The following is a 144,179-nucleotide window of genomic DNA, read 5'->3' as shown; positions in this document are numbered from 1 at the left end:
TTAAATTGACCCCTACTTCTCACTTGACCTTTGACCTCAGTAAACAATTTTCTGGTGAGTGTTTGGGCTCAGTTGCTAGCTTCATGTCTGATGATCACAATCCGGTCTTTAAGTCTGACGTCACTAGCCATGTCTGGGCCTAAACTCCGCTGCAGGTCCATAAATCAAACGATCACTATGGCATTACTGAGAGTTGGAAAACTGTCTAAAGTCTTTCGTCTTTAATAAAATGATCAGCGTTCTGCTCTACCAGGTGTAACAATTGAGTTTAACATCCAGGCATCCATGAAAACGGAATTTATGACATTTAACGGAGTTAGAAATTAGCAGGAAGTTAGCTCGCTAGCTTCTATCTAAATACAATATAGCATGTCCTGACTGCGGGGTTTTGGAAACAAATTCAAACTTAAAGCTCTTCTATCACTTCCAACATAAATGAAGACAGAAAACAAAACAGCAGTGACGTTTGTAGGGTTACTGAAGTTTGGCTAGCTGGTATATAACAATGTTCTACGTGGCCGCTAGTGACACAGCTATGTTAGCATAATATAAACAAGCTAACTTTTTTCCACTCTATAAAAGTTAACGTGAGGATTCCCAGGAACAAATTAACACCACAAAAACCATATTAAACGCAGACTACTGTAGGCCCAGAAGCAGGATTCGTCACGTCATCACTTAAAGACCAGATGAGATGATAAGCTCATCTGGTCAAGTCACTGTCACTGAGAGTGCAGTGTCCCTTTTTCTTGCAGTCAGATGTTTTCTCATCATATCTGGTTTCAAAATAACACAGCAACAGCCAAGATGTTGAGCTCAAGGCCTCATGCGGTCTTCAGAAACCAGTGGCTGACCATCATCTTTTATTTACAGTCTGTATACAATTGTATGTTCTTCCCTGAGATTAGGAAAGCTCCAATTCGCTTACTGTACTGATTTTACTTGTTTTCTGTATTAGGAGATAAACGACCATGGGGGGTTTAATCATTTGGCAGCATCAGTGTAAGTAGATAAGTAAGCACAGCAATTTATCAAGAAAATGTTCCTCGGGAAGGATAGCGAGAAAAAAAAGAATAATCACCAGTAACCCACACAGATAACAGTGAGAATCACCATTTATGTAATACTCCATCATCATTTGTGGTTAAGGTAAAACGCCAACACAGGGTTCAGACTGGAACCAGCTTAAGAGCACTCAGACTGTTGTGTAATATTAAAAATAAACCATTTCCACCTGTGCTCACACAGTGTAGTTAATAAGAGTACTTTTAAATGTTTTAAAATCAATAATTACTCTTGAAATGTAAATGTAAAAAAAAAAAAAAAAAAAGAGTACCTGAACACAAAACAAAGGATTGAGCTGTTACTGTCATAGCAAACCATGCATTTTGGTAAACACACAAATGGTTTGTGCTGGATTTTATACTTGTAGCACAGCTTCTTAGCTTATCTAAATACACAAGGGCTACTGACATCAAGCTACTAGCTAATCACATGGCAGCCACTCAGCTCATTTAGACAATTAGACACGGTCAAGTGGACCCGCTGAAGTTCAAACTGAGCGTCAAAAAGGTAATTTAAGCAACTCTGAACGTGGCATGGTTGCTGGTGCCACACAGGCTGGTCTGAGTATTTTAAAAACTGCTAAACTACTACTGGGATTTTTCCTGCACAACCATCACTGGGGTTTTACAGGGAGTGATCCAAAAAAGAGAAAATAAGTACATTTGTTCATTATAGGACTTTTTAAGACAAGGAACAGTCACAAAGCACTTTACCGAGGTAGGCCTATCAATAAAAGCCAGAGCACAGCAAAGGCAAAATGGACACGCATGGACCGAGCAAAACACCACAAAGATTACCCAAATGCATCCATGGGTATGAAGAGAGAGAAGGGGTTAAATGGTTTGCAAAGGACAGTCTCCCGCAGTCTTCTGTTGCATGGAATAATAAGAAGGGCCCTATCTGAGTATCTGAGTAAATAAGGTAGAGCATTAGGTGGGAGCTTCACCCCATAAGGCCATAAGAGTAAAAACCAAGATTTTAAATTGAACTCTAAATGTGACAGCCAGCCAGTGCAAAAGCTTTGAATGTGGGGTGATATGTGAAGATTTATGAGAATAAGTTAAAAGATTGGAGATCAGAGATAATTAATTAGATCAGACCTTCCCAAAGTGGAGGAACAGTAACTGCGTGTGTATGTGTAAGCGTGTAAAACCTGAAGATAGAGACAAAATACTGCTAATCTGAATATCTGCCATTCTGCAATTCATCTAATGTAAACAACAACTTGGCGCACGGCGTGAAAAAAGACACATACCTTTGACGTTGCGTGATGAACTCTGTATTCCTCGTCCACACATAAAGGCAAAAAAGGAGTTTTAAAAAATCTCGTTTTCAGTGATTCTAAACGCTGTTCACGTGTGGACGAAACAGCTGCGTTGTCAAAAATAGCCGTGTAGGTGTGGACGTAGCGTAAAAGAGTTAGTAGTTTATTTTCCTACTACCTGTAATTTATTGCAGATTACTTGTATTTGCTTAATTGTTTACTAAATGTTTTGAGGTGTGAAATAAACCGCAATGGAGAAAAATAAGGGTGTGTGTGGTTGGAGGATGTGTTTGTGCGTGCATGCGCGTGTGTGTGTGTGTGTGTGCGCGGGGGTGGGGGTGGCGCGAACATTTTTCTTGTAAAATAAAGGGGGGGCCAGCAAACAAAGTTTGGGAACCACTGAATTAGATGCTTTAGATAGATGGGAAAACAGTCCACTACGATAATCCAAGCGTGTTCGCTTTTTGAGACAACGGTCCTGAGTTTAGTTATATTTCTTACATGAAAAAAGCAAAAACAAAACAAGAGCAGGTCAGAAGGTTGATGTGAGGATCAAATCTTAAAGACTGATTGAAAATAATCCCAGGGTTCTGCACATTAGCTTTTATGTTCGGTGAACAGGAAAAAAGCCCAAACGTTGTCTGATTTGGGCAGTAATGCTCTCAGGGACAATAATTAGATAGTACTGTCTTTTCTGAGTTAAGCTGAAAAAAGTTATAGGCCGAGCTTATAGACCAACAGGTATCAGGCCTAACATTGGTCCAAAGGAAATTGCATTATTTGACAGGGTTTTCGTGGAGTGATTGGAACCATTAAATGTCTAACCTTTGAGGTCTGATTGTATATATTTTGTATAGATGGGTACTAGTCCCAGCAGTTTTACCTCCATAACCTGTTTGTGTCCCGTCACTGGTTCATAATCTTTCACAGTGTACTGCATCCCGTCAGTGTGAATCAGTGTTTTTAGCAGTAGGTGGCACTGCAAGATCATTTTCACACCAGTTGAACAAGTGAAGGGGTAAACAATGAAGAATACAGGCAGCTCTCATTTATTGCTCTCATTTTTTATACATTTAGACAAGTTTACTGACTAAACTTGATCTGAGTTTAACTGATCCTCATCATGTCTCATTAACAGAAGAATTTAAACACCATGGCAGTAACAATGGACTGTATCACATTAGATTTACAAGAACCTACTAATGTTCTGGTTCCCTTTCACTTTCTCACTCTAATAGTTTAAAGCAAGTTTAGAGGTTCAACAGTGTCATCAATATGTGTTTATGACAATTAGTTACTGATATCACCCCTTTGCTAAGTCATTGCTGCCCTTACACCTGTGTATATGCATTCATTCCTGTTCTTACATACTCTAGAGTGCTTCCCAACTTTTTTCATCTGACCAACATCTAAAGCCCTCTGAAATCAAAAATCCCTTCATCAACACCCTCTTTCATGTTCAGATGTGTTCATTTGAGCCCATTTTAAAGCGTTTTGCTTTTGCTCTTAATGGTTTTCATTTAGCTTAATCAGTCAGTGTCACTGAACCTTCTAATGACTTACTACTAGATTTAACAGCTATGCATTCAGTTAAATGTATATAGCACCACATAACAACAACAAGTCGAGGTGCTTTATGCAATAATAGAGAGAAAACCCCAATAATCAGACGACCCCCTGTGAGCAAGCGCTTGCCAGCTGTGGGAAAGTACTGATATGGCACCATGAGGTCTTTAATGATACGATGGAGCCTGGTTATTCAAGACCTTGTATGTAGGGAGAAGGATTTTCAATTTCATTTTGAATTTAACAGTGAAGAAAAGACAGCATGTGAGAAATATGCTCTCGCTTTCTAGTGCCTGTCAGTAATCTCGCTGCAGCATTTCGGATTAACTGAAAGGTAAGCCTGATAAAAGTCCAGTCCAATCTAGAAGTAATAAATGCTTGAACTAGATTTTTTAGCATCACTCTGAGACAGGATGTTTTCTAATTTTAGAGATATTCCACAAATGCAGGAAAGTAGTCCTACATATTCGTTTGATATGTGTACTAAAGGAATTATGCTTGTCAAAAATGACTCCAACGTTCCTCATGTTCAAAGTAATCTCCCTGTGCACCTTTCAACCTCTTAGTGGAAATCTCAATATGCCCCCTGGCACCAACATGAGCTGTCTTGCCCATCCAGGCAGTGGAAAAAGATCATCTCTAACGTCGGATTTGGTGGGCAGCCCACCTCCAAAGTCTTCCACTGCCCACCGTCTCAATACGCCGAGGCTGAAGAAACTGACTGCTCTGTCTCCATGAACACACCAATGAGTCAATATGTTGTTCAGGGCATTTTCTGTGTGTAAGTCTCTCTCCCTCCCTGTTTGGCTAACAAGTCTCTTAAAAATAAGCCATTAAAAAACTCCTGTGTTTTTAGTATGAGAGTTCAGATCATTCTCTTTGACTGTTCACAGCCGGACTTTACAATCTCATCTGAAAACTGCTCGTTTTGATCGCAAAACTGTGTTCTCGTCACCAGAAATGATCCTTCACACAAAATTTGCTGATGTTTCCTCTCTGAACAAGCGTGAAGGGCCGTGGTGAAATCGCAGAGCTAAACACTGTCGGGACAGGACGCAGAAGTTGACTTCAAATGTGAGATCAGTCAAACACATGAAAATATTTTGACGGCTCCTTTTTTTCTATTTTTTAAAATCATCTGTAAATTTGCTTTTACATGCCTGTTTCTACTTTTTATCCATTATTTTTAATCAAGTTTTAACTTTTCTGCTCAAGCCTGTTCCGGTCCACTTAATTCCTAGATTACATTATAATTTCTGCCTTTTCTGAACACTAATTAACTAAGATAATCTCTCAACCTGCATCCTCTGGAGTATAACCTTTGGGTGGGAATTAACACACTAAAATGCCAAGTACAGTAAGGTTGTTATAATTAACCTAAACTAAAAACTAAAACTAGATGTGAAAAAGCATTTTACCCATGTAAAATATTTATAAAACTACAGTTTGGGGAAAACTAATTATATATTTCCTCTATTTTAAATTTTTTTAAAATTAGTTTTCAGTTTTAGTATTGCTAATTTGGTCGAATTTATAATCCCAATTTGCCTTATGAAGCTCTGATGGACATGTTTTCAAGTCAAAGTCAAAATGAAATAAAAATGAAAACCAACTACAAAATATAAAACACAAACCAATAATAAATTTCACCATAAGCTGCTACAAATGCTAAGTGGCAAATTGTATGCTTTAATAGATTGGAGATTATAGTAGTCAATCCCATCATTAAAAAACCCACAAAACTTTAATTAAGAACATTATTTATTCAACAGTGAAGCTTCAGTAATAAATAAATGCACAGATCATTTATTCCACAATAAAACCAAAGGAAATTTGTTTTGCTTTATATATGAGGATTGATATTGCCATTATGAGTGAACAGCACTGACCAGAGACAATCAAGACGAGACACTTAACACAGAGAGGCGTACAGACAGACAGATGTGTATGGATTACACAGATGTGTACAAAGTATTGCATTTTTCACTGATTGGCTGTTTTCTTTCTCTCTCTCTTTCTCTCTCTTCACAGTCTAGTCAGTTGAGCATCGCCATGACATGCAAATCAGTCAAAGATTACAAATACAGTATTGCATCATTTCAAAGTGCTACAGAGATAAGTGTCGACAATCTTTTGAAACAGTCCAAATTTTCTTTTTTTTTTTGGTTTCTTCTGGTGAATGTAGTTGGATTTGGATTTTTTTTTTGCCTTTGCTTGTCTGGCACAGTGTAGAGCTCAGCCTGGTCAGAAGCAAACATAATATAAAATATTATCTCAAATTGTGATATAATAAAGCTCAAATTTAAAAAAAAAAAAGAGGTAAATTTTATGTTTATTATAAAATATATAAATAAATCAAACGAATAAGTAATTTTTTAAAAACCTGGATTCTACTTTTTATGATCTTCAATGGTGAGTGGAAAAAGCACCCATGGTTTAATGTCCTACCTTTAACATTTCTCCCATTGTCATCATTGTGTTGTCCATTCAAGCATGTTTGCGTGTTTTCGTGGATTGGGAAATCTTTTGCACATATAAATCTACTTGTGTGTTTTTGTGTGTGTGCTTGTGTGAGTCTGGCAAATGATGAACGGAGACAGTTTTGCTCTTTCGATGCTGCGGCGTAAGAGTGAATAGAAAACAATGCTCCACTGGCAAATCCATAGGATACCCTTGTGAACAAGGCACAAACATCTCAAAGGACCATTTGGTGATGATGCACATTTTAGCCTGTTATATAAACAAATGACAGCTTCCCAAAATACCTCATATGAGGCGGTGTTCGCTTTATTTCAGTACTCTATAAAAAAAAATACTGAGAAGATTCGAAGCCAGTGTCTTGTGTATGTTTTGGAACATTATCAGTAGTAAAAAATTCATGACAAATGATGGTTTAAAAAAGTACAAAACCACCACGATGGCCCTTTAAATGTCTGTCGTCCAAAACTACTATGCTCTAAAATCTGCACTCTGATCTAAAAGGAGACTCCAGGAAATTTGGAAGATGTTGCCACAAAATGTCCCAAAAAGCGTGTATGTATGACACCAGTAGAGGGGTTTCCCCAGTCTATTGACACAGACCCTGGCCTATTCATTTATTTGGCATCTTATTACATTTATTTAGCCTCTCCAGTGTTAAGATAAAGGGCGGATGAGGGGGGTGGGGGCAGACGGGAGAGGGCGAGATGAGAGAGGAGAAGGATGGAAGGAGTGGGCAATATAAAAGGATGAAAAGGAAAGGAGAGGAAGGTGTGGGGAGGGGGAGAGACAGGGAGAGGAAGAGGACGTATGAAAGACAGGAAGCTCCGGTCGGAACGCCGGCAGAGCACCTGTCACTGAAGAGGCTCCTGCTTTCTATCACCGTCTCCTCCCCTCGTTTTTTTCATCTATCTCTTTTGTCTGGCAGAAGGAGGGACACCCAAAGGGGGAAAGAGCGGGTGCTTAAAATTCTTCCTTCCTTCCTGTGTCCATCTCCTCTCCTAAAGACCTGTCGTCTCCATAGCAACAGACCCTGTCTTCATACTGAGCTTATTCAGTTGGCAGTCATGAATGTGTGTGTGTGTGGGAGAGACGTAGAGAGAGGGGCAGAAAAAGAGAGAGAAAGACAGTTTTGCTGCTGTTCATGCCTCTCTGTGTCAGGGTTGTGTGTCAGTGTGCCTCTGTCGGCGTGATTGTTTTGTTTTTTTTCTTTTCCAAGGAAGAGTTTGTATCTTTAGTAAACATCAGTCCAACACTCCATCTGAACTCAAAAGCCAGTTCATTTTTGGTTGATTTAAATAAATGTCAATGACATGAAAGGAGCATTGGCTGGTTTTTAAACTGTAAAAAGTGTTTCAGTCTTTGAGTTCTGAATCAGGCACCATGACGCTTCTCACCTCCGTGCTCTAAAGCATACTACCAGCGGCAGCCCCAGTCTGTGCTCGCTTTGTATTGAGGGAAGGCTTGGATTGTCTGTCTATCAGCAGCCGGGGGAGGTCGTGATGGGGCTGTGGTGCAGGTAAGCAGGGTTCACAACAGAAACTGGGAAGTTGAAAATGAACGGCGAGGTGGGCGTGGCTGCCGTTGAGGTGGTGGTTGTCGTGGTCTTGGGTCCGAGCAGCGGGCTTGCCGTGGCGGCGGCTTCGGCGGCGCACGAGGTGGCGAGGAGCTGCGACTCGAACTGCAGCAGTTGGCCCATGAAGCTGAAGTTGGGGGAGATGATGCTGCGGCGCCGCCGTACAAACTCGAACGCTTCGTCCAAACGTACCCGCTTTCGCTTCATCAGGTAGGCCAGGCAGATGGTGGCAGAGCGGGAGATGCCTGCTTGACAGTGCACCAGCACTCGCCCACTGGAGTCCCGTACTGAATCTGAGAAGACAGAGGAGAGCGGGTCGGCAAGGTCAGTAAAAAATAAAAGATTATTTTTTAAGTGAATACATAAAAGACTGAAATCTCTTGACAACTGTGAGAGGGATTGCCATGGAATCTGTGAAGATGTCCATAGTTTTCATAGAATGACTGTTATGGACCCAGTTAAATGTCTCAACAAGTACTGAATGAATTGGAAACATCCAGCAAACAGTTCAATGTTGACTAATCACTGGCCGGTGGACTTTTATCAACATCTATTCATGGTTGAAAAATAGTTGCAAATGGCAAGGACAATTCCCTGGATATTCTTGTAAGCTTTCTACTAAGATAAAGTATGTGTTCAACAATTATTTTTTTTACTGTCTTGAGGCTTTCTGGTCCAACTTTATTTTCTAGTGAGCTAGCCATGGCCCTGGGTTTGTGATGCTGACAAAGAGGCAACGTTTATATTAGTCTGACACTTTAACTATGCTCAAATAAGACAGAAATTAGACAGAAACATAAGTGGCTTAAAAATTTTATTTTTTGTACAAAAAAAAAAAAATGCGGCTGTCTATTCAATATCATGTTCTAACCAGATTAGTCATTGTTTAAAAAAAATTTAATTTCTTCATTGTCACAATATGATTAATATGTCTCACTTTGTAAAGAAATATTGCTTAGACCTCTATTCTACATGGAGATAATGTCAACATCTGTTCCTCTACAAATTAGTTTTCAGTCTTACCATTGTCAGTTTTGACCGGGGATATGATGCCAGAGTTTCAGGCATGTTTGCTGGGTACGTTTATACAGGCCTAAATAATTAACAAGCATGTACCCTAAGATGAAGCATCAGTCTCTGAACCCTTTTTTAGTGTAAGCATGAGGTCATGTTTGATTTGTTTTTATTGAATTGGTATTTAGGAAAACTAACTAAATGTTAACAATGTTTTCAATATTTTGTAATCTGCACATGCTAGCATGCTATCACCAAGCTAGCTTAGTAGCACACTTTTTATTTTGTTTTGTTTTATTTTGTTTTGGGGGATTGCTATAAATTCAAATACCTAGATTGTTCTGTTTTTATTTTTCTCTGAGCACTAAGCTTGTGTAATTTGTTGTAGTTAATTTAAGTTTGAGCTTTCCATCTTTATATTTAGTTTACTGGCCCCAATTAGCATTCAAGAGTCAAATAACGTAGTTTTAAATAAGCTACATTTACATTTTATAACATATTAACATTATGCCATGTTTGATGTAACATAATACTTACATTGTCACTAATGTAACCATGATTTTCTATAGTAATTTTGTATTTATCTGGAAAAGTTAGTTACCAAGTTATGACCAAATACAGCACTGTCTTTATCTATAGCTAAACTTGCTTGTTTCTGTTGTAATGACACTTTTATAATTTTAAGTTGTAAGTGTTTGTGGAATCTGTAGCACTTTATTTAAGAGTGAGCTTTCCATCCTATTATTTAGGTGACTGGTTAGCAATGAGCTAATGTAAATCTAATTTTACATTAAAAATAAATGAAATGTCACTAGTTCCTTCTGAATAGAATTAGCACTTTCAACATAAAGTTTATCAGCAACAATTTGATATTTTAATAATTTTTTAAAGAAAAATTGCAAAAATCAAAAGGTCTCCAATTCTCAAATACACATTTTTTTCTCTCTCTCATTACTGTAAAAACAATATATTTTGGTTTTAAACAAGACAGAAGAGGAAATTATGACATGTTGTGCTTTTTTGTAAGCTGAATTATTATCAACTGATTAGAAAAAAATATTTTATTCATGATTTATAATGAAGAAAATGAAATAACTATCAGTCACCAATCATCACTTAGTACATACACTGTGAACAAAGTGTCACATGAATCTACACTTTGTTTACAGCCACCAAGTATTTTTAAACACAGCAGATGTACAGTGAGGCTTTGCCTGTTTTCATTTCCTGTCCTCCACACTTTAACGCCTTCTCCTCGCTGCACAGTCAAACCGATAACTAACCTCAAAGTGAGAAAGCAGCGAATCACATTTTACTGACACGCACAAGTGCAAAATTTGAGTCATCAGCCTTTCTTTCACACTTCCTCCCCCAACCTATTTCTGCTTCTACTTCTTGAAGTATGTTTAGATGCATGCCATTACTCCATTAAGGAGAATAACCAGATTTAGGTAACAATTTAAGCCAAGCATTTACAGTTTCTCCTCTCCCCTAAAGCCTCAGTTAGTGTGAATAGTGGGACATCGTGTTAATTCTTGTATAATGTGTATGGCTACCTCCAGGAAGTCAGATGCACGGTATGAGAAGAAAACAGAGTGAATTTATGTAATGTGTTGTCCTGAGTTCTCACTCCACAACCTCTTGGGCACATGAGCAGAATTACACAACATCAGATGTTTACTGGCCTTTCTTTAAATGCATAGATTGCCTGATTGCTAACAACCAGCTTCCTGATCTCTCACATCAAATATCTGTAATTTTTCTCCCTCAGTTATTCACACACAGACAGACTTCAGGTAACTCCACCACAGTGCCTGTTCACTCAGTAACACTGGATGAGTCAGACTCGACTCTGGTCCCACAGCATCTAACTATGACGCATACCAGCACCTACACAAACACACGCTCACAACACAGAAATCACACACACCGTGCCTTATGCACAGCATGGATATTCCAAGGAAAAGCAAAGCTTAGACTCGCCTAGAACACACACACACACACACACACACACAAAATAAGATTATGGCGCAGAGAAATTACTGATGGTAATATTTCATCATTCCAAATAATCTGTCTTATCTCTCAGTGCTTCTGCAGTGTCTGCTGAGATGTATACGATTAACCTGGAAATAACAATTGGTGACAGAGTCCCATGAATAAATGTCTGAATTGTCATCATCATCATCATCATCATCGCTGGAGCTTAAAAGCTTTTCCATGACAGGTCTCTGAACAAATAAAAGCTCCTTTATGGGAAAAAATTCTCAAACTCTAGACAAGAAGTGATGTTTTAGATAAAGAGGAAAGGAGAACTGCATCAGCATGAACAGTGAAAAGCCACCATTTTCCGGATACTCGAAACTACTGAATCCACAAAGAAAGAAGGAACATCGCAGTCCAACCCACGCTGCTCGATGGAGGAGGCATACTGGTTAAAAATGCCAGCTCAGTCTACTTAAAGTAGACATGTAATATGTTGACCTGCAACTATTCTGATGTTCTATTAGTCTTTTCCTATAGCTTTAGACACATTATCAGAAAAATAATAAGTGCATTAATCAATAATGAGAACAAATCTTTAACGTGTATCAGCAAACACTGCAAAAACTCAAAATATTCACCCAAAATAAACAAAACTCTTCTCATGCATACGACACACTTACACACTGACCTATGAACTCGATAGCCTCCAGGAACCAGGAGCTGATTTCTTCCTTGTGGTTGTCCTCCACAGGGATACATTTGTACTGGTAAGCCCCCTCGAAGTGGTTGGGACAGTCAGCTGACACGTTCAGCAAGGCAGAGATCCCTATACTATCCAAAACCTCCTTCTTCGAGGCGTGAAGGGCGCTGCCAAGGTAAAGGAAGGGGAGGATCTCAACCGGGCCACCCTGGGAAAAAAGGACAACGGCAAGTTGATCATTTATTATCCATCCATCCATGCGTTTTCTTCCGCTTATTCAATTCAGGGTCGCAGGAGGGTGCTGGAGCCTATCCCAGCTGTTCTAGGGCAAGAAGCGGGGTACACCCTGGATAGGGCCATCATTTATTATTATATTTTAATAATCAGCAGTAAAGGCAAAGATTTACTGTTATGAGGCAGCTTGTAGGAACATTTCCTGACCCGAGCAGCATGTGGAGCTACACTGAAGAATTGTCCTTAGGTGAAAGCCAGTGTGCATGGCAAGACAAAGAATTCATTGTCTCGGTAAGTCGCAGAGGCCAGATACCAGATGACTTCAGTATAAGCGTGACCGCCCTTAAATATTTTGTTAATCACATTAGCCATGCTTCTCAGCTTAATATCTGTGTGAATAATGCGAAACTCATTTGATATGGGCCATTTAGTTTGTCACTTTCTCTCTTCAGCTGATTTATATTTTCACATCTGGAGACAGAGTTTACTGTTGGAGCTGAGCGTCTCATCGACTGGCTTATAATTATGAGCACAAAACCACCGTATTCAGCGTGAATATCTGTGCGTCTTTATTGTATCAGCATATGGAAAACCTTCTTTCAGAAGCTCTACTGGGGAAAAACATCCTCCGCGACAGCATTTTCACAGAATGTGATTCTGTAAGCACACGAAAAAATCGTTCAAGGAAAACAGGCAATTTCGCTGTGATTGACACTGCACTGGTGCAAGTTACATGCACGCATATCGCACATTTAATAACACGTATATTCCCAGTTTAGAGCCAGATTATGTCACTGCTCAGCCACATCTCAGAGGACATGTTAAAGTAAGAGCTGACGTGCCGTTTCCCCTTTTACTGGATCTGAAAGGTCAGCTGATCAGCAGTCTATACCGGCGCTTATTGACAAGAGCTGCGGCTGTTTGTGTCAGTGCTGCTGACGAACTCGGTAGTGACACAGCGTCAGGAAATGATCGATACTGCTAAGAGGTGTAATGTGAGGAGGGGGATGTTTGTGGTGGTGGCGAGCAGCCCGCTAAATCTATACTGCCGCTGCTGCTCGTGCAGGAAGTGGAAGCATTTCTTGAATTAAAAATGCATCTGATGGTTGAGCAGAGACAATCAGACGTTTTTCTTATAAAACACACAGAGGCTGGCTTGTCTGTGCCGCTCCCCTCGTGGGTTCCAGGGGAATTAAACCCTGACCACATGTGACTGTGAGCATTGCGTAAACTCTGCAGACTCGAACAACAGCTTACTAACCAGCAAAACAAGGCCAACCAGGTCACAGGAAGTGCTACAGAGGTGAATCAATGCCCATCTATGACATCCAGGCCAGCGTGTTATTATGCACCAAAAGACTTATAAATTGAATATCTTCTTGTTATTTAAATGTGTTCATAATTATTATTTTCTCTTGTGTTGTTTTCTGGCAGTCAGAATGGCAGCTGACTTGCCCCTGAGCAAAGCAAATAACTGTCAGGGTGCTCTGTGTCAGTGTGATACATAAAAAAGGACGTTTTCTTTTGCATGTTTTTATAAACTGAATGCTGAAACACATTAACATGCACACTACTTGCAGCACAGAGAGGACTTCCATCAGTCTGACACTGGCGGATGTTAATCATGTTATTACAGGCAGATGTTATTTTAAAGGTGAGGTGCGTTTAACACTTTTTCTGTGTCGCGTTGCATTTTACCTGGTCATTGTGCGGCGTTCCACACGACGAGCAGGCAGAGTCGATGCTCGACTGGCTGGTGAGGGACGGTAAGGACTTGGCCTTTAAACAAAACTCTGGATACTCTGTGAAAAATTTGTCATATCCCCCTATAACACACAAAAACAACAAAATACATGTCACAATCACATATGCAGTGCTTTGCTGTAGGACATTAATAAGTGGTGCAAAATAGCACGCAAAACATGCAAGAATGAGTACCACGGGAAAATATTACAGAAATACCAGCTTCCTTTTTTAGGGGTGGGGGTGGGGGGTTGTTTACTTCTCAAAACACACCACAGATGCACATATGAGGACAAAAGAAGCCTGCATTCACATCGCAGCACAATCTACAACAGGATTTCTAGTCTGCATTCAGGTAGCTTGACGCAAAGTCTATTAAACCCCTGACGGGCTGTCCTGTGTCTGCTTGCTGTGGATTTGAAAACAGTTTCATAAGTTTTGTTTTTTTCATATATCTGTAGGCAGTATGTTGCTCTCTGCACCTCAAGGATCAAATCAGATCAACTGAAATGTGTCAGATTTACAATCTGCAAGCATACATTTATGTTATTCGAGGCATCAGCATCAAGAGGATGCACAAAAAAAGAAAGAGTGAAAAAAGGAATACGCCACAGCTTGCAACAGCCTCGAGATTTTTCAGCAGTCTATATATAGGGTGTGTAAATCAACTGCTGATTTTAATATTTCGCTGCTTCCTGTGGGTGATTTACCCGAAGCGGACTCTGTGTAAAAAGATTATGTGTGTGTCCTGTAAGTCCCTCCGGTTTGATGTGGCTTCTACGCATCAGCATTACCTCATTCACTCAGCTCACAGCCATTGGTCTGTGTGTGAATGTGTGTAGATGTGAATGAGTGAGTGAGAGTGTGTGTTGTTTAAAAAAAAAACACCAGTGCATTTGAAGGGAGAACACACTGAGCAGGATATTTCTAGTTTATTGAATAACAAATAGTTACACACATAAAATTTTTAAATATCCAATATCTCTAAGAACTGGTGAAAAATAAAATATCTGGTGGCCTAGAGAGGATTGTAGGTTAGCCACTGGAAAATAGCAATTCATTAAAATGTGGTCATTATTATTATTAATGGATGTCAGTACATATATTCCAATTCTTATCTTATTTTACTGTTTTTTAAAAATGAATTGTTAAAAAAAATATAATTTATTGCTAAGCATAATGCCTACTGCTTACACATGTATCAGTTATTATAATTATACCCAGCCATTCATCAGTTACATTACATTTACTGCTCTAATTGAAATAATTAATGTCAGTCATTAAACTTTTTGATGTAACTGGCGCTGCTACACATCACAGGCTAGGATTAAAGAGTAAACGACATAATTTACCTTTGAGCAGATATATGCGCGTGTCGGAGGCGTCCCTGCACAGCGCGTGGAGCACCAGCGTCAAGGTGCTGTCCTCCTTCACCGTTTCTGAGTCCGGCGTCCTCTCGTCGTACAGCACTGCGGCGGAGTACATCCCGGAACGCAGGCGGACTCGGACCTCCTCGTCCCCGGCCAGGATCTGGTCCAGGCTCAGCACGGAGCCCCTCGCCCTGCGGCGGACGATGGTGTTGCAGCGGGCGTTGACGGCGCCCCGTATGTGCCCCGCGCTGAACGCGAGGAAAGAGCGGCAGTCCAGCAGCAGGCACTTGGCACTGTCCTCCTTCAGGAGCCGCTTCAGCACCGTGCAGTCCATCTCGTATAGCTCCTCCATTGGCACGTCGTTTCGGGCTGTTAGGCTGTGCTTCACGGTCGTTAAATCTCCTCTCTCGCTCTTTCTAAGCCCCCTCACGATCACCGGACCCCTCGGAACTCGGAGAAGGCGCACGGATCCTGCGGTGGATTCCCCTTGCGCTTCTCCTCTATCTGCGCATCAACACCGTCATGATCATCATCATCATCGTTGTAACCGCACTACTTCTTAAGCTCAGTCCGGTCACTTCTGTCTCTTTCTCCTCTCTGCCTCTCCGAGTATTTTCTCCACAGGACTCTTTCTCTTTTTTCCTGTTTTTATGAATGGGTGCATCGCGTCACGGCGGAGGTGACGTCAACCAACCAGCAGCCTATCGCAACGCGTCCAGTTTCCCGTGCCCTTTCCTCCTCTACCGTTCATTCATAAAAAAAAACACACACACACACACATCAATGAAACGAGAGGCCATGGGACCGAAGATTAAGCGCAGGAGAGCTTGGCTTCATACCATAACAAGCTCTTCTTCATAACTTAAGGATCATTTTTTAGATAAAAAATAAATAAATAGGAAATTAAAGATATTTTAAAAGTCGTGTCAAAGTAAGCAAAGCAGTGCAAATAAATGTAAGTGTTATAGAAGTAAATTTGAACTATAAATTTTTTTATATCTTACTGATATTTTACAGTTTAAACTTACAAATGATTTTTTTTTCATAATCAAATGAACCAAATAACACTCATAATTTGTAAAGGATATCATTTGTCATCACAAATGTAGGCTACTATAAACTGTATTATATTCAGTCTACAAGTTTAAGGTCATAAAATAAATTAATCTAAATTTCAGGTTTTCGCATGTGTTGGAATTCAACTGACTGCATATGTAGCTCAGCTTAGCTCAGTTTCATATCATTCAAGGCTCAGTGTTAGAAATGCTGCTGGTGGACTGCAGGTGGGTGTGCGCTTACGTACAAGGGTCCGTGTGTGCGTGTGCATACGTCTGGGTGTGCATCTGTGTGTGTGGGTGTGTGTAATCCTACAAGCGGCTGCAATTTGCATCTTCTATCGCGCAGCCTTGGCGAGCGTGCTCAGGTATTTGCATGTTGATCTCATTTCCATGGTTACGAGAGGAAAGAGAGCAGCACGGCAGCGGATGACAGGAGGAAAATGCAGACACCCTGACACAAACAGGTGGAGAGAAGACATCTGAAAGAGACAAACAAACAGACAGCAGGGAAAAATGTTTAACACTTTTATGGGTGGGCTGCTGTGGGAGAAAATAATATGTTTGAGTTCCCGTGAGTGTTTGGATCTATGTTGTGGAGGCTGTCTCTTTCATTTTCATGACTTCATGTGTTCACTATAAGTAAAATCTGATGGTAAAGTTGAACAAACCCTTGAAATATCCTTACTCCTATACTGCTTGTTAAAAAAATGAGGCTGTCTTGGTGCAGTACCATAGCAATTTGGTACTATGGCAACTTCCTCAAGAGACAGAAAGGTATAGGCAGTGATGGAGCAAAGGCTGACTTTTATCCATAAACTGATGCCCACATTTCCCACAATGCAGCTGAACATGACTCCCTTTTTTAGTACAACAGGAAGAATAGTAATGCCCGGGATTACAAAAATGATCTGTAATTGCCTCACTGGGTGATGTTGGAAAATCCCAAAACTGTGCCTTTAAAGATGGATGACAGGAAGCAAATAATTAAGACAAATGGACTTCAGGCCTCACTCATTATTTCTGTAGTGATTATATGATAGAATAAGGTCATTCTCACTCCTGGTATTTGCTGTAGTTGCTCTTTAGTATTCACCTGACAAGGGATATATCCTTGGTTTGATTCCAGGAGAAGACAGAAATCCCTTTGGGGTTGCACGAGGAAGGCCATCTGATGTAAAATTGTGACAAACGTCATTGTTTGCCAATTTTCTACCAAGGTTTTTCCTCTTTATTTGTCACCTTATCAGACTTGATACTTTACATCTGATTTGCCCATTTTATATATAAAAAGAAACCGAGAGTTGGAACACCATGTTTAGCGTATGTGTATGGACTGCAATGGGCAAACAGCAGGAAAAAAATGAATGAAAGGACTGTGACTGTGAGCCGGAGAGTTGACAGAAGGTGAGATGGAAGCCGACACAAAGAAAGGCAGGGTGGGAAGGAAAACGGAGAAGGTGAGGAAGAGGAGGAGGAGGGCGGGAGGTAGAAGAACAAAAGAAGAGGTGTCTACTTGTGCTGGACTGCAGCCTCTGGCATCCCATATAAACACAGACACACACGCACAACACCGCACATTACTATCAAGCCTAAACAATGCCTCCAACAGACGGGATGGTGCTGCTGCCGTAGCAACAAGGGAGAGGTGTGGGAAGGCGGAGACAGAAGCCAGGGGGGCTGCGAGGGGATTGGCCGGAAATCAGTTCTGTGCTGATGTCATCCTCCCTCCCTTTGCGCTCTCATGTCCACCCATTCATCCCCTCACATCACATCCCTCGCTGGCATGCCGTCATCTGTCAATACAGCAGACGGGAGAGAGACAGAAACACAAAGAGGGAGGATATCTCCCGCTTCTGTTTACTCCGTTTCCATCTCACACATCTGACTCTGCCCATTCCACGTTTAATTTTTGCTTATTCACAAGCTCTCTTTGTGAATAAGCTCAGGAGGACAACAGGGCTGTGAATGCAGCAGAGGCAACCAAAGGGTTATTTATTTACCCTTGTTTTTAATTGTGCACTAATGAAAGTAACAACAATGCAATAATAATAAATGTCAGTGTAAATTATATATTCACATACACAGCACAAGTATACTGTTGACTGATAGCAAGATTACAACAGCATATAAGAACAAGACACAAAAAAGGTCGCCTCTCACAGGCCCAGCTCCTTATGCCTGGATATCAAAGTGCCTTTGAGCAAAACACTGATTCCTTCTTTAGTGACAGTTTAGGTTCTGGAAAATTACTCATGGTCTTTCCTTGTCAATTCTGTGTGATATAATAAACTGGAATGTAGAGACCAGAAAATGAAGGAACACAGAAAAGAGTTTACATAAGAATGAAATAACTGAGTGTTTCAGAACAAACAAGTGGATAATGGCAATAAGACCTGTGACATTAGAGGAAAAAAAGAGTAGGAAAATTGTGGAATCTAAGATTTACAGAGTCTGTCTATGTGTGCAGCAAGCATTTTGTCACTGAGGAGTCAAATATCCAAATGTCAAAGGCCACTATGTATCTGTAAAATACACAAAAGCATTTGTGTTATAGTGCAGATCATTCAGAAAGTTGTTTGCAATTCTAGTCTTGTAGCAAAACGTTTTGGTGTTTAATAATTATCACCGAAATTCAAAATGATGCTTTAAGTTCACGGTTGGTTCAAGTTTTCATTTTAAGCTACCATGTACAGTGGGGCAAAAAAGTATTTAGTCAGCCACCGATTGTGCAAGTTCCCCCACTTAAAATGATGACAGAGGTCAGTAATTTGCACCAGAGGTACACTTCAACTGTGAGAGACAGAATGTGAAAAAAAAATCCATGAATTCACATGGTAGGATTTGTAAAGAATTTATTCGTAAATCAGGGTGGAAAATAAGCATTTGGTCACCTCAAACAAGGAAAATCTCTGGCTCTCACAGACCTGTAACGTCTTCTGTAAGAAGCTTTTCTGTCCCCCACTCGTTACCTGTATGAATGGCACCTGTTTGAACTCATCATCTGTATAAAAGACACCTGTCCACAGCCTCAAACAGTCAGACTCCAAACTCCGCCATGGCCAAGACCAAAGAGCTTTCGAAGGACACCAGGAAAAGTATTGTAGACCTGCACCAGACTGGGAAGAGTGAATCTACAATAGGCAAGCAGCTTGGTGTGAAAAAATCAACTGTGGGAGCAATCATCAGAAAATGGAAGACATACAAGACCACTGATAATCTCCCTCGATCTGGGGCTCCACGCAAGATCTCATCCCGTGGGGTCAAAATGATCATGAGAACGGTGAGCAAAGATCCCAGAACCACACGGGGGGACCTGGTGAATGACCTGCAGAGAGCTGGGACCAAAGTAACAAAGGTCACCATCAGTAACACACTACAACGGCAGGGAATCAAATCCCGCAGTGCCAGACGTGTTCCGCTGCTGAAGCCAGTGCATGTCCAGGCCCGTCTGAAGTTTGCCAGAGAGCACATGGATGATACAGCAGAGGATTGGGAGAATGTCATGTGGTCAGATGGAACCAAAGTAGAACTTTTTGGTATAAACTCAACTCGTCGTGTTTGGAGGAAGAAGAATACTGAGTTGCATCCCAAGAACACCATACCTACTGTGAAGCATGGGGGTGGAAACATCATGCTATGGGGCTGTTTTTCTGCCAAGGGGACAGGACGACTGATCCGTGTTAAGGACAGAATGAATGGGGCCATGTATCGTGAGATTTTGAGCCAAAACCTCCTTCCATCAGTGAGAACTTTGAAGATGAAACCAGGCTGGGTCTTCCAACATGACAATGATCCAAAACACACCGCCCGGGCAACAAAGGAGTGGCTCCGTAAGAAGCATTTGAAAGTCCTGGAGTGGCCTAGCCAGTCTCCAGACCTCAACCCCATAGAAAATCTGTGGCGGGAGTTGAAAGTCCGTGTTGCTCGGCGACAGCCCCAAAACATCACTGCTCTCGAGAAGATCTGCATGGAGGAATGGGCCAAAATACCAGCTACTGTGTGTGCAAACCTGGTAAAGACCTATAGTAAACATTTGACCTCTGTTATTGCCAACAAAGGTTATGTTACAAAGTATTGAGTTGTATTTTTGTTATTGACCAAATACTTATTTTCCACCCTGATTTACGAATAAATTCTTTACAAATCCTACCATGTGAATTCATGGATTTTTTTTTTCACATTCTGTCTCTCACAGTTGAAGTGTACCTCTGGTGCAAATTACTGACCTCTGTCATCATTTTAGGTGGGGGAACTTGCACAATCGGTGGCTGACTAAATACTTTTTTGCCCCACTGTACATCCTGAGACCAAAAGTTCTTTGGTTTGGTTGTGGAGACTTGCACAGACAGACATGCAGCTAAGTGATGAAACCAACATATCTACATGTCATAGTATTCAGGGTAACTGATGAAACTCCACACTACAGGTGAAATGTTATCATATCGAGCGACCATACACAGGTGTAGAATGTAAATATCTTGGAAATCAGTTATTGTAATTGACACATATTTGAAATCCAGAAGAACTAGCACATTTTTAGCAAATTTGTGAGCAGTGTAATTAATTGCATGAATGGACAAAAAAAAAAACAAAACCCTCTGTCTGGAAACAAAAATGACACAAAGCTTTCCAAATATCTGTGAACCTAGCATGCTAACCACTTTTATACACAATCTATGACCCTAACACAAAGCTAGCAGACAAAGAACTCTGGACCTAACATGACGGGTGCGCAACCAAGCAGCTAGAACTCAATTTACAACAACAGCAGAAATGAAAAAGGCTTGTGGGATTGTACATGTCCGCCTGTAGTCTTTCCTACACTAGAATCACTATCACCAAATTTGTTGTGACTTGCACCATGGCTTGTTTTTCTCTGACTTTGTGCCCAAACGATATTGTGCGACGTATCGAGTGATTTAAAAGTGTCGCTATTTTGAGATTACATTTTTTTATTGCATGTACATGCATGCTATGAGTAGTCAGCCATCGATGAGAGTGTGCTGAATTTCCCCATATATAGAATACAAAGTCCAAGATATGAGATAACTTAAACACCAGCATACTATAATAAAACAACACACACACACACACACACACACACACACACACACACACACACACACACACGTATAGCCAAATCCATGCCTCCCTTTAATCCCATAATCCAGTGGTTAAGCCTTGACTGAGTGCTGCTACACTCTCATGAATGAGTTCGTGTTTTGTCATGTGTGACTTTGACAGGGGCAGAGAGGCAGATGTGTGTGCTTTTTTGAGAGTGAAAGTAACATGTAAGAAAAAAAATGTCCAAAAAAAAGCACGAGGAAGCAATAAAGAAAGCAAAAGAATAAAGTAAAGAGAAAGGGTGAGGGAGAGAGGTGGCATGATTTAAGCAGCGGAAGTGGGCAAGCGATGAGGTGGGGGTTGTTCCTGTTTGCAGCTGATCTATTTTTTCTCTCAGAGACATGTTGATGCTTATGCAGTGGAGATATCGCTTTTTTTTTTTAGCTACTAAGAAATTTAACCTTGCCAGAGGAATGCTTAAAAATGCTGATTTTTAAATCAGTCATAAAGTAGTGCCCTACCAAATAATGGCAGCAGTTTCAGAGGCCTAAAGGGGTAAATTATCTACTCCTCACAAGAGCAAATGGAAACCGTCTTGCTACGTAGGAGAATATTTCTTCTCTTTTGTAACCAGTAGTACCAACTCTGGCCTGAGTTTGTGATCAGCAATGAGTGAAGTGAGGAATTATCTCCAAATCTACATTTTAGTATTTAGAAAAGCTAAAAATGCAGTCTTGATTTTAAGGAACTGTTCTAATAAACTCATATTTTATAGGTTTGAACTATTTTAAGAAAAATAGTGAGCGTATTTTAAATTTGATGGCAGCAACAAGTCTCAAAAAAATCAAGATGGGGCAACAAAAAGTTGGAAAAGTAAGCGGTACTAAAACGAAACAGCAGGTGGAACTGGCAAAAGGTAAGTAAAATGATTGGGTATAACAATTTCACAATAATGTTTCACAATTAATAGATGCAGTAGTTTTTTTTAAGCTTATTTAATTGCAAAGACTTTGAATATCTCATCCTCTACAGCACAAGGTTCAGAAAGTCTGGAGAAATCTTTGTGCGCAAGACAAAAAGCCAAAAATCAATACTGGACAATGGATCTCCCCGGGCCCTCAGGTGGCACTGCATTAAAACAGGCATGATTCTGTCATTGAACTCACTGCATAGACTCAGGAACACTTTCAGAAATCATTTTTTGTGATGCCGTGCCATCCACAACTGCAGGTTACAGCTCTATCATGCACAGAAGAAGGCATATGTGAACATGATCCAGAAACATCATCATCTTCTCGGGCTCATCAAAGCTCATTCAACATGAAATGAGGCAAAGTGGGAAACTGACCTATGGTCAGATGAACCAACATGGATGCCACTTTCCCCACAATGAAGAAGAGAGGGACCATCCAGCTCGTTCACAGTTTTCAGTTCAAAACACTGCATGGTATGGAGGTGCGTTAGTGCCTATGAAATTGGCATCTACATATCTAAAAGGCACATCAATGCTGGGAAGTATATACAGGTTTTAAAGCCACATATGTTCCTATCTTTTAGGCCATATTTTATTACTGCATCTATTCCAACAGCATGCGTCACAGTGGAAGAGTCCAGATGCTGAAGTTGCGTGACTGCAGTCCAGACCTTTCATCAGCTGAAAATATTCGGTAAATCATGAAATGAAAACATAACAAAGAAGACCAGAACTGTTGGAAAAGAAAACTTTTGTGAAAAGAATGTGAATAAGATGTTGGGTTTATGAGATTTACAAATGGTTGGATTCTGTTTGTATTTACATTTTACACAGCAACCCAACTTTCTCAGGGTTGGGTTTGTATATTATAGATTTATCTGCATTTCTCTTGCTTGTCTGTCACAGACAACAAATGTTGCTTTTATACCTTCATTCTTCGTGATTGAGTTCAATGGCAAAATGCTTTGGGCTTTCGTGCCAGTGTAATGTTTGCCCAGCCCTGTTTGTGGAGACTGCATGCGTTAATGAGTAATACATCTAACAGGTCACCAGCTACTTATCCCCATTTCAATGCAACTTAGCAGGGACACACACACACACACACACACACACACACACACACACACACACACACACACACACACACACTCCCACCAGTTTCCTTATTTGTTTTTTTTCTTGCCCACTTCCTTCTTAGCCTTAAGCACAAACAGCCTGACTTCTCCCATGAATGAGCCTCAGTTTGTGGAAACTATTTGTGCAATTTTCAGTTTTATCCTAAAGGCTGTTACTTTTAATTGAATGCAAACCCCCCCAAACAATAAATACGATAACCACAGAAAATATAATAGAAGTAAAATTGTAGTTTTCAAAAGATTCATATAGAAATTGAACCCTTTTTGTAAAGTATCTTTGGACAGAGACTAGCTTTGTTTAGCTGCTGAGCACACTATCTCTGGTCATTGCTCCAGATTCACTGACAAGATGAGAAAGTGGTGACAAACGACTAAATGTTTTTTTCTTTTTTTCTAAGACGCTAAATAAATTAACCTCTGTGAGGAGCACTATGAATACCTACAATCCACATTACAGTGTGAATCAGCTTGGTTTCCCCTTTGCCTCTATCTCTTTCTCTCTCTGTCTTTCTCACACACACACACACACAGAAAAACTCACTCGTCATTCAAATATCACTGCATATTTTGAATAGTCAAAGCAGCACAGGATGAAACAGTGAGATATATTCAAAGCTATTCACATTGTGTATGACTACAGCATTCAAACTACGTTTTTTAAATTACCGCATTAAGACAAATATTGTTTCAGTTGATGTGAACACGATTACGATCGTGGCCAAGATGAAGCTATTGCTCTTTTGTGGTACCTTCCTGTCATAAATACTGTCTCACAGCCTGGGCATGAGTCCAGAATGCTTTAATATTTGGCATTTGGCATAATATAAACAGTCTAGTGCGGAGGGGTGTACAGACAGTTGGACTGCCAAAGAGCAATGACGATAGGCAGTCATCATGTAGTGGAAGATATTAAACAGTGCCCACCAGAGTTTTGCATCACTTACTGTTAATGCTTACGTTCTATTGGAAGCTTTTCTCCTGTACTGAATACTTGTACTTGGTGTGTGTGAATGGGCTGTTACCTGACGTCAAAACTGAAGCCTTCTCCCACACCGAACAGTCCATTTGACTGTTTTTATATGAATAGCTTGGGTTAAATGCACCAACAGAGACATTAATGAATGCCCCGGTGACACTAGAGTGAAAACAGGAAAATCTATGGTTGCCTGTGGATTGCATTGATTTATTTTGCTAATGGAGAACAATTAAAAATAGTTGTGGTAACCAACTGGTTGCTCAGAGGTTGGCCATGCAAGACCCTCAACCTCTAAGCAACCATCTTTTGATCATAATACGATTGCACAGGTCGCCTGGTGGGGGGCAGCCTATTTCCAAGCCTATTTGGAAGAGAGTTCCAACAGATTGTTCTGACTCAACTGGATGACAAATATTGCATGATACTAACCCCAGGTTGTTCTGCGGTGCATCCTTCTGAGTGTGAACATTAGATAGAAAGCACTTACGTGGAAAGAGCATAGAAAAAAAGTGCTTGGGTGAATGAGGCAAGTTGTGTAAAGCACTTTGAGTGCTCAGAGTAGAAAAGCACTATGTAAGAACCAGTCCATTTACCATTTAATTGTCAGCTTGAACCAAACTGATAGCAGACTGACTCTGTCTGACTGATAGACCAAAATTGCCCTGAAGATGATAAGTGGTCACAGACCTAGTCCCTGTCTTTGAAGCAACCATTTCAAAGACAAAGACACAGCAAGTTCATGGCGGCCATAGCTTTTATTGTGCCATAGTCTCTAACCATTATTTTCCCCAAAGTGACTGCAGCATAATTTTACGAGTAACTTTAATGGCGGCAACTATTCACTAGCGTTAAACTCAGGCACACAGTTCGCACAACAAGCTAACTGCAAGTTGTTTGTCAGCTAGCTGCTAAGCTAGGTAGCTTGTCTGCTTATGCGCCACATAAGCAGACAAGCTTCCCTTTGCTAAAATTTGCCAGAAGAACGAGTTAGGTCATGTTACATCTAGCGATGCCGGAATGTGACCAAAAAATGCAAAAAATCAAGTTCAACATCCGCAGGTCATTCAGTTCATGGAGGAAGCTTTATTTTGGTCTGCAGATCAAAAGAGTTCCCATAATCTTAAGTCAAATAATAAGGGATAAATAAACACTCACTGTCAACATGCCTTACTATTGGTACACAGCATGAGTTTGCCATTCAAAGTTCACCAGTCTTGATTGAGTCAATCCACTGGAATAAACGGCCTTTTACCTAGATTTGCAACTTGATATCCACCTATTTAAGACAATAAAACAAAATGAAACGAAATATACAGCATACAATAAACACTTGAATGTGTGCACAAAGTAAACCGTTTAATAACCGTTAAAAACCTTTACATTTTAATGGGTCATCTTCTTCTTCTTCTTTTTGTGACTGGCTCATCCACAGTGTATTTGTGAATGAATGACTGTGAGGATTATCTGCAGGTCAAAAACAGGGAGGACTAACGCGTGACAGGCCGCATGTGTGTATGTGAGTGTGTGTGTGTCTGACATGTGGCAGTGTAAGCAGAACACAGACGCAGGGATTAAAGACAGGAAACAGCTTGCTGTTGAAACCCTTTCCACATCTGCACAACAACACACGCGCACACACACACACACACACACACACACACACACACACACACACACACACTGTTGGCTGTTTACGTGTCACTCTCTTGTAGTTTGTTTGTAAACGGTGCAATTAATTTGGAAATCTGTATGCAAAAGTTGTAAATTTTCCTACTGCACACAAACAAAGACACACACAACCAGGCACCACTCTCTGTGTTATGTGGCAGAGGTGCATCTGACCTGACACAGGTTGACGTCATTAGTCTGTCATATTTTTTTTTGTCTGAGAGTGTGACAGAGCAACAAACTGTGGTTACTAAGGCAACGACTGGGTGTGGTAGCAAGTATGACCAGAAATGACAGGTAGAGACGCAAAAATACGTATTTGTACATAGGTCCTCAAATGCATTTATAAAGAAAAGCAAACTACGCTGAACTCACGCTGACCTGTGTCTCCTATGACGTCCTGTTTATTTTCCTAGAAAACAACAAGAAGGCCAGCTGACCATGATACAGGATATAGGAGGAGGGGAGACAGGGGTAGGACGGGAGATTAATAGGGGAGGAACAGGAGGAAGTGGAGTGTCCTTGTTAATGTGACATTGTCACATTTAAGTGACTAGATTTCCTGTGTGTGACTGTGTGTGTTTGTGTATGAGTGCATTGAGTCAACTGCCCAATTGCTTGACAGCCAACATTACCAACACACAAGTGAAAATCTCCCTCCCCGCCTCCCTGGTGGCTCCTTGGTGGCTCAGAATGAAACTCTGGGTTTGAGGTGTTATCACAATCTGCCGCAGTACAGCATCGCTGAATCACTCTATGTACTGTCTGTGGTAAGATTTGACAAGCTATCATTTCCTGTCTGTTTCCTACAGTACTCATGTGTCTCCCTCAGCAGTAAAAATAAGCACCAACAAAGTCACGATGAAATGTAAGGTTTTAGTTGTTTCCACCCTTTTATTCAAACTCTGTGGTGCCCCATGAGATTTAAATAATAAAGCCGTTAACTGTTAAAACTAATGTTGCTTTTTAACTGTTTTTTGTTTTTTTTGTTTTTTTTTTGCTATAGTCTGCAGTGTGGGAAGATTTCTTTTCACCTACGCTTCTTCAAAATGAATTCAAGACATGCAGATTTGAAAATTTGGTTGTATTATGCAATCATGTCAAAGTTTGGTTTAGTTCCAGTTAGTTTCCACTGTGGGTTTGTTTGGAACAATTATCACATTACAGACACAACATATAATCTGTAGCCAGTCACAAAAATACATATACATCAATGGATCCTAGAACATGTTGGGTTAAAAGATTTAACAACACTGACAAACACATGATTTTTAATAAACATGTTTCTCAGCAACTCTGTACTACACTGTAAGAAATTGTTAACTGTTACGAACTAACTACTTCTGTCAACTTTTCTATTTCAGCTAATTTAGTGACTCATATATGGTATATTTTTACATTAAAACCTTGGATAGTGCAACTCAAGATCAGAAAAAAGCAGTGAGAATTGGACTGGCTGCTAAAGACGACCAATTTAAATTCACGGAACGATAAAAATACTAAGTAGATGGAGGCGAGAGCAGTGCAATCATGACTCTGATGCATGCGTTTTATTTTTAATTCTATGAGTCAACGTTTCAGCAAATACTGCCCCGGAAAAACCCACAGTAGTGTATAGGGCATATTCACCTACAACTTGAATCACCACATAGGAAAAAACAAAAATCTAAACAGAGGTCATTAACAGCCAGACTTTTCAGTTCATATTGATGTTTATGCTCGGATAAATGAAAAACATAAAGGAAAAGATTTATTCCAATTAGTCAGTGATTTGCCCATACTGCATGACTACTATATAAATATAGACGATGGAGAAACTAACAACCAACACCACACTATCCAGTGGCCCTACCGATGAGGGCACTGCTGTTCTGAAAATGACTAATCACATTAGGATAGAAATGTTTATCTGCAACAATACAACTTTGTATGGAATCATGTGGGTCTAAATCACGACACCAAATGACTCCACGGCACAGCAGAGCCACTCATTCCTCACTGTAAGTCAAGGATTAAGATTTTTGTTTCATTTAACCCCATGATTATCATTTGGTATTTTACTGCTCAAACTTAGCAGCTTTTTAATTTAAATAACACGAACTTTTTCATGCTCTTTTGCCTAAGTTTGTTGTAACAACTGGCTAGTATAGTTACTGTTACCTTCCTATTCCATTTTCTCTGACCTCCGCAACACTTTTTTATTTTGCTCAAAGATTTATTCAAAACTTTTTTCCACACCTTAGCACTTTCACACACATTCACACTCCAATGAAAGAGAGCTGCTCATTGGATTCTTTCTTTTTTTTAGACAACTCTCTGTAAACGTAAAGATGGTTGTGCAGTGAAATCCCAGTAGATCAGCATTTTCTGACATACTCAACAACCAACAACAATACAAATGTGTATTCCCTTTCATGTGATTGGCTGATTAGATATTTGTCTTAATGAACAGTTGAACAAGTACACTTAATAAAGTCTGTGAGTGTATGTATCATAAAACCATGAGGGTAAACAAAGGCATAATTGATCTGAGTAAGTTAACCTCCATTAAGCTGTGTCATGTTCCTCATCACATGGGAAATTGTTAACACTATAACACATGTGCTTTTGTGTTTTTTCTTCAAATTTCTCTTTATGAGCAGGACCTGAAAACTTTGAAGTTTTAGTGACAAGCTTTTCTTAAAAGTTGCTGAACTTCCCGAGTCACCTGTAATGGTCAAACTGCTCTCTGCTGTAACAGGTTAGCGCAACTTCACATGGTTCTCATTCTGCTTAATCTAATCTGACGTATCCTTTTTTAGGATTAACTTCCAAGCAGGCCACAAAATAGCATTATATTTCAGAAGTGAGGGTCGAGTCACATTTACTGGACCTCTCCGCTGACCTTATTGTGTTGTGGCTGATATGACATGATATTTTGCTCTTTAAAAGCACACTCCATTATCCACTTTGACTTTGCCATGGATACCAATTGTATGTTTTCGCTGCAAGCCATTTTGCCTGTGCCCTTTGCTTTAACGTGTTGTCTATAAATACCTACCCCTTGGTAAGGGCAACTTTTGAAAAATATTTATCGTGTTTTGCTGTGAGAATGTGAGGACCTTACGTAATTGGACCAGAGATTGGACCAAATTCAGGGAACCAAAGATAGTTAAAGGGATTTTCTTTAAAAAAAAAAAAAAAAAAAGATGACAGCATTGCTTGTTTCAGATACGTCCTACTAATCAGTGCCCACTCTCACCGCAGGGGAAATGCTTCCATACTGAAAATGTTTCCCATGAATTAAGCCTTGAGCAGCATCACACAAATGCCTCAGGATTGTGCTTTAAAGGAACTGAAACTTGTGGTTGCCAGGAAACACTTGATAATATTTTAGGCCACTTCTCTCATTTGCTGTCTCCGGCTGGGAATTCTTCCCATCTGTGCTGCTCTTGAAATTCACCTTGTTTATCATATTCAGCAAAGACACTATTGTGGGTAGTTTACTTAATTATATCTTTAACTCTTGAAACCATTGAAACCCCAAGAGGGAAATACACTGAAGGTTTTGTTGGAAGTCAGTCCTACATCCACACAGAGGCCATCCTTCAGTCTCTAAAAATATATATTTTTGTGCAAGTATTTTCCCAGTGTTGAAACGGCTGTTATCCTTTCTAATTATCCAAAGACAAACATCTCCTCCTAAGCTCCCAATGGGATACATTTCCAAGGAAAAACAGGATGGGGAACACAGGGATGACACAATTAAAATAAGTCTAAATGTGTCTTATTCTGTCCAAAGACAGTTCTTACATAATAAAAACACAAATATTACATTTCACCACATGTGCTCAGATTGGACATTTTTAGATGGGCTAAACTAAAATCGAACTAAAAACTTGAAGAATTACTCTATGAGAGTTTGTTGTTTTTGATCTTCTGTATTTATCCCCTTTGTCGTGGTGGTGTTAAGTACTATTTTTGTTTGCTTCATTTTTTCTTAGCTTTTTTAATCTATAAAGTAAGTATGTCCACTTTCAGTCCTCTGATTATTATTACAGTGTATTTCTGCACTATAATGGCATATTTCTATATGTCATATAATGGTAAATTGTACTGTTCGTTTCTTGTGACCTTGCTTTGCTGCTTGTGGTCAATAGTGTGGTTAGACTCACTGCATTAGTCTAAAAACAAAATGTTGAAACAAGGAAACTGACCCTCCAAAAGTTGATTCTGTTCATCTGGACGTAGCGTTTTGTGGGAGAAACGTTTCGTCACGGAAACTGACATATTATTATCAATTTCCTAATAATATTGTATCAGTTCTGTGTTCCTGTTGACAACGCACTTCTTTAGGCAGTTAAATCACTGTACTTAACAGGGACATTGTGTTCATTCACATTACTTTAGTCTGCATGAACACATTTGCATGCCGATATTTTCACCTACTATGTGAAATACAATAGAGGCTCTTTCCAAAAAGAAAGAGTGCTGTCATTGGTCAGCTGTCTTTAGCACTAGGAGTGCAACTAAAGAAGATTTAGACGCCTACATGCTTAAGTTTTACATAATTTGCAATGCTTTCATCTTATGGATATGAACTTACTTATTAAACTGTGAAAACACTCAATTATCAACACAGCTCCAGTTCGATCTCTTCACATATTTATGTATATTGTTACAAACCCCCATTTTCTCACTTTTTTCATTATCAGTTGTGGACATCAGCTTAAAAATTTAAATTAACACTAACATAAACAGAATATTTGTAGGACGAACGCCAAGGTGTGAGGAAAAAAATGTGTATTCCCTATTCGTTTAGTAAGCGGTTGCTGGTAGTTTCTAAAATTGAAATTGGTTGCGAGATATTTGTGGTCTTGCAGGGTCTTTCTGTGTGGAGTGCATGTCCTCCCCGTGTTTGCGTGGGTTCTCCCCGGGTACTCCGGCTTCCTCCCACAGTCCAAAGACATGCACTTTGTGGGGATAGGTTAATTGAAAAATCTAAATTGTCCATAGGTGTGAATGCGGGAGTGAATGTGAGTGCGACTGGTTGTCTGTCCTGTGTGTTGGCCCTGCGACAGACTGGTGACCTGTCCAGGGTGTACCCCGCCTCTCGCCCTATGACAGCAGGGATAGGCTCCTGCGACCCTGAAGAGGATAAGCGGAAGCGAATGGATGGATATTTGTGGTCTTACACTGAAACCCTCCTAATTTCTTTGATTACTAGCAGAATATCGCAGTTGCCTGTTGCATGGAAGATGTCAAATTTTCTCTTAACCCTTACCAACTGTTCACTAAGCAGTACTGAAACAGTCAAAACTGCAACACAAACTGGAAACTGAGACAAATTCCCATCAAAGTAAAAGCTGTGCTTTCTGAAAGCTGTTGGCTGCAGCAGTAAGGCACAACTTCTACTTTGAAGATGAACATTCTTCATTTCTGGTTTCTGTTCTAACCCTTTTTTCAAGTTAGTTAGTAGCTGGCAAGTGTTTGCAAGACAAGTTAGCATTTTCAGTGGACACTGTTACTTTCCCCTATAAAAGGTCCAGGTGATGAGGGAAAGTAACAAACGGTGTCCAGGTTGAAAAAAGGAGACAGGGAGGCAAAATGGTTAGATTTAAAAAAAAGAAAAAAAAAGAAAAGGATTTTATAAATGTTTCTATTACTAACTAAACGAAATGAGACGGAAAAGCCGCTAACACATTTTAAAGAAAGAAAACAACAAAGCTCAGATGTTGGTCAATAAAATGAAAAAAGGGGTTAGTACCAAAACACACTCCTCTCCACAGAGTCAGAGCAATCAACCACCATACACACAGCTAACTAGCTGCAACCCAACAAGGCTCTCTGGCAGTAAAGCTCACCTTTCTCTGGCCTTAAGTATTCTTAACTGCTGATGGGAGTCAGCTGTACAAAAAAATGTGGCAAAAAGGCAGGAGAGATGTCCATTTTTTTAAAACCTGTATCGCTTAACATCCATCAGGTCACTGGCAAAATGCTTTGATTAAACCCCGCACCCTTTTTCAGCCTCACAATTTACGTGTCACTTACACTACAGTGAGCTAAGCTGGCACTCTATAGTTTCCCCCTTTTAAAGAATTTACACTTTTTGCAATACCTAAATAGAACAACTTTTTGTGCAAACATTTTAATGCTAAAATGTACGAGACTTCATTTTAAATGTAACATTTTGTAATTTCTTACAATTTGCCTTTTCAGTATGCAGCTATAACAAAACCCAAGCCTGTCATGTGAGGCTGTATGCAGGAAGGAGTGGTGGTAAGGAGGACTCAATGTGCAGACGCTCGGAGGCAGAAAGTAAAGTCAAACTTAGATTTATTGCTAGATGGCAAATAGAGAACTGGTAAGGGCAGGCGGGCACAGCATGAAATGAGGGTAGATCACAACACAGACCAAAGAAAACACAGGGTTTAAATCCACAGAGGGAGCAATCGTGGAATGAGAGACAGGAGGGAAACACAGCTGGGGCAAATCAGGGCTAACGAGACAAAGGAAGCAAAACCAGACGCATTAACATGAGATACGGACTTTCAAAGTAAAACAGGAACCACAGACTGAACTCACAGACACAGACTCACAAGCAGGCACTGCAACAGAGGGAAGAGAGACGTGGGACCGGGGCAGGCACAGACACTGACTGGACACAGAATAGGGGGAGTATGGAAACCAAAACGTAAGAACTGCATAATCACACACCAAGAAGAACTGGGGAAAACAGAAATGCAAAACAGAAACCAAAACCATCGCAATAATAAACTAAGATCAGAACACAAATAAAGGTACAAAACTGAACGCTGAACGGAATGCTGTTGTTATTTGACACTATATAAATAATATTTAATTTACTTTAAATTTAGCAAGAGAAGCTGCTCTGGCAATTACAAAAAGGTCAGACTATAATGCAGCTTCTCATTCTTTTTGTGAGGCATACCAAAGTACCTGTATGTTACATAGTGATGTGAATAAGTCACAGAAATAAAAGCTGGACTTCAAATGAGGTGGGTATTGGATAACTGGATACTGGGTTTTGCAACTACAGAATTTTTATCACGTGCAAAATAAACAGAAGTGAAAGTTGGACTCTTAGTGTCAGTGTCCTGACATTTTAATCTGAACTGTGTGAGCATGGTTAAAGCTGTAAAACAAACAAGCCTGGTATTGCTGTCTCTGTAACTCAGCGTGTTAGCAGGCGACTTTCCTAATGGCTAAGGATAAACATGCTTTTCAGAGGTGTAACTCCAAGGAAAACTGCACTGCACTGAGGGTAAAAAAACAGCAGTATTTGTGGATGCTGTTTCCTTGTTTCTTTTTACTCCTTGTCTGCTCAATTGCGTGCACACTGAGGGGAATGGGGCATGATCTGTTTTTTAAATATGAATATATATATCTCATATATATATATATATATATATCACTGTCTGAGCAAAAACATGGCTCTTTTCCTGGACAAATATCTTATTTTATGTAAAATGTTAACTCTAACTAACAACACAAAGGAACATATTTACCGTTAAACATGCATATCATTACCAAAATCCCAAACTTAAGCAAAAATTTCATTTTAGTAGCAATACTTAAGAGATTTTATATTCTTAGTAGACTCCCGTACACTTTCTCTGGCATCACAGATTCATGTTTTAGTGACAGTTTTAAAAGGTGGATCATTATAAATGATTATATAAGTATCTGCAACACCACATTGGAACATTTTGCCCTTTGCAACACTGTATAGCTCCTGGATGTTTTTAACAGTCCCCTCCAATTCCGCCTCCTCCTCTTTTTTCTTCTCGAGCGGACGTCACCAGAGACATAACTATTACCCCAGCAGCTAAAAACAGGTCAAGTGTTGCTCCGTGATGTTGGCTGCAGTCCCAAGGAGAGGAAAAGGTGGTGAGATGGAGGGCAGCGATATGGGAGCAGTAGAAAGTGTTTAAAAGACAGAGTGAGTACATGTCACAGAGAGAGCGAGGGGGGAGTCTAGAGAGCGATGCTTTTACTCAACTGTGTTCCCGGCCTGCAACTCCCCTGTTTCCTCTCTGGCTCTCCCACTCTCCCTCTCACATTACGACCGGAACATCATGGAACGACACTTTGATTTTGAAATCATAATGACAGTCACAACAGGATAGTGAGTCTTAAAATAGTCTCCATGCACAGTAGCCTACGATTTTCAAGGTCAAGGTATTGCCTATGCAAAGACTAAAAGCAGCAGGGCAGATTGGTTTAATTAATTCCTATCCACACATCAGAGTGATCATTTCAGTTCAATTTTGTTGATGCCAGAGGTCACAGGAGGATGGCCAGATTGATTCGTGCTGATAGGAAGGCAACAATAGCCCAAATACCCACTTGTTCCAACCAATGTATGCTGAATGCACAACACATGGGACCTTAAAGCAGATGGGCTACAGCGGCAGAAGACCACACTGTGTGTCACTCCTGTCAGCTAAGAACTGGAAATTGAGGCTACAGTTCACACTGGCTCACCAAAACTGGGCAACAGATGACTGGAACAATGTTGCCTGGTCTGATAAGTCTTGATTTCTGATGCAATATTCAGATGGTATGGTTCAACTTTTATGCTCGTTTTGAGCGAGGGAACCCCACAACCACAACCAAAGCAGACATGACGCCAGACCACCAACCTATGACTCTCTCCCCCACCGATGTAGGAGCGGTGCTGAGCAGGATCAATGTCCACAAGGCTGCAGGCCCTGATGGCATCCCCGGGCGTGTTCTCAGAGCGTGTTCTGGGGAGCTTGCAGGAGTGCTCACAGACATATTCAACCTGTCCTTGGCCCACGCTGTGGTACCGGCCTGCTTCAAATCCACCTCCATCGTCCCGATACCCAAAAACTCCAACCCATCTTGCCTCAATGATTACCGCCCAGTAGCACTCACCCCCATCATCACTAAGTGCTTAGAGCGACTGGTCCTAGCACACTTCAAATCCTGTCTCCCCCCCACCCTGGACCCCCACCAATTCGCATACCGCCGGAACAGGAGCACAGAGGATGCAGTCTCCATCGCAATGCACTCTGTCCTCTCACACCTGGACAACAACAACACCTACGCCAGAATGCTGTTTATAGACTTCAGTTCAGCATTCAATACAATCCACCCCTCACAACTCATCAGGAAACTGACAGACCTGGGCATCAGTTCCCTCATCTGCAAATGGTTACTGGACTTCCTGACCAACCGCCCCCAACATGTCCGGCTGGATAACCGCTGCTCATCTACCATCACAATGAACACCGGTGTACCACAAGGCTGTGTGATGAGCCCTTTCCTCTACTCCCTCTTCACCCACGACTGCAGACCTGCTGATGGTTCCAACACCATCATTAAGTTTGCAGATGACACCACGGTGATTGGCCTCATCAGTGACAACGATGAGGCCGCCTACAGGGAGGAGGTGGATCGTCTGGCTGAGTGGTGCGACAGAAATAACCTGCTGCTTAACACCGAGAAGACCAAGGAGCTCATCGTGGACTACAGGAGGAATGCTGACCCACATCCACCCATCCACATTAAGGGGACGGCTGTGGAGCGTGTGAGCAGCTTCAAGTTCCTGGGAGTCCACATCTCCGAGGATCTCACCTGGACGACCAACTGCTCCAAGCTGGTCAAGAAGGCTCACCAGCGCCTCTTCTTCTTGAGGACTCTGAGGAAGAACCACCTGTCCTCAGACATCCTGGTGAACTTCTATCGCTGCACCATCGAGAGCATCCTGACCAACTGTATAACAGTCTGGTACGGGAACTGCTCTGCCTCGGACCAGAAGGCGTTGCAGAGGGTCGTGAAAACTGCCCAGCGCATCGCCGGAGCACCACTTCCTGCCATAAAAGACATCTACAGGAAGCGGTGTCTGAAAAGGGCTGGGAAAATCATCAAAGACCCCAGTCACCCATCACATGGACTCTTCACCCTCCTGCCCTCTGGGAGGCGCTACAGGAGCCTCCGGACTAAGACCACCAGGTACCGGAACAGCTTCTTCCCCACAGCTGTCAGACTCCTGAACTCTGCCTCCTGACATCTGACCCACGTTAAACTCATGGACTGAACATACACACACCCACAATGGACAACTGTACCCTCAAACACAATAATAACATGGACTGAACCACCACTCACAACCACTAGCACTTTATATAGCCTCTGTAGAAACTATCTACACCCTCACTTATCTTAACTGCACTACTGTATAGCTCTGTGTAAATAATCATTCTGTACATTCGATAATCTTTAATCCTACAACTGTTTACAACTTGCATAGTTCCCATTTCTGTATAGCTGTATATCCCAGATTCTGTAAAGTTATTTATTTCATATTCTGTATAGTTTTTCATATTTATATCCTGTTCATATCCTGTACATAGCTTGTACTCACTACAGCCTGTACATACTTATAGTTATAGAATATTCACAACATACTTCATACCGTGTACATTATAACATACCATAATAGACCCATTTCTGTAATATACTCACATATCTATATTATTGCTAATATATATTGTAATATATCTATATCACTAAAGCACTTCTGGATGGATGCAAACTGCATTTCGTTGCCCTGTACCTGTGCATGTGCAATGACAATAAAGTTGAATTCTATTCTATTCTATTCTATTCAAATCTGCCATAATATACATGAAAGCATGGACCTATCCTGCATTGTATTAATGGTTCAGGCTGCTGGTAGTCATGTAGTGGGATGTGGGGGATGTTTTCTTGGAACATTTTGGCCCCTTAGTACCAAATGAGCATTGTTTAAGCACCACAGCCTGCTTCCAACAGGATAAGACATCATGTCACAAAGCTCAAATCATCTCAGACTGGTTTCTTGAATATGACAATGAGTTCACTGTACTCCTCCGCAGTCACCAGATGTCAGTTTTATAGAGCACCTTTGGGATGGGGAGGTGTGAGGAGATTCGCATCATGGATGTGCAGCTGACAAATCTGCAGCAGCTGTGTGATATTGTCATTTCAGTATAGACAACAATCTCAGAGGAAGGCTGCAAACCACCTTATGGAATCTGGGCCACTAAGAATTAAGGCTAAAAGGGCATTTAAACCAGTCACAGGAAGATGTACTTAATGAAGTGGCCAGTGGGCTTATTTGTAGTACACAGACATTGCAGACCTTTGGCTTTCTAGCTTTTTAGTTTGTTGAAGAATTTGAAGAAATACGACTACATGCTTTCCAAATCTCTTCCCACAAGTTGGACTGGAATGATGGCAGGGTCACGTCAAGAGTAGGGCCTGGCCTTGGATAAGCCCCTCCACCAATGCCAATAAACTAGAATACTGTTAACCTTACAATGCGCAACTCTACTGGTCGAGAGCATGGGTAGGACCAGTGGTGAGTGTCACTGACTAAATTTGTTTGAGTAAAAGTACTAAAGTAGAGATTTAATATAGCTTATTTAAATATATCTATTTTATGCTTACTCCTAATTCTACTACACATTTGAAAGCAAATGTTATACTTTGTACTCTGTACCATTCATTTGAAAGCTTTAGGCACTTATTGTTTTGCAGATTTTAAAATATAATTCTGCTTTGGTTCTGTATTAGTATAAAGATACCCAGCAGTCTATAAGAAATTACAATCTCCAGCAGTTACCTTAGAGTGAGTACATTTACTTTAGATACTAATAATATTTAATAAATAATATAATCACATTCAGCACGGTGGCACGGTGGTTAGCACTGTTGCCGCACAGCAAGAAGGTCCTGAGTTCAATTCCACCATCAGGCCGGGGTCTTTCTGTGTGGAGTTTGCATGTTCTCCCCGTGTTTGCGTGGGTTCCCTCCGGGTACTCAGGCTTCCTCCCACCGTCCAAAGACATGCAGCTTGTGGGGATAGGTTAATTGGATAATACAAATTGTCACTAGGTGTGAATGTGAGTGTGAATGGTTGTCTGTCCCTGTGTGTTGGCCCTGCGACAGACTGGCGACCTGTCCAGGGTGTACCCCGCCTTTCGCCCTATGACAGCTGGGATAGGCTCCAGCGCCCCCCGCGACCCTGAAAAGGATAAGCGGAAGCGAATGGATGGATGGATGGATAATCGCATTCTGAATAAAGTTGGGGGGCTATGCCACAGGGCAGTTAGTAGGTCTGGGCCTGAATTCTTCTGAACGTCGAATCATCAGCAGAGCTCCTTTTTCATTTCATAAACATAACATATTAACTTGTGGACATGCCATTTAGAGTCAGGAAAAGGTGAGTCAATACCATGGAACTTGGCTTTTTGACATATTTGCACATGTATTTGCATATTTGCAAATCCATGACCCCTTGGAGGCAGTACGTGCAGATATAGGGGATGCACTGATGACAAACTGATCACACGAAAGTTCACTTTTCATAATCATTTTCATAAATACAACAAAACTGCATTCCCAAACAAAGCTGGTTTTGTGCTTTTGTTGACGGAGTGAAAAAGTCTGGCCGCAGTTACAGTAGACGGCTTTTCAGAGGAACCTTAAACCATCTGTGAATTGGTCGGGGTTTGGAGTTGCTTCGCTGCCTCAGGCACAACGCAGCTTGCAGTTATTGATCAACAATGAGTTGTACATCATGTGAAAGATTACTTGAAGATAAGGTGAGGACATCTGCCTGACAGTGCACCTGAATCAGAAGTGGACCTTTTGGCTCATATTCCTTCTTGAAAATTAGCAGAGAGTTACGTCCCGGTCAAAGCTTACATCTGAATCCCACTGACACTTTATGGAGTGATTTGAAACAGACATAAAAGACAAAAAAGCCCTCAAAACATCATTGAAATGAAGGAATTTTGCATGGGAGCAAATCAGAGACTGGTTGAATATTCCATCTGTAAATATTGAGTATACATATCAAGAAATGTCCAAATATGTCAAAAAAGCAAAAAGGTTTTCTACTGGACGTGCTAACTTTTTCTGCGTAGCTTGAACTAGTTAGATTACTTCTACACATGTTCAGCATAAAAGCTAAATATGAGCTTTTCCTCTTAATTAAAGAAAACATAATACAGGCACAATTTTAAATTCATACAGCTAAATCCTCTCATGAAGGCTTTCATTCTTTGAGCAACCTGAAACTACCACCTCAGTTTCTATCAGACACAGACTGGGATATTATATGAACAATTTTCTGTAATAAATGATGATCTACTTGTATCTGCTCCTGAGGCCTCCCAGGGTGAATTCGAGCGGCAGTGCAAGGTTTAGCAGCAAAGGGAAGATAAATGAGACAATTAAACAGGGCTCGATGGCACCTCTGTGACTAAAGGCTTTTCCTTCCTGCCTGCTTAAGTACAGACAAACAATAGTAAGCAGCAAAGGACAGTGTGTCCAACACTGACGGGCACACACTTAGGTGTTTATGTGCATGAGAGTGTGACTTCTCAGGTTTGCTGTAGGAATTCAGTCAGCAAACAGGCAAAGACCTGTAGACACCTAACAACACTGTGGCTGTACTGAAACATATCATCAGTAATGTATCAATTGATAATTTCTTACACATAGTATTACTGTGACAGAGCTCAGTCTTATCATTTTGTACTGAAGAACATTTGTTATTTTTGAATTCATCCAGAAGTTTGTTTTCAGTCTTTTCAAATATTATAAATAAAGCACCGAGAAATTCTATACTGAAAACAAGAGCATCTTTTTTTAAAATAAATAAATAAATAAAAGTCAGCAAGTTCAAGACAGATCTGCTTTAGTTCTGCTTTTGAAAATGGTTAGTTTCAGTTTAATTTTTTATTAGTTTCACTATTAGTTTTTAGGGTTTTTTTTTATTATTGCAGTGTGGTTGGTATTTGTCATCAGCAGAAGCTTCAGAACAGTTTAATATTTCAGCTGGTTTTATATTATTTCTGATAGTTTATTCTTATTCTATTTTTTCTCATGTAGTGTTAGTTTTTAGTTTGGTTTTAATTACTATGACACCCAATAAACATCTACTACATAATGTTATCAAATCGTGTGTAGGCCATTTGTAGATGTTGGGTTTCTTGTCTTTACTTCCTGTTGTACACCTCGCTGCAGGCCAAGAGCTCACTGGAAGTGGACAGATGGACAGTGAACAGTGGTGTAGTAGTTAGCCCTGCTCATTAAAACTGACCTCAGGCTTTGTTTTATCATCTGGATGCACTGTCCTCCCCCAGTCCTGTCTGCCATGTGACTGATGTGACTGCCTGGTCCTTGATGGTGCTGTTTTTTAAAAACCCTCACAGAAGTAAACCGTTTTCAAAGCTTTGCAGCTAAGCGGCAACCGGAGAGCAAACAAAGTCAATGTTTTTTTCTCAATTTTTAGCAATTAAAGTCCTTACTAATGGCACTGCATCTGACAGGCTAGTAAATATGTTAGTTTACCTATGAATGTGCAGCCTAGAATGTACTCTATCAACCGCTATCAGCTTCAGAGTGATGCTGCCACTTGATCACGTCTTCACTGCACAGAAAGCCAATTTACGACCCTGACTTTTTCTCTATAGATCCACACTGTTGTTGCAGCGTGTAGTTTGGCATTTTCTTGGTCCAATAAGCAATGCATTACCTGAAAAATACGCTGAACCATTTTTGGCACCTCCACAGACGTTCTTGTTATCTGTGGCATGTGCACTGATCCATCCCCGCACCTCTCAGATGTTGAGTTTTGAACTGTCATAGCTGAAAATGGGTGCTTTTGGATAATCTTTATGTATGTATTATCTTTGCAAGTGGCAACTTTTGCAAAAAAGCAAAAAACTTGTTCAGCCTTCTTCTACTCGAACTTTAGCATTTAGCTAACTCGGGCCTGTACAGTCTGAGATGTGAGATGTGTTTTTTGCAGTTTCTCTGAGTGTTGCATTGCCTGACCTTGGGGTGAATCTGCTGGGATGTCCACTCCTGGGAAGACTGGAAACTGTCGACGTAGAATGATGGACTTAAAAATGTATGGAAAAGGCTTAATAACCCTTCCCAGATTGATGGGCAGCAACAGTTTTTTCTCTGAGATCAATTATTTCTGAGATCATTGCTGATGTCTTTCCTTCTTGGCATTGTGCTATCAAATACCTGAATTCTCCATGTCTTTCATAGAGGTGCTGATGCTCAATTAATCACTTGCACTTGATTAGAGTCCTATGAAAGCAGTAAGGGGCTAATTCGTTTTTTCACACACTGCTTCTGTTTTTGGTTTCTGTTATTGAAATAATGACACTGGTAATGTGTCATGTGTTGTTAATTTTAGAACCTGCTAACGACCAGCTGATCTTTATTATGTCCTGTTACATAAAATCTTGGGATTGAAAGAGGGTATACTTTCTTTGTTACCATGTACTCAGTTGCAAGATGTTTCAACAAACCTTTTTTTTTAAATATTAAATGGCCTTCGAGCCTTTTAGTTTCTCTGTGCCAGCTTTAGTGAAATATTTTTGCAGCACCATATTCAAAGTAAGAAAGAAAACTCTTAGTTTTGACATTGCTTATATTGCATTTCAATAAAATACTGAGTTTAAATGGTTTGCATATTTTCACATTCTCTTTAATTTCACACATCGGGTCAAATCTTATCATCTGACCATTTTATAATACATAACATGTCAGAGACAATGGAAACACTCTGTCTTTGGACAACAATAAGCCCTTAGTTTTAACTCTACAATCTGTGGATGTGATCTATCTGTTAGGACCTCCTTCACTCCAGTGTGCATGACAAACAGTGTACATTGTACTGCAAGATCCTTTCTACATAATGAACACTAGAGCTTTCACCTACTTCTGGATGAACTGAATGAACTTATCATTATCTAGCACATTCCTGAAAGTCACTCAATGCTGAATTCACAAAAACAGCTTAGAAGATCATTGTTTAAACTAGACCTAATTTTTAAATCACGTTTTAAAATATGATTATGTGGGCAACAAGACAGAGTGGTATGCAATAAAACTGCAGATATCTCAATAAGGCAAGTTAAAGGGTGCACAAAGGTTGAATGACGAGAGAATTTCACCAATTTATTTTTCAGGCTATGAACTTTTATTTCTGTACAGACGGAAACATCAAGAAAATGACAAGTCTCTCTAAGTATATTTTCTACCATAATGACGTAAATTTAAAATAAGCCAGTGAAAGAATCTTTAGACTAACTGAGCATACTCTGAAAAATAAACTGCTGGACTTAAACAGGGAGCATTTTACCCAGCGCACTTGAACACTTTAGTCTGCCAGTATCTCGACGGTGTTTTAAACTAGAAGCAGAAAGTGGACGGTTAAATGACGAGGAAAAAAAAGCTCCAATAAATAAAACAGAGCCATATGTCCTTATGCATAAGAGGATACACTCTAAGTCGCTTTTGCCTGTCATAAACTGCGAGTAGGAGCGTCAGCTAATGGACAAGTGCAGGCAGAAGAGTGAGTCATACCAGTCTGCTCACAAGAACCTCATTTTCTGCCAGATCCTGTGTGATGTATGTCTGCAAGTGTGCGCGTTAGAGAGAAACAGTGAAAAACACGGAGACGAGCAACATGCATGGCGGCAGCTTAGCCGAGTGCGTGCGAGAGAGAGAGAGAGGAGTGCAGCAAAGAGAACAGTAGGTTTGTTGAGCAGCTCCCACAGGACAAGAACATCTTTCCGAGACGTGCTTTTAGCTGATTATGCAGACAGCGCAGCTTACATTCCACATGTTAGACAGCTTAGGTGTTACTTCACTGACAAATCTTTATTGGAACAAAACAAAACAAAAAAACAGAAAAAAGAGTGCTCTTGCAGCACCTCCAACACTTCATAAATTACAGCATTAATAACTTGTTTTTAAATTGGGACATTTTAACTGTATGTGTTTTTAATACACTTCAAAATGCTTTTAAAAATACTGGCCTGTAAACAGTCTTTTCCCTGTCACCATTTTTTGCTTGACGACCTCTTAGAACCATCCTGTGGAAAATCACTGCACAGTAAAACCTAAAATCTTGAGGTCAGAAAAATAAATACTAATATTTACTAATATAATGCATAAAAATACTACAAGAATTACATTTTAAAGTTTTTTTCAGCCAATAAGATAACATTCAGATATTCAGAACATTGCATGAATCCTCTGTCAAACCTTACGATAACATAAAAACACTACTAAAGGCAAAATGCAAGTAACAACAAGGTATCTAAGTGATACAGCACAAGATGATGCATGTATACTTCAGCTGCACATTAATAAATATGACATTAAACTGATTCTTATAAATGTAGGAGGCACAGAATCGTTTCCATTTATGACTCAAATCATTCATGGTGCTTAAAATTCAGACACGTGCTCTGAATTGCCTTCTGGCGTCATTTACATGGAATTCAGATGGCGTGCCAAGTGAACGCTTTCAAAAATAACCAGGTTAGTGTGTGTATGTGTGCGCGTGTGAGACTTGCATACTAAAAGGAGGCAAGTCGGTATGACGAACTGTTGCTAAGCACTGTTGGTTGCTAGGTGGTGGTGGTGGGGGAGACAGGTTTGCAGTCAGTGATGGAATCTGAGGGTTTACCTCGATTTTCATCCGTGCACGTGTCCCCCCTGGATGGATTTTTATTTTTTGGAGCTTTTTCACATTCTGCTCTCATATATACAAACACATAAATGAGCACAAGGGAATTTTAAGCAAGAGGCAATGTTCATATAAAGATTTTCTCGTCAAAAATCTGGTCAATGTTTTTAAAAATGTTACATATTACTCATTAAAAAAGGCAGAACACAAACATCCGTTTGGCAGTTTCAGAGTCAACAACTGAAGAATGACTCATTTATCTCGTCTCCCATTGCAGTCATCAAGGAAAGCTGCAGAATATCTGGCAGAGGAACAGACAGAGGGAAAACCAGCACTCTCTCCGGCTTTCCCCGGGATGATTACTGTATTATATACAGCGGGGGAAAGCCTCACAGTTTGCTGGCTTCCCTCGGCGTGTCTTAAGATATTCTCCAGCGTTTTCTGCACAGGCATGTGTGACTTTTAGTAGAGTTTTTAGGTGCATCATGGAGCATACTGTGCATCCCTAGCTGGTGTCACTTCTGCCAGATAGGGTGTGATCCCGCTGGGTAAAGGTGACGGTGGGGGGGTTGGCAGGGCGAGACACGGGCAGCCATTTGTACTCGAGGTTCTGCACTGGAGGGTCCAAACACCAGCCAAAGTTGTTTAACAGGTACACGCACGCTTCCTGGCAGCGAAACACAAAAATACTGTTTTCTGGTTGTGCTTGCTCCATTTTACATAAACGAAACTTATGTAGAGTGAAGAGCTACATGGGTGTAAGTGACAATTTTCTATTTTAAAGCCGAGCGAAAACAAAATGTTAAAACTGAAGGCACTTGGCAGACCTAGAGCATCCACCAACGCTGAATAAGTCTCCAACTTGCAAAGCTACAGCCTCCACATCACTTCAAGCCTGTTTTTGTGTGTTCCTTTCCAGGTTTGAAAATAGCAATGCAACAACTTTTACCAGGCAAGCTGTAATGGAACATTTGGTCCTTTAGACCTGGAATCAACAATGCTTACATTCAGACACAAAATCGTACAGTTAGAAACACATTTTCCTTTGAGCAACACAGAAATTTGCATAATTTGAGGAGAAGACCTTTATTTCATTCCATATCATTTCTCTCAGTGTCACTCCTTTGTATTCCCTTCTCTTTCACTCATTCAATATATTGTTCTAGTCATCATTCTGTTTTATATATAACTATTATTCCATTCTATTACTCTATTTTAATATTTTCCAAATAACTCTATTCTATTTTGTTTAATTACTTTTTGTGCTATTTGTATTATTTTCTATTTTACTGTATTTCAATTTTCACTTCTGTTCAGTTCGTCTAGATTCTTTGCTTTCCCTCCAATACCCCATCATTCTATTGTATTATATTTGTTGTATTTATTCTATTCTATTTCATTACTTTCTATTTTATTATGTTTTTTCTACTGTGTTTCATAGCATTTCACATAATTCTATTCTCTTGTATTCAATTCTATTACTTTTTTCATGTAATTATATATATTCCTATTTTAATCTATTTTCTTCTATTCCACATAATTCTACATTCTATTCTATTATTGCCAGTCTATTATTCTATATTATCCTATATTATGAAGCATTACTTTCCATTCTCTATTCTATTTCATTTTCCCCATACATATACTATTCTATTCTATTTTATTCTAGTGAGAGCACTGAGAGCTCAGAACTGGTGATGTCATAGACAACACTCCTTACCGGCTTATCCTCAGCCATGGACCTGTCTAACCAACACATATTTCCCCTGCGTCTCTCCACTTTATGAATGAAGATTTTCCTTGTGAGGGGGAGGATGAATGAACGGGGAAGGATCAAGGGAGTAACGGAGAGGAGAGGAGAGGGAATGAAGGGAGAATTATGAGAGGGGGGTGGGTAGCGAGGACGACAGGGGGAAGGATGAAGTGAGGCGATGAGTCACATCTCTGACCTAGATCCCTGCAGTCTACTTTTTACTCTGGTCATGCCCTCATCCTTCTGTGTGTCTGTGTGTGTGTGTGTGTGTGTGTGTGTGTGTGTGTGTGTGTGTGTGTGTGTGTGTATGTCTGTGTGTGTGTGTGTGCAAATGGTCACCCTGCTGAAAGCCAAGCAGATGTACTTTAATCTGCCAGTCTGATCTTTTCTGTAATTAAGCACGGTAAGAGACGTAATCAAACACATGCATCATTAAAGCAAAGCAGATAGCTCTGTTATAAATTTATCATAATTAACTATTTAAAGACAGGATTAACAACTTAAAAACTGAGATAAGGGAAGATTCTGTTTGAGCAGCAAAATAAAAGCAGTAAAAATATAGTGTACATTTGTGTTGTGAAGCAGCATCAAACACTGTTTCAGTCCTCTCTAAACTAAGAGGCAACGCTGCTGATGGATGCCAGTCTGTATCATTTAATTTAGAATGTACTTAAAAATATCCAGTAAAGTCAAATAAAAGAAATTTTATTAAAACTGTACACATCAAAAGTAGAATAATTTTTATAAATGTAAATTAAATATATAAAAGTGTAAATAGTAAAACAGGAAGAGAACACCTGTGCGATCTATTCCGAGCTCTACATCTATACAGCTTTAATAAACTACATCATTTCTTAAGCATCTGCATTTAACACTTTTTCATTTTTTTAAGTATCAGAGAGGTGGTAATTCTACTTTGTGTATTCACTACTGTGGCCAAATATATCGATATCTCCAGAGACAGAGACAAATCATGACAATCGTAAATAATCCAAAACAAGCAACTGATTATCTATGATGAGTAATCCAATTTGAAACAATAACTGTCCTGCTGAAGAGGGACAATAGCCGAACGAGGAGAGACATTAAACTGCTTTGAACTACACCTGAGCTCCACTCAATCACACCCAACATTTTCAGTGACTCATAAGTGTGAGTGCAGGGTTGAGTCATCCCTCACTGTTGCATTTTAGATAGCGTGCATTAACACCCCCATGTATCTTTCTGTTTTTACTGTTAAATAATCTGAGAACAAAAACATATAAATGATGTCTTAGTGCAGTGGTTCCCAATCTTTTTTTGCTGGGCCCCCCTTTGTTTTACAAGAAAAATGTTTGCACATCCTCCAACCACACACACCCATATTTTGCTCCATTGCGGGTTTTTTTTCACACCTCAAACATTTAGTAAACAATTAAACAAATACAAGTAATCTGCAATAAATTACAGGTAGTAATAAAATAAACTACTAACTCTTTTAGGCTACGTCCGGACCTACACGGGTATTTTTGAAAATCACCGAAAATGGAGATTTTTTAAAACTCATTTTTTTGCTTTTACGTGTGGACGAGGAATACAGAGTTCGTCACGCAACATCAAAGGTATGTGCCTTTTTTCACGTCACGCTGTGCGCCCCGTTTACATGAGATGAATTGCAGAATGGCAGATAGAGACAAAATACTGTCAATCTTACTATCTTTAGGTTTTACACGCTTACATTTACACACGAAGTTACTGTCCCTCCATTTAGAAAGGCAGAGTCACGGTGTAATTATTTTACATGTAGTTTTTTTTTCTCATGTGTAATAATATTCAACGTTGCTATCAATGCATTTTTCAAAAAATGCCTCTCTGTGCAAAATGGGTTTAAAAATATAAACAACTTTAGGATACTGTTAGTCCATGATTTGAACAGCCCAGCGCTGCTCGAGACACAGGGAAAACCAATTCTGCAGGGAGACCTACCTCGGCACTTGTGCAGGTGAAACCAAAGGGAAGACCTGCTTCACCATATTTTCTAGTCTTTGGCTTAGAATGAAGTTGGTTTGGAAGCATATTCAGCGATGCTTCATCTCCTGCTTTGCGTTTCTGTGGGCGCCCTGTGCTAGCAATGTCTTTCAGTGAAGAAAACAGGACAGCTCTTGACCTTGGGAGACTGCTGCCCACTGGCTAACAATAAAATGCAAAATATGAGCCCTGTCACCCATCCAAAGATTTTTCTTTTTTTCAGAAATGTGCTTGCTCTTTTAGATGTTTACTGGCAAAGTCTATTATTTTTGTTTGTTGGTTGGTTATAGACTTTGACAATGATGCACCTGCCTCCTCAAGAGCAGCGGTCCAAACCCCCGGGCCATGGATCGGTACTGGGCCGTGAGAGCTGAGGCTCGGGTGTGAAATTTATGGTTTTCATGTTTTTTACCATTAACTCGGTTTCCCTGGATCTTTTCCTGTGTTGCAGTTGTGTGTCTTATTTTGAAAGAAATATTTACGTGTTACCATTGCGACCAGAAAGCATTAAGGGGCAGAGAGGAGGATGTTACTCTTAATGTTGTTGGCACATTTCAGGAGGACGCTGCTAATAAAGTTACACAATTACACAGTGAATTCGCATTTATTATTATAGTTACAAAATACCACCGTTTTTGTCTTGGTGATATCATTTTATTTTGTTGTATTTATCCGCGACACCTTAAAGGCTGGCCCATGAAAATATTGTCTGACATTAAACTGGTCCATGGCACAAAAAGGTTGGGGACCGCTGCCCAAGAGGGTTCCTCACTTGGTGAGGTGTTGTGAAGCAGTTTTTCTCAACCATGAAAATAATTCTGTGATCATCCACATCAGTTGTCTTCTGTGGTCTTTCACTGAAGCAGTTTTTCTTTTTTGGTTTTTAGCCACTCCTGAAATTTTTGCTATCACTTTGATACGTTTGCTTTTCATCCTTTACTTGCATTCGATATATTTTTAGATTTTATATTGCCAGTACCAGCAAAAAGCTACCAAATGCAAGTTAAACAACTCCAAGGCTTAAATGTCCATGAAAATGCCGATCAGTCAATTGCACAATAAGTTTTCAGCCTCTGAAAATGGGCGATTATATCTATAAAGAATTTCCCCTAGGGATCAATAAAGTATTCTGATTCTGATTCTATAAAAATCGCTGTAATTCCTAAACAGTTAATGCAATACTTACTTTAAACCCCTTGAAATAAAGCTGAAAGCCTGCACATCAATAACATCCTGATTATTTAATTAAAAATAAACTGAGTAGGTGAACTAGTTTAACTAATTAGTTTTAGTAGATTTTAGTCTAAGTAGATTTATTAGCCAACTACATTTTGTACAGATATAGTTAAATACTAATCACACATATATGCTCTGCTTTTCCTGGGTGTGTGGGAGATATTCCTGTGTGTCCTTCATTGCGGTAATGTTAGCATCTGAGTACCTCTTTTGAGGAGGTTTAGAAAAAACTGAAACACCGTTCTAACAGTGCTCTGAGAATCCAGACTGAGTTATTACAGTCACACTAATATATGACAGAGCAATACAAGAACAAAAACGCTCCTTTACTTCAAAGTCTTGTACACAAGCAAGCGTTGTTGTATTGTGAGCAAGGGGATTTTCTTTTCCTGAGGCATGCATGCATGCAGCTAGGCTTTTCATGGCCATCGAAACATTTAATTCATATTTATGAGTAATTTAACAGGACTCTTGTTTTGAAAAGAAACATTGTAATACATAAAAATTCATGGTGCTAACGTTATCAAATGACCTACTGGATAAAATCTGTAGCCATTTCAACCAAATCTTTGGCAAATATGCAGAAATAAGAAGCCTGCTTTCATCTACCACAGCCTAAAAACAAAGCTGGTCACAGATAAATCTGTAAATCAGTGACAACTGAAAGTCTGTAATATTTCCTGGAAATCCACTGGCTCACAGTATTTGTTGTTGACTTGGTGTCACCACTTTGACTTTCCAGTGTCAAGCTGACAACACATACGCACACGTTTATTTACGTGCCCTCCTCTTTCTAGAAGGAATGCCCCCACATGGGAAATTAAATCTCTTTGCTTCCTGTTGTCACACCTGTAACACACCTGTCTTGTTCTCATGGCTGCGTGTGTATATGCGTGTGCCCAGTATATAGGCAACGGCAGCTATGGTGAATATGCCTTTGGGATTGTGAGGTGGTTAAAAGGGGACAGTCAGTGCCCGGATCTTTCCCTCTGGTATATCTAATAAACACACAGCCAGCCAAGCATTTCGTCATTCCCATGAGCAGTGCTCTATTTACTGAATGGTTGGGGGATGGTTTCCTTCTCTGACTGGTTTTTCCACTGTGTGTGTGTGGGCATGTGTGTTGGGGGGGTTGCACAGCCACAATCAGTTGAGCCGCAGCTGTCATCCACAGCTGGCTCGCTGTGAGCGTTTTTCCCAGTGCACTTCAGAGAAAGGTAAAGTAGTTGACCTGTTCTGCTAATGAAGCTCTGCTAACTCTGTGTTAAACTGTAGGCTATAAAAGAAAGATGCGGCCACCAGGTCTAAAAAAACCCCAAAACAATGAAGCCAATACAGAAGTGCTGCAAACCTGGACTCTAATGTCTAATGGCCAGCCGGGGGTTGAGTTCTTTGATTACCCAAGGAAAGAGGCCAGTTACATATCAGTCAATTACCTTTCTGCTCACATGGCATGCAATCTCAGTGGACTCTTTATTGGTAACTCTGTGGGCTCAATCACTGGTTTCACGTCTTAATATATATGTCATGATGTCTATGTTGTAACTTGTGGTCCTTGCTAGTATAGGGTTGGACCGTAGCCACAGTTTCTTGTTCTTAGCAGACAAAGTTCAATGTGTTGTGTGTTCAATACACATTAGTTGGAGCAAGTAGGTATTTAAGCTACTGCTACCTTTCTATCATCTTGAAGCAGTCTGGCCGGACTCTAGTCTTTTTTGGACGGTTCTCTATAAAACCTAGAGATGGTTGTGTGTGAAAATCCCAGCAGATCAGCAGTTTCTGGATTACTCAGACCAGCCCATCTGACGCCAACAACCTTACCACATTCAAAGTCACTTAAATCACCTTTCTTCCCCATTCTGATGCTCTGTCTGATCTAAGGAAGGTCATATTGACCATGTCCATACATTAATGAGTGTTTGAACAGGTATACCAAAATAAGTGGCCCCATGGTGTGGAGGTTTACACATTCGCTTAGCAAGCAATTCTCCTTTTGAATTGCGTCAGAAAGGAGATCCAACATAAAACTTTGCCAACTTTGCATGTGGAGCAACTTGCTGTGGTGACCCCTTGTCATTAAGGAGCAGCTTATCAAAGTAGCTTGATAAACTGCTATGCACAAGGTAGCATTATCCTCTGTTTCTCTGTTCTGACTCACACGTTTCATCTACGTTATATTTCCTCTAACTTTGAACAATAACAGCATCTGTCAGTTTACTAGCTTAAGCTATTACTGTAACCGCTACAAATAGCAACCTCTTTACAAATGACAGATATGGTTAGTTTAGACCCCCCTCCCCCATTTACATACACAATTAATTACAGTTAAAATAATATCTAAACATACAACAATAACTGAACCCTTTAATCACACTTAACACAGATGCAGTAAACAGGTTCACGCTTAGCTGTTTTTGCATTAAAGGATTGACATGAGAAGCTCGAATCACATCTCAGTGCAGGAAAATTTAGTAAAGATGCTGTTATAGGTGCCGTATCTCTGTGGTTTGCATAACGTTTTAACGCATATGGCCTACATATTCCCCAAAAAACCCCAAACAAGACACTGAATTTTTGTTTGACTGCGGCAAACACAAATATCTTTTTAAGAGGATTATGAAGTTTCTATTTTTACATTTAATGATAACTCTTTAACTAATTTAACTAAACGTTTAAGACTTGTTTACACAACATCTAGAAATTATATTGCTGATGTTCAGCATCCGGAGTGTGAAAATCTAAATTAAGAACTTCTTGTCAATTCTTTTTTGAAAGATATTAGTTTTGTTAGTCAAATTATTGGGGACAACTACAGACAACCTAACTGGATGCCTCAGTCTCACATCAGTAATATTTCACTCAACTGAGACCTTACTTCACATCTGATCAGCTGCATCGCTTGCTTCGTCTCTAAAGAGGATAAATCCATTGCAAGTAAACTTTCCATCGACTTTTCAGCCGATTTCCCTCCACATGTAACCCAGAAGCCCAAAATATAAAATGCAGAGCTGAGGCTCAGAGACCACAAATCTTTCAACAAGCCATTAAATGCACCAGAGTCTCAGAGAGGAAGTAAAAAAAAACCCCCAAACCCCCCCAGAACCCACATAAAAAACCTTTTATGTTAAAGAAGTCACTTTTACAGTGATAATTAAAGAGTGTGTGTCGATGTATTCTTTGTCACGCTTGTGTGTGAAGGTCACCTTCAGAAAGACGTTGGTAAGTTTAGCTCCGATGCAGCTCCTGGGCCCGTTGCCAAAGGAACACAGGAAGTGCTCATGGCCTTTGTTCCTGCATATGCAAAACACAAGAGCTACAATTAAATTTTGCATAGGGTAGACAAATCAGAGATGCAAAAATCAATCAATAATCTATCTTGAACAGACTTCACAAACGTCAATCAAAAGGTATATCTTGAAAAAATGATTTTAAAAAAAGATGCACGTTATGCAAACTTATCCCAAATGGTATTTGAGGTTGTTTAAAAAAAATAGCTATTTAAAGTTGTGTTTCATCCATGAGAAATTCACAGCATGGCATATGACCATATTTAAATCTGATATAGACCAACCAGAGATGTATCTTGTAGATTTTTTTGTCAATACAAAGTATTTTTTAAGTTAGTTGTTCAAACTAAAACACCCTGACTGTTTTTTTCAGGTCATTGTTTCACTTTATGTTTCACTTTACTAATGACAACAAAAAGGGCACTAAGAGAAAGCAGGTCTCCCACCAAAGCCAATTCTCTCATCTCTCACTTTTAAAGACAATGAACTGCAGCTTCTCTGTGGGCTCTTCTTTTGCCCACACTCCACCTCTGCACCAAGTTTTATGGCTTTGTAGTTGTTTGTCTATCTGATAGAAATGCTGACAAATGGCACCAATCGCTTGCCTCCATCTCAGCTCTTGGCTGGGTGAAGAAAAAATGTGTACAAAGAATAAGGAGAGCATTGCTGCACGGTGATGCTCATCATCAAAAACTCTACAATGCATCATATAAAACACCCAGAATTCTCGATCAATCCAGCTGACCCCTCTCTCTTTGGCACAAAAGACAAATAAATTAGACCTCAAAGGAAACCAACCAAGAGTGCAGCTTAGAATGAAGTTCCACAAGACAAATGAACAAAAATCAGGGACCCAACTTTACTTCATCATGCCTGCTTTCTAATATTTCTTAAAAATATACTTAAGAAAGCAGGTCCTTTCCAACCATTACTCAATATCCATCTGATGCAGGCCGTGTCTTGCCTCTAATGGATCCTGTCTTCCTGAAACCTGAGCTCTGATTAAAAGCAAACAGGAAGCATTAGTGGTGCGTATAGTCTGGGTCCACTGTGTCAGATGGTTTGTGTGTGTGAGAAGTGTTATTATTAGTGTCCTCGCTAGCATCTGACTAATGGTTTAATGTACTATTAGGTACATCCTGAAACAGTAAGATGTGCGGCGTACACTATAGGAAGGGAAAGGAAGTCTTACCAAGCACTCCATCGTAATGCTATATCAAATATGTTGAGTGGATAGGAAGTGAATCAGAGCAGTATACTCTTGTGTGAAGTATAATTCATTTTTCTGCAATAAAGTATAATGAGAAAGCTCTGTGAGAGATCATGACTGAGGCCAAGAGGGCATCATCAGATTAATTATTAGATAAGGAAGACAGGGAAGAGGACGAACAAATAGCTGCAGATCACTTAAAAACTCTCATCATTTATTTTCATTTGCATCTTGTTGCATTTAAAGTTCAATGGCAAAAAAACCCCTACATCAAAGTTGCACTCACCAGTCACTTCATTAGGTACACCTGTTCAACTGCTTATTAACACAAATATTAACAGCATTAATGACCTGCTGAAGTTCTAAGTGAGAATCAGAATGAGGAAGAAAGGTGATTTAAGTGACTTAGAAGGTAGGATGGTCGTCGGCACCAGATGGGCTGGTCTGAGGATTTCAGAAACTCATGATCTACTGGGATTTTCCCACATAACCATCTCTAGGGTTTACAGAGAATGGACCAGAAATGAAAATATCCAATCCAAGAAGGCAGAGCAATGGTTCTCTGCCTTGTTGATGCCAGAGGTCAGAGGAGAATGGCCAGACTGGTTTGAGCTGACAGGGAGGCAACAGTAACCTTGCAACAGCAGAATAAGACCATGACAGATGCTACTTCTGTTGGCTAAAAACAGTAAATGTAGGCTACAGTTCACGCAAGCTCACCAAAACTGGACAACAGAAGACTGTAAACAGCAACAGTTCGGGCTGGTGGTGTGGGGAATATTTTTTTAGCACACTTTGCGCACCTTAGTACTAACTGAGCATTGTTTAATGTCCATCCCTTTATGACCAACACACCCATCTTCTGATGGCTGTTTCCAGCTTGATAACATGACAATGCAATTACTGTACTCAAATGGCTTCCAACACATCTCAATCCAATAGAGAACCTTTGGGATGTGGTGGAACGGGAGGGTCACATCATGGATGTGCAGCTGACAAATCTGCAGCAACTGTGTAAAACTATCATGTCAACATGGACCAAAATCTCTGAGGAATGTTTCCAGCACCTTGTTGCATCTACGCCATGAAGAATTAAAGCAGCTCTGAAAGCAAAAGTGGTCCAACACAGTACTAGCAAGGTGCATCTAAGAAAGTGAAGTGTGAGTTTATAGCCTAGCTCACGTGCCAAACTTGAGGCTTAGGAACACTAGTGCACAAACTAATGGGCAGCATCTTGAATTCTATGTGTCATTTATATGCAGTCTATTATTTTAAAACGTAAAGCCTATTATCAAAACTGTTATACTTAGTTCAACTAGACTATGACAAACTCCTGGCATTATCTTTATGAACTGGTGACTCTGGTTTGTGTCGTTTCTAAGAATTCATACAGTGGCTGATGTACGCAAACACAGACATTTCAGATAATTTCTACTTCAAATTTAAAAAAAGATGTCTCTCACTATTTTTGGAGACAAGAAGAAAAGTCCCTATTCTCGGATTTATGTGAAACTAGCAACACAGCCCACTGCAATAGCTAAGATTTTTATCTGTGCTTGGTAGCATTTCTGATTCACTTATCTAGGGCCAGAGTCTGTGTGGGCGTTGAGCTGATAGGATGTTAACTTGCCAGCTCCAATATTTGCCTCCAACAGGAAAAGCACACATACACAATATACGACGAGTATGAACGGGAACACACACGGTAGATAATACACCCAGCTACTGCCCAAAAAAATAAAAAATAAACAGATGAAACTGTGGTGATTGTAGGTGGGCTTGTTATGTAACAGGACTGCAGTCATTAAATTAAACAGCCAGGTGGCAAGAAAATGAGCTGGGCAACTATCAAGAGAGACAGGAAACCGGTCACCAGGAAGACTGGCAGATGGAAAACCAGAGACAGGAACAGTTGGGAGGAAAGGGAAACAAACACGGTGATAAATGAAAAATAAAGACAAGCAAAGACAGGCAGCAGAGGTTTGCACGGCAAGGATGAAAGATATATCAGCTTTGGTCGCACAGATCGCTTCTCAGGGTTCAATAAAATTTACTGACAGTAAGAAATATCAAAAAGGTGACCAGAATCATCCATACAAATATACACATCTTCTTAATGTGGATGACTCACACCTTTATTGAGGTATAGTCAAACTTCTAGCGCCTACACTCCACGTTTCATCTTTGTCTTTTGGTTTTTTTTGTGCAGTTTCTTATTAATGACTTTTCTAGAGTTTTCTTTTACATCAGACTATCTCAAGGAAAATCTCCTCTGACTCACTCCTTAACCCTGCACCATCTTACCTGATGCTCACACACGCAGACACAAAGCATGCCATCTATTCATTCATAGATTTCTCTTCTCAGCTGAGTGCTCTGTTCACACACTTCAGAGTATTTAAAATGGTGTCCATTTCCAGGCTAAAAGTATCTGCCTGTTAGGCAGACTGAACAGATTTTTGACTCTTTTTTTTTTTTTTTTGCGCTATAAGTATCTAGTTGGATCTACGTCTTAAGTTATTAAGCTGTTTTAGGATAATTTCTTTTTTGAGTTTGTGTACCATCTTCCATCTGTGTCTCCTTACTTCACAGATGGAAGACCCCCAGTTCGAGACCAGAAAGAAGCACAAACCCAGCCTCAGGGGGTAAGAAGCTAGTGTGCTCCCAGTGCTGGTTCCCAGCTCCGATAAATGGAAGGGCTGCATTAAGAGGGGCGTCTGGCATAAAATCTGTACCAAACCAAATATGTGGAATCGTCTGGTGTGACGACCCCTTGGGAAAAGGTAGAAAGTACCTTCTACTTTAATACCTGAGAGAGTTAATCTATGCTGTAAATGCAAACCCCTCTGAAATCCAATGCCGTAACCTGACTAAAGCTCGCACTGTGACTGTTGAATTCAGCACCATCAATTCCTCCTGAGCTTTTCCGGCTATTTCTTCTGCTTCCATTTTTCAAACCGATCGGAAGATAATGGATCAGCTCAAAGAGAGAAACTCCAAACTGCCAACTGTAACATTAGATTGCTTCATTTGGTGTGATGGTTTTATCTGGTTTAAAATAAAAGTCAACACGTAATTAGGTTAGTTTTAACAAGATAAGAGTGAAGAAGAGGTCTCTACACACACCTTCAAAAATGACAACTGATGGCAGTAGATTTCTCTGCTCAACAAAAAAGTAAATAAAGTAAATATATGCAGTATATATAAGAAATTCAACATTATTACTGTTTCATCGCAAAAAGGATGGGAGCTTCTCTGACTCATTCTTCTGTAACCCATCACACTCTTTCCCAGGGCATCATGGGAGAGAAAAAAGCTTCTCCCCCCACTCTACACACAGACACACACTCACAGAAATACACACAGGGGAATCCCTATTGGTGAAGATACTGACAGGTGACCAGTTTCCATGGCAGCAGCTTCCTTCCTACATACATACATTCATAGTTTTTTTTCTCCACTCTCTGTCACATGAGAGAGAGAGCATGAATGACAATAAACAGTTGAATGAAGGAAGTGAATGAACAGATGAATGGCTGACAGAGAATGAGCCAGCTTGGGTTTCATTTTACCAGAGCAGGTAACAGACAGAGAGTCTTTATGCATCTCCTTTTGTATTCAGAAGGCTTTTTTATTTTACTTTCCCAGCAGACAGTCTGAGCAAGTACATGTAAAAGCGATGCAGTCAGACTTGTGTGCTCAGGCGCTGTTATCTATCTGCATTGGTTGCTATAGTAAAGACGTGGGCGTATGTATATAAAGTACTAACCAGCACTCTTTTCTGCTTTGCGGTCATAAAACAAGTTGTAGAACAGACTATTGATTTAATCTTGCTGTCATCTATTTTAAGAGTGCATTTCTATCCAGTAAAACTGTGCATTTTAGTCTGACCGCAGCAAATGTGGCCTAAACCCCCTCAGCTATTCTTAAAGTTATCATTGAAACAGGAAGTTATTGTGTGGTACCTGCTGCAATTAGTAATCCATTATCTGTGCCTATGTTAATACAGTATAACTTTGTCATTTAGTCACGTCATCAACAGCTTCAGAACCTCTTCAGCTGTTCATACTTTCTGTATAAGCATAATACTGTGCTATAAAGACTGAACATGGTGCATTTCCAACAGGGTGAAGAACCCAACACAGAGATAGTTTTTACAAGGTGCTGAACTGAAAATATAATCGACAACACAGGTATTCACCCTGCCTGCGCAGCAAGCCATTTGGCCATTATATAATGAAGCTAAAGCATTTTGGGGATATGTAAATTGTGACTAGCATTATATTTGCCATATGTGCACCCATCAGGTATAACATTATGACCACCTGCCTAACCGTGTGTTGGTCCCACTCCCAAAAAAGCCCTGACCCATCAAAGCATGGACTCCACCAGACCCCTGAGAGTGTGCTTTGCTATCTGGCACCAAGATGTTAGCAACAGATCCTTTACAGTCCTGTAAGCTCCGAGGTGGGGCCTCTGTGGGTCAGATTTGTTTGTCCTGCACATCCACAGATGCTCGATTGGACTTAGCTGGCGTTTGGGGTGGCTGAAGCTCGAGAGGTAGAGCAGATCATCTACTATTTGGAAGTCCATTTAACTCAACTCATTTTACTCAAACTATTCCCGAATCATTTTTGCTTTGTGGCATGCCTCAAAGCAGGGTCCATTACTATAATTCTTTCTTTTCAGATTTTATCGAGTGCCTTATAAATCACTATACGTATAAATGCACACGGAAGAAAATGCTCTATTATTTATTCTTTTATCTTTTTCTTTGTGTTTTTTTAAACATCTTTTTGTGACGCATTTCCTCGATCCCTGATGTGTCACAGCACTAAAAGCTTCCTCCCACTTACTCTTTCTAATGCTGATTGTGTTTGACTGTGCAAATGTGGCGTGTTTATAAGTATGTATCAGTAAGGGAGTATAAACAGAACTGCCCGTTTGCTTCCTTCTTGTTTGATCTAAGAAATTTTCAGAATAACAAACAAAACAAAAAAAAATTCACCATTTTTTTTAATTTTACCATTTTTTCCATTGGTCCACAAAGTCCTGTCCGTTCTTGAAGCTATTTTGTCAGTTTACAATTTTTTACTCTTTGGCTGTGTGTCAGTCACATTTATTTAATGTGCAGGTCAATCCAGCAACATCAAGAAAACCTATGTTTGAAAAAAAAGCCCATGAAATTAACACCTCATTTGAGGCACAGCTCATATATTTTAAGTCTGTGGGAAAGCCTTGATTAATAATGTTTTTCCCTGAAAGACTGATACATTACCTTTTCAAGGCTGAAGTTCTAGGCATAATTGATTGCTTTTTCTAAAGACATTAATGACTAAATACTGCATGGTTTGCGACTTTCGGTGATGCTGGGAATGACTAGAAACCTTCGTTTTAACCCTCGTGCTTTTTCATGTTCTTGTACAATACTCTTCATTGGTGCTAGGATACCAGAGACACTTTGGTCTATATCTGTAAAGAGCTGTTAACTCGATAATAGTGTTGTCAAAAAAGAAAGGAAAAGATACTAACTGGTCCTCAAAATTACTGTTGGATTATATACTCGTTTGCAACAGTACTGTTACCATTAGTGCTCTCCTCGTGCCCTCCAGTTGACACACAACTTCACACTGCACTGCTGTACTTTCACACTCTATGAGGAATTTTGAGAGGTCAGTAGCGCTCCTGTTTCATCAGCACTGAAGTATTAAACCGTTATCATAAATGTTTACCTGGCTGGCGCGTACATTAACATTTGCTGTTTAACTATTAGCAATTGACCATTTACTACTTAGTTAGCAGTTACAACTAAATAAAAAAACGATAACATTAATGTTGGAGTAAGTAGCAAAACATTATCTAATTTCCCTGACTGTAGTTTTAAAAGACAGCATAAGTTTTACAGTATAACATAATTATTTGGGTTTGAAAAGAGTTATTTTTCTCTTAAAGGCAGTCAGCAGATTGAATGTGAGAAAAGTTCATCAGCAACTACACAGAAACAATAGCAGTCTACTTTAACTGCTCTGTTTCATCAGCAACAAAAATATGGTACCAAGTCACCAGAAGCGCGGCACTACCTCACTGCCCCTCGTCCTTTTGTGTTTATGTGTTGGGTTTTTTTCACTACCATTTTACAATCTTTAAACATTTGTCATATCTACACTTTGCATTAGTGATGCAATTTTTTGCACCATATCAGGCAACTTAAAAAAATCGTGTTGTCATTGATGTTATTGTTTGCATTGTTCTAATTTCTGTTTTGTAATGACTCTATTTTCCCCCATAGTATTGACAATGGTATCAAGTATTTCCAAGGTGTCGACATCGAGTTTGAAATTCTACTACCACGATGACACTCCTTGACAACTAGAAAATAAAATAAAAGAATGAGAGAAAAGATCCTCACCTTCCGCTCCATCTCTCTGGCAGGAAGGCATCAGGCTCCTGAAACACCTCTGGGTCGCGATGGACGGCATGGCTGATATAAATCACACCAAAATCTTTAGGAACATGAAACCCCATGAGCGTGGAGTCCTACACAAACATACAGAGAGACATATTCACATTATTTTCATATTATTAAATATCATGTGGGTAACAAACTTGGCTTTGAAATGCTTTCCTGGTCTTTTACTGAACGCTTGTGTTACTTTACACTGCATTTTACATGTGTACATGCAGTGAAAATGGCACAATTGTAAGAAAGAAACTTTTGACTCTTTCCCCCATAAAGACAACATTTGGCAAAAAGGGGAAAGGGTTAAAAACCCTTTTAAACCACAGTGAATAGGCCCCACTTTTAATTCTGAATAAAAACTCAATTTTAAATAAAATATCCCGGGCCCAGTTTTCCATTAAGCCCTGGTGAAAAGAGCCACCTTGGGGCAAAAAGACCAATTGTTGCCCTTTTAAATCACCTTTTTCACTACATCCATTAGCAGCCGCACTAATGGACTGCCGGAGAACATGATCACTGTTTCTCTTTCCTGTGCACACTCATTTTTCTCTCTGCCTCTCTCTGGTGGAGTGGAAAATCTCTTTCATTCTCCCTCTTCTCATTGAGAAATGCCTCAGCACTTGGTTTCATTCTTTCTCCCTCCTCCCCTTTCTCTCATTCACTCTTGCACACAGGTTGTAAAACACCACTGCATATCTTAGTTCCACCTGATGGGAGGATCCACTTTTTTCCACCTGATTGTGAATACTAATGACCACTCATTCTCCTACACACTTCCCTGCACACATAAACATCTCATCAGTCCTTTCAGAGCAGGCGCAGCACTTGCCTCTTGCATTTTCTGGCAGGGCATCAGCTATGGCACTGGCAATATGTCATTATTAACAGCCAGTTGTCTTCAAAGTACTGCTTTTCAAACTTTAGCTGGAGTATCTTTAAGTATACAAATATTCTCACAGCTGCTCGAGTCACTGTAGATATTCTAGCGCCCAGTCCTGTAAGTCTTGCTCGTGCATTTGTGTTTATCTTATTTATATCTCTGTATAAACCACTGACGCTGGCAAGAATGGTGCACTGGTATGTTTCACAGGAGTGACAAAACTTTCCACTCCGCTTCAGAGCATCACCAGTTCACTTTACCCTCACTCGAAAACACTGGCACCACCGTCCCCTCCCACACTCGCTTCCTTCCGGAGGGGAAGCGGAGGAAATCGATCACAGAGAGAGATCAATGTCTCTGATTGGACTGTTGCATAAGCCTGTTTGCTGAAGTCACAGGGTTCAAAGACTGCCACGGAGGGAAGAGGCGGACACACTGTTGAATTCCTCATCCTTGGGGTAAAAGCAGTCAGTAGGCGGTAAGTCGAGACGACGTGGGCTTTGACTATCAGGCAGATGTCTGATCAGTGTACAGATTACATTTTACTAGACTTTTCTCAGCAAACACGCCTACAAAATATCAGTTTACATAATCACATGAGAACCAACGGACCATGCACAGCAAACAGGGTGAAAGGAAAAATAATAATACAATTAAACAAACTTTAAGATATTATAATAACTGACACGTGGAGTGGTTTACCTGTGGTAAACCTCACAGCTGGGCGAACCTTCACAGCTGTAGTTGTAAAAGCACACAAATAAAGGTTTCAAGAGGACTTTCACTAACACTGACTGCTACTGTGAGAGAACAGAAGAAGTCTCGAAACGACTGTAAAGTTGAATTACCGCATTTGAAGATATACAATATTTATTTACTAAGTCCTTCTGCAGGACAGCATACACAGACAACGCTCTTAGAAAAGTCTTTCATCTACAGTCAGCTGTCGCCATCTAGAGGAAGGCAGAGCAAGACAAAACAACTAATGCTTACTACAAGTACTACTACAACTACTTCTACCTCAGGATTAAAATTATAAACACAAATACAAACCATAAAATATCTGAAAACACAGGTTTGCTGGGAGGTATTTCAATAGCAACCTGTTCACGTGCTGCTAGATTTATTTCCTTTGAATTCAGCAAGTTTTTATTGAAGTGCAAATTGTGCTGACCGGTGATGTCTGAGCAGGCTTTGGTTTCATGCAGGTGAAGAGTTCATGTGGACCAAAAACAGGAAAAGGATTTGCCAAAATGCAATCCACTGAAACTACTGGTCATCTGACAATGACTAGGCTTTTTAAAAATGCAACAATCCGCAACAGTAAACAATCTGTCCCAAAGATTAGTCATTACCCTAAAGGCTAAGTCACCAGACTAACCAATAAGTTCCCAATTTAAGTCATTACTGCTGCAGGGTTGTATTTTTTCAGTTGTTAAATATTCTCATGATGATGTTCACTTCCGCACTCATAAACTTTGGACCTCTGAATAGAACTAAATAGATTCTGCAAAAAGTTTTCTAACTGACCAGATGAGTGGTGGAAAAATCAGACGTGTTTGACATGGATACGAAATTAAAATCTTCATTCTCTTTCACTTTTAAGACATTACTCACGGTATAATTGTGCTAGACGAGGAGCACTGGCTCATTCACTGAAATTTACATAAAAACTACCTGATCAGCTATTCTGCGTCCACCAATGAAAGGAGGCCATAGCCTCTGCACCTCCAGCAGCACCCGGCACAGGTAATCAGGGTCTTCTGCTGCTTGACGACGGGCTTTCTCCTGAACATGGAGACAGAGACAACGAGCTGTATGTCAGAGCACAAAGATTTTTACTGAAAACTGAAACATTTTACATATAGAGCCTACATGAATCTCAAGTCCTGCTGATGCTGACGTTTGAGTTATACTGGTAAGGCTCAAAATTAGAGGCGTGGGAAGACAGCTTTGATTGCTTTAGTTTTTTGTGTCTTTAAAAAAAAAAAAAGTAATCAGGTAATGGCATGGTGGATGTCCATCGTTTATTTTCTTTAAGTTTCCTTGAAGACGTTTCACCTCTCATCCGCGAAGCTTCTTCAGCTCTTCAGAATTGAAGAAGCTTCTCGGATGAGAGGTGAAACCTCTTCAAGGACTCTTAAAGAAGTCCAAACATTTTCTTTCCAAGCTCCTTAGACCACTGCATGTTGATGTGTACAAATGGCTAGCAAACATCGCAGCTAGCTGGCTAACCGTAGCTTCAGGTTTGTTTTTTTGTCCTGTGTAAACTGCATTTTTGAGTATGTTGAGCATTTTTGAGTCCTTCTTGACAGTATGATTGGTGGACTCCATTTCTACCTTAACACTGGCTTGTTTTGATCACTGTTAGTATTTTATGAGGCACTAAGACAATCAGCTTAACGGGGATTTTATACTTCAGTGTTAAATCTACGCCGTAGGAACACTGTAACCAGAAACCCTTCTGAAACACTACACTGTAACGTACTGTAATGCTATGCCTGACCTGACACACACCTCCCTGGAAAAGTAGCTAAATGTTGAGTCAATGCTATCTACAGCTTTTGTGACTGGCCTGTTTACTACCGTGGATTCCTCCTGCGCATTCATGGCTGCTTTTCCTGCAGTTGTTGAATAAACGTGAAAGAACAATAATCACTGCCTTTACAAAAAGATATAACAAGTTGGGTAACACTAATGTTCCCTCTTTTTATTGTAAACTCTTCTCCTGTATTTGTGTACCTGTCCATTCCCACCGAGTGCCAATGTGAAGGAGGTGAGCAGTGATGCCAGGGCTTTCGGGATCAGCGCTGAAATGAACAACAGGAGGTGCTGGGCTGCAGAACTTGAGTCAGGCAGCGGCAAAGAACCGAGAGAGCCAACAAAACTGGAGAGGGCCGCAGAGACAGAAAAGAAAGAGAAAGGATCCTTAATCAAGGGCCACTTATACAAATCAGAGCATCAGTATAGACCCAAGGCCTCCACTAGAGTCTGATTTATGTTTGAAAGGAGAGATTTATACATCATTTAACTTCAGTCAAGTCAAGTTTATTTGCGTAGCATTATTCAGACACAAGAGGAACAGAAAGTGGAATACAAAACATATAAAACATATCTGTCTTGATATAAAACGTGCACAAACAATCCGGATAGAAATGTAACTATTTAATTGAGAAAAACTTGTTTTTGTGAAAGCAGCAGTGGCAGATGAACTGAGGTGTGTGCAGTCTCACCCCTCTTTGTCATTCTCCAGTTTATCTTTGATGATGTCCATCAGTTTGTTCCTGGCATCGAGGGCAATGGAGAAACCCGACGACCACATAGGAACCTTCACATTTACTGGAGCAGAGATCAGGCCTGCAGGGTGAGGGGGAGGAGGGCAGAAGGCGCAGAACAAAAGAGTCAGAAACACACAGATGAATGTGTGCGGTCCCAGAATGAAAGAGGAAGTTGGAGATGTTGCAATAGTCTATTGCACAAAACTTGAAGTTGCCAAAAAAAGACAAAAGAAAAAATTGTCATGTTTTAACATTACCAGAGGTGTTAAGATTGATCACTTCTTAGTGTTATATTTAAATAAAAATACGTTGCAGAAAGAACATCAATGCAAAAGGCTGCAAAAAAATTAAAATAAAAAATTAGCACGAGGGTTTTTTTGTGTGTGTGTGTGTATGATTTATCTGTATGGCCCTACCGTGCCAGTGCTGGGTGCACAGCTGACTGATTTCCTGGAAAAGTTCAGGTTGCTTCTCAGCTCGTACGTTCAGAAAAAGGCCCAACACCAGCTCTGTCCCCAGAGACTTAAAAGCAGTGTATACACTCTCTGGCTGACCACTACACAGACACACACAAGTATACAATCGGAGACACATTGATGAGTTTATTCAATTAAATTATTCAATTCAACTTATTTATACAGCACCAAAACACGATAACAGTTTCCTCAAGGTGCCTCTATATTGTAAGGTGGACCCTACAGTAATACAACAGAGAACTGAACGATCAGATGAGCCCTTATGAGCAAGGACCTTGGTGTCAGTGGGAAGGAAAAACTCCCATTTAACAGGAAGAAACCTCCAGCAGAACCAGGCTCAGGGAGAGACTGTAATTTAAGCAAGTGACTTCAAGAAATACTGATAGAAACACACCATAAAGCTGTATATGTATGTATGAAAATATGAATATTATAAACATTGGACGTTTATATTTTAGTGTCCTAACAACTACATTTAAAAAGCTTCTGTACTTTTTTCACATGGTGATATTCATCTTCACAGCTTTGGTTTCAAAGTTAGGTTGGGTGTGTTTGGACAAAATATTGTCATTGTGGTTGTGTGAATTACATCTGCGGTGGGTGGTGTACACTGTATCTGTACATCAGCACAGTGTGTTTGTAGTGAAACAATCAGGATGTGACTGAAGTGCAGACCTTCAGCTTTACTTCAAGGGGTTCAAGGCGGTTACTTGTTTAGTTATTGCAGACATTGTTACACACAGTCTCCCATTTTCAGAGGCTAAAATAATCGGATACACTAACACATTTTTTATTCCAAGGATTCTTCTTCCTTTCTTTGTCTTTCAGTGACTTGGCCTTGATAAACTCTTGAGTTGCTTTTGCAGTTGGCTTTGAGTAATTATCCATTTGTACTGTAAAGCGCTGTCTGATCAGTTCTGCATCATTGCTCTGTGCCCTTCATAATTCATCCTGCTCCTTCTATAAACGTCATCAACAAACACGCGTGACCTGGTTACACTGGCAGCCATTCACGCCCGTGCCACAACATCATCTCCACCATGTTGACGGTGATGTCTCCTTCAGATCAGGAGATGTTTCTCTCCTTCTCTATAATTTCCTCTTCCCTTCAAGTTAATCTGGATTTCATCTGTCCAAAGACTTTTTCCCCTAGAACTGTACAGGCTCTTTTAGTTTTCTGGCAAACTCTACTTTGATCTTCTTGTTCCTGAGTGTAACCAGTGGTTTGCACCTTATGGTGAACCCTCTGTATTTATATTCATGATGGCATCCACCGATTGCACACATTAGACTGATACACCTATCTTCTACAGATTTCTTATTTCTTAAGTGATTTTTTTTCTTAAACAAGGTAAGAATCTGTGATGCTACACCTGAGTTCTTTTTTAAGATCTCTTAGTGCAGCTGAGCTGTGTGATCCTTTTGATCACACAGCTCATGAAACTGCTTGTCAGTAATTTGTCTGATTAATTTTGAGCCTCTGAAATAAAGGACTACATACACAGTAAAAATACTTATGGACCTAACTTTACTCTTGCTTATCAAAGAGTATCACTTTTTACTTATTCGGACTGTGAAACAATACTTGTTGTAAATCTCATTGTATTCTTTGAGCTACATTAATACATATAAATATATCCGTGAAAAAGGTAAATATGTGTGGATATAACTGGTGTAAGTGTTACCTGACAGAGAGGTCCTTCAGACAGCGCTCACATACACTACACAGACACAAACAGACAAGCACAGACATATTTTAGTCTTAAGTAAAAGTACAACTGTTTTTTTGGAAAGAACTGTTGTTTCTCAAACAAACAGGGACTCAGCTCTTGCAAGAGAAACCTTTGACATGGATGGACACATTTCAACTGCTGCAGCAGTGAAAGGTTTGCAGTTGCGTCACATATATCTATGCAATTATTTCTGCCGCCACAACCCAAACTTCAGTCAGAGGCATCCCCCAGCTATCAAATACATGAATTACTGTTGTAACAATATTATGATTACCTTGCGATATAATCACTCCACGATCCCAAACAGCTTCCTGTAAAGAGGCTGGTAAGTGACAGGCGGAGAAGGCATGCCTCCTCACCTAAAATATACCAATGCAAGTCACTGTTTGCAAAGTTTTTTGCTTGTATTTAAAGCATGTGGAGTAGGGAAGGGAAAATTGATACTCAAATTGAATATACTTTAAGTGTGGGCCATCTTGTATGTGTGTGAGTGTTTACCATTAGTAGTAACAATGGTGTCACCATACATGTTTGTCATCAAGTCAGTTGGATCCTTAAGAAACAAACTGGACTTCTCTGAAACACATCACATAACATCTCTGCATACTCTTCAATCAAACGTCCACGTCACACTTTGCTTCATTTGTACTAAACACAACATGCATGGAAAATCTCTGCTTTTTCTCATGAGTGCTTCTGTGATCTCATTCCTATTTTACAGCATAACAAAAATATCATCACATCACGATGCATAAGTTGAATAAATCATGCCATGGGATATTTAAACTGTTTAAATGTGAGAGGCAGAAACGACTAAATTAAGGTTGGAGATATTTGTATTTAGGGGACTAAATTTGTTTACACAAATTCCTACCGCTAGCATGTGCTTTAAAATTTAAACGATAAAACTTTAATGTCCAGTAAGTCATGTATTAAAAAAAATCTAAATCACAAATAAATACAGTGTGTTAACATTAACGCTTTAAAAAAATCTATTTTCTCTCTCTCTCTCGGTATATTTTGGTCACTGAATAGGCCCTATCCTCATTTTAAGTGTGCAATATAATATGAGTAATTTATTAAAGTGCAAGTATTTAAATCATTTGTAAAAGTAAAAACAATTAAACTTCTATAATAATAATATTTTCCCCCAATACTATCCCGAGTCTCTCCCATGGACTACTCGAGGAAATTTTTTCCATATATCCCTTTGACTGTGGAAGCAAAGTTTAACTATGTGTCGTAAAAGAGAAAGTGTTCACTATACCACACAGCAGCTCTCTCATCCCTTGCACGGAGCAGATAAAGGCTGTCGGTCTGTTCATTAGGCGGCAGAGAAACATTCTGCTCCGGTGTTTTTCGATCCTCTGCTGGCAGAAGCTCACCGGGTCCCGGTAGAACTCCAGGGACTTGTCCCCGAGCAGCGATACACCTGCATTTCCTGGTAGTTTAGTCATTCAGAATCTGAGTGCAACGACGTTTATCTTCTGTTTGGCTTGTAAATGGCACTGTCAGAACACCAGGAACTCTCAACTTTTTAAAACCAGGTCCAGGTCCGAACTAATTCCTTATTTATCTGTGACTATCCACACGAGCGACCTTGCGAACTCTTGCCAGCTTAATGTTGTTTCTGTTTTCTCTGAGGTACCGTAAAGTGCCCACCTGCACCAGAGAGTGATGCGTTGAGGTGTTGCCCGTAATTTAGATTGACGTTGTAAAGACGGATTAGTCCAGGGATGTCAAACTCGTTTTACATCAGGGGCAGTCACCAAGTTCAGCTAACTGGTCAACATTCAATTTGGATCAGGTGTAGTGAAGAGGGAGGGTCACAGGGAGAACCTCTGTGTTCACATTTTGAGAGTGTGGAGTAGTGGGATATATAAGCAGGCAAACCACTGACTAACATGGGCACAAGAACTTTTTATGGGATGAAAAAATGTAATGGGACAGTTAGGGTCATTCAAGTTCATTCAGTGAACTTGATGAGAGAAACGGTGAGCAATATCCACAGTAAGGAGACCAGGGATCAGTTAATGGTTGTGTGTGTGTCGTTAAGCAATAGTGTGTATGTAAATGATGACATGTGTGCAAGTTTGTGTGTGTGAGAGAGGGTAAAGGGAAATGTAAGGTACCAGGATGCAATGATGCACCAAAAATCAACTGACAAAAATGTGATATATAACCCTAACCCAGACACAACACAGAATCACTTTTTTCATTTGAATCTGAAAAACTTTAGGTAAAAGTCAGTGCTGAGGTGTTTGATTAAATATTTTCATCAAACACCTCAGCACTGAGCTGCACAAGACTGTAAACTTTACTGCATTTTGTCATCCACTTTGAAAAACATATATCCAAGTATGTTTCGTATATTTGCTGCACTACTGTTTTTTTTCCCACGTCTGATTTTGTTTTGATTAAATATTCTCGTTCTTGCCCCCCTCCCCGCCCCGTGCCACCCGGTCAAAAAAGAAAAATCTTAGAAACGCCCCTTCCCGTCGGGTGTGAAAACAGGTTAACCTTCTTTCGTCACATCAGCTGCGTAAAAAGCCTGACTTTAGAAGCATTCATGTCCTACAGTGAAGGCTTTTGACCACTGCAAATGTGAAGTATCTTCTAATTATGTGGGATAGAGAGGTAAAATATGATGTCCACTCTCACATAAAGTGGGCCAGTTGGTCACCCGCAGCTGTACTATAGCATGCAGTTCCCCCCTTTGCCACGCGATGGCGGCAACGATCACCCCGCCTCTCTCTCTCTCTCTCTCTCTCTCTCTCTCTTGGTGGGACGGTCACTCCTCTGCAGCCCGTGCGTATCAGACTCGCCGGGCTCGCGGCAGCTTTCACACTTCTGTCATGTCAGTAGGAATATAAGGGGAATACACGCGCAGGGGGGAATATTTGACTGTGCGCAAGGGAGGCGTGGAGCCCGACACAGGTAAGAGCCTTACATGAACATTTTTTAAAAGTTTGGCAAAGAGAAACAGGGATACCGTGTGCTCACTGCAACTTCACACACACCTACTATCGAGAGCAAGCAAACACGACGAAATCAATAATAATAACAAAGAGAACAACGCAAATGTAAACTTTTTTTTTCTTATTTTGATGTTCTTTTTTTTGAGTTTCTTATCATCGTTATCACACTGACTGACATCTTGCAGGATTGCTTGACCAGCCAAGTAGCCTAATCCTGTCTCCAGCCTTAAAATTGATTTTAATTTGAATCTAAGCCTCTCTATAAGTGCTTGACTCTTGTGTGAATACCACTGCTTATCATCAATTATAATTTTCCCACACATTTGTTAGCCAAAAAGAATGAACAACTTGTGCCTCCACAGCTGTTTGTTTTAGTTTTTTGTTTAGTTTTTTTTTTACATGTATTACATACCTTCAGCTGCTTTTTTTCCCTCGTATTTTTCCACTCATGCACCCAAAGGAGAGACTTACCTCATCAACTTGTATTTTCTTATCCGTACTGTCAAGCTGAGTGATTGGCACATTGTGGGAATAGACTATGTGAGTGACAAAGTAACCAGTCCTGTCTCCATCATGAAAGAAGATGCATTTATGATTTCAGTAGCCTGTCTGTCACTCCTTGATTCATGCCTGATCACCATGCAGTGTCATGAATTATAATTTTTTTGCAGCTTATCACCTGCTTGTGAGCCAAAAAAAAGATGAGGCCACAGCTATTTTTTCCCATCTTGATTCTTTACCCATGCACATGCTCTAAGAATCTATTTGTTTTCTCAACTTGCTGTGTACTATTTTCTTGTGAATTAGCTTCTAACATTTAGTATGCCACCCTTCTTCTTCTTCTTCTTCATTTTGCTGTAAGTTCATGCAGGGGAACTTCTTCTTCTTGGTCACCGCCGATCGCATGTTTTATGACCTAACATCTATTATTTGACTTAGAGGTGCGTCAGCTTTAGTGTATGGATGAGTAAACATGCACTCGATGTGCTTAATGAGGGGACATTGAAGCTTCAGTGCCTGTGTCGGGACACATGAAAAGGTCAAATGTTGTTCAGTTACTAAGGAACAGGGTGCTAATCAGTGACATTTCATCACAGAGGTGATGCACTAATTTCTCCTTTGCTGCTATATAACAACATGAGCCATGCACACATATAGATCTACTTGAGGCTGGACTCAAATACACACACCATCTACTGAATGCACTTTAGCATGCCAAGCAGCTGCTGGAGGCTGTTCTTCACTTGATTAAGCTTTTAATTGACTGTAAACAATGTAATAGTGCTCTACAGTAAAATGAGTGTTCTGATACACTGCGCTGGTTACACAAAGTGTGTGTCTGTGTGCCTTTGTTAACGAGAGTATTAAGAACAGGATTTTTTTAAAGACATGAAAAGCTGACTTTCTAAAAGCCTCCCAGGCAGTAATTTAAAACAAAAGCAGATTATGTGCTTATGTAAATGACGAACATTCAGCCCAGTATCTACAGAAAATAGATCTGATGTGGTGTGAGGTGGTAGGAAGGTCTGGGTGGTGGAGGCAGGTCTAACTTTCATAAAGACCAGAGCCTACCTACTTTCACAGATGTGTGATCAACAATAGTCATAACCATAACATAACCTAGTGGGCAGTTTGTGTAGAAATGTTGAAAGGAAGAGTTTTAAAAATGCTGACACTGAGTGTAATCAAATTTCTTGCTTGGTGAAAAAATTATTTTGATTAACTACGTAAAACCTAACCAACAGCTACTGCTACTATAAAAGTTTTGTGAGGGTGTTTAATCATGTTTATGTGCCTTTTATTGTGGGAAAGTCTTTGTCAGCGGAGTATGTTGGATGCAGTTTAGTAAATCACTTTGTGACTTTTTATGAGGGCATAATGTTGCACTGGATTTGCCAAGCGGGGTTTTGTTTGATGAACTCACTTGAGGTATTTCCCGATTTGAGTGAGGGGATGTGTTTGATAATGTGGGTCAGTATAAAGAGTCACAATGCTCCACACTTCCTGAAAGTAGGGGTGTCAGATACATCTTCACTGAGTCCACACTGGGAACTGATATTCATATCAAGGTGGCAAACATTGACGTGGTTTATTGTCATGCCTTTATTTATTGTAAAATGCCAAGATCCAGTAGATTGTACTGTAGAACCACCCTGAGTATAGTTTCTTAATAGTTTTCTGTGTGACTTCAGTCTCTTATATTGTGGGGGCCATTGCAACACCATGATTCTCCCATTTTTCAGCCATTCTGCTATAGAGTTGCTGTTGTGCTTGGGATCATTGCCCTGTTGCCTCACTTGGTTTCAGCCAACCTTTAGCTCTCGGAGAGATGGCCTTAGATTTGACTCTAGAATGTCGACATGGTCGACTGCAGTGACTGCAAGATGCTCAGATCCCGTGGCTGCTAAACAAGCCCAAATCAAATGTCAACTGACTTTGTTAATTGTTGTGTGGGGTTGGAAAAAGAGCTACCACTGACTGTACTTGAACTAGCATCTCAGTGAGTGCAAGTAGGGCTCCAAAGGTCGATCAAAGAACTTCTTTGAGAACTTTTCCAAACCCAAAAAATGTTGACAGTTTGGTATAAGGTATTTATGATAATGTAGTGTGCTTATGATAATGCAGCCTCCCTGGGAAAGTCTATGCCAGGGTGCTGGAAAGGAGAGTTCATCCGTTAGTCGAACCTCGGATACAGGAGGAACAATGCGGTTTTCGTCCTGGTCGCGGAACACTGGACCAGCTCTTTATCCTCTCGAGGATACTTGAGGGTGCATGGGAGTTTGCCCAACCAGTCTACATGTGTTTTGTGGACTTGGAGAAGGCATTCGACCGAGTCCCTCGGGGTGTCCTGTGGGAGGTGTTGCGGGAGTATGGGGTGTCTGGCCCATTGCTACGGGCCATTCGATCCCTGTACAACCATTGTAAGAGCTTGGTTCGCATTGCCGGCAATAAGTCGGACTCGTTCCCGGTGGGTGATGGGCTCCGCCAGGGCTGCCCTTTGTCTCCGGTTCTGTTCATAATTTTTATGGACAGGATTTCTAGGCGCAGCCAAGTGGCGGAGGGCTTTCGCTTTGGTGGCCTCAGAATCTCATCTCTGATTTTTGCAGATGATGTGGTTCTGTTGGCTTCATCGGGTGAGGGCCTCCAGCTCGCACTGGAACGGTTCGCAGCCGAGTGTGAAGCAGCGGGAATGAGGATCAGCACCTCCAAATCTGAGGCCATCTTTCTCAGCCGGAAAAGGGTGGAGTGCCCACTCCGGGTCGGGGATGAGTTCCTGCCCCAAGTGGAGGAGTTCAAGTATCTCGGGGTCTTGTTCGCGAGTGATGGGAGAAGGGAGCCGGAGATCGACAGACGGATTGGGGCTGCGGCTGCAGTAATGCAGACGCTGCACCGGTCCGTAGTGGTGAAGAGGGAGCTGAGTGTAAAAGCGAAGCTCTCAATTTACCGGTCGATCTACGTCCCTACCCTCACCTATGGCCACGAGCTGTGGGTAGTGACCGAAAGAACGAGATCGCGGATACAAGCGGCAGAAATGAGCTTCCTCCGAAGGGTGGCTGGCCTCTCCCTTAGAGATAGGGTGAGAAGTTCGGCCATCCGGGAGGGGCTCAGAGTAGAGCCGCTGCTGCTCCACATCGAAAGGAGCCAGCTGAGGTGGTTCGGGCATCTGACAAGGATGCCCCCTGGGCGCCTCCTGGGTGAGGTGTTCCAGGCATGTCCCACCGGGAGGAGGCCCCGGGGCAGATCCAGGACACGCTGGAGAGATTATATCTCTCGGCTGGCCTGGGAACGCCTTGGTGTTCCCCCGGATAAGCTGGAGGAGGTGGCTGGGGAGAGGGAGGTCTGGGCCTCTTTGCTTAGGCTGCTGCCCCCGCGACCCGGCCTTGGATAAAGCGGATGAAGATGGATGGATGGATGGATAGTGTGCTTGTTTTTCATCAGATATGATGTCTTGCCACAGTGGATGGTGACATCCACTGTGGCAAGACATCTACACTTTGGTCTTGCCTTATCCAATTTATGTGGAGGCTGGAGCTGCATTTAGTCCCAGCTGCGTTTAGTCTTTTTCTAATGCTACCGTTTACTGTTGTACTGCTGACATGCTAACTGATTGTAGATTTTGAGATGTAGCTCTTGAATTGATCTCGTTTCTGTGAGCGTTGCACAGTCTGAACTTGGGGTAAATTTGCCGGACATCCACTTCTGGGAAGACTGCGCATTGTTTTAACACACACCTGAATGCTCCAGACTAGCAACCTCCCAAAGTTTTTGTTTTGATAGAGGTGCTCACATTTGCCGATAATCAGTTAATCAAGTGGATTTGATGATCAGTACCATGCTGCTTTCCACCCTCTTAATTCTTATGGAAGCAGTTATTGTATATGTACTTTCTCACAGGACTACATAAAGTCCTGTGAGGAACTTTCTTTTTCATCTGGGTGTACATTGTTTGCACACAGGATGCATCAGCCGTTGTTTAATTCCACTCTCTCGTAATAAATGAACTTGACGTGGCTTCAAAAATAAGGACCACTAGAGCGTCATTGTCTGTTTTTAAGACTAAATACCCCCAATCCTGTATCCTTTGGTAGCATCTGGTATAGGAACATAAAGTAAATTTTAGAAATCAAAGCATTAATTTTAATTTACTATTATTAGACAACATATGGTACCAAAATTATAAATCATGGTAAAAAAAAATTCTAATTTTTTTTATATTAGAAGAAAACTCACACTCCTAAGGGAGGTGCAAATCCAGTGCTGGACAGCAGCCAGCAGACTGAAAGCTTTGACCAGATTACAGGTATGGGTGTCTTAAGGTGAATCGGGCAGATGAAACAGGATAGTGTTTAGAGACAGTGAGTGAACTAGAGTGACCTTCCAGCAGTCAAACAAGATTTTAATATTTTAAGGTCCCAGAAATAGTTAGTTTCCTGGCTCTCCCATCACCTGCTCTACTGTCCTTATTAGCCACTCTCTACAGACATGTAGGAAAAAGCCACCGCCTTCAGGCTAAATTTAGGCCATCTGTACAAATGCCAACTCATTAGCCTGATTCCCAGCATGGACCAGGACTCATTCATTATCAGTGTTACCTCACCCATATCCGTCTTTTGCATCTCAGTTTATTGACAAAGATAGCTTATCGTAATATGTGCTATAGTAAACAGACTACTGTCAACACAGATATACTGTAAGTTCTTTGTTTTGGTGTCCTGCTAATAAAAACTGGAAATGCTTTTACATTTTTACAGCCAGTAAACATAAGTCATTTGATTTTGCTTATTGTTGTCTGTTTTGAAAAACAGCTTCCACTGGCTACGCTTGAACTAACATCAGCATAGTAAGTAGCATAGTAATACTGGTCTCTCCGTATTACTTAACATGTTATATATGGTGATAAATCAATAAATAATGGTGACTTATTAGACATGCGTGTGAATGACACTGCTGACAGCTGATTAGTGTTCTGAAGATTGCCTGAAAGTACCCTGCACTAAGTAAACGACTGAGCTACATCCCTGGTCACTGATGTTCGCTTGTCATGCTCTAGTGACAACCGAACATGGTCATCATTTCCAAATTTGACTGTTATCAGATACTAATCTAGGTGAGGGAGCTTCTAAAGCAGATAATAATCTGCTGTGCAGAAGTGAAACCTGAGCGTGAGCCTCGTGTTTGGTGTCAAATTTGTGATTAAAATGCCCAGTAAAAGAATCCTGTGACTACAAAAAAGGGTAGAGTTTCATTACTGGAAAAATGTATTTTTTTATTTTAAGATAAGAGATAAGATAAACCTTTATTAGTCCCACCCGTGCTAAATTTTTTGGTCACGGCACAAAGTTAAGAGCAGTGAAAATTAAGAAAAAAAGAAAAAAACAATAGAATAGAATAAGATACGATAAGATAAGATAGAATAACATACTATACAAAATAGAATAAAATATTATATACAATAGATACAAATAGAATAAAATACTTTGTTATATTGGGAAAATTGCACTTGGTACTATTGCACATCAGGGAGACAGGGCAAAAGTGTGTGTGTCTGTGTGTGTGTTTCCAAGAAAAATTGAATGAGACTTTTTATTCTGTAGAGAGATGCAAAGTTACTCGGAAACAGCTTGTCACATGCTTCTATTCTTGGTGATATATACAGTTGATGGTATCGGTTTTTTAGTTAAATATTATCGCAGTAAAATTTCGTGAAAGAAGAACTTCAAATGGACCATCAGATAGGAGTTCAGCTTCAATAAATGGACCTTTGTTAAAAAGGAGGCCATGCAAAGCAAAGTGAAACATTAAACATCCTTGAATTAATGTCATTCAGCATGACTTTTAAATAGTTGTTTCCTTTATCACTTCTAATTTTAATTTGGTCTAATTTTTTTCTTGGTATTGTTATTCCTTTTATTGCATAATAGTTTCCTTGAGTGTCTTGTAAGTGTGAAGTCGACACTAGCGCTCTGAGAAAAACTAAGGTCCAAAGTAGGTGATAGCACTTGGTTGATCTTTGATTTCCATAGCCTGCCTGCCTTTTCCACACAGCCTCTGTGCATGCATGCTTATATGCTGCACATTGTACTGTATTATTTACTCATTGTCCATTCTTCCCCTTTTCATTTCTGAGCTTGCATGCTGATTGTGACGAGCACGCTCGATTACTCGCTCACAACCCATTACCCACATAGCTTTATCCACAATACACACTCCATGTGCTTAGACTTGCAGCTTGTTCCAGTCATGCATGTAGCACACTAGTGTGTGATTTAGGGGATCGCTGTGAGGACAGGGTTTGAATATTAGAATATTACTAGAATATCAGAATCGCATATAGATGTTAATTTGAGTGTTGTAACTGTGCTCCACAGATGATCAAAGAGTTTTTTTTCTTTATAGTATACCTCTGAAATCAAAGAGAGGAACTATGTACTCTCAAAGGAATGTAAATCAATTGAGAACTGGAAGTTGACTGAGAGCTTAGTTTTTGTGAAACATGTAATTATAGTTATCAGTGGAGTTCATCTGTTTTCAGCTGTAGTTGATATTCTAACAATTTAGCGATCCTCTTATTTTTGGCTGCTAAGTGCGATGTTAAATTAAAAAAAAAAGCAAAAAGCGAATTGTTTGTAGATGTCAGCTGGTTATAAAAATACCAGACCAACTGTCCTGTTCTGACATCAGTGCTACATCTTTAGAGCTTTTGTTAACAGAGAAAGAAGCTTGTGAGTGGAGTATGCGTTGGATTTGATTTACTGCAGTCATCTCTAAATTGCTACCTAACACTGGAGCCTAGTTTGAGATGTTTTTCCTGTTTGACTGGTGTCAGTTGCTTTAGGTGACTAATACAGCAAAAGTAATTAATCTGTTTGTGTAAAAGTGAAATATTATACAGATTTTTGTTTCTTTCTGAATTTCTGAAGAACTGGGTACTGTATACTAGTGCTGTATAGCATGGTAAGTTATAGTTTAAAAATCAGGTGGTCCATTTAGTTTATAGCTCTCTAACAAAAGGAAAATTGTGGCTCTTGAAAATCTGACAATTCAACAGTCTATTAAAAGCCAGTAGTTCTGGAGTTCTAGAGAAACAATTGTCTTGGATTTCTTTGCTGTTGTAGACTGATTGCAAGTAACTAGGGTGACCAGCTTTTGATTGCAAGGTACTTGCACACCAATCAGAGTCAAACAGCTTTTTGGACGTCGAGTATTGGAGTGGCTGTATGTAGCTCAGGAGGTAGAGCAGGTTGGTGGTTTGATCCCTTTGATCTTGGGTACGATACTGAACTCAGAGATGCTGTTGTTAGATAGAAAGCACGGGTAGGAAAAAGTGCTTGTGTGTATGTTGTATAAATCGCTTTCAGTGCTCACTTAGTTACAATAGTAAAACGCAATATAAGAACCAGTTCATTCTGAGTAGTTAATGTGATTTTCTGTGTATGTAAATGGCAACAGATTTGCGATTTTCATCTGTTTATCACAGTTAATCATTCTGTGGTCACAAACAGATTGCGTGTGATTGCCACCTTGAGCACATTCAATCACAAAGGAGCTTGCAAAGAAAAGCGTCTGGACTTCTTTAAGTTGCTTGAAGACGTTTCACCTCTCATCCGAGAAGCTTCTTCAGTTCTAAGGTCAAATGGTGGAGAGTCCCAGATATAAACCTAGTGGGAGTTTCCCCCCACAGAGGGACAAAAGGACCCCCTGATGTTCCTCTAATTGCCTGAGCCAAGGTGTGAAACTGGGTGTGGGTCCCAATCAGCCAGGGTTTCGGGTGAGCTCATTGTGAAATCTGGCCCCACCTTATCATGCGAATTTTTCTTTGCAAGCTCCTTTGACTACGATGACCTGGATGACTGAGAACCTTCACAGACATTCAATCACAAACTGATTTCAGATTGGTTCCATTTCGTTGCCATTTCACCATCTGACTGTGACAGGTCACAGACCTGATTCCTGTCTCTAAAACAACCGTTTTAACGGAAAACGGACTGCAAACTCATTGCACACCGATGCAATAATTTCGTTCTGCTGCGGTCCCCATTCACTGTTTTGCATAGCGTGACTATAGCGTTAGATGACAGGATTTATGAAGATCCGCTTGTAGTCACTGAAGCTGCCACAAGCTTTTCACAATGATTGTGTATAAAGTCTGTGTACTAGTCATAATTCAGCTGAAAATTGTCCAGTAAACCACAGACTATGCCTCCTGCCTGCTTGCATGATGATACCAGTGCAGAAGTAGTTTTGTTTTGAAACAGTTTATAGCCTGTAAAAGCTAATGTCCTCAAAGCAAATGGCACAGTGACTCATAACAAAAGAAGTGCAACGAAACAGGGAAACAAAAGCAAGTTGGTACACTGGAATTTCTTTATTGCCATCAGTTAGCCCTAAACCACAGAATCAGAATGTAGAATCAGTATGTAGATCTCTCAGTGTCTTATTTCCTCCCATCAGCCCAAAGTTAATTAGTTTCCTAAAGCTTGCCATTATTGTATGCTTTTATTTTGAAAAAAAGAAAACTAGGGTAAATCTGAGGAATTCATTTATATGGTAGTGCTAAATTGGGTCACCAGAATCAGAGTTACCAGGTCCCAAAGCCACTCAATACCCAGAGTAACTGCTAATAAAACACCAAAGTACTAATTAACTAGCACAAATGGATCTACCGTGGATTTGCACCATTCATCCAAAAATATATTCACTTTTCATCTGTCATTTTTTGTCATTTTTTGTGTAAAATGCCTGTTATCCTGACTGGGTGTGAATTTATCCAGTTTACATTTCATTTCCAATTATTATGACACACACAAGTAGTATTGAGAGGGGGGAGCTGGGTGGCTCGGAGGATTACAGCACAGTGTGTGAGTGTGTGTGTAGGTGGCTGGCATGTTGGCGTTTATACTGTAAGCGCTGTTCTAGAATCACTTTGGTTGGATTTGGATACAGGCAAATGACTTAATTGGGAAAGATGAAACAAAATGATCTTTTTATAGATTTATGGATGTGTAATATGGAACTGAATTAATATAATGAATGCCAGAGCTGATATTTTCTTTAACTTGCACTCCACAGCTTCAGGTGGTGAGAAAAGCCTCCCCAGCAGCAGTTTGCTTACTCAGACCTTACTCTCAAACAATTAAAACTGCAGGATGAAGGACTGAAGATCATGATACGTGTCCTCGGCAATGGAGCGAGAGGCTGCTCCTCCACATGCAAGCAAGCAAACAAATGTGCATATGGGCACACACAAACGACTCAACAAGCTCACAATCAGAGGTGTGAGAATATGTGAGAAGTATTTAGGTCCCACCTGACAAGAGACAAGTGAGAATTAAGGAGGAATTAATTAGTTGCCTTTACTTCTTTATAAGCAGTACAATGGTCTCCACACACTGCTGTTGCTGTTTAGCAGAAAAAGAACATTTGCATCTTTCATATGTTTGACAAATAATAGCATTAGCTCACATTTGTCAGAACAAATTATTTGAATTTTATTACACATGCTGGGAAACCTTCACTTTTACAGAGTTTGTAAGTGTAGCATGAAGTAAATTTTACAGCTTACAGTGACAAAAGTGATTGCTTGATAAAGAAGACTATAGTTGTACATTGATTGTTCTAGATTGTCTTTACCTTACTGTCTTCCCATTGATATAGAGTTAGAGTTAGTTAACAAGCACATTTCCAAAAGTCTAATGAACCGCTAATTGTTTGTTGCATTTCTTATCTGTGCAGTCCCGTATTCTGGCCTTTGAAGAGGTGTTTTAGTATTTACACACATTTAATAGTGACTGTCAGCGTAAATCAAGAATCACAGAAGTGATTCTGTGTCTTTTAAGGCAGCGGTCCCCAACCTTTTTTGCGCCACGGACCGGTTTATGCCCGACAATATTGTCACGGACCGGCCTTTAAGGTGTCGCGGATAAATACAACAAAATAAAACTAGTACCGGCACCGAAAAAAAGAAAATTTATTCATAACACACATGAAAAGACCCAGGAAAACCGAGTAAACGATAAAAACGATAACAAAATAACACTGAAAACCGATAAAAACCCTGAAAACTATACATTTCACACCTGAGCCTCAACTCTCGCGGCCCGGTACCAAACGACTCACGGACCGGTACCGGTCCGAGGCCCGGGGGTTGGGGACCGCTGTTTTAAGGGATATCTTTGACTGGGGCACAAACCTGGTGGAAATTAATATCCACATATTCATTTTTTTTTTCACTTTGTGCAGCCCAGCAGATCAGGAAGATGCCCAGATGGCGAGTGAGCATCTTCTAAATGCAGCTCAGTTCAGATGAGTCTGTCAGTTCTCCTGCATCATCTGACTGCCTGTTTGTTTTTGTTTGTCACTCAGCCTCTGTCTGCATCTATACAGTCTACATCTATTAAGACATAAAGGTGTTTGTATTGAGAAGATACGTGGATCTGTTTGAAGTTGTGCGTGTAAATGATGTGATATTTATTTATCTTCATTTTCTACTGTATAGCTGTGCTATGATGTTGTAGGCCACACAGTGCTTGCATCTCAAAACCACCTGTGGGTACTGGGTTGATTTTTGAGTTAATTTTCCTTTTCTCTCACATTATTTTTTTTTTTTCCGATTATTTCTTCTTCCATTTCAGCACAAATCTGTCTGTCTCAATCCTTCACTTTGAACTATCCAACAGAGTTTTGTCTGTTGATAACTACCTATATATTATCTAGTACACTACGGCACATAGTAGGCCTATTTCCACAGAACAGTTTGGTACTGTTACTACAACAAGTCTGGTCTACCAGTCCCTGGCTCGTCTAATGCACATGTTTAAGATAGGCTCTGAATTGTGCATCCATTACTGTCAGAGTGTACACAGATAAAGCAATTAAAGTTCATGGAACAAAGTGTGAGTGTCAGAATAGTTGAACGTGGGCTGTAATATAAAAGTGCTTTGAGTGCTCTCATAAACAGCCCACTTCACTTCGAGTCCGAGTGACGCAAATTTTGTCTGCGCAGACATCTGTGGACCCTCCAACTTTTTTGTTTCTGTGTGGACTTTTCAGCTTGAGCACTACACTACAAAATACCGACTCATCGTACGCTCTCAACATGATGCTCTGAGTTCCGACACATGTAGCACTGTGCATCTCAGAAGTGGCTTTTCTCCCTTAAAAATAAAAAAAAGTGTTTTGTTTTGGGGGGTTTTAAACAGAAGCTACATCGAGTTTCACAAAGCAATTGGGGGTGCCAGGAAGTTAAAAGCAGGAACAGCAGGACTTCCGGTGTGGCGGTAGAGCAGTATGGTCGCATAAGTACAGAGCTCCCGTAAGCCAAGTGGATAAACTCCGCTAAAACACGAATTGAAGCGTGAGACAGAACAACTTTGGAAGATGAGCGGAGGGACAACAAAAGCAAAGAATAAAAAAACTACGGACACCCAAGGTAAAGACATAAAACATCCGAACAACGAGGACAAGCTAGCACCTGAAGCTAATATGGCCGCGCTTCAAAACGGACTGAATTGTATTAGCAAACAAATTCAATCACTCCAAAATGAATTGAAATCAGACTTCACGACGTTCAAAGAAGAAATTACTGGCCAAATGAAACACGAACTGTCTAAATTCAAAGAAGATATCGACCAGAAGTTTAAGAGCATGACTACAGAACTCAAAGAACAAGAAGGGAAATTAGAAGCTGCGCTGACGCGCACGGAAGAAATGGAGACGTGGAGCCACGAGGCCAATCAAACCCTGACAGAACTGAGAGAACAAAAAGCGATGATGACCAAATTGGATGACTTGGAACTGCGATCCAGACGTAACAATCTGCGGATCTACGGAATACAAGAGGGAGCCGAATCTAAGGCAGAATCGCTGACCCAGTTTCTGGAAGCCTGGCTCAGAGAGGAGCTTAATATTAACATCAACCTCCAGATTCAACGCGCACACCGAGCATTAACCCCGAAACCGGCAGCGGGTCTCCCCCCAAGGTCAGTCGTTGTCAATTTCCAACAATTCACAACTAAAGAGATGATACTTAAAAAGGCATGGGACAAGAAAATAGTCACTCTGGACGGAAGCAGGGTTTATTTTGACCACGACTACTCGGCGAGAATGGTGCAAGAACGTAAAGCGTACGTGAATATCAAAAAGATATTAAAGAAAGAAGGCATCCGCTTCCAGACTCCTCTCAGCAAGATGCGGATCCACTGGCCAAATGGAGTGAAAACTTATGGCAACGCGGAGGAGGCTGCTAACGACCTGCAAGCGAGAGGATACAACGTGGAAAAAGGGATAAACAGCCGGGAGAGAGCGAGCGCCGAGGGACGTCTGTCAATCGGGGCAGCGACATGGAAACCGGTCCGGCCCACGTATGCTGGTGCGGCTAGCAGGCGAGCTCGAGAGAGACTTCAAGAATTTCAGCATAACGATAACCATGCATGAGAGGCGTATAAGGAGACGTATAACAACAAGATGGATTCACGGTGTGTCTGGTAGGATAATATGGAAACACAAAGTTGGCTAGGGATGGACAGTACACAATAATGACTAGTATGAGTGTGACAATCTTTCGTGAGTCATATCTCATTACTGGAGGGGGGCCCTTTCAATATGAGAGACATACCCCCCAAAAACAAAGAGAGGAACAACAGGTGGGGAAGGTGGCTGGTACCTCTTTATTGAAGTCCTCTTATCTGTATATAGTTAAACTAAGTTGTAACTTGTTGATGAAAATGTTTTGTTTAAACAAGGGTTCAATGGAGTGCCTGTGGGGGTCTCAAAAGATAGCCGGTAGATCACAAAAGGATAATGCTCACTACACATGAAGAAATAAAGTGTATGTCCTTAAATGTTAATGGAATCTGTAACCCAGTTAAAAGAGCCAAGATTATGACTAAACTGAAAAAGGAGAAGACACAGATAACTTTCCTACAAGAAACTCATTTATCAAAAATAGAACATGAAAAACTGAGGAAATTTGGGTTCAAAAACACCTTTTACAGCTCTCATAAAAACTCTAGGAAAAGAGGGGTTGCAATTCTCATAACTAACTCCCTTAAGTTTCAATCTCACAAAGAAATAAAGGATAAGGAAGGTAGATATGTCATTGTCAAGGGTGTGATTGATCAAACAATGGTCACATTGATGAATGTGTATGCCCCCCCTGAAAGTAATAAGGAATTCTTTAAATTGATTTTTGATATTCTTGTGCTTGAAGCAGAAGGTATATGCATATGTGGAGGAGATTTTAATGTGATACTAGATAGTGACTTGGACACAACCAGCCTGAAGAAAAATAAAAATTCAATTCCAAAATTAGTAAGATATACATTGGAAGACACTAACTATTTTGATGTCTGGAGAGCTTTGCATCCGCTACAGAGGAATTATAGTCATTATTCAGCAACACATTGTGTATATTCAAGAATAGACTACTTCTTTATGCAAAAAGGGAATAGAGATATAATAACAGACTGTTGGATTGGAGTGGCAGATGTGTCGGACCATAGTGCTATCTACCTAAAAATCTATCTTAAAGGTAGACCAAGAAACACAATATGGAGATTAAATGTGGGGCTATTAAACAATAAATCTGTGGTAGAACAAATACAAAAAGATGTCAAAACTTATTTAGAAGAAAATGACAATGGTGAAACCGATCCAATTATTTTATGGGACTGTTTGAAGGCAGTTATACGTGGGAAACTAATCGCAATATCAAGTAACCTTAAAAGAGAAAGAATGAAGCAATATAATGAATATGTGGATGAATTGTCACAATTGGAGAATAAACACAAACGCAAGGTGGATGTCAAGATACAACAACAAATGAAAGATATTAAGAAGAAAATTAATAATTTACTCTTATATGACATGGAAGTAAAAGCGAGATATGTAAAACAGAGCTACTATGAATCAGGCCCTAAAGCTGCACGACTATTGGCAAGACGTTTAAAAAAACAACAGGCAGAAACAACAGTCAACAAATTGTATAATTCTAAGACAGAACAAATGACACATAACCTAGAAGAGATAGAAAGTATCTTTACCGATTATTATAAGGACCTGTATCTACAAAATGCACCTACTAATAATGGCCTAAATGATATTAAAACATTTTTAGACTCCTTAGATTTACCCTCTATTGGAACAATACAAAATGATCGCATGACGGCACCAACAACGATAGAGGAGATTCAGAAAGCGATTGGAAAATTACGAACAAACAAGGCACCAGGCAGTGATGGGTTTCCTGCCGAATGGTACAAGAAATGTGGAAAAGAATTGATACCCTTACTCCACCAGACTCTTAATTGGACTCACACTAAACATGTGATTCCCCCCTCTTGGAGGGAGGCAATTATCACGGTGCTGCCAAAACCACAAAAACAAAGGGAATACTGCCGAAATTACAGGCCTATATCGGTGTTGAATGTTGATTATAAAATCTATACTACAATCCTATCAAATAGGCTCCAGTCGTTTATACCAGACCTGATAGATGAGGACCAAGCAGGTTTTGTCAAAAATAGACAGGCACAAGACAATATTAGAAGGACCCTACACATCATACACCAAATACATAAAGACAAGATACCGGCTGCATTGATAAGTTTAGACGCAGAAAAAGCCTTCGATCGAGTCAGCTGGGAATTCCTGTACCTAACCATGGCAAAGTTCGGGTTCACTACGAAATCAATCCAATGTATTAAATCTCTCTATGACAAACCGACTGCAAGACTAAAAGTTAACGGCTCATTGACAAAGACATTCCAACTAGAGAGAGGAACTAGACAGGGTTGCTGTTTAAGTCCAACCTTATTCGGCTTGTATATTGAGCCATTGGCACAAATGATTAGACAAGACGCCCTAATAACAGGAATAGAAATCAATAGACAAGAGCATGTAATTAGTCTATTTGCTGATGACGTGTTGATAGCCCTCAAAAACCCCATAAACTCTTTTATGCAGCTTACAGAAATGTTAGGAAAATTTGGTACGCTTTCTGGCTACAAAGTAAATATACTTAAAACTCAAGTTCTAATGTTTAATTGTATACCAACTCAAAATCTTAAGGAATGGGAAATAAAGTGGGAGGCAAAAACCCTTAAATATTTAGGTATAAATATAACCAAAAACTATGACAAACTATATCAAAGTAACTATGGACATATAAATAACAGGATAAGGCAGGATATGGAAAGATGGAATACATATCCGTTAGGATTTAGTGACAGGATAAATGTGATAAAGATGAATATCTTACCACGATTGCTATATTTATTCCTCTCTCTTCCGATAAGCATACCTCAAACCCAATTCTCAGAATGGGATAAGTATATATCTAGATTTGTCTGGGAAGGCAAGCGGCCAAGGGTACGATACACTACTTTACAGCTTACTAAGGAGAAAGGAGGAATGTCGCTTCCTAATTTAAAAGAATATTTTCGTGCTGCACAGATACGCCAGATAACATATTGGTGTAGTGATGATTACGGGGCTCGCTGGAAGGATGTGGAGCTCTCCACACTCAATGTCCCAATCCAAACAAACATGGGTATGAAAAAGACCCCTGAATACGTAACTAAAGACCAAGATAGGAACCCGATAATATCCTTTACATTAAATGTATGGTATGATACAGTAAGGGAGTTCAGGATTGGCAAAGAGCTTGGTTTGCTAAAATGGATAGCCTTCGATGAAGAATTTAGACCAGGAAAATTGGATCTTGGTTTTAAAAATTGGAATGAAAAGGGAATCACAGCATTTTGTTTATTAATCAAAAAAGGAGAAATTAAAAGTTTTGAAGAATTAAAACGGGAATACAACTTAAATAACAAGGATTTTTTCAGATACTTACAGGTGAGAGATTACTTTAATAAAAACATAAAAATAGAGGAAGACAAAATCCATCCTATTATAAAAATAAATATACTGGCATATAAAAGTGTTATTCCAAAAACAGTGTCTACCCTATACAAATGTTTGATGGAATCAAGACAGGAATCAACTGTATATGTTAAAGTAAAATGGGAAAGAGAGCTGAGTGAAGAAATCACTGAGAGGGTGTGGTATGAAACATGGAAAGAACATAAGAATACAACTCACTCATTGAGGTGGAGAGAATTCATCTGGAAAAATCAAATTCGCTATTTTATTACACCTAAGATTAAAAATAAACAAACCAATACACAACAACAATGTTGGAGGCTGTGTGGATGGGATGAACCAGACCATACACACATTTTCTGGAAATGCAGAAAAATTCACACTTTCTGGGTTAAAATTCACTCGGCTCTCTGTGATATATTAGGTTATATTATTCCTAGAACCTGCCTTGTTTTGTATCTAGGGTACTTGGAAGGTACTGTAGATGTAAAGGATCGTTACCTGGCTAAGATTCTCCTTTTGGCAGCAAAGAAGGCCATCACCAAAAACTGGCTTAAGACAGAAACACCAGGAAAGCAGCAGTGGGTAGCAATTGTGGAGGACATTATGGAGATGGAGAACCTTACATATAAACTGAAAGTAAAGGAAGAACGCTTTTTGAAGGACTGGGGAAAATGGTTGACGTACAACGGAAGGGGAAAAAACAGACTGAACTGAATGAAGATGAGCATACAAGAAGAAAAAAAAAAGTGAAATGAACGATGGAAATGTTTGACACCACAGGCATGTTTCCTTTTTTTCCTTTTGTTTTCCTTTATCTTATTTTTCTAATTATTATTCTATATGTATCTATATTTTTATACATATATATTTGTTTGTTTCTTTTTCTTTCTAATTTCACTGTCTTGAGTTTGTGACTCTCTTTGTATTCTGTTATTCTGAAGAAACTGTATGCGTAATGGACAGGTGAGTTGTTCAAATAAATAAAATAAAAAGTTAAAAAAAAAAAAAAAGCAGGAACAGCATACAGACAGTATAAAAGATGAGTGCCAGTCATTGGTTTTAAACTGTCAATTTTGGCTATAATTACCTTGTTTGGATGAAACGGTGGAGTGCTAATTTGTCAGCTAATGCTAGCTGGTTTGGTTAGCAAGCTGCACTCATAAATTGCCTAGGGGAACACACAACGCTCATACTGGCTACTAAATGGACTAATAAAATGATAGCATTTTATATAGATAATCCATTAAAAATGCTGATGAAAACTCACTCTAATCAGAGTTTTTATCAGGGGTAAATTACCCATAAAGGTCAAAACTATATATTTCTTACTGCGCTGTAAATATGCCTTTTAGTGCTGTAAATTTAGACATTTTAACATGAGTCAGCTGACTGCCTTTTGGAGCCGGCTTCAAGCGGCACCCCAAGGAACAGTAGCTTTTTGTTTCTGCTTCCACCTTTTTCAACTCTGGAGTTTGCTCTGTGGAACTGCTTTCTTTATTTTTTTTTAAAAAAAAGATCACATGTAGATCTAAACACTCTGCAGCTAAAACGCTCCTGGTGTATTTTGAAACCATGTGCAGGATAAAAAAATTGTATTGACATTCAAAGACATCCATTTATTCTGCTCTTATCGTTACTTGTCTATCTATTTAGGAGGATGTCCAGCAGATCCACATAACATTGCTCTTGTAAATCACAAACAGCTGCACTAAGTCAAGTCAGTTGCCCAGTTACTCCAGAACAAATGGAAAAATGAGAATGAGAAATGCTCTTTCTTTTGTGCACCATCTAGCCATCCATCTTCTACTACTTATCTAAGTCTGGGGCACAATTTAAGGTGTTCCCAAGTCAGCCAAGAGGTGTAATCCCTCCAGTGTGTCCTCGGTTTGCCTCAGGAAGTCCTCCTGGTTTGACATGCCTGGAACACCTGATCTAGAAGGTGCCCAGTAGGCATCCTGGTCAGATGCCCGAACCAGAGTAAACCAACGGGTCTACTCTATATTTCTATATTCTGTCTTTCTCTAACACATCCTCACTCTTCTTCCTTTTCCACTGATAAGTTGTTGGGGGTCATCAAATGTTGACCCTTGCAGCTCCTTCGTGTCCATGAATTGAACATATTTTAAAATGCTCAGTCTCCTGGCTTCACCTGTGTTGACCACAAAGAATCACGTGCATTACATTTCCTCAAATGTAGGAATGACACATTTTTTGTTATTGAGCCAAAGCAACTGAGATAAAGAGACATGGCGCACTGGTTTCCTGCCTTATTCCTTTTATTTAGGCTCAGAGCCTATGATGGCAGTGACGGTGATATTAACATTAAATAAATGTTAACATTGTCAACTGTTGAGTATGCTGCAGATAAAAAGGAGACATAAAAGCAATCTAGTGCCTTCGTGCTCTCTGCTTTCCAGAGTTCATCCTGTTCTGTTTGGCTGTCAGTCAGATGTGAAATGGACACGGTGAGCTGTGAAAACACACCCCCCTGGACTCACATCATACAAGAAAATTGCAGTCAGAAATATGGCTCATCTCTCCTCTCCCTTTCCTCCCTTTGTAGGAAATTCCAGATTAAGCAACTATTTTTCTCATTTCCGACATGTGAGTAACTGAGTGAGCAACGACTAGCAGGGCGGGTTGTGTTTGTTTTGTTGTTGTGGCGTTGATAGCGTATGAGTGTGTTTGTGGCTGAAAGAGGAAAAAATGCTGATTAGTTTGCTGTGAACACCATTTAAGATGCAAACAATAATCAGTAAATTTCAGCTGACTATTGAACACGGGCTGAATGTAAAGCTGAACACCATCCAATCTGTGCACCATTGTTTAGCTGAATTATTCCTTCAGGAACGTCACATTCACCTATTTTTACTGTGTTTGTAATCAGTGGTTTTGTGTTGTAATTGCTACAGATTACGGACAATCGGCTTAGCTAGAACGTGCTCAGATGTCTAATGAGCCGGGGGCCAGCTAAAGGTGTTAGTATACTTGTTTGAGCCTGTTGAATTGGCCAGGTGTGTGATTGTGAGCAAAGAAGCAGGGTTATAGGTATTTTCTCTTGAAAAGCTACGCTTTACAGGGCCTCTAAAGTTGACTTTTATTTCATTATTTATGCTTTATGGCCTGAAATGCCGCAGTTTTGATTTACACTGGCCATTTTGTTAGGTACAGCTGTTCAACTGCTCATATCTAACCAGCCAACCACATTGCAGCACCATGACCCAAACTCAAAAATACAATTTGTTGCAATCAAGGTATGCAGAAAAACGTCTCTGAACCCACAACACATCAGTTGTGAAGCAAATTGCCCAAAGCAGCAGAAGAGCACACTGGGTGCCGCTCTTGTAAGCTAAGAACGGGAAACTGAGGCTAAAATTAACGCAGGCACGCCAAAATGGACAAACAGAAGATTGAAAAAAAAAGGCTTCCTGTTTTGACAAGTCTCAATTTCTGCTGACACCCTCAGATGGTAGCGTCAAGCACCATGAAAGCATGAATCCATCCTGCCTTGTATCAATGGTTCAGGCTGCCGGTGAAGCTATGATGTGGGGGATATTTAGTGGGCACACTTTCAGCTGATTAAAATGAATAAGCGTAGCTGTAGTTGTTGACCATGTCTATCTCTTTATGAGCCCCCAGAAGATTTACCTATCTTCTGATGTCAGAAATCTCAACTAATCTCAAACTGGTTTATTGAACATGTCCAGATGGGCTTTACAGTTACAAGATCTCACTGCAATAGAGCACCTTTGGGATGTGATGGAGGGGAGGTGCATTCTATGCATGATAGAGACAATCTGCAGCAACTGTGTGATGCTGTCATGTTAATATGGACCAAAAGATCTGAGGAATGTTTCCAGCGCCTGTGTCATGAAGAATTAAGGCAATGTTGAAGGCAACAGGGGGTCCAACCCCATACTAGCAAGGTACTTCAAATCAATGCCTGTATTTTTTTTTTTAATAAAGACACAGTGATCGTGGAATCGTGGATTTAAAAAAATGCCTGTGAATACTGCCCAATATGGTGAACAACCCATTCAGGAACATTATGTTTTTAATAATCTATCCTCACGAGTCCCTTATGTGTTTGAAAAAAACCCTAAAACTTCTCGGCTCTTGTAAGTACAAATGGTATGCACTGTATGCTCTTAAGCAGGATGCAGCGGAGGTGGTGTACTCTACCTGGGTCATGTTATTTCTCTAATTGCTTTAAGGAAGTGGAGCATTTGATAAAAGACAGATTGAACTTTCTCTGTTTTGTTTCAGCCCACTTGTTCAGCGCCACTATATTTTTCATGTCTAGTAAATGTTATGTACAAGTACATACGTAAGTCTGGACAGGTCAGAGCGAGAAAAGCATTGCTTACTTTTTAAGCCAGGATTAAGACTCATTATGAATCAGATGAAATAAATTAATATTAATTTTAAAATCTACACTATGTGTCTTATTATAGTCAACACAGGAACAGACACGAGTTCAAATTCAACTTAAAGCTGGATAATACACAGATATCGCATGCAGTAAACTGTAATCTGTCCACAGGAAGTAAGTACTGTTGACAGGAGCGTTGGCTTTCACAGTCTGTCAGGTAATGATACTGACCCTCAAGTGCAATAAGCTTGGACAGGGATCATAAAACGGCAGAAAAGCACATGTTGAAATAGGTGCTTAAAGCTGATAAGGCATCGGCAACTGTGCCAATGAAAGGTTGTTCCTCATGAACAGATGCTTAATGTCACATGTGAGAGCATATTCTTCAAGTATTTTTAGAGGTTTTTTTTGTCATTTCCAGTCAAATAGTATGCAAACACTATACAAACAAATAGTATGTACTTTTGTCCTGAGTTGGTGTAATATATTTATGAATCCTAACCTTAACATCAGCTGATAAGTCTGCCTCTTTGGTTTGACATGAAAAAGATTTCAATGGGAATCCAGTCACAAGAAAAAAATGTCTAATGTATCACATTTAGCTGTAGCTATGCTCCATGGTGTATTAGTTTTAAGTAACAGCTGTGAGACTCAGAGATTCCTCCTCTTTCTTTACTATATTTTTAACCCAGGGCTTGTGACTCTGGTATCCTAGCCAAACGTAAACTGGAACTCTAACATGCGCTTCATGTTGCAGAAGCATCATTTCCTAAACTTAACCAAGCAGTTCTGAATAGTAACACAAAACAGTGACTGAAAACAAAAAGAAATGTGACAGAGAAAGAAACTAAAATCTAAAATAATGATACAGCACTGGATACAGACCCCAGACCTTGTAGAACTTGTTAGTTTTTTTTTAAGGCAAATCACAATTTTCTTTGATGTAAAAGTGGTATATTTCTCACCAGCAGTAGGGAGTTGATACTGAGTTTTGTTGGGATTGCAGACACTGAGCCCAAAAATAAATTGGCCATCCCCAGAATTTTTCCATGGCCATAAAGTTGATATTTGTTGTCCAGAATGCATGTAGCCATCCATGCATCCATCCATCCATGCATCTATCCATGCATCCATGCATGCATCCATCTATCCATGCATCCATCCATCTATGCATCTATCCATCCATCCATCCATCTATCCATGCATCCATGCATGCATCCATCTATCCATGCATGCGTGCATGCATCCATCCATCTATCCATGCATCTATCCATCCATCCATCTATCCATCCTCTTCACCTTATCTGGGGTTCAGGGTTGTGGTTGTGCGCGAGTCTATCCCATCCCATATCTGTCATACACACTGGAGAGTTTGCCAATCTATCACAGATGCAGTAACATGAAAGATGTAACTATGACTACACTGATTTTTTTTCTGAAATCATTCTCTCATTCAGTCCTTCTTACTTCTTCTTTAGAGAGTTCAGGGTGTGTTAAAAGCACAATTCATTTAGCCTTTTATCAAAGTGTTTAAAGTGAACAGACGTTTTTTTTCCCAAAATGAATACTTTTATGGCTGTTTATGCACTCTTTTCTCTCGTCCATCTGTTATTTCTCTTCCAGTGCCAAGCATGATTGTATACAGTGCTCGGATAGGGATAGTGCGGCCCTCATGGTACACTGCAGATTTACTACTTATTTGCACTACTACTGCTACAGAACTTTGGGTTGCATTAAGTGCGCTATATAAGGAAAAGGAGTAAGAACCATACATATGCAAAACACGAGAAAATGGCAAACTCACTATCTAATAGAAAGTGAAGAGCAATTTCTGACTCAGATGTTCAAAAAACATCCAAGATTCATGCTCGATAACTCTAAACCTTGATAATTCTTTGACTTTTAAAGTGGTCTCACTAGGATTGCTTTCTTCATTGGCATAATTAAGAGCAGCAAACGTAAACAGCATTTCTTTCAACGGGAGAAACAAAGGTTTTGATCTTTACCAGTCCCGGCAGTCCATCAGTAGATGGAATCCGACTTTTGACATTCATGAAAAGGAAGTAAGAAAGGAGAATTTCCCCTTGTGGTACTCACTCATGTATGATATTATTATTTCATTACCAAGATAAACTAACATGCTGATTTAATCTGGCAGCAACAGCTGCTGCCTGCCCGCTGCAGACTGTTTGCCCTATAAATATCGCACGTTTTCAAGCTGTGATCTAATTACTTATTTGAGGTACAAGTACCACATTTTTGGCTCCTTAATGGGTGCCACAAGATGGACAAACAAGAATGTGAAATCCAGTCAGTTCAGATTCAAGAAGGTCAACTACTATTTTCAGAAAAATGCAGACTTACTTTAGGAGCCAGTAACATTACATCATGGTTGTGTGTGTGTGTGTGTGTGTGTGTGTTTCAACAGGGCTGTAGCATGGGGTGATGAGGACTCTCCTTTGCTAATCTCAATGCAGATGACTAGTGATGGCCACAGCATCACCTCAACAGTAAGTCATAACAATCATAAGCCAAGTATGTTAAGTCCCTGCTAACTTTAGCATGAATTTCACAGTTTGGGGCTTTTTGTGGTTTATTTCAATTGTTCTTTTTCCAGGATAGAATTACTGAATAGCATGCGACTTTAATTACTTTAAAGAACAAGAATTGAATGCACAAGTTTGAATATGTTTTGGATTTTTCTCTAATCCGAAGAGGATCAAAAGTATACACAGAGGTTCAAATATATACATACACCTCCACTAATATTTAGTTAAATGTTCCTTAGCAAGCTGCACCGCAACTAGATGCTTCAATATCCACTGGTGAGATGATTGAGCATTATTTCTGGCAGAATTAATAGAGTTCATTTAAATTGGTTTTTATGGCATGGACCTGAGTTTTTAGCACTAATTTTCAGTAGGGTTGAGGTTAGGGCTTTGGGAAAGCTGTTCCAGAAGCTTAATGTTAGCCTCCTTTATGTATTCCCAAGCCAGTGTTGTTGTGGTGAAGTCTAGAGTTTGAAGGTAGTCTTTCCTTTTCATTACTGCATCCACTTTGTGTACCAGTACAACTGGTAGTAAAACATCTCCAGAGCATGATGCTACCACCACCATGCTTGATAGTTGGCACAGTGTTTTTACCTTTACGTCTCCAAACCTGTGGCCAAAAAGCTCAGTTGTTTTCTAGTCTGACCATAAAGCTTTTCCCAAGAATGCATTTCGAACTTGAAGGTGTTCATTTTGGAGCAGGGGCTTCTTTCTTGGTTGGCACTCTCTCAGTCCATTAGTGAAGTAGTACCTGTGTTGATCCTGAACATCCTAACCAATTTCCTTTCATTTGAGGGGGGCAGTTTGGGTCTTCTTCCAGACCGTGTTTAAAGATGGCTCCAAGAGACCTTCCTAACTTGTGTAAACCTACAATTCTTCTTCTTAGAGCTTCACTGACTTTTCCATTGTCAAACAAACACTTTTTCTGCTGCCAAAAAGAAACTACCAGTTGTTGCACTAATGAGCAGTGTTGGGACTAACGCGTTATTAAGTAACGCGTTACAGTAACTACGTTATTATTGTGGTAACGAGCACGGTAACTAGTTATTATGCCAAAACCAGGAACGCGTTACTCGTTACTGGGATTTAGATAGGCTCGTTATTCGTTACTTCGTGTGGTGGCTATCGCGGAGCTTCCACAGATTCAATAACATTAGCAAGTGGTGGAGGCCAGCAGGTGGATGAAGGAAAAGGGAGGCAGGAGGAGAGACCCGAAGCGGCCGCTGGTCCGAGTGTCAGGTGAACTGAACTTCAGGTAAGAAGTTATGACCTGCAGTCCATCTGGGTCAGATATGAACCAAGTTTAGTTGGAGTTTATTTTCGTTATGCTGACTTTTTCGTACTGCGTGCTAGCTAGCATGACGGGGTTTCTATACAGCTGGGTGGGTGCTATGTTACTGATGTTGAACTTTATTTTGTTCATAAGGTTAATTATTAGAGTTGCCAACCGTCTCGTAAAAAACTGAATCGTCTGGTATTCAGAGAAAATATTACGCGTTTCGTATTGAGGTGAAAAGGAACAGTTTGTCCCGGACTTCAGCTACAATGAAAAAGGCACAAAGCTGAAGTTATTATGTGTTTACGCCGCACAGCTGCCTCTTCTTCTCTCATCCTCTCACCCTCCCTGTCCTGTTTCTACTTCAATCATGAAACTGATCAGTGATCAGCTGATCGGCTTTTCTCTCTTGTTTGTTTATCGCCCACTTTGCGCCAGAAAGAGGAAACCAGCGGATGTCGCGGTAAACAACAGCAGCACGTTTGATCAGCTGTTGTTAGAATTTATTTAATATTAATTTCTAGTATCAGCTGATGTTTGCTGGAGCCACGGCTGTAAAGCTGCTGGTCATGATGTCGGTTTGGTTATGTGATGAGAGGGAAACATGAAGATGAAACCAGGAGATGTCCTTACTGAATCATCAGAGCTGAACAGGTGATGGAGAAACAGGTTTACCTTTTAGGTGACATGAATGAGTTGAAGGGAAGTTATGAACTGTTTCTGAGAGACAAATAACACCAGGATCCTTTTCTAAGTAGCTGACAGCTGGTAACTGTGCAGGGGCGGATCTAGTAAAGTGTTGCCAGGGGTCCATGTAGGGCATTAAAAGGGAAAGGGGGGCACAAGGAAATACTTTCTTATTCTCATTTAAAATGTCTCACTTTTAAAAAAAATAATTTTCTGAGTCTTGCAACAAACAATTGATAGATTGATACATATATACCATCAGAACAGTGTACATCACTGTCACAACAGTGTTTATTTTCATTCAAAGGCTTTATGATTTTTCCTATAATTTTTCCTATCCAAAATGCCCGGGACGATTTTTTTGTCCCAGTCCAGCCCTGTATGCAGCTCATCTGCAGTCTGGTGTTACCTACATCTTCCTATTCAGAAGGCAGAATTTCCGAGTTCTGAGTACAATCGAACGCACCACGACTGCAGTTTTTGTGTTGGATGTAAAAAGCAGGCTAGGATAGAATCAGGTGTGGGATTTCTCTCGTGGAAATGTGCACATTATTTTTTCCTTTCTATTGGTAGGTGGCACAGTGCACTTGTGGCAAGTAAGCAAGCTAGAAGACTGGCAATCTTGCTGGGTATCCAGTTACGGAAGCAACACATTAACAAGAGAATTCTGAGTAAAACCAAAGTTACTTTCCCTAGTAACTAGTTACTCTGAAAGTAACGAGTAACTTGAAGTAACTGAGTTACTTTTGATAGAAGTAACTAGTAATGTAACTAAGTTACTAATTTAAAGTAACTTACCCAACACTGCTAATGAGAAGTATTTAATAGGCCTTGGCTTTATGAAGTTAAAAAACAATGTAGAAACTTCACTCATTACAACATCACTTATTAAAAGATTAATTGTGAGTATGTATGTATAATTTTGACCCTGTGTGGATTCAAGAAAGTACTAAATAAATTCAAATTTGTTGAAGTCATTAAAGATGCATGCTGTACCATCTTTACACACTGGAAAAAAAACAGTGCCTCTGTGATTAATACAATTTGATTCTGGTTCTGATTATCTGAATTGTCATGACAACCATGAGTGATTATAACCTTCTGATCACACTTACAGGTGTCAGCCCAACTATAATTACACAGTGTGCTAAATGAAAGCACCCCACAGCCATTTGATTGATTTTTTTTTTTAATTTTCTGAGGGAACATGCACAAAAAGAAACATTTATCACATTTGGGGGAAAAATGTCTCGTCCCAGCTTAAGCTGTTAGCTGATTTTCATCTGCATTGTCTTGGTAGCTACATATAATATCAGTTGACCCATAAAATTCAGATACATGTCAGAGAGACAACATACAAGTAACATAATATAAAATAATCAAATTTGCATGCAAAGATAAACTAAGATAAATCTATCCATACCCATTGTAAAACTTACATCATGCATATCCCATTCAATAACCAGACTATAGCATATGCAACTAATAACTGATTTATTGGTCGGTTACTTGTTTTATTTTTCTCTTGCAGTTTGTTGGATGATATAAAAAACTCTGAAGAACAACAGCCAGGCCAACAGGAGCAGCAGGAATTCTTGAGCTCCCTGGAGACCATCGCTCTCTCTATCTTTCTCTCGCTCATCATTATCATGACAGTTTTTGGCAACCTGTTGGTCATGGTGGCGCTCTGCAAGGACCGACACTTGCGGTGAGCACTGTTGTCTTTCTCAGCAGCAGCTGTGTTTTTTGTGACTTCAGCAGAGAAGAAGGTTTAAATCTTCTGTCTGCAAATGCTCCCTAAAATCTTTTTTGAGAACGTCCAGAAAAGCCAAAATAAAAATCTAGTAATCTTAAAAATAAATACAATAAACCTGACATAATGTAGCAAAGTTTTTTTGAGTGAGATAATGACTTTCAGAATTTCTTTTTCCGTCTTTTAAAATTAAACCAGCATTTGAAGATCTGTTTTTTCTCAAACTACATGGTTCTCATTTTGGCAGTAATATTTAAACAAACCCATCAAATGTCAGAGCACTCAAATTTCATTCAGCCTGTCATGACAAACCCCGTCAGGTAGACAGAAAGATGGGCATTAATTTGTTTTGACATTTGGTAACTTCCCCAAAAATAAATTTTTTGGATCTGTGCCTCAAAAGTTTTGAGACCTTATTAAAGACCTTTATTTAAGATAGACTTTACTGCAGGAATGGAAGTTAATACTATTTATTTATAAAACTATACTCAAAAACATGCCTGTCTTTCATATTTTTACAGAGTTGCGCCGACTAAGCCGCTTCCCTTTTTAAAGACAGAACATTTAGAGTAAATCAAACTTTTTCTGGATCTTTTTTTTCTCCAACTTCTATATGGTTGTCTTCTTCTCCCAGAAAGAAAAAGACAAACTACTTTATTGTCTCGCTGGCGTTTGCTGACTTGCTGGTTGCTCTGGTTGTGATGCCCTTTGCTGCCATCGAACTGACTACTGGCCAGTGGCGCTATGGAGAGATTTTCTGCCTGGTGCGAACATCTCTGGACGTCCTGTTGACCACAGCATCCATCCTGCACCTCTGCTGCATTGCACTGGATAGGTTTGTGTTTGTGTAAAAAAGGCATATATTGATGGCACAATGTGTTTCCCCACTGAAAACATTTTTTTAAAATAGGGTTTGATTTAATGTTGAAGACAGTCAGTTACTTACGTTGCACACCTAACAAATGATCCGTCTGTATTTTTCTACCACTTATTTGGGTCGTAGGGGCTGCCCTCTAAGCAGGTACCCCAGACTATACTCTCTTCATCCAGAGCCTCCCACTCTTTGAGAAGAATACAAAACATTATCAAACTGGCAGAGACCTAATCTTTCGTGTGTGTCCAGGTCGGCCCTCGGGTAGTCCTCTTGGTAGGACATGCCCATGCAGTGCTGTTTGTAGATTTCAAACAGAGAATAATCATTTCTACTATTCTCACAATCCTCTTCAGCTTATGGCTATCCTCAGACCTGCTGTTTGCAAACCAAGAAGTGATCCAGTATGTAATAATGTTTTTGATGGCCCATCTGTATGAGACTGTCAGTGCTGAAGTGAGGAGGTCCGCTGTCTTCCTTCTGCAGAGGAGGGAGAGAAGCTGCTGTGCCTTCTTGATGACAGCTGTGGTGTTGTCGCTGGAGGTCAGCCCTCCAAAACTCAATGCCCTTTACCCTCTTTACCGCAAATTCGCTGACTGTCGGTGGTGGGAGATAACTGAAGGTAGCCCTCCTAAAATCTATGAGATCTCAGCAAAGGCTTCTGATGTCCCTTAGAGAGTCACAAACAAAAATACGACTTTGACAGGCAAAGCTAGCTGTTGCCTTATATTGCCTTTACTGGTGTAAGCAGATCCTGCAGCAAGCATTGGTCATGCCACCATGTTGAACCTAGTATTTCTGTCAGAAAAAGTGAACAGAATCAGCTATGAAGAGCAGCCAAACAGTTTAATATCACAGAAAGTCAGTAAGGTTTCCTACAAAAGTAGGAAAAAGTCTGATTTATTTCACAGCAATGGCTGCTCTACCGTCATACAGGGATCAAATAAGCCAGAATAGAGTATGGGCCCAATACCCCATACCTCTGAAGCACAACCCCCCATTCATTTTTAAATCTGTATGTTAGTGTAAAGTATGTGTGTGCTAGTGTCTGTGTCTTATTTCAGGTATTATGCCATCTGCTGCCAGCCATTGGTGTATCGACACAAGATGACCCCGATGAGAGTGGCAGTCATGCTCAGTGGCTGTTGGCTCATTCCCACATTTATCTCCTTTCTACCCATCATGCAAAGCTGGAACGCCATCGGGATCGAGGATATTGTAAGTCCTCATTAGCTCAGATCAGAAACCATCACTAATGAGATCAAAACAAGTGGCTACATAGTTCTAATGCTTACATTTCTTTACTACGACCCCTGAATCAAACCAAACAGACAGTATGTTTAAACAAAGTATCACAAAGAAAAGTTCATACCGCTCTCAAATGCCTAAAGAGAGGTATGTTCTTTCTTTGAGGGCAAAAGCGGCATTAACCTCTCCAGTCTAATATTCTTTGTTTCTAATAACATTTTCAATCCCTGAAACAATGCCACAGTAAAAGAATGATCACAAAACAATTCCAGTCCCTGTGGAGGCTTTCTCGCTGCGAGCAAAGACAGCACTTCAACAAGCATTTTCTTCTGGTTTAGGTATGTTCTGGCATGAGCTTGTTTCAGAGCTGCCTTGAAATGAGCAGCAGGACTCCCAGAGGCAGGCAGGGACAGATGAATTTATTCATCCAGACTTAATGAAAAGCTCTTTTCTCTTATCTTTCTGTCTGGCAGCGTACAAAGCCAGTGTTACTTTTTTAATGGCTGTCTCAAAGGCTAGAAGTCATACACGGTATACAAAATTGCATAGGATTATTTTAAATGCTGTCTGTGTGTGTGCCGATGTGTTTTTCATTACGCTTCTGTTCTGTTTCAGAGGGATTGTTTGAAACTGAAATTTCTTCTCACTAAGCACAAGCTAAACCAAACAGTATTTGTCTGGTTGGTTTTAAAGGTGTCTGCTCAGGGATAGTGATCTGAAACTGATCTCTGTCTTGAAATGCTCAATTTGGGAGATACCGTCTGCAGCAAAGTTTTCTGTCAGTAGAATAAAATCTAATTAAATTGAGCTGGCCAAGTTGATTTCAGATAGAAATTTACCTTAGGGACTGGTTATCACCGTGGTCTATGCCATAAGCTACACGGAGCTTATACCTCAAGCACTTCTATGGAATAATAAACAACTCCCGAGCAGAGACAAACCAGATAACTGGGCAATGTGGCAGAAAGCTGGAAGTACTTATATTATTAATTTATTTGACATCAACTAGTAGAAATCTGTAAATTATTACAGTTCTAGAGGTTTGTCCAAATGAGTAGTGCTCTGTTTATATGGTTGGGCCGTCCTTTCAACTATTCCACAGGTAGTCCACTCAAACAGCTACTAAAAAAATTACAATCAGGCAAAGGAAACACTTCCAAAATTTAGAATTAATTCCAGGATTCACATATCTCAGGTATGCGACCCTTTGCTCGAAGCTAAGAGGCAATGGATAGAGGATCTCTCAGTGCATATATCTGCCGATGGTCTGCATAATATTGAGGCATTGTACAAAGAAATGTATAATAAATGTATACGGCTGAAAATAAAACACAGTTGGCAACAGACAGCAAAACAATTACACAGATGAAAGTTACCTTTCGTGGACTTTTGCTGTAAGTGTGAGGCTCCTGTTCTGCATGTACTTGGACTTGTTGCAATCACAAGGCTGGAGGAATAATATCAAAAAGGCTAATTTTTTAAAGTATTAAAATAAAAATTTCACATCTCCGCAAAGTCAAGATTCAACTTCAAGACTCTGACATCTCATCCTTTGAAAAAAGCTAGATTATTCTGGCTCTTATCGCGACTAAGTGACACTGTGCTGTGGGAGTAAGCACCCACCTCCATATGGAGAATGGACAACAACAGCGGCACAGTTGGCTGTCTGTGACACGGTTACTTACAGTTTATTCAGTAGGCTTTGTGAATACATGTTTACCATGTGGCTGTTGTCAGCTTAAAGAACTTTTTGGTTACCTAGTAAATGTAACACAAAGATGAACGTCACATTCAATAATTAGGGAGGAAATCGATGTGATGGACTTCCTTTCTTTACTTTCTTTTGATAATTATGTAAGTGTGAAGCTTTGATTAAACCTAAATCTTTTTCCAATTAACACCCAGTTGCTCAAAAAGTATACAAACCTTATTGTGTGTAGTTTCATTTACAGGTAGGAACGATTATTTTTTTCATTTTTCACCAAACTATCAAATCAGAAACGTGTGACAAGAGGCTCGTGCTTCTTCCATCATTACTGAAATCTCCCCTCAGCTGAGTTTCTGCTAACTCTCGGATGTAGACAGTAGAAAGAATAATTATTCCTACATTAAACAGCTCACAACTGCAATTGTAGCAAGGTTGTCTTTTTTGGATAGAGACATTGCTATTTAGCTTTTCAAATGCATTATTTTGGCACTTTAAACACTAAAAGTCCATTAAGAGTGCATTTTCAATTCAAGATGAGTCACGCATTACTTTTTGTTCTGCTTTGACGATAGTTTGGTTTTATTCTAGTGTCCCAGGGTGCAGCATTACCTTACTGCACCCAAATGCTACATAGAGGGATGAGATAAAATTAATCTTTCAGCTCAAGGCAATTCTCCGCCTGCACATTTTTAATTTACTTTGACCTACTCATGGTTTATATAGAGGACAAAGATATGGGCAACTGGCCAGACAAAGGATATTCCAAAGTACTTTATTATTACAATATGTAGCATTTACCTCTTTCTTTAGCCCGCCTTAACTAAAAGGCAGGAAGCAGAGGGAAACAGCTGGCCTAAGTCTTTCCATAGTTCCAGTTTTTTTTTTAATGTTTTTGTTTTTTGTTAAGTTAAACTAATCCCCTCCTGGGAGCCCCATATTTCACTTGTTTTTTCTTCCTGTGTCTTCTCTCTTTGCAGATTGAAGAGCGGCGAGCCTTGGCGGGAGGCTCGAACGACACAAGTTGTGTGTTTCTAGTTAACCGGCCGTACGCCCTGATCTGCTCTGCAGTGGCCTTCTACGTGCCGCTGGGCCTCATGGTCCTAGCCTACCAGCGTATCTATGTTACTGCCATGACCCACGTGCGGCAGATAGAGACACTTCAACGTGCCGGCTCTGCTCCAGTCACCGGCACAATTCCAGTCATTACCGTGAGGACATCCACTTCCTCAGATCCTTTGGAGCATTACCGCCTTAGGACACCAACAGGTTCCTCCTCCTCAGAGCAGGCTCCTGTAGGTCACAGCCGCATGCGCATTGAGACCAAGGCAGCAAAGACGTTGGCGGTTATAATGGGTTGTTTCTGCCTGTGCTGGGCTCCATTCTTTATCACCAACATAGTGGACCCTTTCATCCACTACTCGGTACCCTGGCAGCTGTGGACAGCCTGGTTGTGGCTTGGGTACATTAACTCAGGGCTAAACCCTTTCCTGTACGCCTTCCTAAACCGGGCTTTTCGGAGGGCGTTTCTGGTCATTCTCTGCTGCGGGGATGAGCGGTACGCACGGCAGGGGAGCTGCTCCTATGGACCAACCCACAGAGCATGCTCAGCTGCATCAGTTAATGGGACATCCATGGCACTGAGGTAAACACACAGGCAGGCACAAGTCACATTTGTACCAGTCTATCTATAACCAGTGGCCTAAGACATATTTGATCATGTAAGACTGATGGCAGACGTCCCTTAATGTTAATGTGAAGGGAAGTAATTTCAGTGAGTGAAGGGGTGTAAGTGGATCTGAGTGAGAGAGTGTATGTTTTTTTTGCTCAGCGATCAAGGCTTTGATTGTTCACAATAAACAAGAACCTGTTTCAGGTTAACATTAAGGTCACATTTGTCATTTTTCAGGGCAATAACTTGTGGATTGTAATAAATACCTAAGCCGGATGCGCTACTACGTCACTGATGTTCTGTTTTTGTCCTCACTGATTCAAAAAGAAATGAAGGCCTTGGGCAAGAATGAACTTTAATTTGTCATTTCCCGCGAAAAGACCTACACCTAAACCTTTCTGTGTCATCTGACTGAAAGATTGTTTGTTTTCCTTAGTCTTTGCCTGAAAAAAACTGAGACGAGGACGACACACTGGACTTTTATTAGTTCATTACTCCATCTATTTGACACACCAAAAAGATAATTTTTAATGTTTTTAATTAACTAGCAGCTGTTAAGAAGAAGAAGAAGAAGACCAGCAGATTAAAGATGTTCATCATCTTGAAAAGTGGAAAACTGGAATTGTCCCTTTGTTGACCTCCTCGGAGTGATCAGTTGCAATTAAGAAACACAGTTATGGTCCTACATGACACAGAAGAGACACTCACATCAGTCCCTGATGAATGTCAGGGACATTTTGAACATTTTGGACAATTACCTCAGTGCCCTTCACAAGAGAAATTTATTGCCACTAAGTCTCATTTGGAGTGTTATACTCGTGCACCTGGACGAAGATAATCCTGTGGCCTATTGTGAGCTGCCAAACTTTATTTTGTTGCATTATGTTGAGCCACATAACTCCTGCAGTTTTATGAAGGTAAAACAGGACTGCATCGCAAATCTGTAGAAGAGGGGGAACATAGTGAGTGTAGTTTGACATTGCTTCATGGAGCTGTGGAGGGAGAGAGGGAGTGCCAGCCAAGGACTTTAATCTGAGCAGTAAGAAGAAAAGTGGAGAAATCGCACTAATTGTGATAGAAAAGGGTTGTAGCTGCAGACATGTAACTGTGGGGAAGATTTTCATGGCCCGAATATTGCTAGCTGGCAAGGTATTACTCACTGAGGGAAATGGACATTTCTGTTGCTGTTTGAATCCAGTTTTATTCATCACACTGTTTGGATTCCTGCATCAGCTGACACAGAGATCATCCAAAGGACTGTGGCTGAATGAGCATGGACAAAAATGGATCTTGGTCAACCTTTGCACCACTTGCTGGACAAGCAGCTGAAGACTTTCTCTAACATCTGTTTCAGCTTTACCACCACAAGGATAAAACACAATTCCACATACCACAATCCATGTATCCACTGTGGATTTAAGCTCCTGAGTAAATCACATTTACATTTTGATTTATTGAGTGATTGTTTTGCACTGTGATATTTATTTAATCACAGTTCTTTTTCACATTTTGAGTACTGTAGCATTTCCCAACTTTGGGGATAAATAAGGTATTTCTTATTGGATCATATATCATTTTATCACATACTGTGTGCAGCTAGTTGCTATCCTAGGCTCACATTTGTGATAAAATGAATTTAATAATCATCCCTTCTTTTAATCCCTTGTTTTCTGATCATGAGATGTGTCAGATACTTTTCATGGAACCGTTTGGGAAATTTTGAAAGAGAACATTCAGACTTTGACCCACACTTGCACTTGTGCTGTGTTTTTCTGCAGAAACTTCTTTAACGTTTAATCATGCCATTTAATGCAGCACGTGCACAGCAGCAGCTGGGGAGAATGATGAGGAGATAAACTTGTATGGACAGCAATAACAGAATGTAGCAACAGCAATATGAAGATCAGCCATTGTGTTTTTTCTCTTGGTAGTCACTGAAATAGAATTTACCACTAAAAGTTTTTTATTTGTAGTTTTTATTCATCATAAAGTGTAGTAAATAGAAAAAACTAGAGTCAAATCAATATTTACTGTGACTCACCTGCTGGTGTTAGTAAATTACAAGTTGTCCTTAATGTCTCCATCACAATAGGCTAAAAGTAGGATGACAACCACTCATTGATTTTTTTTTTTCCTTTTAATGATCACAATTAGTTTCAGTGATCGGTTTTGAGCCCAAAGAAATTGCAGTCTGACTGCAGTCACTCTCAGACAGATTGACGAAGGCTTGCAAATAATTGGCTTCCAATTTATGCAAAGCCTTTTGTCAATCCTTTTGCTGTCCTGCAAAAGGACATCACTATTTTTGGAGGAATTTCTATTTCAAATCTATGATTTCACCTGGCTATACTCTGAATATATTCTGGCTATACTGTGAATATATTAGTTCATGTAAATTTCTATAGAAGGCCAAATCTTTGCAGGTTGAATTTAATTACCAACTTCAGCTAATTCAGTGGTAAAATGAGAGCAGATAGACTCCATTTCTGTGACTGTCTTGATGCGCTAAAGTTGCTTTGACTATAGCATTTTGCACTTGGACAGTTCTTAAGATACTTGGCAGGCAGGTTACTTCAAGCATCTTGGAGAATTTCTCTCACTGTCTTCTTCATGTAATCTGAGACGGAGTCAGGCAATAGAGGCCCCCAGGGGACCAAACCATCTTCCTGTTGCTGGAGAATTTGTCTGGGTTTTTTTAGGCAAACTAGCACCAATCTAACATGGTGAACTTTGTAAGTATTAAATTATAGAAAAGTGGAGCAAAAAGCACCCTTCAAAGAGCAGCTAAAATGCCCAAATCTGGCTAAATCTTGGTTCTTAGTGGTTAAATAGCACGGACAGTGGACAGTTTCATATTTGTCTTTTTTACAGATTGGATCTTCAATGTAATTATAATATATAATAACACTAAAAGTCCAGAAGGCTTTTCACACCAGGACATCTGTTGATGTTATGGTGCTGATTTAGTTGACGGCTGTGTTTGTGCTCTCAGCTTCCGCGAGCTGGGAGAAAGATGGAGGAGACCTGCTTGTGTCTGCACTGTTTAACTCTAATACAAGTACTTCACTGCTGAAGAGAAACAGTGAGAGTGCGTGTGCACTCATGCACACGTGTGACAAATGAATTCATACAAAATACATGCAAGCACAGGCAGTCACACCTTCTGAACGTGTCGAGAAACCTTCTGCGTGTGCATCATCTGTGCGTGTCTGTTATATGAAATAAGAAAAATGAAACACGCTTTCCTGATATCTCAGCTTATGGCATACTAGTTTTAGCTGTCACGTGTTTCCATGGATTTCTGCACGTCGGTGTGTAGGAAACAGAAAGGCAAACAGTGTTAACTCCAATCTGATGTCCTGTCTTAAATCTGTCTCCGATGGAAAACAGACTCGGACAATCAGATTAAGGCCGGCAGGATACTAGAAGCTGAAATTACTGGAGAAATCCTGTCGAATCTCATTTTTATTTCAGTGAGATGACGGCCTTTAAGGAAACTGTTTTTCAAAGTTACATTTAAGTGTCCTCTGCCTTTTTAAAATGTCTTTGTCCATGTGTGATGGCACATATGGAAAATGTTGGCAGAGTAGTAGGATATGAATCCAATGGAAAGCAGAATTGCTTTACAACAGATTCTAACATTGGTATTTCTTTGCTTTGGCCTGCTTTTAATGACATGCTTTATATTTTAAACACTTTAAACTGTTTGTTGTTGTGAATTGGTGCCATAAAAATCAAACTGACTTGAATTGAATTGGTGTTATTTAGAATACAGTCCATTCTTTTCTTACTTTGCCTAATTACTTTCTCCACCAGTCATTTCTTTAAATGTGCCACCGTCTTTTGTTTTTCTAAAATTGAAAACAAAAAAACAAAAAAAAAACATCCTAACAATTAATATTTCGTGCATATTTTTTGGTCATTTGGATTTTCCCTTACCCAGTATGTTTGTCCATCAGTAAAGCTTTAAATACTTCTGTAGAAAGAATAAAGTTACGTTGAAACCAAGCACACCATTGTTTTTCTTATGACATTACGAATAAGTTTGATGTGTCACATGGCCCTCTTCCTATTAAAAAAACAAAAGTTGTATCCAAGATGGCCGACTTCTAAATGGCCACCATGGTCACCACCCATCTTGAGGAGTTTGCCCTCTCACATATACTAATGTGCCACAAACAGGACTTTAATATCACCAACCATTCCCATGTTATTACGGTGTATCCATATAAATGACCCACCCTGTGGAGACAAAAGCATCTGGAGATTTGAAACAGGTTAAAAATGTTGAGTTGCTCCTTGTCTTGTGTCCTTGCACCAGTATGGTGTTTACAGCATTTTATAAAGTATGTCTTTCTATAGACACACAATATGGACACGAGTATTGGGCCACAGTCCCATTACCACGGCTCCTTGCCATGCAGTTGGGAATGAATGGGTTGTTCGAAAAACTGTGCACTAGGAGACTCGTGGCATGGGTTTCCTTGGATGAGCTGTTCCTGCTTTTTTTTCCACAATTTTGCTTATATAGTATAATTTAAGTGTTGTTTTATCTTATATTCATTCGACCGGCACATCAGTTGTCACAGCCAGATAACAGTTAACTTGAGCTAGCATAGCACGAGTGGATGCAGCTAAGCAGTCTGTTTTCAAGGACAGATTAACTGTCAGGACAGAAATTATTATTATTAATAATAAGTAATAGTTTTACTAGAAGTACGTATTTGAAATATATATATATATATATATATATTGCATAGATATATTTGATTATTCAGTGTTTGTAGTTAAAGTGTTATGGTAAGCAATTTTTTTTAGCATATCACATACTATCTTCTTCTTATTATTATTATTCTTTCAACTTCAGGGGCCACCACAATGGGTCATGTGCCTCCATTTCACTGCATCCCTAGCATCCTGTCACACCAACCCTCTGCATGTCCTCTCTTCCTCTCCATATTCAACATCTCTTTGTCCAATATATCCCTCCTGTGCACATGACTGAACCATCTCAGCCTTACTACTACTCAGCCTGAGCTGTCCGTCATCTGTCCCTCTGATGTACTCAGATCTAATCTTTCCCATTCTGGTGACTCTCTTGTAAAACCTTAACATCTTCAGCTTTGTTAGGCCAAACAGGTGACGGTACTGTCTTGCTCCCCCCAACACTCACCTCAACTGCACGCTCTTCTTCGTGTAGTCTCTGTTACTTTGGATGGTGACCCAGGGAATTCAAACTCATATACCTTCACTGTCTCCACTCTTTGATTGTTACCCTTTCCACCCGTCTCAGTCTAATTCACACATATGTATTCTGTCTTATTTCCATTGATTTTCATTCTTCTTTTTTCCACCTCCACCTCTCCAGGCTCTCTTCCACTTGATCCTTACTCTCACTGAAGATCACAATGTCATCTTCAAACATCATGGTCCACAGTGACTCCTACCTGACCTCACCTGTCAACTAGCAAAAACCAGCTCAGAGCTAATCCCTGATGTAATCCCACCCCTACCTTGAACCCAAATGTCACTCCTATCGCACATCTCGCTACTGTCCTGCACCACCATCACATACATCTCTGTCGTACTTCCTCAAACAGTACCACAGTTCCTCTCTTGTCACCCTACTATATGCTTTCTCAAAATAAAGCCATACTGCAGCTTCCTAATCATGACCTTTCTTCTTAACCTATGTTTGTGATATGTCTTTTATTATTTCCCCCTTCTGTAAAACTACAGTATTGAGCTAGCCAGGAGTTGAACCTAAAATATTTTGATCTGTAATCAGATGTGTTTTCCATTGCCCCACTAGCCCTGTGGGTCATGTCACACTATGGGGTTCTCGTCACTGGTGATCTTTGATATTTTTTTCTATTCTGACCCATTGATACATGAAACACAGTGGACACGGGTAAATGGTCAAGTTTGTTTTGCTACAGTTGTAGGATAATGATACGTTTTCCAAGTTGAATCTCACCTCTCCTCTGCTCTTCTGTCATTCGCTCAGCTCTATCATCTTTACCTCCCTCAGAGCAGCTGTCATCAGTACTTAAAACAGTGTGGGCTGGATGTGTGAGCTTGAGTTAAAAAAGTAAAAGAAAAATAAAAGAAACAGAGTTAAACAAGAGTGAAAGGTGCAAGATGATGATGATGCATAGTGTGGTGAAGCCGCAGTCCAAGCTGCACATTATCCTCGGACATTTTACTGGAAGAAAAGAAGAAGAGAAAGTGTACATACTGAAGTACTGTGTAGTTTGATATTTTGGGGAAGCCAGATTCTTGTTCCCTTAAGTGTTGAATGTCTGGTATGAGAAATAACCAACAACTCAGAATATCATACCATTCCCGTAACACATAATCAGTTTGAGTGTGATGTAGCGATGATGTACTGTTGAATTCTGTTAATTCCGCTAAGTAGCGGATACTGTTATCAGCTGTGTGATTGTTATTGAGACTGAGCAGGATGATCTGCTGTAGCAGAGCACTTCTGTTTAGCCACTGAAAAACAGTAGAATTTGAAATCTCTCCGGAATGGAAGACATCTGGGACGAAAGATAGATCACTCAAAGCCACGCTGGCATGCCCTGCTGATATATGACTCTCTTATGTTGAGATAAGATGAAACTTTAGATTAGATTAGATTAGATTAGATTAGATTAGATTAGATTAGATTAGATAGAACTTTATTAATCCCTCGGGTGGGTTCCTCTGGGAAATTCGATTTCCAAAAAAGCACAGCACCGACAGAAGTTACAGAGTTACAGAATATTATATATATATATACACACACACACACACACACACACACATATATATAAATACAGAGACAATATAAATAAATATAAGAAGGGGATAAATAGAATAAATAGGAATAAAAAATAAAAATACAAGTGAATTGCACATTTCAAGTATTGAGTCTATTGCACTGTTGACTATTTACAAAAAGTATTGCACAAGGTATTGTACAGTGAGGTGCAGAGGCACTGCAGCTTAGTTGTTCCCCCCTCCTTTGTCCTCCTGTTTCCCCTCCCTCTCCCCTCCAGAGAGGAGTTAAACAGTCTGATGGCGTGTGGGACAAAGGAGTTTTTAAGTCTGTTAGTTCTTGTCTTTGGGAGAAGCAACCTGTCACTGAACAGACTCTTCTGATTGTTTATGGCCGTGTGCAGAGGATGCCTGGCATTGTCCATAATGTCCATCAGTTTCTTTAATGTCCTTTTCTCTGCCACTGTCACCAGAGTGTCCAGCTTCATGCCGACCACAGAGCTAGCCCTCCTGATCAGTTTCTCCAGCCTGGATGAGTCCTTCTTTGCTGTGCTGCTCCCCCAGCACACCACAGCATAGAAAAGTACTCCAGCAACCACCGACTGGTAAAACATCCTCAGGAGCTTCCTGCAGATGTTAAAAGCTCTATATTGGAAAATGAAGTCTATTCCCAAGGATTTAGAAGACAAATAAGGAACGAGTGCAAAATGCAACACACAAATTCTACGATAATGACACCAGGAAGGTATTGAAAACAATTGTTAGGAATATTAAGGGGGAATTCCAGATTTTTTTTTACTTTTTTTTTTTTACATTCACAAGATGTATTTTGCAGTCAAGAGAAGTACCTCTCAGCCTATCAAAACACATGTATATCTTCCCCTGTGGGGCTTGTGTCAGACCACCCACAGTGATTACTTCTTTTAGATGCTATCATTATTAGCTCTGGCGGGTCTTAAAGACAGAAAGAAAAATGTAAAAAATAAAAGAAGCTGTGTTGGAAACTGGCACTTGTAGTGTTTGGAAGCACTCTCAAGCAGGGAAAGTTTAGCAAAGGGTTTTTTATTAATCCCTAAGAGCAAAGAACTAGACACTAGTGAGCAACTGTCTAGCAACCACTGGTTGCTAGTGCCATAAACTGGCTCAAAGTGGGTGACAAAGATGGAGGTGTACTAAAAGAAATGATGAGACAGAGAAGTTTATCTGGGCCTGCTTGTGTAGTTTGGAAGACTATCTATAATTGCAGGTCAGGACTTCTTTGAGGCAGTGAGAGGGTCTCGTCACACTAGGGAACAGTGAGTAATCCCCAGCTGATTGCAACAGGTTGCTAGCAGTCACTCTGGAATCAATCTCTAAAGCTCCAGTAACACAAGCCTAGACCCCCTGGCGACCACTATTGCTAGGGAAAAATCTGTGTTCCCCAACCGGTTGGCAAGTGTTTGCAAGAAGTGGGTAACTGTTGCCAGTTGAAACTTGTTGTGGAGAGATATGGTAAGAACAGGATTAAAGCATACCTGTCTTCAGGGATGTATTCAACTTTTGCACTCCATCCTGGCTGAAGAACTGTGAAATATTATTATTATTACTATACCCAGTAACATCAGGTGTATCGAATATGCATACATGAGTTTTTAAACCTGCATATAGGTTTAAAATATTATTAGTTAAAACTTTGAGGCCGAAACATTGAGGCTTTTTCTGGTTTTAAACATTCTTTGAAAAGATGATGTAATCACATCATCATTTCAAGAGAAAATGTGCCCTCCATCGCTGCAGACAATCAGACATTTCAAAACATAAGTGTTACATATTATACATTGAACTCATTTTGAATGATCCCAACTTAAGTAACAGGGTTTGTTAAACATCTTCCCATCTTGTAGGCAAGTTGTGATTTCACCGTCTAGGACTGCATAAGATTTGGTATTTTCATGGATGAGCTTTTGTCAGTCTCTCACGGTTTTCTTTCATGTCATTAGAAGACTATAAAGCATGTTAAAATGTATTAAAGTCAAAGCATGATCACGAAAGTGTAAGAAACTTGTGGTTGTCAGTGTAATCCCCAGCTCCTCCTGCTTTGATATAAAACTTTCTCCAGGTGTGTCACTGTGAGGATGAGAAGAAGGTCAGTGGTGAAAGTGAGCGTGTTATGACTAACCACAGACAGTTTAGACAGGCGAGGCAGGACAGTATAAACACTCCAGTCTGTGATTTATTATGAGACTAGTATGATTTATTATTGTTTGATTGAAACGTCAGATCCTCCAGCAGCTCCTCTCTGTGTCTCACTGCTCTCGCTCTGGGTTCCTTACTCAGATTTCTATCTTTTCCTTTGTTCCTTCGTCTTGTTAAACATAACAATGTAAAAATGTTGGACTGTGTTGCGATTATCACCTCTTTTTTCTAATCTCCAGCCGCAGCCTACTACTTCCTATTCTATTTTGTTATCAGAATCAGAATCAGAATCAGAATGGGGTTTATTGCCAGATGTTGAGGTTTACAACATTAGGAAATTGCTGCGGTGCATCAGTGCAAACAATAAGAATTAAAGTGCTATGTAGAAAGAAAGATATGTGCATGAGATATACATGAGATATATACATGAGAATAAGAATTATGAGTGCTACGTAGAAAGATATATACATGAGTGCAGGTGGTGATCAGTGCCAAACATGAAATGATGCAGTGACACAGCGTAGGGTCATGTGTTAGTGGCGGGGACAGTCATGTGGTTATTGTTCATGTGTCCAACAGCAGAGGGGAAGAAACTGTTCTTGTGGCGAGAGGTTCTGGTGCGAATGGACCGGAGCCTCCTGCCTGAGGGGAGCAGGTCAAACAGACTGTGTCCAGGGTGAGAAGGGTCAGCTGAGATCCGGGCTGCACGCCGCAGTGTCCTGGAGGTGTACAGGTCCTGCAGAGATGGGAGTCTGCAGCCAATCACCTTCTCAGCAGAGCGCACAACACGCTGCAGTCTCTGTTTGTCCCTGATAGTGGCTCCAGCGTACCACACGGTGATGGAGGAGGTGAGGATGGACTCGATGATTGCAGTGTAGAATTGCATCATCGTCCGTGTTGGCAGGTTGAATTTCTTCAGCTGCCTCAGGAAGTACATCCTCTGCTGGGCTTTCTTGATGACGGAGGTGATGGTGGGCTCCCACTTCAGGTCCTGGGTGATGGTGGTACCCAGGAAGCGGAATGAGTCCACAGAGGTGATGGGGGTGTCAGTCAGGATGATGGGGGGGAGTGGGGCTGTGTGCTTCCTGAAGTCCACAATAATCTCCACTGTCTTCTGGGCATTCAGCACCAGGTTGTTGTGGCTGCACCAGGTCACCAGACGTTCAACCTCCCTCCTGTAGGCAGACTCATCCCCGTCCGAGATGAGCCCAATAACGGTGGTGTCATCTGCGAACTTGATTAGCTTGACAGACTGGTGGGTGGAGGTGCAGCAGTTGGTGTACAGGGAGAAGAGCAGAGGAGAAAGAACACAGCCCTGAGGGGAGCCGGTGCTGATGGTCCGGGAGTCCGAGACATTCTTTCCCAGCCTCACATGCTGCTTCCTGTCCGTCAGGAAGTCGGTGATCCATCGGCAGATGGGATCAGGCACATTCATCTGGGAAAGCTTGCCTCGGAGATGGTCTGGAAGGATGGTGTTGAAGGCAGAGCTGAAGTCCACAAACAGGATCCTGGCGTAGGTTCCTGGGGAGTCCAGATGCTGCAGGATGAAGTGTAGAGCCATGTTGATGGCGTCGTCTACAGACCTGTTGGCTCTATATGCAAACTGCAGGGGGTCCAGGAGGGGGGCCGTGAGGGTCTTGAGATGGGAGAGAACTAGGCGCTCAAATGACTTCATGACCACAGATGTCAGAGCCACGGGTCTGTAGTCATTTAGTCCAGTGATCCTAGGTTTCTTGGGGATCGTTTCCCTTAAATTGAGAGTGAAGGAGGGAAAAGTACGAGAAAGACAAATTACATGCAGTGCACTATTTGTGCCGTTTGTTATGATACATGTAATTGAAAAGCAAGACACTGGGTGAGTAAAACACAAACTGACTGCATGAAAAATAATTAGACAGTAACTAAAAGAACAAAACTACTAACATCTCTTGGTTTTATTGCTTCATTCGTTCTCTTTGGGTGAGGTATATCAGTCGCTTGGGCCAGACTTTCTGAACCTCACTGGAGACTCTTAAAGACACTCATAAAGCCCTTAGAGCCAATTTCCATCTCTGTCTCTGCGCTTCTGTGCTGTAATTGTGACAAGTCGGACAGTAAAATTGACCCACACTGGCTAATCAGGTCTTTGAAATCTCATTTAATCAGCCTATTTTCTGAGAGGGACAAAAGATGTGGGTTGTTTTTTATTTGCTTTCTTTAAATACAATTTAGGACTTTTTGAAACCTTTCGCTGCCTTCGGCTCATCATATTTAGTCAGCATCCTAAACAAGAGCTGAACAAGTTTTTAAATATCTATACAGCAGGTCATGTAGCATTATCCTTTAGGTGGCTATTCTTAGATTCTTGACACTTAGCAGTGTTCTGGTAAATAAAGAATAAGAGTTCAAATATTTCAATTAATATCTTTATGTTTAAATAAGTTAAAATTTTGTATTAAAGTAAATAGTTATGGTGAGGATGACTGTAGACACTCACTGTTATACCTCTCGCTTCACCTCCTCTGTAAACACTGACATATATTTCACTAGAAATTCAAATTTGCATTCATCGCTCCGTAAGACCTGTTGCCACTGATTTTCAGACCGGTTCTTGTGTAAGTCAGCATAGCTCAGCCTTTTCTTCCGGCTTCCCTTCCTTAAGGTTGACTTATGACATGAGATGGATCAACTGATGGCCCTGATGAATTCCTGCTTCAGATCTTTTACTGGATTTTTTCCTATTTCTTCTGGACATGACTTTCAGATGCTGTTCATCTGCAATAGATAGATTATTAGGATCACTTCTTTTGTCCTTCTCTTGTCCAGTTTCCTCAAATGTTTAAGGACACACTGCTCAGTATGCTGAGAAGTTTTTGGCAAATAGCACTTTGGGAATTTGTTGGTGCAAAAGTAATATTTTATTCTTCTCAAACTTTGTTATTGTTGGAATTTTTCCATAAATTCAACTCAGGAAATCAGAACAGAATTTGTTTTTGCAACAGGCACTTAAAAAAATTACAATCTGGCTTAGTTAATCTGTTTGAATAAAAGCCAACTTTGGAGTTTTGCTATCAAAAAGAAGGGTGTAACCAATGTAAGAAATACTGGTTCAAAATCCCTCCTGATCAGAAACAGGAAATGCTTGTTCAAAGTCAGTCCTGTCAGCAGAGCTCTGGCCACTTTTTATATTAAATCCAAGAGTTTCACCAGCATGGTGTGTTTAATTGATTTTTACAGTGATTTCTTTTCAGTAATGACATAAAGTATGCTATTAGCTTAGGTGAATAGTTTGTAACAAAAACAATGCTAAAAACACATGTAGCAAAATATTCCGATACTTCTTTCCTCTCTGAATGCTCAGTTTTATACATTACATTTGTGTGTCTGTGTTGCTTGGCAGAAGTCTTCAACTACTTATTTTAGCTTCAGGTGAATCACATACTTTACATTTCTCAGTCTGCCCAAAAGAGTGAAGAATAACGGACTCATGTCCGATACAAATGATGGGAAAGTTTAAATCTGACATAAACTCAAGCCACGAATATGTGCACCGCACAAAGCTTAAATTAACTTTGGGGTTGAGATTGAGATGTTCAAGGATTTGTGTGCTCATTTCATGTTTCCATTGCTCTGCTTGTGTGTTTTTATTCCAGACTGACTGCAGAGCAGTAAAGATGTCATTCAGCTCTCTTGAGTTAAATTGTTTTTGAGGAAACTAGTTGTTCTGATGTCAAGTAGGACTTCAGAGGCCTCTCCCTGCATGCCTGACAATAAATATGACTTTACTGCCCCTTGTTGCATGAGGGACTATAAACTGATTCCTGTGTCACTTTCTGTTTTATGTAAGTGTGTGTAGACAAGATCTGACATTTTATTTATGTGTTTTATAGGTTGTAAAATGTACAGCAAGCTAAATACAGATATTGTTCTGAGAAAGACTGATACAATGAAAGCACAACAAAACTCTGGATTTAAACATGCAGCAAAAACTATAATTCCAAAAATATAATAAAGTGTGTGGGAGGTGTTGCGGGAATATGGGGTGTCTGGCCCATTGCTACGGGCCATTCGATCCCTATACAACCGTTGCAAGAGCTTGGTTCGCATTGCCGGCAATAAGTCGGACTCGTTCCCGGTGGGTGATGGGCTCCGCCAGGGCTGCCCTCTGTCACCGGTTCTGTTCATAATTTTTATGGACAGGATTTCTAGGCGCAGCCAAGTGGCGGAGGGCTTTCGCTTTGGTGGCCTCAGAATCTCATCTCTGATTTTTGCAGATGATGTGGTTCTGTTGGCTTCATCGGGTGAGGGCCTCCAGCTCGCACTGGAACGGTTCGCAGCCGAGTGTGAAGCAGCGGGAATGAGGATCAGCACCTCCAAATCTGAGGCCATGGTTCTCAGCCGGAAAAGGGTGGAGTGCCCACTCCGGGTCGGGGATGAGTTCCTGCCCCAAGTGGAGGAGTTCAAGTATCTCGGGGTCTTGTTCGCGAGTGATGGGAGAAGGGAGCCGGAGATCGACAGACGGATTGGGGCTGCAGCTGCAGTAATGCGGACGCTGCACCGGTCCGTCGTGGTGAAGAGGGAGCTGAGTGTAAAAGCAAAGCTCTCAATTTACCGGTCGGTCTACGTCCCTACCCTCACCTATGGCCACGAGCTGTGGGTAGTGACCGAAAGAATGAGATCGCGGATACAAGCGGCAGAAATGAGCTTCCTCCGAAGGGTGGCTGGCCTCTCCCTTAGAGATAGGGTGAGAAGTTTGGCCATCCGGGAGGGGCTCAGAGTAGAGCAGCTGCTGCTCCACATCGAAAGGAGCCAGCTGAGGTGGTTCGGGCATCTGACAAGGATGCCCCCTGGGCGCCTCCTGGGTGAGGTGTTCCAGGCATGTCCCATCGGGAGGAGGCCCCGGGGCAGACCCAGGACACGCTGGAGAGATTATATCTCTCGGCTGGCCTGGGAACGCCTTGGTATTCCCCCGGATAAGCTGGAGGAGGTGGCTGGGGAGAGGGAGGTCTGGGCCTCTTTGCTTAGGCTGCTGCCCCCGCGACCCGGCCCCGGACAAAGCGGATGAGGATGGATGGATAATAAAGTGCTTCAGTATGAAAAAAACAAAAGAGACAAACGTGACCAGTGTTTTTATTACTTTTTTATTTTTGACTTGTGTGGTAACATTTTTTTTTGTTGAAGTTTAGCCAAGAGGTCAGTGAGTTTTAATTTGTATCATTTAGACAAGAGGCCAAGAGGTCCAAAGAGATATGGATGTAAGTGAAGGAGGTCATGATTAGGCTGAAAAATCTGAAGGTAGCGAAAACTTTAACCTCATCAACGATCTGGTAGATTCTTAAAAAGAAGTGTTACCCTGATCAGCTCAGCGACACCAAAAGGTCTGAAAGATCACATAAGACATCAAAAGTTCATGATTCCAGAATTATTTCCAAAGTCAAGAAAACAGCTTCCACAACATCTAACCAAGTTGAGAACACTCTTATAAGGTCTGCATCTCACTGTAATCCAGAGATGCCTTCATGGGTCTAACTACAGACGGTTTACATGCAACAAGGTGGAAACCACGGGCTGTTTTCCAGAGCAGAAGTACAACCCATCCCTTCCGTTCACTTTCGCCTGTCCAATTTAGGATCTATGGATCAGCTGCTAGCTACACCATGGACAGCTCAATGGTTTGTTAATACTTTGATGGATTTCTGTTGCTGGAAAACAAAGGCCACATTTGGGAAGCTATAAATAAAAATAACTGTAATTCCTAAAAAGTTAATGCAATACTGTTGTTAAATCCTTTGATTTAAATGAAGGTTGATATGCAGGACACAGTTTACTTATTCCCCCAGTTAGCTATTAAATGTCTAAAACCACTGTATATAATCATAATCTCAGCGAGAACTTTGATTTTTGTTTTGCTTAAAGCTTGTTAATATTTTGAATGAGACTGTCAGGCTGATATTGAACTAAAAATAAGATGACACAGTTCTGCAGGCTGTAGACAGACTGCAGCAGAGGCTAAACAAGGTCACTTCCCAATCTGATTAGCACTACTTCCTTCAGTACCTCAGTATCAGCACATGCTCACTATGTAATTGATTTTCAGTTTTTCTTTTGTTGTCGTTGTTGTTTTTTTGCTTTGTTTATTCAGACAAGCCTTACTGTGTATTTTTAGAAAATCCTGGTTCTCAGCGAGTCACACATATCCACACAGCTCGGTTTAGCCTCAAGGCTGCTAAGCTGCTCCATGAGCTTTGCTTTGAGCCCAGATTTTTGTGTCTTGGCATAAGCTCTCCAACAGATCACACATTTTAAATGTTGTATTAAGCTAAAAGAGACAGAATTTGAGAGAAAAAACAATTAATTTTAACTGACCTGTTAGTCATCAAACTGATTTAACTCCTGGTGGATGACAGAATTAAGTCTGACTTGCAGAAACCTGGAGATTCGTGGCATGAGACCTATCTGTAAAGAGTCTGATGGACTGAAGAGAGGAAAGAGCTCTCAGAGCTACCATCATCCATCAGTTCTGATGTTTTTCTGCTGCTGCTTTTGAGTTGGACTTTTCACTTTAATTATTACATTTTGCCAGAAGATGGATGGTGGGGGGTTTTTTTGTCTTGGAAGCTACGTCCATCTTTTATATAAAGTGCATGATGCACTCAGGCAACTGTAGCCAGGAACTATCTGCTTCAACTCCACCAGTTAAAGTCACTGAACTGAACTTCTTGGTCCCTGTGTGTTCCAGCTTTAGCCAAAAGATTCTATCTGTGAGACTCGTTTTAAATATTCCACTTTCCATGACCCATCAGCATGGCCGTGAGTTCGATCGACAGAAAGATAGTCGCCTGTTCTTTTGTCTGAGGTGAACAATTTCCATAGTTTTCAAGTCCTCACAGCTTCTTCCAACATTTCTGGTGATGCCAAATAAAACTCAGTGTAGATCGCTCCTTTTATTTTAGCCAGTTTTTATTAAATAATAACAACTTTCTCTCTTGGCCACAGATAGATGTACTGTAGCAAATCTCTTAGGTAGAAAAACGTTATTAGCAGAATTGATCCTCAAAAACACACACACACACACACACACACACACACACACACACACACACACACACACACACACACACACACTGCACACACACACACACACACACACACTGCACACATGTCAGAAAGGACAAGAAGGAATCCCAGTGGCAAATGGGAACCACTAGGAAAGCCGCAATCATGAACATGACAAGCCTGGGAAGTCAGCTGAATGGGAAGACCAAGATCCAGGCAATCAACAATGTCAAAAAAAAGTGCTTGTGTAAATCGATGAATGTACAAGTTGTGTAAAGCACTTTGAGTGCTCAGATAGAGTAGAAAAGTGCTATATAAGAACCAGTCCATTTACCAACACCTACCCCCTGCTGGTCATCAGATACTTTACTGGGACAGCTGGCCAAAAGTTTAGATAGAATTCACTGATATCAAGAAAATGCATGCAAGCACAGCATCCTTAGACTGCGTGCTAAGGAGAAGGAAGGAGGCTGAGGACTAGTGAGTGTTAGAACCACTGTCCAGGAAACAAAAAAAGATCCATGAATACATTAGGAAGATAGCCATAACTAATCACGTTTTGTGAATATCTCAGGCAGCAAAAACACAAGAAAGAAGAAGAGCAAGAAGAGAGCCATCATGAAAAGACAGGTCTCTTCACAGCATGTACCAGATAGAAGGAGTGGCTGGTGTTGAAATAATCTATAAATGGCTGGACAAAGCTGGGCTAAAAGACAGCAGAGAGACAATAATCATGGCAGCACAGGAACAAGCTCTAAGCACAAGCTCGATAGAGGCTGGGGTCTACCACATCAGGCAAGACCCCAAGTTCAGGTTGTCCAAAGATGCCCCTGAGATAATCCAGCACATAAAAGCAGGGTGCAAGATGCTAGCAGGGATGGCATACATGGAACGCCATAATCGAGTGGCTGGCATAGGAACATCTGTGCCGAGTATGGCCTGGAAGTCCCAGGTCAACATGGGATACGCCTCCTAGGGTGGTTGGGAATGACTGAGCTAAGATCCTGTGGATACTTCCAGATAGAGACCAGCCGGACAAAGTAGTGGCGGACACTCAAGGTCCCAGGCCTCTGGTAGAGGATCCGGTTTTGAAGGATAAAGACCTCCTGTTACAGCTAAAATCAAGACTATATCCATCTTTGATATTACTCTGTCAAAGGGAGGTTGCTTTGAAAACTTGTGGAGGGTGGCACAAGGTGTTTGAAACTTGTAAAGAATTCACTTTAACTAGTAGTTGCCTCACATTTAAAACCCAAATCGTAGTTGTGTTCCATTATTAGTTTGATAACTCAGTGATAGCTGGGATCTCAAGAAAACTATGGGTCCCAGAAAATGGTGCGAAGCTCACTGTAGTATTCATAAATAACTAGCTCTGAGTCACAAGGTTCAGTTACGTTTGGCAAGGCTTCACGAAACCCAAAGATAAAACGACTTTTAAAAAATGCAAATGAAAGACCAACGTCAAAAATACATGTAGGAGCAGCACCTCATTATCAGCAGCTAACTTCTATTGAGCAGGAAGTTAGTTGACTTAACTTCAGTGGGAACGAATCAGGACCAAATGTCAGTCAGATGAAATCATTTTCATACTTCTCTAACAAAACAAGGTCTGTTTGGAGAAAGGAGGGGATTTACCCTTTGTTTTCTTAAAGTTAGTGCTGGATATATGAAGGGAGCCTCCGCAGACACAGCTGCACAGCACTGAGGCAGAGCGATATGGTGAGAATTAATCTGTTCACATACGAAGAAATTTAAGATAATGATACACCCAGAACCAGATTAAATATTTAAACTGATTTAATCACGCTGTGCTATGTAACCACATAACATCAAATTTAATCAATGCTTGTAAAAAACTCCCCATGATAATTTAGGACATCATAGCGTAGTGGTCTGTGATGGAAAGGAAAATAAAGTCAATAAAAATTGTCATGTTATGAATTTGTAATCACGCCTGTGCTCATCATAGTTTCTCTTGAGTAATGTCTTGAGCTCAGCCTTCAGTCAGAATGGCCTCACATTCATCCATAGCAAACACTCAGAGGATTTTCTGTCCTAGAAAAGCAGCACAGATTAATGGTACCGTTTGTGGTTTGCTGGTTATTATTAAAGTTTGTTTTCAAAGCTTATTTTAGCTGTTACTATCATTTTTATTCTGACTCGGGGCCCTTGTCTACTGTTGTCTTTAGCATGAGGGCTCGCATATTATAACACCAAGGTAATTAGGCATAAACTCTCATCATAAATATATGTGCACTGCCTCTCCAGTAGCTGATCCTTAATGTGGAACATTTCACTTTGAATAACGTAGCCCTTCAGCTTGGAATTGCTTGTGGCTTTTGTGAAGAAACTCTTAAATTAAGTTGGCTTACATGCAGCCATGAGACATCTCATGCATTTACTACCAGTGCCAAAACAAATCTCGGGGAAACGGGTGGAAGTGCACAAGGTGCTGGGAAAGAAAGAGGAAATTTTTATCAGTTATTGTTAAAATGGCCATGTATGCTGAATTAGATTCTCAACTTCATGCACGGTTCCCATGTACAGATCACATGTAATGCATGAACTGTAGTGTTCGGGCATAAATCTGCTAATAGCGGAGATAATTGTCCAAATAAGCAAGTGGATGCTGTGTGGCTACACACTCCTCTGAGGCACCGCTACTGGTGTGCAATACTGCAGATTTTAGTATCAATCTGAGAGCAAGTAAATTCAGAGCCAGTACAGCCAAAATTATAAAGGCAGCTTATGCAGGGGAGAGCAGTGTGTCATGATTTATGAGATGAATCATCATCAATTTGCAAATTCTGAATACATCTTAATGACAACTAAATCACCGTTATTGTTACATGAGCTACCTGGTTATTCTTTGCCTCTCTGAAAGGACTGTGACAGTGAGCTCTGACGCCGTGCTGACAGTCTGGGTATGACTGAGGAATTTCCTTCACCTTCTCATTTCTTTTGCTGCTTGTTCTGGGACCGAGTTCTATTTTTTGTGGTCTCTCATGTCTTTATATAAGTTGCCAGTGTTGCCACTGTGTAGACTTATCTTCCAACATGCATGATGTTTGCAGTGTTTTCATTTACAGCTGTAAAGTAGCTCCACGCGTTGCTCCGCTTTCTCACTTACTGCCGCATGGCTCTTCTTGGTGTCACCGAGTCACATGATCGCTGGACAACTAAACACAGCAGAGCAGGGAGGAGGGAGCAGATCAAAGTGTGCCCGCGTGAGAGGTCATGTGTAAGCAAACTAAAGCAACAATCGGTCACACTAGTATCGATCCAATACCAGCAGTGGCATCGATAACGGGCATAAGCGCTGTAACATCATCATAAGCTGGTTTATTAAAATATGAATATGAGCATGGTCATCAAGGAGGGGCTATAGACTATATGGCTGCGTAACACAAATGCACATAATTAGTTTAGTTTACTATATTAGTTAATAATTAGTGCTCATAATTAGTTTAAAAAAACCTGCATATTAGAAACTAGAATTTGACTCACCCAAAGCAAATCAGAGGCTTCTTCAAAAGTTGTAATGGTCAAAATGCACACAAACAGTCACAGATCCACAGATAAAGCTCAGCGAATCTAATCAGTGGAGGTGAAGCCTAAAAAACGGCCACCTGTTTTTAGGCTTCACAGCCTATACAGATGAGAAAGAAAAGCTTTCTCAGGACTCTCTGCAGTCCTGTGAAAGACCAAGTACACTCCACAATTCAGTAGCTTTTAGACCATCTTTAGCAGAAAACTTAAAATAATAATTTCACTGAAGTTTGCAGACATATGGTTCTGTCTGATTATCCTGCCACAGCATTCACGATGCTCTTTTGTAGAAATCCTGCTGTGTTGGGATCATTGTCTTGCTGCACCTTGAGACAACTTTAGCTGTCCAACAGTTGGCCTCACATTTTACTCATGTCACCGATTCATTGTCAAATATTGATTTGATTTGATCTGCAAGCTGTCGTGTCATGTGGCTGCAATGTAAGCCCAAATCATTATCCCCCCACCGCCATGCTTAGCAGCTGAGGTATCAGGTTTTTGTGCTGATGTGCTGTGATATACTTTGATTTGCTGTGATATCATATGCCGTCTCCATTTTTGTATCATCAATCTAAAGAAAATTGCTCATGTGGTCTGTTCTGATGCAGCTTTGCACATCTAAGCTTTGCAGCAACGTTCTTTTTATAGGCTAGAGGATTTCTCCTGACAAACCTTCCAAACATGCCATACTTGTTCAGTCTTTCTCTTGCTGTACTATCATAACATGATAACTGAGGCCTGTAGAGTAGTAGTTCTGTTTCCAATTTTAGCTTTCAAGTCATGTTTTGTTCAGAGGACTTTGTGTCAGTGCAGTTCAGGTCAGGTCCCATGCTACTAAATTATAAAAACCACTTCTAGCCAACTGTAACTACTCACTGATTAAGGCCAGAATTTACATTCACCTTAAGTCATGCTTGGATTTGAGGTCATTGCATCCTTTGACTCCCAGCTGATCTGTCTGTTGACCTCGAAACACTAAAGCCTTACTGGCCCAGAATCTGGGGTATCAGTTCAGTTCATACCGTACAGTCAATTAGTTTGTGAATTTTCTGGTGCAGAGTCTTAGCCTGTACTTGATGTTCTATCTGTGTGTGTGTTTATGTTTGAGAATGGATGATGAATTGCAAATGTAAACACAAATGAGGACAGAGAAATAAATATACTGAATTTATTTATTTGTTTTTTTAATAAAGTCTCTTTTGAGCATTTATTAGTTTCTTGTGACTTTGTTTTCTGGCCTAAATACAGTGGATCTAAATGCTTTGCTTAATGGTAATGGTTATGTCAATTACACACACTTATTGAGCCCAAACGCCTCACATGGACAACTCATTAACACCTTTAACACATCCAACTTGTAACGTTGAGGCTGGCGTCCCCACTTTATCTCTTTATCTCCACTGTATATATATGTATATATTGTACTATTCTTAGTTAGCGTATTGTCTGTCTTGTCTTAATGTTGGTTTAAAATGGAGCACTGTAACAAAAAATAATTTCCCCCAGGGATCAATAAAGTATTCTGATTCTGATCTCGCTAACCTACTTCTTGGCGTTCCTGTGGGAAAACTTGTCTTTTTTCCTCTATCAGCGCTCTCTCTGTCTCACACACACAGAGTGAAATTTGATTATTTAATGTCCTCAAAAGATATTAGGACAAAATTAAAGGAACGCAAACCTCTCCTCTATCTCGTCTTGATCTATTCTAAGGTCACGTTGTGGATCAGATGATGTTTTCATGCAAGCGACTCGGTGTCTGTAGTTTAGAACGCTGATGTTGTCTTGCGGTTGAGAAGGAGATGAGGAATTATTGAAGACCAAGCGAGAGGAAGTGGAAATATGTGGGAAAAACAGTGGAAATTTGAGAAGCTACGTGGAGTATAGGTAGTCTGGCTTATTGAAATGTGCACACTGCAGGCAGCTACTAATTGGATAAAGTTGCTCTAAGAATATGTACAGTAGCGTTCATGTGAATCATTTCCTGGCACAAAGCTGAACTATATATGAACCTGAATGTTTCCCTTGTAGTGCCGTCCATCTGTCTAGATTGAGCTGTGGTGTAACTGAAACGCTCCTCAAGCTGCGTAGATACGACACCTCCAAAAATGTATTTGTGAAGCAGTGGAAGTTGCTGCCCCTTGATTGCGTTCAATAATTAACTGTTCTCTGCCCTCTGGCTGTGTCCCAGAATACTTGAAGACAGCCTGTGTGCGCAACCACTCAGTCAAAAACCTGGCCTTGACCCATCAGATTAGAGAGGACTGTCAGTCTACGAGCATTACTTCAGGTTTTGGACAGCATCACAGTACAGAGACTGCAGTTTCAGGACCTTAAAATTTGGGGGCAAATATCTGGTACTATGAATATGGAGCTCAAGTTGACATAAAATGATTGATGCTTGAAAGATATCCCGATGTCTGATCTCTGACAGCAGATTTGGAGGCCTGTAGGAACCACAGTTTTTCGTGCAGGGGGCTGAGATTTTGTTTACAGCCTCTCGTGAACAAGGCACATGATACTCTTTCAAACTGTCCAAATCAGTCAAAGGGCTTCACAGAAGGTAGAGCTTTTTAAAAATGGACACACTTTCATCTGAGTTTGATGTGTTAATCTCCAGATATGACACCGTTCCATTCATATGGATTCCAACATTCAAGCTTCAGATATTTTCCCGAGAAAATGTAGGGACTTTGCTCAAGTATTTTTTAAAACAATCCTTCAAAAAGTAAAAGATGCTAGATAAAAATGTACATTTTTACTGGTATCTTCAAAACTCATTTTGGGGTCTTTAAAAGTTCAGAAAGTTACACTGATGCTGTCGGTAAGTTTCCAAACTTTACTTAAGCATCAGAGTAAATTTTCCAGAAGAAAAATGGAGCAAATGTTGACACTGCAAAGAAACAGAGGAAATCACCATCGCACACAAAAAGCAGCGTGAAGAAAAAATAAAGCTCATGCGAACTGCCTGCTCGCCTTTTTAACTTCCTCTTTACCAAAACAACCACAGTCTCTTTAAACATTTGATCAAGGAGACCAAGTTCCCTCCTTTATTCTTGAGTGACGGTTTGATCTACAGCCTCGATTTGTCAGACTGGATTTGAGCCACAGATCAAACTGACAGATAAGATCAAAGCTGGCAGCTCATAGATGCCAGATGCAGTTATGAAATGTGCTGCATTTGGTTGTTTTCAACCTTCTGACTGAGAACTGCTGCTCAGTATCTAAGAAATGTTTCCATTTGTTTTTAATAAAGTTGTTAACAGTTATTTTCTTTAGAATCTGATGCAGCACAGCTGAAGAGTGCTGTTTTCCATAATTGGCAGATCAGTTAATTTATTATTTCCTATTTAATTTAATTATTTATATGAGTTCCTAAAATTTCACCAAATGAAACCTTTCTGATATGTAATTTAAAGTAGCACCATATCTCTTACTTGGTGTAAAACTCGAAAGTGTCACGGTTTGGCATGGCAGACCGTGGGGGGTGTAGGGAAGGAGGACCCAGGCGCGGTGCTCTGTGTGCGAACAGGGCGTTTATTTACAGTGTGTGGTACAAAACAACAATAAATCCCCGTGTTTTTTCCCCAGACTCCCGTGTCGTGTCCTCCTAGTGCTCTCTGCTCCCCTGTCTGCACTCCCGGTGCTCGCTGCTCTTCAGGCCTTCCACGCTCCTCCTGCGGGAAACAATAGCGGCAGCTGTCAGGACACTAAACAATGGCAGGCATGCACTTAACGACAAAACCTAAACTGGGTGACTAACGTGGCGTCTCAAGCAATGATCCCGCACCGGTGGGAGCTCCAAGACTCTCTAAAGTGCTCCTCAAAGGATATCGTACCATGATGATATAAACATGAGATGGCGCCAGTATGTTCGGCTCGCCGTCACTCCTCCTCCTGTTTTTTGGTTTTTTGTTTGCTGTTCTTTGCCTTAACTGTGGAAATCAACTCGCTCCGGACTTATGACCGGCAAACTCTCTTTATTATTCGAGACTCAGCAGTGTCAGCACCTTTGTCCTCTGTCTTTGATGGACAAACAAGCAGTGTGCCTCCACTGTTCGATGGTATTCCACCTTACCTACGTCGCACCTGGTTCCTCCCTCCCAAGCTACACCGGAAAAAACATTGGAGAAGACGAGGGAAGCGAAGTGGTCTCCTGGCTCGCACAAAGGCATTTCTATCACTCTCCTGCCTGGCTGATCCTCCCCTCGCTCAGATGGGTTTCTGCTACTCTGCTGCGGTGAGGGGCTCACTCCAGCCCAGAGGACCCTGGGTGAAAACCGTCTCTCCAACTCCGCCTGCTGTTGCTCCGGCTTTACCGGTAGGCCCGCTTCTTGGCCCGCGCCTCCCTCGGTCATCTGGCTCACTCCTCGCCATGCCGGCGGCGGCGTTCTCCTCTGGTAGGCGACTCTCTGCCATCTCCGGCCCACGCCTGGTGTTTGCTCCCTTCCTGCGTGACTCTCCGGGTCCGTCGCTCGCTGTTTCCGTTCCGGGTCCTCGGTCATCGGCTCTCCTACAGCCACGGATCTGCAGATTTGGTGCTATAAACTCTAACCTACGCCCACTCACCCGCATATCAACCCCGATGACAGCTACTGATCTCACCTTATCTATGGCTTTGATCAACACTCGATCCCTCTCCAATAAGACGTTTCTGCTCAAGGATTTTTTCTCTTCTTACGACTTGGATTTTATGTTCCTGACGGAGACCTGGTTACGCGCTGGTGAGACTGTGGCTTTCTCTGAGCTTCTTCCTCCAGGCTGTTGTTTTTTAAACACTCCCAGGTCCTCTGGCAAAGGCGGAGGCCTCGCCTGTGTTTTTAAATCTGTTTATGACTGCCATCAGATTTCTTTTTCCTCTTTTTCCAGCTTTGAACTACAGCTTTTTAAACTAAACTCATCCACTCCGTTACTGATTGCAGTGGTATATCGTCCTCCCAAATTTAACAAGGACTTTATCAGTGAGTTTGGGGAATTCCTTTCAGGGCTTTCAGTAGATTTCGATCATTTTCTTATTGTTGGTGACCTGAATATTCATGTGTGCTGTCCATCTAAACCCCTGGTTAGAGACTTTGTTTCACTGTTGGATTCCTTCAACCTTACTCAGTGTGTGTCTGGCTCCACACATGAGAAGGGTCACACTTTGGACCTTGTCATGTCTCACGGCTTGGGTATCCACATCTCTGAAATTTGTGAGAGTGCGTGTATCTCCGATCATTTTCCTGTTCTATTTTCTGCCACTGCACATTGTTCTGATGCTGCAGTTAAACCTCCTTCACGCCGTCACCGGATCATCAATACCCATGTACCATCTCAGTTTTCTGCTGCTTTTAGCAACTCTGAGCTCTCCACGGTGGACTGGATTGATTCCTTGTGTGCAGAAGATTTAACTGCTCTTTTCAACTCAACATGTACTTCTATTTTGGACCTCATCGCTCCCCTAAAAACACTCCGTCCCAAAGCTCACGCTGAACCCTGGATTACAGACTCTGTTCGTGAAAATGGAAAAAGGACAAGCTGCACATTTCTTTTAATATCCTCAGAGACTCTCTTTCAACCTATCAGAAAGCCGTTAAAGAGGCCAAGTCCTCCTACATATCAAACCTGGTTAGCAGTAGTGTCCATAAACCTCAGACTCTGTTTCGTGTTTTAAATTCCATTGTAAATCCTTACACATCCACCAGCCTCACACCTTCTGCCACCCTCTATAATGACTTTCTAAAGTTCTTTGTAAACAAGATTTCCTCCCTGCAGTCTGTCATTCCATCTTCACCTTCCAATCCCTGTGTTTTGTCTTTGTGCCATTCTGCCTTTAATCAGTTCGAACCAATCTCTCTCTCAGCTGCATGAAATAGTCTGCAAGGTTAAGACTACCAACTGTTCCACCGATGCTATCCCCTCTCGGCTTCTGAAGCAGGTTCTGGACTCAGTCGGACCTTTCCTTCTGGTCCTGATCAATGCCTGCCTCAGTTCTGGTTGTTTTCCAACACCCTTCAAGCACGCTGTTGTTCAACCTCTCCTTAAAAAGCCTAATCTAGATCCATCCCTACTCTCTAACTATAGGCCCATTTCCAACCTCCCTTTTCTGTCTAAAGTACTGGAACGAGCCGCCCTCACGCAGCTCCAGCTATTTCTTGACAATAACAATCTCTATGAGAAGTTCCAGTCTGGTTTTAGAGCTCGGCATAGCACAGAAACCGCCCTTCTGAGAGTTTTTAATGATTTGCTTTTAACTGTTGACTCTGGTTGTGCTGCTGTCTTAGTAACCCTGGACCTGACAGCAGCCTTCGACACTGTTGATCACAACATACTGCTATCCCGCCTTCAACATTGTGTCGGTTTAAAGGGCACTGTCTTAAAGTTTTTCCAGTCCTATTTGAATAATAGGAGTTTTTCTGTTCACCTTGGTGAACTGTCATCTCCCAGAGCTCCTTTAACCTGTGGCGTACCTCAGGGGTCCATACTAGGCCCCCTGTTGTTTATTCTGTACTTGCTCCCTCTGGGCGATGTGCTCCGTAAACATAATGTGTCCTTCCACATCTTTGCCGATGATATTCAGATCTACCTCCCTCTGAGGTTGAACTGCAATGTTTCTTTGCAGCCGCTACTCTCCTGCTTGTCTGACATTAAGACTTGGATGACTCTTAACTTCTTACACCTTAATGAAAGCAAAACTGAAGTCATTCTGTCTGCACTCCCGGGTCTGGGTGCAATTCCCCCCTCCAGGGGCAAGGGTACCTAGACCCGGTTTGTAGAGTACGCTTGGGGAGTGTGATTGTGTGTACAGCGTCTCTTTATGTCTGTCTCCACGTTGGTTGAGTGTGGAGTGAGTGCATATGAGAGCATGAGGGTGGGAATGGATGTTTGTGTCTGTGTGTGCCTGTATGTCTGTGTCTATATGTCAGGTTGGGTATCAGACGCCACCTCTCTGGGGACACCTCAGGCCCTCCAAGGTTTGGAGGCCTATCTCCACCCACCACCACTTCCCCTGCCGGTGGCGGACTCCCTCAGGTGTCGGTGTGTTGGTGGTTCTTTGTGTCTGGGGGTGGGCGTCCGGGTACACACCGGCTCACTCCTTGGCGGCCGCTTGTCGGGGCCTGGGGCCTGGGGCTCGCTCGGCCCCCTTTGGAGGTGGGGTGCCCCCGGCCTCTCGGCCTGGGGCTCGGTCACTCAGGCACAGCTGGGGGCCGGCGGAGCTCACGGGCGCGTCACTGCAACTCCCCCTGACTTCTGCTCCGCGGCTGCTGGGCGAGCCCTCATCTGGGACTCTCCTCAGCTCTTACTGGAACAGTGGCGCGGCTGCCCCTCTGTTGGTCTTCCATGGTCTCTTGTGTTCTGGGGGCCTCTGGATGTCTGGAGTTTTGATCTCCTCCATACCCGCTTCACACCCTGGAGGACGGGGCTGTGGCCCCCCCACACTCCCTAGCAGATCATTACATGGAGAAACCTTTGGAATGCAAGCATGCTGATCCACACAGGTATGCACACATGGGTATTCACAGACGCGGACTAAAGCTTTCTTGGCTGCTGCCTCAAAGCACACTGTGCGCTGTCTATCTTGCGTGCTGCACAATATCGTTTATTATTTAGTAAATATTGATATCTATGACTAGCTAGTTTATTGTGATGGTGCTTTGTTTTCTCTATTATTATGTTGCTCTTTGTTGTTTGCTGTCTCCTCTGTTTGTTTTTTTTGTTTGTTTTTTTTTTTCTCCATACAGGTGACCCAGGAGTTCTTTTTTTTTTCTCTCTCTTCCCCCCCCTTCTCACCGTCTCTTCTCCCCTTTGGTTTTCTTTCTTTCTCTCCCCCTCTTTCTCTCCTTCATTCCCCCTGTCCTATTTATTTAAAAAAAAAAAAAAAAAAAAAAAAAAAAAAAAAAAGACAAAGGATGAACTGAAGCTCTGCCATCACGTAATGTCGCATACTGCTGTTTCTGATGTCATTTAGAAAAAAAAAAAAAAAAAAAAACTGAAGTCATTGTGTTTGGGCTTCCTAAAGATCCCAACTTCTCTCTTGACTTTTTGGGACCCCTAACCTCCGATTGCACTTCTTCCATTAAGAGTCTTGGTGTTATTTTTGACAATGCTTTTAAACTTGATAAACAAATCAGCTCTGTAGTTAAGGGATCTTTTTATCATTTGCGGATTTTAGCCAAAGTCAAGTCTTACCTTTGCAGGAACGATCTAGAAAGAGTGGTCCATGCTTTTATTACTTCACGGCTAGACTACTGCAATTCCCTCTATGCTGGCCTAGATCGTTCCTGTCTACATCGCCTTCAACTGGTGCAGAACGCTGCCGCTCGCCTGTTGACCGGTTCAAAAAAAAGAGACCACATCACTCCGGTTCTCTGCTCTCTCCACTGGCTCCCAGTTGCCTTTAGGATTGATTTTAAAATCTTATTGCTGGCTTTTAAGGTTTTAAATGGCACTGCACCTTCTTACCTGTCAGAACTCCTTAGAACTTATCGCCCCAGGAGATCTTTGAGGTCAGCCGACCTGATGCTTTTAGATGTTCCCAGGTATAAATTAAAGACAAAGGGAGAGAGGGCGTTTGCTGTGGCTGCACCCAGACTGTGGAACAGTTTACCTCCTCACGTCAGACTCTCCAAAAGCCTAGAAACTTTTAAAACCGCTCTTAAAACTCACCTCTTTTCATTGGCTTTTAGAAAGGTTTAATTTATTTGTTTTATATATTTTTATTTTATTTTTATCAGTGAGGTGTTATTACGAAATTGTGTTCTATTGTATTTTTATCTGTATTTACTGTACAGCACTTTGGTCAGCCTTGGTTGTTTTTAAATGTGCTCTATAAATAAACTTGACTTGACTTGACTTGACTAAAGTAGCTCCCCCGACAAGGCCTGATCAGCAGCAGGTGTGTGGCTTCGGGTGTGGCCAGTCCCCTAGCAGGGCCACACCCACCAGGCCTGACGGCGCCTATAAACGAGTGCTCAGACACACAGCCACCCACACACACATATGTACAAGCATAGAGAAGAAGGGGGAGCAACACCAAAAATACATAATAATATAACAGGTCCATGACTGCCCAGGAGTCCTGGGTCGCCCAGTCCCAGGACCCTGACAGAAACATTCAGTTCCTGGTCGTCACTGTGGTATAAACATATCCAGTTTAGTACTGTAAAGTAAAATACAGTCCGCAAATACTGCTAACGGTTTGGCTTCAAGTCATAAAACTCTTCCAGAGTTTAAAATTTCTGTGTGTATGATCTTTGCTACCCTTTCCCCGTTTGTTCAGTTCAGCCTCATTACCTGCTGTTAGGGACTTAGGCAAAAATAGGCATCTTCCCTTGAGACAAATTAGTAAAATGCCACAGAACATTTTTGTCCAGAAAAGCCTCCAGAAAGCCTGGAGAACTATCGCTCATGACTAGGGATGGGTATTGATAAGACTTTCACGATTCCGATTCCATTTTCGATTCTGTTTAACGATTCGATTCTTTATCGATTCTTTTTAAAAAAGATGAATTGACAACAACAAGAACCGGTTTTCGATACCCATCCCTACTCATGACCAGATAAAAATTACTTGGAAAATAAATAAATAAATAAATCGTCAAATTCCATGTTGTAGCGACACAAACAAGGCGTCTAAGGCGTCGTAGCAACCACGCCCAGCATGAGAAAGTTGTGATAGACGTGGCAATCCCAGCCAACAGTGATATCAGAAAGAAAGGAGCATGAGAAAATCAAAAAGTACCAGGGGTTGGAAGAACAACTGAAGGAGCTGCTGAAAGTAAAGTCCAAAGTGGTCCCAGAGGTACTAGCTTTTGGAGCTTTGACCCCCAAACTGAAAGAGTGGCTCGATCCAATCCAGCAGAACCCGCAAACTCCCAGGCCTCTAGTAGAGAGTCCAAGCTTGAGGAACGCACACATGTATACACAACCCCCACAAGAGGGAAAAGAGGGGAAATTACTATTCATAGATATGACAGAAAATAAGACAACACATACTAGGTCTCTTTTAATCGGAGAGGGGAGACTCCATTAAATGCCTGTCATCACTTACTGTAAGTATAATAAGTGACCTCATCCATGACTTTCAGCCAAGAAAAATTGATTCAAACTTTTCATTTTGAGTCACATTATATTGGTTTTAGGCTAAAAAACTGAATTGCTAGGATTAGGCAACAAAAGTTAAGTTTAAAAGGTTAAAATCTATCTTCCCATGACAATTGAGAGTTTACACGAGAGAGTACATTCACTTGTTCACACGACTGCTGCTAATGGGCTGAGGACTGTGTGTGCTAATATTTTTTGTGAATGTGTCTGACACTAACTGACTGCAGTCAGAGAACATGCTTCATGTTCATGTTTTGCTCTTGAACAATACCATATATGTAAGCACAGGAAGTGAGCTTTTCTTTGTAGTGATAAGCAGCATAAACGACATGTTTGTGAACCATTTTTAAGATGCAGAATGAAACCAAATCCAAGTCAGATCAAGGAAGGAGTTTATATGCAGTTGTAGAACTAGGCTTGGATTTGTTTATCATGGCATTAATAGGGATTAGATAGTGTGTGTAGCTTTCACATTCAGAGTACTGGGATTAGCAGGGTTTTATTTTGAATCAGAAAGAGCAATGAGATAAATTTCTGTTGGACGGAGAGCTATTGAAGGATTTAAACAAAACAATAGAATTAAAATAAACTTAATGAATGTCTAAACTTCCTCAAAGACAGTAGGGACAGCTTTGTGTGCCAGAACATGAGAAATTTATTTTTTGAAGAGACAAAAGTTAAAATTATTTTTATGATATTGTTTTTCTACCTACTTGCAAAAAATGAGTGTGCTCAGAGGAAAGCCCAAGAGCGACACCACAGACTCTTTAGCACGTTAAATATTAAAGTCCATGAAAGTAAGTTATAAAAAGACTGAACAACTACGGCTTTCCAGGAAGAGAGACTGTTTTCTCTAAAAAGAAGATGGCAGCACTTCTTACATTTGCTAAGTTGAATCCGAACAAATCACAAGACTTCTGGAACAATGTTATTTGGACAGTTGAGACCAAAATGCCACAATGTATATCTTCATGTCTGGTAAAAACCAGACATGGCAGCGCCTTCAACACCTCAAATCAAATGTCAAGCACGGTGGTGGAGGGTTGGTGATGATTTGGGCTTGTTTTGTAAACACAAGACTTCGGGCACCTTGCAGTCACTGATTCAACCATAAACACCTCTTCCTATTGGACAATAATCCCAAGCACGTGAAACCTAAAAGATAATCTGTTCACCTGAGCCTCAGGTACCTTGGTGTGATCTTTGATTCTGCCATGTCCCTAGAACAACACTCTCGCCAGTTGATTAGGAACTGCCCTTTTCAGCTAAGAAACATCTCCAAACTGCGAACTTTGCTGTCTAAGTCTGAGTTAGAGATGGTTATTTATGCTTTTATTTCATCTCGCTTAGATTATTGTAACAGCCTTTTTCTTTGTTTGAGCAAAAGGAATCTTGACCGTCTCCAGTTAGTCCAGAATGCTGCTGCAAGGCTTTTAACTAAGGCACGAAAAAGAGAGCACATTACACCAGTGTTACGTTCATTACACTGGCTTCCAGTACATTTTAGAATTCATTTTAAAATCTTGGTTCTGACTTTTAAAGCTTTGAATTGTGATGCCCCTGCCTACATTTCTGATCTTTTAGAACCCCACGCTCCCTCTCGCAGCCTGAGATCATCTAATCAAAGGCTGTTGGTAGTCCCACGAACTCGTTTTAAGACCAGAGGTGATAGATCTTTTAGAGCGGTGGCCCCCAGGTTGTGGAATGCTCTCCCTCCATCATTACATTGCCTTGATTGTATTTATTCTTTTAAAAAGCAGCTTAAGACTCATTTATTTAGATTGGCTTTTAATTAGATTTGTGCTGTGTGTTTTATTATTAATGTATTTTATGTATTTCTGTTTTATATTACTGTGAAGCACTTTGTGGTTTTTATCCTGTGAAAAGTGCTATATAAATAAATTGATTTGATTTGATTTGATAATGTTCCAGTCCAGAACTCAGCCCGAGTGAAATGCTTTTTGGGGACCTTTTCTGGGACCTTAAGAGAGATGTCCCGAAGTAAATTCCCACAGTCCTCAATGAACTAAAGCAAAGAAGAGTGGGACAAAACAAAAAAATGTAAGAGATTAAAAGTTTTACAGAAAGTGGCAATTCGATCCTCATAAAGTGTTCCATTTTTATGTAAGATTGTGACTTTTTTCACGTCTTTTTTCAAAGGTTTTAGTATCCTAAACTGTAATTTTACCACTGATCCTGGTCTTTGTTGCCTTTTTGGCACCAAACTGTTCCTCCTGAGCTTTAGACTAACACAAAAGCAAATTGTTGCTACAGTTGCCTTTCCTCAGATGCATATTTGCCAGTGACAATTAATTGTTTATAAGTGTAGATTTTGAGGATATGTTAATAGTTTGTTTTTTACCCCACACACTGTCAGTATGTATTTATTTGTATGCCCGTTTCCTTGAGTCAGATCCTCAGAGCTTGAGCGTGGTTTTGCCAGATACTCACGCTGATCCCTCTACTGGCTTCTGAGTGATAGGCATCTCTTCCATGACTGTGTGACAGACGGACAGAGATAGTATTTAGTATTTTAGTATTTAGTATTTATTTATTTATTGTCATTGTCAAGAACAATGAAATTGCGTTTGGGGCTTCCATACAACCCAAAAAAAAGAAGAAAATAATAAATACCCCTTAAAACCCAAGTGTACATATTTAACCCAGTGTGACTCCAATGCAATAAGACAATCCTTAGCAATAATGTTCGTAGAAATTCAGACAAAGACCTGAGAAACATGACAAAATACAACAATGCAACCCATTCAATATTATTGTACTGTGAGATATGATATCAGATATGATAGTTATCTATTTAAGAAAGAGGGGGGGGGGGCAGGAGGGGGAAGAGAATAAAGATATGATGCACCAATGCAGACCAGTTCATTGCTATTAAGAAGTTGGATATGGTTATTGTCCGTGAGAGGGGGGCAGAGAGTTCAGGAGCCTCACAGCCTGTGGATACAGGCTGTTGGCCAGTCTGGATGTTCTGGCCTGTATAGACCTGTACCTTCTCCCTGAGGGCAGCAGATGGAAAAGGTGGCGCGCAGGGTGATGTTGGTCCCGCAGGATACTGTGCACCCTCCTCAGACAGCGAGTGGGGAAGATATTACTGATCTCTGGCAGACTTGTTCCAATAATTCTGCCAGCTTCTTTCACCACCCGCTGGAGTGCTTGCTGGTCGGCCTTGGTGCAGCTGGGGAACCACACTAGAAATCCATACGTCAGAACGCTGCTGATGGCACAGTTGTAGAAGTTCAACATCAGAGATCTGGGAATGTGTGCGCTCCGCAGTCTCCTCAGGTAGTAGAGGCGCTGTTGGGCCTTCCGTACAACTGAGGTGATATGGTTGCCCCAGGACAGGTCCTCGGTCACAGTTACCCCCAAGAATTTAAAACTGCTCACCCTCTCCACCGCCTCACTGCCAATGAAGAGAGGCAGATGGTTGTTATGGCCCCTCTTCCGGAAATCTACAATGATCTCCTTGGTCTTTTTGGTGTTTAAGACCAAGTTATTGTCGTGGCACCATGACTCTAGTTGTTGCACCTCTGTCCTATAGTTTGTCTCATCATTGTTGGATATAAGTCCGAGCACTGTAGTGTCATCTGCAAACTTAACAATGAGATTGGACGCGCAGGAGGAAATACAGTCATGGGTGAAGAGAGTGTATAGCAGAGGGCTCAGAACACACCCCTGAGGGGCACCGGTGTTGACCACAAGGGTGGAAGAGGTGTTCTTACCCACTCTGACACTCTGTCTACGGTTAGTGAGGAAGTCCACAATCCAGTTGCACAGAGAGGAGTTAAGTCCCAGTTGGTGGAGTTTGGGACGGAGTTTGTATGGCCGGATGGTATTAAAAGCCGAGCTGTAGTCTACAAAGAGGAGCCGTGCATAGGTGTTCCTGTGTTCCAAGTGCTTCAGTAATGTGTGCAGCACTGTGGCGATCGCATCCTCGGTTGACCGGTTCTCCCTGTATGCAAACTGGTGCGAGTCCAGGGATGGTGGAAAAGCAGCTCTGATGTGTTTAATGACCAGTCTCTCCAGGCATTTGGCGGGAATGGGGGTGAGTGCCACAGATCTGAAATCATTCAGACATGTGACATTTGACTGTTTTGGGATGGGAACGATGGTTGCTGCTTTGAAACAGGATGGTACCAGTGAACAGGACAGCGAGGTGTCATATATAGAGGTGAAGACGTCCGCCAGGTCCGCAGCACAGTCTTTTAGCACCCGGCCCAGCACTCCATCCGGCCCGGCCGCCTTCCTGGTGTTAATGCTCCGGAACACACGCCTCAGCTCATGAGTGCTCAGGACCGGAGCAGGGTCGGTTGAGGGGAGAGGGGACAGGACAGGGTCGGTGTTCTCCCTGTCAAAACGGGCATAAAAGAGATTTAGATCCTCAGCCAGAGTAGAACTGTCGGCTGAGGGTGATGGTGTTCTTCTTTTGTAGTCCGTGATAGCCCTGATGCCCTCCCAGACCTGCCTTGGGTTTGTGTTGTTCTCAAACCTGGCCTCGATACGCCTCCTGTGCTGCTGCTTGGCAGTCTTGATGCCTCTTCTCAGGTTGGCCCTGGCAGCACTGTATGCCTCCTGGTCCCCGGAGTTGAAAGCGTTGTTCCTCGTTCGAATAAGTTGTTGAACTCTGTGTGTCATCCAGGGTGGATTATTAGGGAACACACGGAATCGTTTCCAAGTTGTTACATTGTCCACACAGAAACAGATGTAGTCCAAGACAGTGGAGGTGTAACTGTTCAATGCGACACGATTGTCAGTGTCCTGCACCTTGAATACATCCCAGTCTGTGCAGTGGAAACAGTCCTGAAGCATCGGAATAGCATCCTGCGGCCATGTTCTCACGGTTTTGGTTGTAATCCCAGTGCTCTTGATCTTTTGTGTGTATATTGGGTGTAGCAGAAGGGAGAGATGGTCTGACAGACCCAGGTGGGGATAAGCCTGGGCTCTGTACGCATTCGCCATGTTGGTGTACACCTGGTCCAACGTTCTATCTCCTCTGGTAGCACACTTCACATTACGGTGGAAATTGTGAAGTACAGATTTCAGGTCCGCGTGGTTAAAATCCCCAGCCGCAATAAAGACACTGTCCGGGTGTGCTACCAGGCTGTTATTGATGCTGCTGCTCAATTGTGCTAACGCTAGCTTAGCATTAGCATCTGGTGGAATGTAAACAGCGCAGATGTAAACGGCAGAAAATTCCCGAGGGAGATAGAATGGACGGCACTTTAACACCAACAGTTCTACCTCTGTACTGCACAGTTTTTCCGTTACCGTGACGTTCGTGCACCAAAGGTTGTTAATATAGATGCACAGCCCCCCGCCAGTCTTCTTACCCGAGTCCGCAGACCTGTCGACTCGATAGGCGGTGCGGCCTGCTAGATCGATAGCCGCATCGGGAATGGCGCTGTCCAGCCAGGTTTCAGTGAAAATCATGCACGAACAGTTATTAAAAGTCCGTCGAGTGGCGATCTGCAGTCGTATTTCATCCAGTTTGTAACGGATTGAACGGGCGTTGGAGAGGAATATGATCGGGAGTGGTGGTTTAAACGGACTAGTCTTTAGCCGTGCCCACAGGCCTCCCCGCTTGCCTCTCTTCTGCCTCCGCTCGCAACGTCTCCTCCTGCGGCTTGCTGTTGCGGGTAGCCCCGGGGGTTGCTTAACGATCTCCGGGGGGATGAGATACTCGGATGTTAATTGAAGTAACCCCAGACTGTGTGAAATAATACACAGTACCACCAAAAGTGCAAAAGTAGAGCTGTGTTTGAACAGTAAACAAACTTGCTGTACCGAAAACACACAAAAAAGAGAAGAGCAGAAGCTAACAGAACATTTCTGTTTGTCTTTCTCCCATTGCCTCCTCACCCGGGGCATGCCTCCACATTGGACTCAGTGTATGCCTCTGTGTGTGTGTGTGTGTGTGTGTGTGTGTGTGTGTGTGTGGTCATTGTGGCAAATGATCTGATAAGAAGGAGCTAATCCTGTTGAACCTCTGTGGTCGGTCACCAGTCTTCACTCAAAAGGGAAAATTAGATGTTGTGCCTCTCCAACTGCATGTTTTTGGGTTTGTGACTCGTACTGTGTTTGAATGGAAATGATAATTTACTCTTTAACTACAAGCAAACTGATATTTAGATGTATACTCATCTGAGACTTTATTAGGTTGACCTTGCTGGTACTGGGTTGGAGCGTTTTACCTTTAGAGCTAGCTTAAATTCTTAATGGAATAGATTCAACAAGGTGCTGGAAACATCCCTCAGAGATTTTGGTCCATATTGAAATGATAACATCAAATAGTTGCTCCAGATTTCCTAACTGCACATCCGTGATGCAAACCTCCCATTCCACTACATCCCAAACATGCTCTATTGGATCGTGATCCAGTGACTGTGGCAGTCATTTGAGTATGTTGTATTCAAGAAACCAGTTTGAGAAGATCTGAGCATGACATAACAAATTGTCCTCCTGGAAGCAGCCATTGCAAATTGAGTACTCTGTAGACACAATGGGATGTACATTGTCAGCAATAATACTCAGATAGGCTGTGGTGGTTAAATAATGCTCAGTTGGTACTAAGGAGCCCAAAGTGTCCCAAGAAAATACCCCCCCACACCAATACACCACCAGCACCTGAACTGTGTATGCAAGCCAGGATGAATCCATGCTTTCATGTGGCTCACACCTAATTTTGACCCTACTGTCTTAATGTTGTTGTGACTCAATGAATTAGAGGTGGTTGGGCAGAAAATTCCCATTAGATCAGCGTTCTCCAAAATGATCAAAATAGCACAACATAACAACCGTGCCACATTTAGGTCACTAAAATCTTTTTTTTGTTCGATTCCGATACTCCGTTTGAACTTCACCAGGCTCTCTCCAATGCATTTAGGCGTCTACATGCCTAAATGCATTGACTTGCTATCATGTGGTTGGCTGATTGGATAGTTGGGTTAGTGAACAGTTGAAAAAAGTGGCCTGTGCGTACATGATGCAGCTCATGTCCACTGCCTGAACTAGCTTTCAGAACAAAAGAAGAGAAAACAATCCAATACACAATGTGTTTGGGATCCTGTATCATCACTCTGCCTCTCGTTGTCAGCCACAGCTCCAGTTGACTGATACTGCTGACAATTATCAGACTCACCATTATGACTCATGTGAAAAGGTTGGATAATCGTCACCCCTGGACGGACTTGCTTTGGGTACTCAATTAGAAATATTTTCTCTCTGAGCTGCAGAGACATTAGTAAATACCATTAGCTGAGTTCAGAGATAAAAACCAGGACATCACATCAGTTCTAAACTTAGGCAAACTGGTTTTCATCATATAGAAACTAAGTACCTGAAAACTGGGACTTTTCATTTAATTCTTTCAAAAAATATTTTGCTGTTTTAGTTACTTTGAGAAGCAGGATGAGAATGTAATTTCATTTTATATATGTGAGAGTATCCACACTATATATCCATAATAATATACCAAAGGTTTCCATTAACACAAGGCTGGTTAATGAGGAAATGTCAATTGAGCGGCAGTTTTTAATGTTACTGCATTATCTTTCAACTACAATCTTTGGGAACTTAATCATCAAATGCCAAAAATGACTTGATGATGCTCTTTAAGTAGGTTTCTTTAGGCTGTACGAAGTATTCACTCTGACAATATTTCCAAAAGCACCACAATGTGCTTTATAAATGGACTGGCTTTGTGATTATAAGTAATCTTTACATGTGTTGGTTGATATCTACAGTTAAAAGCCTGATAAATGTATGTTTCTACATAATTTGGAAACAGTAGAAGTATCCCAGCTGCCTTCATTTGGAATATAAACATATAAATGTTGCTGCTGTTTTGTTCGGCTTGCTTCAGTGGGTTGCAAACACACCAGTGGAGCCAGACATGCACACTAAATCACAAAATATCTTCACTTGTGCTATGTAGAGCTTTTTTTATTTATTTTAATTTTGATTTGTACTCTAAATAAACGGTCCTTGCAAAAACAAATGCTACAATTCTCCCTTTTCCATTTTGAAGTATTTTCTCTGTTTGCTCCCTTTCTCCCATTCCCCCGTCCTCCCTCTTTTCCAGGGGAACTTTGTGCCTTGCTTTGACAGCAGTTCCCCTTTTTTCTGATTTCCCATGCCTTCTTCCTCTCATATTCCCACCGACTTTTCCACAAAAGCTCTCCTCTGGTGGTTTCTGCCAGCAGAGCTATGATACATTTGTGTTTGCCTTGACCTCAACTCATCCTTCAAACATGGAACTTAAAATTTCACTCTATATGACATACAGTAAGTGACATTAGCCGTTAGAAACAGAAGCACATTTACAGTGGGGTGAAAAAGAAAGTACTCCATCTTTCACTTCTAAGGTTTTATGTATCTGAGCATAATTAAAAAAAAGAATCGCTGACCTCAGATGACCAGAATGACATGATATATTTCATCATATCAGTGTATATTTAAAAAAAAAAAAAAGTAAGGCAAAATGCAGAAGCAGTGTGTGAAAAACTAACTACACCTTTACTGCTTCCACAGGAATTAAGAGAGTAATCATCATCAGCAAGTGTGGCCATCTCTATTAAAGCAGAAGTTTTGGCAGTTTGCTGTTCTGGTATGCGTTAACACAATGCCAAGTAGGAAAGACATCAGCAGTGATGAATGAGAAGCCATTGGAGCTCAGTCAGGGAATGGTTATATGGCCATTTCTTCCATTACTCTATTGTGAGTTGCATTCTTCCTAGAAGTGGACATTCCAGCAAATTCACACCATGGTCAGATTGTGCAGTGCTCAAAGAAACTCCCAAAAAAGTTTTTGATAATACAATTGGAAAATATTGCACAAGTATGTCTTGTTTGCCAGGAGAAAGCCTCTTTTCTCTAAAAAGAACTAGACAGAGCTTAGGTTTGCAAAGTTACATCTGAACAAATCACAAGCCTTCTGTCCTTTGGACATACAAGACCAGTGTATAGATGTCTGTATATAACGCAACTAAAACCCAGAATATCAAGACAAATACCTCATACCACCACCATGCACAGTGGTGCTGGGGTGACTACAGGACCTGGGCTCCTTGCAGTCATTGAATCGACCAAGAACTCGTCTGTATACCAACGTATTCTAGAGTCAAACGTGAGGCAATCTGTCTGACAGCTGAAGCTTGGCGTACCTTGAGCTATGCAGCAGAACAATGACCCAAAGCACAGCAGCAAATCTGCGAGAGACAGTCCAGACCAGCTGAAATGCTGTGGCAGGACAGCACAGCATGTCCACAAACCTCAATGAACTGGAGCAATGCAGTAAAGAAGAGTGGGCCAAAATTCCTCCTGAACGAGAGACTGATAAAGTCGTACAGCAAATTATTACTTCAAGTTTATGCTGCTGATCTACTGAATCACGGGGTGGACTTAGTTTTTCAGACACTGCTTCTGGCTTTTTGGGTCAGTGTTTTTTAAATAAATAATGACACGTGTGTTGTTGTGCATCCAAGGTGCTAAATAATTTTAGATATGTATACATATAAACACACATAAAACCTTAGAGTTAAAAGAGGGATACTTTCTTTTTCACATGACTGTATGTACTGTATGTACAGGCTGGGGTGCTTCCCTTTGACCTCTGCTGAAGGGAGAAAAATCGCTAAAAAGAATTCATCTTCCATGATTAGCATGAAAAAAAAATAGGGCTTTTAAATGACCTCATTTAACATGTCAGCTTTCTTTCTGCCTCTGCCTATAGCATTGTAGATGTGAAGTGTATATGAAGTTTACTTTAAGACTGTCTGACTTAAGGCTTAACTAACGTGTACTAAAGGCACCTCTGTCTAATTTTCAGATTGTCCTTCCTGCCAAACCGGAGCTACAGCGACAATGGACGGACAATTCTGGCCAATGAGCAGGAATCCCAGGACTCTCTTGGACCTCTATGAGGATGACTATTTTAAAAACAGAACTGTGATGAACCTTGAGGTGGACTTCCTCAAATAATAGTGATCGTGTCCCTTCTGGATATTCGAGCTATGATAATGCATCATCATTGTCTGATTTACTTTACTTACTGGTCCTGTCCATGGATCTCTAAAGATGTTCATTACTCAAGTGTGGAGCATCAGAACGGACTTGTTTGTTATAAAATAGTTGGATCAAGGAACTGTGCAAATGTTTCCAGGCATGCTCTTATTATGAAGCCCAAAGAACTAGTCTGGATCCTGGGATCAGCGAACTGCAAGCCCATCCATGTTAACATAATGTGAGACTCATTAACCTAACTTAAAACAACAAGCTGTGGCAGAGCTACCTGCCTGCTGCTCATACAAATGTTTGTTCATATAAGAATACGGCTTCTTTTACAGTACTGCTTTCTTTTCCTGTCTTTTACCAGCATAAACTAAACAGCTAAGGTGGCACTGGAGTCTGACACAGAGTTTTTAAAAAGGACTTCATAATTTCTGTTTTTCATTTCTAATCCTGCTGTGAACAAAAACACCAAAGACTGAAGACATGGACATTTTGATTTGATTTCTCCCAGGAAAGGCATCAGCGGCATCATGCAGTTCAAACAGTGCTGAAGCACCTGCATAACGTTTTCATGGAACATAAAACATGGCCGGACTTTTGTATGCAGGCCAGCCGCAAAGTTGAAGTGTAGCTTTACGCCAATGTGAAAAAATGTATGTCAAAACATTTATCGTGGTTTTCATCGTTCTGCAGAGAATGACGGTGATCTGTGTTGGAGAATATGCTTTACTTTTGTAAATTTATAAGATAAACTTCTGTAACAAAGCACTGAAAGTTCAGGCGCATTGCCATAAATGTGTCTGAAAAAGTGAAGGTTTCAGGAATGTGAAGAAAAATCCGCTCTGGTGTTTGTGCTTGTGAATGAGTCCAGTTTCCTGTATTCTTTCATGTAAATAAGGCTGCTGTGAAACATGAAGAGAAATCACTGGCGCATACAGTCACCGGCCACTTTGTTAGGTACATCTGTGAAACCACCTGTAGGTGCAAACATTCAGTTAGTTAATCACATGGCAGCAATTTACATTTACACATAGTCAAGACAAACTGCTGAGCTCTGGAGGAAAAAGAGGGTCCAACCTTGTACTAACAAGGCATAACTAATCAAGTGGCCAGTGACTGTAGTTGGATGAATAAGACACTTTGAAACAAGAAGCAGTCTCACATATCAAAAAATAGATACAACAGCAATATATTAGAACACCAGAAGTAATTTCTAGTAGCCAAAGCTTAGTGTATACAGGTCAATGTACAATTTACAAACTGAACCAGCTGTACATGGATCAGGATCAGGAAATACCTGCAACCTTCTGTCACATATTCAGTTTATCTCAGAGTTGGGCCTTAAATCCTGCAAACCTTTCTCAGTCATGTATTTCATTATGTGTGACTTAAGGAAAGTAAAAAAAATCTTGCAAAATTTTACTGAAACAGGAGAAAATCTTTTCAGCCTACGTTCACCAATTATAATTTAGAGAAGTAGGAGACTTTATGTCAGTGAAGCACAAATAAGTACATGTATATACCAATATAGCGACTCACAGGGTGCTTTATGAGCTATAGGTATTACACTGCCAGTGCTGGGTTGGACCCCCTTTGCCTTCAAAATTGCCCTAATTCTGTGTCAAAGATTCAACAAGGTGGTGGAAACATTCCTCAGAGAAATTTGGCCCGTATTGACATGATGAAGTTGCTGGAGATTTGTTGGCTGCAAATCTGTTATGTTGTAAGGTAAAGACCTACAATAATACAGAGAAAAACCCAACCAGGTGACCCCCTGTGAGGAAACAATTGGCATCAGTTGGAAGGAAAAAACACAGAGGAATACATACACATAGCATATCAGACTTGAATACACTCACTGGAACAAAGTCTGACAATTGCTCATATAATCAATTGCCCTCCCTGTTAGATGTCATGTTTCACAACATGAAAAAAATATCAGCAGCCTCGTGCTTGCATTTACAGAAGCACTGCATCTGCTGTAGATTGTAATAAATTCAGGATCGGGTTTATTTTGCACAAAGGCAGTTTTCAGCTGAGGTGGGTATGAAGGTGTGGAATTTCACAAATGAAGAATAACAGACTTGGAGCTTTTGAGTTGCTTGATCAGTGGACTGATCAAGTGGACTGTTTTAAAGGCAAATTAGGTGACATTTGACCACTAGAGGGCAGAAACACTGTAAAACAACCTCAAAGAGCCCTTCAGTGGGATTTACAACTCAATGTTAAATCTACGCTGTAACTTACTTACCTAGGTATGTGCTAATGCAGCTTGTAATGACTGTCATTTGCCTATTCCAGCACCATCTAGTGTTTCATTAGAGAAACTGCAGAACAGCTGCACAGCCTGCAGCCCAGGCTCTACATAAATTCATTGCATAAGCCTAAATCAGACTTTAAGGGAGTACCTGTAATTACCTATTAGTACTAATTTTGTCTAATTGAACATACGAAAACAAGTTGATGTGACATAGTGCCTACATTTAAAAACAACAACTAAAAGCAGTACAGTTTGGCACCACTGGTGACTCCTTTACATTTTCCAGACTCCTTTGATTCCAAGGTTTATTCTAAGTTTAGCCCACATGTTGTCTGTCTAAGTTGGTCTCCATCTATCACAGCGCGTTTTGAGTTTGACTTACAAAGGCGTGAAGCTATTATCCGCCTACTGTCTGTCATCACTAATATCTGCGTTATATTGTCCTTCTGCATTTAAAGCATCAGTTAACACCTCTTCTTTCTTTTTCTTCTCAGTTCACAGCCTCCATGTATTTCATGTTTATTAGACGTGATAAAGATGCCAAGAAATGAAAGCATTTTAAACATTTTGACTTCCAATCTGCAACAAGGTGTAAACAAAAATTTATAGATTTGTCATATAAGGCTCATATGTTGCACATGTTAACAAAGAGCGGTTTATTTACACATTGACTCTGCACCAGGCAACATTAGCGTTTTTGGCCACCTAACAGAATAACATCCAATAGACAAGCTCCTTTTAGCTCTGTTTCTTTAATATAGTCCATCTGATTGCTGAAATCATTAAGATCCATCTTCTGCTGGAAAGAAAATACACATATATGGTCCTTAGAGTCTGTATTTTAAGCAGATTGTCCTCTTTCCCCCAGATTTTGGCAGGGGGAAGCCTATTGTAGTATTTGTGCCTTCTATTGAACGTTCACTTGTCTCAAATTGAGCTCTGTGATGTGATCCTTTCTTCAGCAAGCCGGCATGAGAAAGCAGGCTCTCTGTGAGGCTGAAGCATTTTTAACAAGCTTTCATTATTGTTGGAGGTGGTAGGCAGTAATTACACACAAAGCCCCTCATCAGAATCCTGTTTGGTAACAGC

At 40.7% G+C, this 144,179-nt stretch overlaps 3 protein-coding genes across 3 annotated transcripts; 1 reads left to right on the top strand and 2 right to left on the bottom strand.

Annotated features, from left to right (window-relative positions):
* Positions 1-6,203: 6,203 nt before the first annotated feature.
* On the bottom strand, positions 6,204-15,653 carry dusp4 (dual specificity phosphatase 4). The gene is made up of 4 exons (XM_085279220.1): positions 14,979-15,653; positions 13,582-13,709; positions 11,638-11,857; positions 6,204-8,242 (listed from the first exon to the last, which is right to left on the bottom strand). The coding sequence occupies exons 1-4, from the start codon at positions 15,346-15,348 to the stop codon at positions 7,854-7,856; spliced, it is 1,107 nt and encodes a 368-aa protein (XP_085135346.1). The 5' UTR covers positions 15,349-15,653; the 3' UTR covers positions 6,204-7,853.
* A 26,314-nt stretch (positions 15,654-41,967) lies between these two features.
* On the bottom strand, positions 41,968-67,357 carry LOC146570652 (uncharacterized). The gene is made up of 11 exons (XM_085279219.1): positions 66,977-67,357; positions 66,208-66,285; positions 65,984-66,068; positions 65,662-65,697; positions 63,917-64,056; positions 63,456-63,579; positions 62,965-63,109; positions 61,900-62,010; positions 59,292-59,419; positions 51,589-51,676; positions 41,968-44,056 (listed from the first exon to the last, which is right to left on the bottom strand). The coding sequence occupies exons 1-11, from the start codon at positions 67,164-67,166 to the stop codon at positions 43,895-43,897; spliced, it is 1,287 nt and encodes a 428-aa protein (XP_085135345.1). The 5' UTR covers positions 67,167-67,357; the 3' UTR covers positions 41,968-43,894.
* A 1,186-nt stretch (positions 67,358-68,543) lies between these two features.
* Positions 68,544-142,176, top strand: LOC146570651 (5-hydroxytryptamine receptor 4). The gene is made up of 7 exons (XM_085281211.1): positions 68,544-68,646; positions 91,871-91,952; positions 95,486-95,662; positions 96,342-96,542; positions 97,643-97,796; positions 100,512-101,176; positions 140,649-142,176. The coding sequence occupies exons 2-7, from the start codon at positions 91,930-91,932 to the stop codon at positions 140,740-140,742; spliced, it is 1,314 nt and encodes a 437-aa protein (XP_085137337.1). The 5' UTR covers positions 68,544-68,646; positions 91,871-91,929; the 3' UTR covers positions 140,743-142,176.
* Positions 142,177-144,179: the final 2,003 nt, after the last annotated feature.

The sequence above is a fragment of the Mchenga conophoros genome, linkage group LG7 (genome assembly GCF_057382185.1).
Source record: "Mchenga conophoros isolate Kocher_MC1m ecotype Shallow Benthic linkage group LG7, M_conophoros_male_GT1.1, whole genome shotgun sequence".
NCBI classification, from domain to species: Eukaryota; Metazoa; Chordata; class Actinopteri; order Cichliformes; family Cichlidae; genus Mchenga; species Mchenga conophoros.
The sequence above is the reverse complement of the archived record's forward strand: the minus strand, read 5'-3'. Positions and strand labels throughout refer to the sequence as shown.

Coding starts and splice junctions, on each gene's coding strand:
- dusp4 (XM_085279220.1), bottom strand. CDS start 15,348: ATGGAGGAGCTATACGAGATGGACTGCACGGTGCTGAAGCGGCTCCTG. Junction 11,858..13,581: donor GAACGCCGCACAATGACCAG/GTAAAATGCAAC, acceptor CTTTTTTCCCAG/GGTGGCCCGGTTGAGATCCT. Junction 8,243..11,637: donor GGAGGCTATCGAGTTCATAG/GTCAGTGTGTAA, acceptor CTGTCTTCTCAG/ATTCAGTACGGGACTCCAGT.
- LOC146570652 (XM_085279219.1), bottom strand. CDS start 67,166: ATGACTAAACTACCAGGAAATGCAGGTGTATCGCTGCTCGGGGACAAG. Junction 66,286..66,976: donor GATGAGAGAGCTGCTGTGTG/GTATAGTGAACA, acceptor GATGTGTTTCAG/AGAAGTCCAGTTTGTTTCTT. Junction 44,057..51,588: donor TTACCAACGTCTTTCTGAAG/GTGACCTTCACA, acceptor TTTCGCTGCCAG/GAAGCGTGCGTGTACCTGTT.
- LOC146570651 (XM_085281211.1), top strand. CDS start 91,930: ATGGCCACAGCATCACCTCAACA. Junction 95,663..96,341: donor TGCAAGGACCGACACTTGCG/GTGAGCACTGTT, acceptor TTCTTCTCCCAG/AAAGAAAAAGACAAACTACT. Junction 96,543..97,642: donor TGCTGCATTGCACTGGATAG/GTTTGTGTTTGT, acceptor GTCTTATTTCAG/GTATTATGCCATCTGCTGCC.